This window comes from Pseudopipra pipra, chromosome 2 (assembly GCF_036250125.1).
Source record: "Pseudopipra pipra isolate bDixPip1 chromosome 2, bDixPip1.hap1, whole genome shotgun sequence".
Taxonomy (NCBI): domain Eukaryota; kingdom Metazoa; phylum Chordata; class Aves; order Passeriformes; family Pipridae; genus Pseudopipra; species Pseudopipra pipra.
In genome coordinates this window covers 42,804,122-42,914,029 of record NC_087550.1, presented here as the reverse complement: position 1 = coordinate 42,914,029, position 109,908 = coordinate 42,804,122, and the positions used below count along the sequence as shown (strand labels likewise).

At 38.3% G+C, this 109,908-nt stretch overlaps 3 protein-coding genes and 3 long non-coding RNA genes across 30 annotated transcripts; 5 read left to right on the top strand and 1 right to left on the bottom strand.

The window, feature by feature from the left end:
* Positions 1 to 1,637: 1,637 nt before the first annotated feature.
* Positions 1,638 to 5,813, top strand: LOC135409541 (uncharacterized). Its single transcript, XR_010428255.1, has 4 exons — positions 1,638 to 1,722; positions 1,977 to 2,178; positions 2,657 to 2,765; positions 4,332 to 5,813. It is a non-coding gene; the product is annotated as an uncharacterized LOC135409541 (long non-coding RNA).
* A 2,315-nt stretch (positions 5,814 to 8,128) lies between these two features.
* On the top strand, positions 8,129 to 34,690 carry LOC135409540 (uncharacterized). 2 transcript variants are annotated; one of them, XR_010428253.1, is made up of 4 exons: positions 8,129 to 11,460; positions 12,788 to 12,905; positions 30,100 to 30,201; positions 33,481 to 34,690. It is a non-coding gene; the product is annotated as an uncharacterized LOC135409540 (long non-coding RNA). The 2 variants fall into 2 exon arrangements; XR_010428254.1 differs by lacking the exons at positions 30,100 to 30,201; positions 33,481 to 34,690 and adding exons at positions 14,729 to 14,905; positions 27,289 to 28,935.
* Positions 34,691 to 39,901: 5,211 nt separating this feature from the next.
* AASDHPPT (aminoadipate-semialdehyde dehydrogenase-phosphopantetheinyl transferase) lies at positions 39,902 to 79,420 on the bottom strand. 12 transcript variants are annotated; one of them, XR_010428249.1, is made up of 8 exons: positions 79,163 to 79,420; positions 78,099 to 78,324; positions 65,417 to 65,538; positions 64,550 to 64,711; positions 57,181 to 57,258; positions 53,026 to 53,246; positions 51,496 to 51,540; positions 50,207 to 50,754 (listed from the first exon to the last, which is right to left on the bottom strand). XR_010428249.1 is itself a non-coding variant. In XM_064645204.1 (7 exons), the coding sequence occupies exons 1-7, from the start codon at positions 79,304 to 79,306 to the stop codon at positions 40,150 to 40,152; spliced, it is 1,008 nt and encodes a 335-aa protein (XP_064501274.1). In that variant the 5' UTR covers positions 79,307 to 79,420; the 3' UTR covers positions 39,902 to 40,149. The 12 variants fall into 12 exon arrangements, 8 of the variants coding, with proteins under 8 accessions (XP_064501274.1, XP_064501273.1, XP_064501275.1 ...); XM_064645204.1 differs by lacking the exons at positions 50,207 to 50,754; positions 51,496 to 51,540; positions 53,026 to 53,246 and adding exons at positions 39,902 to 40,266; positions 45,385 to 45,543; XM_064645203.1 differs by lacking the exons at positions 50,207 to 50,754; positions 51,496 to 51,540; positions 53,026 to 53,246 and adding exons at positions 40,191 to 43,804; positions 45,385 to 45,543.
* On the top strand, positions 61,708 to 71,377 carry LOC135409539 (uncharacterized). The gene is made up of 2 exons (XR_010428252.1): positions 61,708 to 62,002; positions 70,691 to 71,377. It is a non-coding gene; the product is annotated as an uncharacterized LOC135409539 (long non-coding RNA).
* Positions 79,421 to 79,475: 55 nt separating the features above from the next.
* KBTBD3 (kelch repeat and BTB domain containing 3) lies at positions 79,476 to 95,823 on the top strand. Of its 10 annotated transcripts, none has more exons than XM_064645194.1 (4): positions 79,476 to 79,695; positions 85,826 to 85,957; positions 87,251 to 87,492; positions 90,235 to 95,823. In XM_064645194.1, the coding sequence occupies exons 2-4, from the start codon at positions 85,874 to 85,876 to the stop codon at positions 91,853 to 91,855; spliced, it is 1,947 nt and encodes a 648-aa protein (XP_064501264.1). In that variant the 5' UTR covers positions 79,476 to 79,695; positions 85,826 to 85,873; the 3' UTR covers positions 91,856 to 95,823. The 10 variants fall into 10 exon arrangements, with proteins under 10 accessions (XP_064501264.1, XP_064501270.1, XP_064501271.1 ...); XM_064645200.1 differs by having other exon boundaries at positions 85,826 to 86,165; XM_064645197.1 differs by lacking the exon at positions 79,476 to 79,695 and adding an exon at positions 80,430 to 80,511.
* Positions 95,824 to 98,335: 2,512 nt separating this feature from the next.
* Positions 98,336 to 107,899, top strand: MSANTD4 (Myb/SANT DNA binding domain containing 4 with coiled-coils). Of its 4 annotated transcripts, none has more exons than XM_064645189.1 (3): positions 98,336 to 98,432; positions 103,832 to 104,459; positions 105,942 to 107,899. In XM_064645189.1, the coding sequence occupies exons 2-3, from the start codon at positions 103,998 to 104,000 to the stop codon at positions 106,515 to 106,517; spliced, it is 1,038 nt and encodes a 345-aa protein (XP_064501259.1). In that variant the 5' UTR covers positions 98,336 to 98,432; positions 103,832 to 103,997; the 3' UTR covers positions 106,518 to 107,899. The 4 variants fall into 4 exon arrangements, with proteins under 4 accessions (XP_064501259.1, XP_064501261.1, XP_064501260.1 ...); XM_064645191.1 differs by lacking the exon at positions 98,336 to 98,432 and having other exon boundaries at positions 98,478 to 104,459; positions 105,942 to 106,160; positions 106,233 to 107,899; XM_064645190.1 differs by lacking the exon at positions 98,336 to 98,432 and adding an exon at positions 98,481 to 101,467.
* Positions 107,900 to 109,908: the final 2,009 nt, after the last annotated feature.

Sequence of the window (109,908 nt, the reverse complement as noted above, 5' to 3'; positions counted from 1 at the left end):
GCCTTGCTTCCCAGAAAGGGGAGGAAAAAACCCCAAGCAGCCAAAGCTATAGCAAAAATATATTTTACATATAAAACAGATATATACAGTGAGAATACTATATACCTATAACCCCAGAAACCTTAAATAGCTTCTTAAAAGGGAAGAAGGAAGGGAGAAGGGAAAAAGGACAAAATAGGATGAAAAGGGACAGAAACAAAACAGGTATACGCAATCTAAAAACCCGGTAACCAGCAAAATAAAGAACTTGCAAAATCTCACCACTTCCCTTGAGAGAAGCAGGACGGCTGGACATGGCCCAGCACTCTCCCCTCACATGGTGGCAGACAACAGCAGTCACTACAGGCCTCAACTTCAGATAAGCAAGACCACATACAGATCTTCTGTTCTCGAACCTCGCTGGAAGAGAAGAGAGCTAAGATCTCTCTGGTCGGCTTATTTATACCTCAGGTTACGTAAAGGAATAGCATGGAATACTTCCTGGGTCACCTTTCTAGTTCTGGTCTACAGGAAGGTGTAGGGTGAACACTATCACAATTTGCTGCTGAGAAACTAAAACCTAAATACGTATACTCAAATGGAAAATTGTCAGAAACATTGTTTGACAAAGTTGCTTAGGAGAATACATTGAAATATTCCTAGATGTGATAGAAAGCATGGTGAAATTTAAAGAAACTGGCTTTTGGGAAAATAATACTTGACTGCAGGATGGTCTCAAAAAAGGAAAAAAAAATCAATCAACCTTGAGACACTCAGTATTTTGTTAAAGTTGAACAAACAATAAATATTTTTATTGTTATATAAATTAAAGTATAATAAGCCTAATTTCAAATCTGTTAAAAACAACAGAAATCTTATTGCCTAGTGAAAAGCTTTCCATTATTTTCATGAAAAGTTTACCTTTCCCCACCAATTAAGTTTAGGTGAATATATGAATGAAATATAACTTACTTGGAAAATGTAAAAAAAAAAAAATATAAAAATAACAAATATTAAAATAATTTAAAAAATTAAGTCTTAAAAATTACAAGTTCTACAGTGAAGAAAGTGCAAATATGTAACATTCCTTTCTGTGCACACAAATGAGATTTTTTATTTATACTCTTTATTTATCCTGTTGCTAGAAAACTACTTCAACCTTAATTTCAGTCAGATCATCTTTAGACATCTAGGCAAAGCCCTAGAATTGCTCCACCAGAGGCAATCTTCAGAGACAGAAAAATTGATAGTTGCTTTTTATTGCTCTTTTTCACTTTGTGAGGTAAATAGTGAGAGAGAATAGTGACTTTTATAGGCTACAAGCACAGTATTCCAGCACTGACTCAGGCAGAACACAATTGACCTGATGCACCCCTTCAACATTGTCTGTACCACAGTCCTGTTCTGGAGTCCTCTCAGCATTTTATCTAAAGGTGTTGTGTGGTAATTTCTGTCCTCACAACAGGCACAACCACCCCAGCCAGAAGATCTCATTTGTTACCTCTTTCCTCTACTTTCTTCAAACATTTCATGCTCAAACATTTTGAGCATGTTCACTTAAATTAACCGTTTCTATGACCAAAATGTCAAAATTGAACGTCTCATTTCATATACCTGAGTCCATGCTGTTGAGATGTGACCTCTATTTGCTGACATACCTTTCTGAGCTGGTTACTCCAACCAAGGGTGATTTTGCCGCTCACTCCCTGCGTGGGTCCCAGTGCTGCTCACAATCCCCTGGAAGTATGTCCTTGTGGAGACCATACTGCTCATTTCATCTTTTGGAGTAAACTGCACTTGGTACCATTGCTTCTTTCAGATATCTTCATTTGCTGTTATTACTATGCTATGAAGTTCCTTTGTCTGGAATAATTATTAGTAAAGAGTTGTTTGGTCACACAAGAGTTAACTAGCCTGGGAGTTAACCAGCCTGCTTAGCTACTCCCTTATGCCAGTTTTATGAAGATATAAGCTGGTTTTGTTTGGTTCTTTTTCAGCAAAGGGGAAACAATGCAAACCTGTACTAGCCTGTGATGACACAGAAGTTACTTGGCACAGCAGCTGATGCAGAGCACACCCCAGTGCCCAAGACAGTGAGATCTGCTGGCCAGACTTCAACACAACGTTCTTGAAGAACTGAGGGCAGAGCCACATCTTGGTGGTTAATTAGCCCTCCCTACCAGGGTGAATGAGGTGGAGGTAAGAAATAGGTGCTTCCATATGATCCTAAGGCTGCACAGAGAGGGCTTTATTGTCTTCAGTGAACAGCAGACTTGTGCTGGGGAAAACACACTTTTTTTACTTCTTACAGAAGAGCTGTATTTTCTGAGACAGCTTGACAAAGCCCAGGATCATACAGGCAAGTAAGCAGTCTAAAACACCCTTTGTCCTCATGTAAAAGAAGTCTACGAGCTTTCTCAAACATACAGAGGAAGACTATTTGGCTGTAATACTGGATTTGAAACAATCTAGCCAAAATATGATAGACATGGAAATCCAGTATACCAGTCAAAAAACTTCCCAGTACATTTATAATTAAATATAGCACTTAGGAATGAAAAGATTCTGTTATCCTTCTTATTGGGTTTATGTAGGTTTGGCTTTGGACTATTAGCTATTTATAGAAATATGAAATAATAATCTAGATAATAATATGAATTCTGATGGTTAATTTTAGGATGCTCCTTGGTACTAGGGTCCTCCTATGTCCTGGGACAGATACAGGAATACCACTGGTCAGGGACTGCTGCCTGCTGACTGTGGGATGGACTGTAAATCACTGCCAGGTACATCATTTAAGAATAAGTAGCTACATAAAGATTATTTGTGAATTTTGATGGGGCTGTGAAGCCAAGTGGAAAGCTACAATTTTTTAGGGTCAAAGAAATAAGAAGGCTCATTTTCTGCTTGAAGGTACTGGGTGAAAATGTGTAAAAATCTGCTTTCCAAGAAAAATCTTTTGGTAAAATTATGGATTCTGAATACAAGCTCCATTTATTTGTTCACAGACTTGAAGTTTTATAGGCAGAGTTATAAATTCATAACAGTTTTCCTGAGTGCTGATATTTTCCATTTTGGAATACTGGTGAAATGCAAGATGTTCACAGGCACAATTATCATTGTATATTTATAAGAAGGGCTCAGCATTGTGACAGCATTTGAATATAAAATCCAAGATACTTGCATATTCCTTAGGTACATAATTGATTGTGTGTCTTTATTTTGCATCCAAATATGTTTTAATCTTTGTTGAAAATTCCCTATGAAATTTACTATTTCTGATCAAATTTTGAAAACAAAATTACTGCCTTTGTGCTTGTATAAATAATAGATACGATGCAGTTTAGATGCAATCAAACATTTAAGCTAATGTTAAAGGGAAAGCAAGCAAAAAACTGACACAAAATCTGGATAGTATGTCACAAAAGTGCAATACATTTAAGATCACGGGGAGAGTAAAGGGCTAAGAGACCAGTGGCTTAAAAATATTATTCAGCTTTTTAGGTAAGGAATTGTTCTTTTTAGCTGGTATTCCATGGTGTCTTACAACAGCCTTGGTTCTTGTCTTTCCAGTCAATCAACGATGGGACAGGCAATCTATTAGCTCCCTAGATGAGACTTCTCAGCGATAACTGCCTGACGCTACTCTGATATGCTCTGAAGCCAGAGTACCATGGGCGTTGGAAGAGGTCATATAACATTGAAAGAGAAAGAACGAAGCAGGCCTTTTCCTGTCAGCCACTCAGTTTGAGGCCCCCAGTCTGCTACTCGCCTGGACTTTCCTTAGCCCTAACCCAGAACGATTAATTTCCCGGTATGAGTACTGCATCACTGTAAAAGATCATGGAGTGCCACGTAAATGGTGTTACCTATCCCTTCTTGTCTCTAAAAGTCATTCAACATCCTTAGTCCTCTAGCTTCTTGTAGCATGAAATTGCTCAGAAATAACCACAGTGCTCATCGTAACACTATATGTCCAGAAACATAGGGAATCATTTCCCACTCTAGAACACAATATAACACAGAGAAAAACCCCTCTTTCTATCCATAGGGCACAATTAATATCCAGTAAGCTAATGCCTGTCAGGACTGCTACATTCTTCATTTCTAACCCTCAGGTCAGGCAAAGCTTGCAACCAGGACAGTAAATTTCTCCTGTAGATAGGACAGGGAACTGAATTTATTTCTTTGCTAGGTTTTCCAGGGCCTTATATGCCAGAGCTACATTCACTTTATTCTGGAAATTTACTATAGGCTGAAGTTAAGGTTAGCAATCCAGGTGCCTAAGGAATTCTAGGATATTTGGTATGTTAAACATTATTTTTGATTTTTTTTTTTTATTCTTTTGCCAGCTATGTGACATTCCTCAGAGACTGTGAAGGGTTTAAAGCCAAATAAATGGAAAATTAATGTACCTGAAAATCCAGCAATTGTCCAGATAAAACTGTTGGAGGATAAAGCAACAACAGTATTGAAATTACTTCATTATTAATTAACTTGGTTTATTCATATCAAAGAATTAATGCAGTTAAAAAGACAGGATTTTTTCTGATCTAATCCAATCTTCCTGTATCAATTATATGCATACTTCATATTTCATATCTCAGAGCTGTAAAAATAATTTAAACACTTCAGGCTGCAGATCAATGCTTTGTTATATTTGGAAACATTTTGCTTATATTCAGTAAAATGTATTATTTTCTAAATCTGCAAATTTATCAAGTGTGAGAGCCACTGAGCAGTATCTAATACATATACACCCTGCCGGATAATCTCCTTTATACTTGACATCTTCTTGTTAAAAAAGTAATAAAGTAATTTATCACGAAGTTCAATTTGTTTGGTTGAAGAGAAATACTTTTACGTAAGTCTGTCACTGAAAATGATGGAATAGTCTATTGGAATGAACACAATTTTGAAAACATAGATAAACTGAATTAGAGGCAATTACCATCCAGCTAATCTGAACAGACAGCACGTCTACACAACAAATTCAGAGTAAATAACATCTGTTCATCTTGTGACTAGTGTTTCCTTTTTTCACTGTCAATCTAGCATGGTAAAGCAAACTTTTGAAAAATCAGTATTAGAACAGATTGTTTGAATAATTTGAATTTATCCTGCAAAAAAAAGCCAAAGTCAGGTGAACAAAAGAAGAGTTATTATGGTCTGGGATGATCTTAAGGCAGTGTTTACATATGGCCCCATTCATACTGTCTCTAGACCTTCATATTTGGGAGTATCCAGCGCAGATACCCAGGTATCAGATGTGAGTCAACTCAGAGCAAGACACAGAGTTACTTGGTTTGCCCATGGGCAGGACCACACTAAGAACTAACTCAAGTTTGAAAGCAAGTTAGCTGCAAGATTGCACTTTCCTATTTGAATTGAGGAACATAGAGATCTGTTAATTTATTGCTCTCCAAATAACACTGTTTCACACCTGGAGGCATACCCAAATGCAAAAATGCACAATTTCCTAGGAAATAGCCCTACTCTTTTATATTAATCTCCAAAAGGAAAATTGCCATGGTATGTACCTCTTTCTAATTATAAGCTTGTTGCTTAAAAATAGCTATTTTTAATAATAAAACAAACAAACATCTTTCACACTAATTTTCAGCTGTAGAAAGTCACTGTACTGCATCTATACAGGAATTACAGAAACTTATTCTATCTTCTATACCTGGTGCGTGACTAAGGAAAGACATTTTATCTGTATATGCCTCATTTTATTCCTCCACAAATGGAAATAAAGACACTTTTCTTTTTCTCATAGAATCTTTAAAAATCTTGTAATAAAATGTTCTAGAAAACAGCCTGTTACTCCTAAACTGGTCGTTCCGCACTATTTTCTGTAAGCAGTGCATGTGTTTGTGACAGACAACTGGAAGTAAGTCCTTAAATCACTGAGTTCAGTCCCTTGCTTGGATTATATCATCATTGCATCATCTTTCTCAGAAAGCAATTGAGCTCTACCTTGAAACTAGTTAGATGACTTCTGTTGAAAGTCTCATTAATTGTGTGTAATAATGATAAGGATTTTTTTTAACTTTTATTATTTTGAGTCTAAGTGCACTCCTGCTCAGTATATATCCATGTGGGCTTTTTTGGGCTTTTTTTTCCTCCCTGTAATACTGTGCTTCGGTTTAAATATGTGTTCATCCTGTAGCATATGCCACATCTTCCTTCAGCACTGCCAAGGGGTGAACACAGGCATTTGCAGAACACCAGAAGAAGTCTCACAAAAGCCACAAAAACCATTAATACTTCTCAGAAAAGCTGTCAACATTCTTTTTACCTGCACTGAACTTCAGTCTGCCATGCGGGTAAAATAGGCGAGTAGCCTCTGCTGGAAGTACCTCTCCCAAAATGTCTTAGGAAAACCTTTACTTTTTTTTTCCCCACCTCTCTGTGGTATCTCAGAAGATACCTGTGCTCACATAACACCATTTCTATGCCTCATTCAGCTTCAGCTGATGAATTCTTTATTACTGCAGAAATCTTCTTATGAGTCCTTAAGCACACAGCCTTCCATCTTATACACCATTAAATTTAATCCCATTTTCACCACTGCAGTCCCCAACATCATGCTGTTCTTCCTGACCTGACTATTTATTGACAAAGTCAAGCTAGAAGAAAGTTTTGTCATCACAGGCTTGGTTTTGCGCTCAGAAAATTAATGAAAATATTAATAAATTACTCCTATGAGCAATTTTTTAGGATCCTCACTGTTGCCTTTCTCTGGTGATTTATCCTCTGGAGAACACCATTTTCATTTTGTCTTTGAGCAGTTCTCCTCCTACCTTCAGTTAGTTACACTAATATATTACCCACATTACAATTAGCTCTCTTGTTCTTCAGTCTCACTGTGATATTCTTAATGTAAAATGCCTTCTATATTTAATTTAAGAAATAATTTTATTTTTTAAAGAAAATTCAGAATTGCTTGACATAATTTATGTATCACTGTGTGTTTCGTTCAAAATTTGTTTCAAAGCTGTGCAATCTAATTCATCCTTCAAACTTAAACACCTGACTTGGACTTTCAAATTTTAATGAATCAGTTATCCTAAAAATGCCTAAATTCACCACATGCAAGAGAGAAAAGCTGACATTTTAGTAATTCTTCGGAGAAAAAGCCTGTCTACATTACTAGGATGTTAAAACAGAGGCTTTCTAAAAGTCTTCAAATACCATTTAAAAACTGTAAAAAAAAGATTTTATATAATTTTATATCTTTGACTCGTCTTTCTTATTTTCATTATTCTTAAAACTGTATTGGTGCTTTTTTTTCTATAATTTCCCTCCATGTGAGAGTGAAATTCATCTCAACTAATATTAATTGTCCAAAGTATGTATGCCTAGTACAAGGCAGACTGTCCAAATTCCCTTACAGTGAAAAGAGAGACCAGAGCTTCTCAAAGTAGTCATCCCAAAGCATTGTTCAAGATATGTAAGATAAAATAAATTTGGCTGTAATATATTTCTTTCCACCAACTAACAGGAAACTAGGTAATTATAATGAAACAAGATGCTTAAAGTTTAAACAGGTAAAGTTTTAAATGGTTTAAACTAGGGAAAATTAATTCTTCCCTGAAAGATAGTTTTTCTTTTTCGTATTACCTTTTTTTTTTTTTCTTTTTTTTTTTTCTTTTTTACTGCCTTGGATGTCTAATTTTGCACTACTGTCCATAATAATAAATTGGGAGAATCTCAACTATTGACATGTAAGTTAATATATCTGTGTTCATACTAGCTCTCCCCTTGTTCTCTGTTTTGACCAACTTTCTTTTTTTTTCTTAGCAAGTTTTAACTGTTTGTGTGCAAATAGACTTGAGTGGTTTAGTACACTTCAGCTGTACTCCAGAGCTCTATGGTTTCTGTCAAAATTGTAAAAAAAAGGTCAGCTTCATGGGAAAGTTTCTAAGTATTCAAAAATTATGATCCTGGCTCACAAAATCTGCCAGCTTCTATTTAAACTGAAGAGATTAATAAACAATAATAAATTAATAATTTGAGAATTATAATTCAATTATTTTTCTCCACAGCCTTATGGAAAATGTGAAACATTCAGAAATGCCAAAAAGAAAGAGACAGAGGGAAAGACAGTGGAGATGCCTCAGAATAGCCTGACTACCACGTTTCATGTTAAAACACTGAGTTATGGCAACACTGTTTGAGAATATTGTTGCTTAGTTTTCCCTAGCCCTTTCTGTGGATGATAGCATTGTCAAATAATCCTCTATATATTTCTGTGAGTTCTTAAAATCTCCACTAATCTCATTTTGATTGGTTTAGGGTATACTACATTTCAGAGCACCTTAGTCCAGATGCCCCACATACAATCCCGTTTTCAGTTCTATTCTGAAGTAAGTCTATTGTGTTGAGCTCCAGATCTACTTGTCTGTTGGAGAGTTTGACACAATGACATCTGCTCTGAAAATCCCATTGAAGCTCAGGTCTTCATGCAACTTTCATACATGCCTCAATCTGTTAAACTTTTTCAGAATGCTGGAAGCATGAGTGTACCCAGGTTGGGTAACGAAGGAAGCCTACTAAATTCCTTTTAAGTGTCTGTCCTAATCCAGGCGATTGCTAAGAAAAGAACAGTAAATAATTATTTGAAAAATGAGGTACAATCATGGGTCCTTCAAGAATGTAAAAAAAAGATAACCTGATGGATGAGTTAATAGGCACACATCTATTCAGACAGGCACACAGGGATGGATGAGCCTGATGCCTGTGAAGCAATCACTCATTAGACATGTTAGCTATTATTATTATCTGTTTGTGCTACATAGCACTAGGAGCCTCCTGCTGAGACTTCAATGCCATTGTGCACACAGTAAGAGAGTACTGACAGCCTCAACACATTTCCAGACTCAGTGGTCAGAGGTCAGCAAATAATTGCATTATTTGTGCACAGGGGGTGGAGGCACCCAAAGATGAAACAACTTGCTCCTCAATTTGTCAGTGATGCTTCAAGGAGGAGTCATTCTAAGGCTGCTGGATGACTTCTGGTAGCCAGACCAGTTTGGGCATTCTTTCATAATGTTGTTGTGCTATATTCTTGTTGTGTTGTAGTTGTGTTGTTGGATTCTCAAATTGGATTCTCCCATAAGAGAAAAAATTTCCATGACTTTCCTTTAAATTATGAGCGGAATATCAAATACATGTGGTGTACATGTGGTTCCAGCAGCTGTGCCTGGAATAGATTTCTCAAAGTTTCAGCTCATGGAAAAAACCTAGTTGTCTTTCTTGTTGCATTTTCACTTATATTTGTCTCTCCTTTTAACCTGCTGTTAGAGACTTATGGAGAAAAGGAATGCTTCCCAAAGAAAGACAAATGAGATAAGTTACCAAATTAGTTCATTTCAGTTGCTTTTGTTCAAGTGACAGTTCTAAAGGACAGCAGGCTAAATGACTCAGAAGTGTGAGAAGAATTTGAGTACAATTTATTATCTTGACATCCTTTATATAATCTTTGTTTTGTGCTGTACTTCAGAAACTGTCTCATTAAATAAATTTCCAAACATTTCATTATTTTCTTTACCTAAATCTATTTTTAAGCAATTTCTTTTTCACCATGGGAAGATTAATTTTTTGACAGACATCTGAGGACTGTGCACAGGATTTTTATATACCTCTTCATCACATGCCGCATACACCTGCTCAGGGGTGTATGTGTGCTCCCCTAAGCAGGGGCACCTGTCTTAGAATTGCTGTTTTAATGGGTTTTGTCAACTTTTGGCCCCCACCTTTTTTTAGATTTGAGTTCTGCTGGCAAGTTCATATGCATTGTATTCTCTTACATCTTTGTCTTTTGATTCAATTTATCCCAGTATTGGTGATTGGCATAGTTTTTAGTTTTCCTTTTCTCTCCCTGTCAAGGTCAGATTTTAGGAGCCAGGCTGGCAGAGCCAAGCAGCAGCATGCTATTTCCCTGTGCCTCTGAAGGTTACAGGGGGTACAGGCAATAAAAAACCACATCAGAGCTGCCTCAGAATGACAGGCCCAGATCTGAGACTTTTGTCAGCTTTTATCTGTGCTACTTGAACTGAATCAGATTTGGCATCAATTTTATCTACAATTAAACAAGAAGTTGACTTTAATAAGAGCACAAAGAGAGACTGCAGTGCTGGCCTGGCATAAAAAGGTGTAGAAAAAGCCATTTCAAATCTTGACAATAGACACAGACACCAAAACCTTGAATATCCTAATGGTCTACACCTCCTATTCTATGCTTTGTATAAATGTTTCCTTTGCAGTCTAATTTATTCCACCATTTTTAAAAAGTTCATGTGAAAGAAAAGCAGAGCATATGTAATGATACAATTCACATTTTGCCATTAATCACATGTACGTGTACACGTTTTTGCTTATCTTACGTAAGAATATCTACAGTGGGTCAAATCATCTGCTTTCCAGTAGTGGTCAAAAAGCTTGGGGCACTCTATGGGATCAGAACAAATACATATGGTATTTTTCTGATGATTCTCTCAGTCCATTATCATCTGCCCTTCAGGCACCTCCTGAACTGGGAGTTGTTTCCATGAAATTAGCAACTCCTGGTGCATTTCTCTTCTGTGAAATTCTCAAGCCTCTCCTTGAAGCCATGTAAGATTTTACCATCCATGACTCGTGGTGAGGAATTCTGCCCCTCAACTGCAACACCACCTGCAAGAGTCTCTTTTTTGATTTGAGACTAATTTCTGGCAGCCTCATTTGATGTACCAACTACCACAATATCGTGCCTTAGGGAGCTACAGTGGGAAAAGCTCTGGTAATGGAATGTAGCACTTTGTAGGAGGCTATGTTTTTTACTGTTGGGTCCCAAGTGAGAGCAAGTGAGAGCTCCGCCTCTTCATAAAATGTCTGAAGAGTATGAAAGTGCAACCAATCTAGTGAGGGGAAGGAGGTTTGCCTCCCGTTATCAGAACTGATATGGTTATATATAACTCTAACACTTCACTCTAATTTCTCCTGCTCTATTTTTCAGGTTCAGTATGCTTCTGGTCTCATAGTTTGGGAAACCAGATACTGCAAGGATTGTTACATTTAAATAAACATTTTAATGCTTGCTATAATACTGCAGCTATGTCATAACCAGAAAACATGGATTTTAAAAATGTAATAGTAAAGTTCACAGAGTTGCCTCTGCAAGGTATGCTACATGTGGATTTATCCAGAGAAAGGACAGGGAGAGGAGCTGAGGACCATGGTTCTGTAGCCATCTCACTGCTATTCCACACTCCACAGGTAACCCCTCCCTCTGTATGCCCCTCTGCAACCTCCCTTGATCACGGGACTTGTCCAGCTTGATCACTGTACTGAAATGCCTGGTCATTGGTGTTGAGAGGTTTTGTGTCAATGAGAGATGGCAAGGCAGCACTATTGAGGACTGAGCCCAGCAGCTGTAGAGGCCAACCCTTCCACTCCTGCCCTACCAGCAAAGGCTCTGGGATGCCTTGTGGAATGGTGAGTATCACCAGGGTCCTTGAATCCCAGATATTTTTTGTGTTTGTTTGCCAATAAATAATTGTTTCATATTTTCAGGTGTGAATATTCTTCTTGCACAGTCTTCTTTTGCAGATCTGAAGATGTCCAATGTGACTCAGAAGAAATATAGTGATATATGCTATGTGTCAGATGGCTTCATCTCAATCTTGTCTTATTTTATCAAAACCTGACAGAATGCTTGTCCTTGGCAACTTGCAAAGATGGTTGCAGTCTGATCCTATGAGAGCAGATAGGAAGTGAGATGAAGGCATAGGTTAACCAGCTTTTCTTCTTGGTCAGAAATACCTGAATATTTAGTCTATTCACATTCTGCTTGTTCTTATTTTTCTCAAAATGTACCTTTCACAAGTAAATCTAAGCTGTCTCAGAAGTAAGGATGGATGTTTCTGCTGTGCTTAACTCTAAACAAACACAGTGTTTTTCCTCCCTTGAAAAAGATTTTTTCTGCTGAGTTGATAATCTGCTTTGTCTTTCAAAATCCACAAGACAATCTCCAAGCCAGCCATTTTAGCTGCAGCTTGGAGAATCAAAACAGGATTGACAAATAACATATAGACTTATCCTGTATGATATATTTTTTAGTCTGACAATCTCAAATATTGTTTATAATTAATTCTTTCCCTTCTATTCTTTTGTATGCAATATTCAAAAATGAAAAAAAATAAAAAATTGAAGACCTAAACTAGGGAAATCTTTGTCATACTCATGTTTTTTGTTAGAACTGTTTTTGGGGTTTTTTTAATAGAACTACAGATAACTCCTTTTGCAAAGGAATTTAGCCACTGGCAGGCTGGGTAGCAAGGCAGTTTCTCCCGTGTAATCCTCTGTATTGTAGAACTGTAATGGAGTGAACAGGCCATAATGAGGTTCAGCATGTGCAGTCTGCAAAAGGCTCCAGTTCTGGCATCTTGCACTGCATATAAGATGCTACTGTTATTTCAACAAGCAGAATGCTTAAATTTAGCTTTGATGGACAAAAAAATTCAGAAGCACTAAGCTGACAATATATTTATATCATAAACGCAAATGCAAAATATAGCCACAAATTTCAAACCCAGTTCCCCAAACATCCTCTTGAAAGAATATCTTCACAAGCTCTTGAGTCTCTTCTTTATTAATTTTATGCAGTGTCTTCTGATAAACTCAGTTTTTAGTGGTTATTTCAATGCATTGCAATGCATGAGGCACTGGTAAAAACTGCAGTAGTCATGCTTACTTACTATGTCATAAAAGATTTAGTCTTTCTGTCTCCCTCTTTTTTTAACCTTCACATTTTCTATTTCAGGGAGATTACCAGCATGAATGAAAACCTAATGGTGGACTGATGGCTGTAAGGAATTCAGTTCTTAATGTACCGCATCAAAGACTGAGAGCAAGAATACGGATCCCTTTGGAGATCCTTGGTAAGCAAGTCATTAGTCTAGTCCTTCAGGCTTATATGATTTGCTATCCATAATTGCAGGTAGGTTGATTTTTCTAAAGGTTAAGAACAATACCAGACTGTGAAGAACACATTGAAACACTCATTCCTTATTGGCCACTATTAAGTTCCAGCAGTGTTTTACTTCTTCTATTACTGCAGTAAGAAACATTTTCTGGAAGAGTTCCTTAGAGGTTCCTTAGACTAAAGAGAAGGAAAAGAAAGTCAAAAGCTAAACTGAAAGTTTCTCCAGTAGTTCATTTTTGTTGCCAGATATTGAAGGATGAAACGCTTTCTAATACTGAACACTTATGAACTGCCTGGAACTTAGAAGTAAACGCTGAGGAATTCCAAGGTAATTAATAATCTAGGACAGTCACTTTATTAAAAAAACCCCTGAGATTTATACAGAGAAAGATTCAAAAACCTCTGAGGGAATATTCAAAAACCTCCACCACAGAGTTTATTGTCCAGGCGACTCTTCAAATGCTTTGCGAACAGCAACGGAAGGAAATCGCAAAGAGAAGACCTGAGGGAGGCATTACTAACAATCTCTTGTCAAGATTTTGGGAAATGGAAATTGAAGTTCTATCTAATAAAAGAACAAATCATTTAGTGTGACACCCTGCAGAAGAGAGACCTTCTCTGAATTCACTTCACAGCTTCCCAACAGACCCTTGCATCAGTGGTGGAGACTGCACCAGGCATATCGGGGACCTGTGTGATAAATGGCTACCCTCTCTCTGAAAAACAGCACTTTATTTATAGCCTGAATTTCAGTTTCCAGTCACCACATCTTTTTATGCTTCATTCAATAGATTCAAGAGCTCTTTTCACAAGTCAAGTTAAAATGGAAACAGCAATATCTTCCTTCTAAAGCTTTCTGAAGCCACTCAGCACAAGTGCTTCTTCTCCAGCTCTGACCCCTCTGGGATGGATCCTGTGCTCTTCTCCTGATCTCAGGCACTTATGGTTCCTCCTGTCCATTATCCCCTAGTAAATATGGTGTAGGTGCTAGTCCTCTGCTCTCATAGAGCTAACAAACCAGACACCTAAGGCAAAGGACAACTATTTAGGACAAGAGCTTTAAACACAGAGTATACATTTCTGTTCTGTTAATCCTCACTTTGAGGGCTTTTTCCCTTCCCCTAATGCAGGTTGGTCTCTTCCTGCCATCATCAGGGCTTTGAGAGGAAATTTTCATCAGCCCATCCAAACTAGCCAAGGGAAAAATGGGACTGTCGTTCCTTCCAGGTATTTTTTCTCACTAACTTTCCTCTAACTTAGTTTATTTCATGCAGAAAACTTCTTTGATTCTGGAGACAGAAGCACATGTAATGCCTATTTGGCCAAAAGAACAGCTTTTGAGTTTCATTTAGTGCTTATCCACTTGCTTTATGGAACTGATTATCCCCTGCATTTCTACCATTTGGCATGCCCACTATCAAATTCAAAACATGAGTTTGTACCTTCCTAGAAAATTCCAAAAGCATTGCCTTGTTTTGGGAGCTCTCCAACACAATCCTATTTAATAGCACCAGCTAGCTCTCCAGGAACATAAGGAACTCATTCATTTAACCCTAGTGTCTGAGATACCCATGAAGTTACTGCATGTGTTTGCTTAAAAATATCCAGAACTAGGGTGACTAAATCCCCCCCTTATATAAATTCCACATGATTTCCTAGGGAGAATAGAGAATTTAGACACCTTAACTTCATAGCACTGCACTGATTTCAACCCAAAATGTTGTCACATTTTTCATAATAATCTCATCCTTAATGCCCTGTGCTCCTCTTCTACTGCAGCAGGGTGACAGCACAGGACACAGGAGGCTGGCTGACTGCACCCATAGCAAGCTCATCTACTTAGGAAGGAGCAAACCTGAAGGAATTTGTTCTAGGACCATGACTTTATTTTTACAAGTAATGCACAACCATTTCCTATAAAACAACATCTCGGATCTTGGACCACCCTTATCATGGGTGAGTATCTTCATTTGGAGATGACATTTGCTTCTGACTGCTTTGGAGGGCTTCCTTGGCTCTGTAGCAGCAGTGGGAAGCTGAATTTACCACACAGTCAGCAAAGACAGGTAGCTACTTAGTTAATAGGTCTAAATTACCTTCTGAAGGCTTTCAGAGCTGTCTGCAGTGATTATGTGGGATACAGTCTTTCTTTAGGCTCTCACATTCAGATACTGCAATTCTTAATTCTATGCTTTTGATTTAGTCCAGATATGACTCACTGTGCAACAGAATTGAAAAACTACTATCAAATGAAAAGTTTATTCATAAACTAATGACTGAATCTTTTGGGGTGAAAACTAAATCAAACTAAACCAAACCAAACCAAACCAAATAAGATTGTATTCCTTAACTGATCCGAGTACCAGGGCTAAACTCAGTCTAATGTCTTCTGGAGACATGCTCCATTGTGGGGTCCTGCCAGTGAGAATGTGCTGCTGTCCAATAAACCCAACCTGTGTTTTCTTGCTTGGCCTGTCCTGTCCTGGAGGACTGTGTGGAAAGAGCCTCAGAGATGACTTGGTTCCATTCTTCAATCAGTAGCGGGGTACTAAGCGACAAGACAATGCATTTATGAAAGTTTCATAACGAAAGTTCAATACCTCTTGTTCTGTTGCTATTGGCTTTACTGGTCCAGGAGGAGAATTTCTGCATGTTGTTCTCTTTGTCTAGTATAGTCCTAACTCAGGACAGCCTACAGATGTGTTTGAGCACTCTACTGAACAAGTCTGAATGCAAAAACATGACTAAACTGAGTCCTGTATTGGGACCTTTTGGTACTAAGTTAAATTGAAAATCTGCACAATGGAAATTTAATTTTCATCAGAAATAGGAAAGCATATTTTTCTTTTGCACTTTTCTTCTACCAAGTGTTTTCAAAATATTAATTAATTAATCCCACAGTGATTCTGGCATTCAAGCTTTGATTAAACTTTCTGTAAATGTTAATGTGCCACTGAACTTTGAAAATGTAGATTGCACTGAAAAAGGGATACATTCTGTCAAAAAATATCCTGTCGGAAGCATAAAGGGTAAAGAATGACAGATTATGCATAATAATATTGTTCGAAGATACTTAAATGTCAGACATATATTTTAAAACTTTCCCCTTCTGAAGAGAAAACTTTTCTCCCTTTGAAGTGCTATTATCAAGCCCTTAGGACTTCCTGTGACCCAGACCTTCCATTTTATCTCATCCAATTCTAAAAATGAATGTACATTATATTGACTCAGTGTTAGTGAAACCCTTCTGTAGCAAAAAAAACCGCAAAGCAAAACAAACCAAAATAACCACTTCATTTGTGTAATAAAAATGCTAATATGTTCAGAGCAAACTACTAGAAGTTGTCTTAATCCTTATTCTTCAAAGGGGGTACAGCCTGAGCTGTACAGCACTGAGAACCCAACTGAAGACAGTACAGATACTAAGCAGGATGCTGCTTTGCTCTCACAAAATTGGTCTATCAATGACTCCAGAAGGAGCGCAATAAAAATGAGCGTTTGCCCAGTAAGATCAGAAAGGTGTTTAGTACACACCAGGTAGTGATGAACAGATGTCACCAGCTTTTATTTTTACCTGGAAGTATTGATGCTGGGCAGAACCTCACTTCATATCACAGATGCCTTCTGATCAGGAGAGGAAAGCCAGACATGAAGACTGAAAAGAAAAATTGCTAATATAATAATAGTGATATGATTAATAATGTTAATATTACTAATAAATTATTATTAAAGAAGACCTGAAATTACCAAAGCAAACAGCCAAAAATAAAAACAATGTAAAAAAAGGACTCTTCTCCAAACAAGATGGACACCCTGGCAAAGCTGGAGAGGTTTCAGAAATTTGTTAAGGACTTTGTCTATGGAAAGTACTTAGCACCCTATACTTTGGCCTGTGTCAGTCCCTGCAAACAAAGATTTCAGAGCATTAAGTAGTATTAAAAAATTACAATTAGCATACATTATAATAAGCAGTTAGAGAGCTTGCTCTGACATCATCTGGCATAAATCAGGAATAATCCCAGTTAATTCTTTATTTCATCCTGTAATATTCCCACTGGAATTATAAACAGAGTGATACTATAAATGGTGTAAAACTAGACTAAGACCCTGAAACAAGACCGTACCCCTGTACAATGGGTGCTGAGGTGGCTCCTTGTTCCTTGAGATTTCCCTCCTGCTCACATAGCCAAAATGAACATAGGTAAAAAACAGCCAAAAAATCTCCTATCTCCGAGGTCTTCACATAGAATTTTGTAATGAAGATGCTGTCTGAAGAATACTTCTCAGCTGCTGTTTTTCCTTCCTTGCAAGCATGGCCAGCTGGCTGTGTAAGTTTGCAGTTCTCTGTTGGTCTCTGATCTACCTGAAAGAGTTCCATTTAAATACTTTTTGTTCAGCATATTTAATAATGATTGCAACTATTTACAAATTACATACTAAATTTCATATGCCCTTATGTTGTTTTGAGATTATTAGCTTTAATGAAGGCAGAAACATGCAATAAGGTAAAAGAGTCAGAAGTGCAAAGAGACTTGGGGACTAAATTTACCTTTTCCATCCTTCCAGTACAGAGGCATTTGCTCCAAGGTCAGGTAGATTTTTGCAGTCTTCATAGATGAATTAATGCTTTTGGAGCTATTCAGTTTTGAGAAGAAGGGGTGGCAATCATTTAGGACTATTCTGCCCTAATGGATCCACACTCCTGCAGAGTCTCAGGAGGAGTCTGAGCACAACTGAGAGATATTAACCCTTACGATTGATCCACGTTGTTCCAGAAACAAAACTGCCCTCACAGGCCCAGATAAAGGAAGGAGAGCTCATTTTCCCTGACTAACACTAGTCTCACACCTTGACAAACAGGATCCTCTGCTGAAAAGTTTGCACTACAGAAGGGTCTGACTGTTTTTCAAGTGACTTGAGAGTGAACAAAGAGCTGGTATATGGACTTCAACCCTTAAGGATGGCTACATTGCTATCCCAAAAAGAGAATCTAGGCAAGTTTCAGTATTAAGGTCATTAAAGAGAAAAAATTACCTTTCCTGCCACTAGTTAAAAGCATAATCAGGGTACAGGAGTACATTTCTTACATAGGCAAGAAATAATCTCCTTCTGCTGTTGATCTAACTTAATGACGAAAATTTTGCAGCTGGTGAACAACAGAAGATATTTTCTCAAGGATAAAAATGGATCTTCTCCTAGTAATCTTATTGAAATCCTACTGTTGCAAATTCCTGGAGACATGGTAACAAGGCAGCACAGCTCACTCTAGAAGACAGACTAGCAGACCAACACATGAGTTAGATCAGAGAGCAGGGAAAATGATGCAGTGCTCTCCCTGGCAGAGCTGTATGAACTTCTGTTGTGATTCTTTTGTTTGAATTCAGATGGTTTTTCTCTTTGCTGAACGGTTCTGAGAATATTTTTTTCAGGTTTTGTAATTTTTATTTATTCAAGGTGTGTACTGAATTTATGGGAGCTGTAAAGTACTGCTGCAAGTTCGAAATATGTGCCATGTGATCAGCCATCCAGATCATGTGAATTGTTATTTCACCTGAAAAAACCCAGTAACTTTTAGGCAACGAAAATTCATGTTACAGAAAAAAAGGGAAAAATGCCCCCCCCCCAAAAAAACCCCTGCCAACCCAATCCAACCCAATCCAACCCAACCCAAAACTTATATTTCTAGTATCTTTGGAGAACTGACAGTCAATACGAAAAATGGTGCAGACTAAATGCTAGTCTAGTCTGCACCAGGGGAGAAGTGTCATTATACAGATGACTTCTTTACAGTAATTTTTCCTGTGGGAAAGGGGCAATGTCACAACTATGCCAGCCAGAGGTGTGGAAAAGGGCTTACCTAAAAGGTGTACAGGCCAGTAGAAGGACCGCTGAGGTTCGTGAAATCCTTCAACTATAACCCACACTGCTCCTCCAAATGGGCACCAACATGGCCAGGAAGAGCCAGAGTGTGTTTGGAGTGACTACATGGTTCTGGGGAAGATGGTCAAGACCATGGGATTCCAGGTGGTTTCTCCTTGGTCCTTCCAGAGAAGAGAAAGGGCATGGTGATGAGGTGACAGATTCTGCAGCTCCACAGCCAGTTCCATTTTCAATAGGGACTGTTTTGTTGACAGGGCTTTTAAAACCACAGGACCTTCTTTGAGGATATAGGATAAGCAGGGAGAGATGGAACCCACCTGACCTAGTGGCCTTCTGTAATAAAGTAACTGGGTTTCTGCATGAAAGGAGAGCAGTGTGTCCCACAATATCCTTGTATGTATGTGGGGATATGAAGGTCTGGAAGGGGGGTAAGCAGATGGTTTTAATAGTTGGAGAGCAGTGTTTAATGGGTTGTACTCCACCTGGAGGCCAAGAACAAGGGAAATAACACAGAGATCTGCACTGTTTAACATCTCTATCAATGATCTAAAGGAGAGGATCGAATGTCCCCATCAGCAAGTTTGCAGATAGCACCAAACCTGAGGTGAAGCTGGAATCCAGTACTATGCAACAGGAAGGGCTCTCCATATGCAAACTCTGCTGATGAGCTATTCCTTTGCCCATTCTGCTGTGTTGCGTGTTTGCACCTATATAGTTATGAACAGAGGATGTTTCTGGAAGGCTTCTCTTACTTCCTTTGTCTGAAGTTTTCAGGAACAAAGGGACATCATGATTATTTAAGTTTTGAAACCTTTATTTGTGTTACCTAACTTTCCCCCTTCTCCTCCTCCTCCTCCTAATAGCCTTGAATAATGCTCATGGGGAAGATGAAAATGACAACTCTTTCCACATCTGGAAACTGAAGAGACAGATGATGAACTGTCATTTACCAAAAGCTTTTTCTTCTATTCTTGAAGCACTGCAGGAAGAAAGGACTTCTCCTGAAACCAGCAGAACTGCTGCTTTTGCTAGAAGATTTCCCAAATAGCTATTCAACTTCCTAGGACTCACTTGGTTTCTTTTGCCCTGAGGTCTTTTCTGTTCTTTTGGGTTGGGGGTTCAAGCAGAGGAAGTTCATTTTGAGGTTTGTTCCCTACCTGCTCCCTCTTCTTTCTTGCTTTCTTTCTTTCCTTCTCATTGCGTGTTTTGATGATTTATGCATGCTGAGAAGCAAGGTGCTTCTGGGAATGCCTGTTGCTATTTAGATGCCTGGAGGAAAAACCTCTTGTAGGAAGTTGCTGAAACTACTACTAAAATAATTTTAATCTTATGTTCTTCTGCTTTCCAACTTTAATCATCTCTGATCCACCTGATCAAGAAGGCTTTTCTATTGCTTGGGCTACACTTCAGTTGAATATGCACTTAGTTTTTTTCTTTTTGGAGATTCAGGGATATGAAAGATGTGGGCAGAGCAATTACCAGTGAAAACTGAGGCCAAAAAGTTGTTGAGAACATCAGCCTTCTCCATGACAATTGTTATCAGATCCCCTCTTTTTCTTCCGTTTCCGACCGATTACCTTAAGAAGCTCTTACTATTCATCACTTCTCTTGCCAAATATAGCACCAGTTGTGCCTTTGCTTTCCTGATAATTCCTCTTTCATTTTTACCTTTGCAAAGGAAGCTGCTGTGACAGCCTTTGCATGTTTCTCAAAACAAGGATCATTGCCAGCCTGTTTTCATAAGGACTCCAAGAAGTTCCAGAGAGATAGGGAGGAGGAAGAAGAAGGAAGCTCCTCTATGCAAAGATGTCCAGGGAGCTGGGCTGTAAATCAGCTACTTCAGAAGGGAGCTTACCACAACTACAGCCTGTGGGACCCAGCAGGGACTCCCTTGGCTGAGATATTTTAAATCCTTGGGTGGTTCAAAGTCAGCAGAGCCATATGAAAGTCCTTGGAGGTCTGCCACATGATGCTATCAGAAGATATAGCACGAGGAGTGTGAGAAGATACCCTTAAATCTTACTATACTCAGCCTCTGCAGTGCAGAATCCCGTATCATTATGTGGGTCCTGGAAAGGATGCTCCAGGGAAAATGATAAACATTGAATTACAAGTCCAAATGGCAGCTGTGGACAGTATTGTCAGATTCTCTCAAGTCAGCCCTCCTCAGACTTGCAGGGGCCTACAAGCCTCTGCAACAAGGTTTTAAGTGGTACACCTGACATCGTGCAGTTGGCAGAACAGCTTGCACCATGCTGCTCATAGGACAATCTAAGCACAATACAGTGACCACCCCATGGCCATGTTGGACAAGCACATGCATTGCAGCTGACTTTTGCAGGTCAGAGCAGCCTCTGAAGCTGTGATAGCAGATTAGAAAAGACATTATCCAATTTTACCTTAGGAGGCCATATTTACAACCCAGCACTCTGTGCTGAGATCTTCCATAATGGGAAATCTGGCTTTGATTACTGCTTGGACATAACTACTTGTTAAAACTGTGGTTTTAACATTCAGGCTTTCAAAAAAGTAATTTGGGGCTGTGCTACATTATGTTTTACACTGCTCTTGCAATGTTTGATGTTTTTAAGACTGCACCAATGTAGGACCATGATTATTTCATGTGCCTTAGTCTGGCTTGTTCTGTAACCATAGTTGGTTGGGTACAAATGCTGTAGGGTTCCCTTTGCCCATCAGTGCCAAGAGACTGTATTTCAGCCTCTTACCATCTGGGTTGGAGCAGAGCAAGTCAGAGACCTTTGATATTTTCTGTGATTGTGTCAGCTATCCTTGTTATGGCCACCAGAAATTAAGGAAGTATTCATTTCCATGCAATAAAAGGCAGTGCATTTTAACACACTCAAGAGTAGGGAATGGGGCACAAATAACAATTCATCCAATTACCTAACCAAACTTCTGAAACTACCCAGACTGATTTGATAGTTTTGGATTTTTTCCCCATCATTTCATTTTTGTGAGCATGCATTACCTCATTGGCATGCTCATTGGGGTCGAAAGGTAACAATGCCAGTTATAAGCTCTGACAATGTTATCTGACATGCTGCTATTAAGCTACTGCAGGAATAAGAAGTTATTTTTTTAGTATAAAGATTGCAGCTTGGTGCTACAAGTCTTCACAGGCTCCCTGAAGCATTATTTGTAAGCAATTATCTTTTCTGTGTAAGAAAAATTCTTACAGCCTAGAGGTTGTTTTGTTCTCTGAAAGGAAACATAGTGATGCTTCCTGCAAAATTTAGTCATAGCACTGCTGATCTTGAGTTTATTCTAAATAAGAAATAATTTCCTATAATGGAAAATCCTGATCAAGTTTAATTCTAAGAGCTGAAAATCAACAGTGATTAAAACTGCAGTGTCTAGACCAAAGCAACATATGTTTTAATGATAAACAAACTCAAATGGTTGAATTAAGCAACTGTATCTGTCTAATCCTCTTTGATCTTCAAATTGGTTCTCTAGCTGCTTTTCTAGCAGAGTACACAAATACATTAGTGGTCTCTTTAATCTGGCAGTTAAAAGCATAACAATGTAAAATGGCTTGAATTTGAAGTAAATCAAATTCAGGCTGGAATACAGTGAACAGTTTCAATAGTGAATGTCATACCTTTTGATCAGATTATCATTAATAAACTATATAAAATTATTAGATTATAGAGAAAAAAATATCCAATTTAATTTTTAAAATGTAAATTCCCTGCCAGCCTTTCCTGCCCAGAATATATCACGTTCCCGGAAAATATTTTAAATGCATTGAATCAGTGGCCACGTGAGAAACAGTAGATCAATCACCACGATGCAGCGATGACTTTATTGCTCGTGTCCTGCACAACACATCTTTGCAAACATGCTCCTGCTACTGAATTGCCCCTAAAATGGAGTTGCCATTGCCAGGAGAGTTTACCACATCTACCCTTTTCCTTTCCCTAGTGTGTCTTGGAGGCAGAAAAGGACAGAGTGTCTGTCCATGCTGTGTCCCCACCTCAGTGAACAGGAAACAGGGTTCCTCCACCCAGGTCCACAGCTGCAGTGGTACAAGGTGGACCAGGGAACACCAACAGGCAACTGAACAGGGTCCAACGAGAAGAGGAGAGGAGAGGATAGGACAGGACAGGACAGGACAGGACAGGACAGGACAGGAAGGATATTTCGGTTGGAACGGACCTACAAAAGACTGCCTGAACACTTCAGGGTTGACCAAAAGTTAAAGCATTAGGGCATTAAGGGCATTGTCTCTTAAAGCCTCTTAAACATTGGCAGGCTTGGGGCATTGACAACCTCTTCAGGAAGGCTGTTCCAGTGTTTGACCACCCTCTTGGTAAAGAAATGTTTCCTAATGTCCAGTCTGAACCTCCCCTGCTGCAGCTTTAAATCATTCCCACACATCCTATGACTGGATAATAGGGAGAAGAGCTCAGCATCTCCCTCTCCACTTCCCCTCCTCAGGAAGCTATGAAGTGAGATGAGGTTGCCCCTCAGACTCCCTCTCTCCAAACTAGAAAAACCCCAAAGTTAGCTCAAGTGTATTAACTTCAAAAAATGTTCAGACTTCAGAAGTTTGGAACTTTTTTCATTAGAAGTGTTTACCAAAAAGGAGTCCTTAGAGGTGGGCATACAATCAAGTCCTGGTCTGATTAGGATCCATCAAAGGCAGAAGGCATATTAGTAACCCACAAATGATGGTCACACAGGTAATGATGGAAGCAGAATTGCCCATCATTGTGGCTTCTTCAGAAGTTTTGCAAGAATGAACAGTTATAGAAAAAGAATTGCAGAATTCTGTCTTCTGGGGAGTCCAGCCATTCAACAAACACATTCCTCTTGTCAAGTCCGTCAGCATCTTCCTGTGTGCTTAGCCATGCTGAGGAACTGCCATCACTCCTAACAGTGGGTTTTCTGTCTTTATTCACATCTCTTTTTCCATCTCTGAAAGAGACAGTGGTCAGTTCTGTAAAGATTTGTTGCAAGCTGATTGCAAACTGGCCAGCTTGTAACTTGTTCAGCTGGTCCTGCTGAAGGGTCTTCACTCTAGATTGTAGGACTGCTGAATCTTTTTCTTAATCCTGATGAGGAACACATTTCTCACCAACCTGACTCCAGGTATCTGTGCTCCATCTCTTACATCACTGGAATTATTTCAAAAACTGCAAATGGCAGACAAATGATAGCCCGGATCATTCTCAGTAATTAATGAGTTGCATCTCTGGGATGAACACATGTGCTTAACACCAGCAACTGTTAAGACAGAAATATTTTCATATGTTAAACAGAATGAAACATAACCACATACCAATCAGCTCTCTATGACAAATAACATGAGATTAATAGAGTTCTGAAGCTGAGTTGCAGAAGTGTATGAGAATGTGCAACCCAGGCTGAGACAGATTGTTATACAAAAGTGCATTACAAGATTTATTTTTTACATATGTTCCTAAAAGTCTGACACTTGAGCTAGCTTCACACCAAGGACCAGATGTAACTCATATTTTGCAATGGTATTTAAATGTTAACGCTGAGCAAAAACAAAAAGTTATTGACAGTCATTTTGCTGGACTCATTAGAACAGTTTTCTGCAGTATTCAACCATACCTCTCGTGTCAGAATTCAAAGTAAACTATGCTGGAAGACTAAGGCATCTGTTGACTATATGGGTGACTGATGAGTAAAAAGGCAGTGGCTAATCAAGGTGCAGGAGACTAATGTGAGTGGCAGAACAGAGTGCCCTAAGATGCTGTTGCCTTTCCATCTTTTTGCAGCTATTTGTTGTGTATTGCCAAAACAGCTTGTTAAGAACAGACAGCTCCAAAGCAATGTTTTTGTAAAATCCTTTAATCAGAACACCAATGAGAAAAATCGGGTCTGTGGATGCTGCAAAGTTGAGATGTATAGCTTTTGCTAAACAGCATATCAACATAATTTGTTTATAGTTGTTTTTTCTTCACTGAAACATAGCTGGACAGGTTATCAAAGTGTCACTTTTGTAATATCTGTTCGAGGACGACTTCCTCCAATGGAATAATTCAATGTTCAAAACCTACCAACAGAGGGATATCAGAAAATAATTTGACTTATTGCATTTGCTTAATAGCATAGTAAGCATGGGCCAGTAAGGACCTCTTAAAGTTTCCAGGTTTCTGAAAGTTTGCAATTTCTGGGCTGTTGCTGACTCTGGTTATGGACACAGCACTTGCTCTGCTCTTCTTATTTGAGTGCCATGGGGGACTGCACCTTGGTGGTGAGGTGACTGCCCTGCTAATGTGGCTGTACCCTCAGCTCCCAAATCACCTTCTCTCATGAAGCAGCCCACTTCTGCTGCTCTCTGACAAAGTGATGCTCGAGATAACTGTTCAAAGTCTGCAGAGGATTTATGATTTCAAGTACATAAAGCATTCAGAAATTAGTATTTCTATTATTCATTCATTTTCTGTTCTAAAACTGAAAAATGAGCATTACTGCATGTGCTGTGGGTAGCATATTTGACTTCCTAAACTCTTTATCAGTTTGATATAAAGATTTGCATTGAATCCAGTTTTATCTGAATTAGGTCTACTAGGCAGAGACATGTTTTCCTCATGACTGTCCTATATGTCAAAACTACTTAAGTTTAAAATCAATATTGCATTATTGTGCAGCTGTGACAATATGGCTAGTAGCTTATTTCCCAGCATTTTTACCTCTTGACTGCACATGAAATCCTTTTCAATCCAAAAAGTCTTCTGTTGAAATTTAGGCTTGTTATTTTGTCAATATATTTAAGACATACCCAAGTCACACCGTCCAAAGATTGGCTGGCACCCAAATGACCATGACACCCAAGGCTGCTAGTGTGTGGGAGTATGCTCCTCAGAGGAATGGCAAATCTGAGCAGTTTTGACAAACAGGAACCAAGCATTGAAATCCAGCTCTTGAAGAACACAATTCAACATCAGGAGATCAAATTTTTTTAGCATTTTCAAAACCTACTGTTAGTAATGTTAGACATTTTAAGACATTGTTGTGGTACTCTTCTGAATTGGAGCTGGTATAAATGTCTACTCACACTTTGTGAATGTGTTTAAGCCTTATTTGGGAAGTGGTGGATAGAACAGGTTAATAGACCTCTTGATTAAAAAATTATAAATATAAAGCCCAATCTTTTTTTCTGTTATTACTAGTTTTACATGCACTTAATAAGAGGGTAACTCTAATGCAAACACCAATTACAAACTTTTTTGGTTCAGTGCTGGGAAATAGCGATTATCCTAGGTGTAATATTTCTGAGTAGTGTCATTTCAGAACTGCAGTTTAAATATTTTAAGAGTAGAAATGAATAATAAACATCTATGTCAAACAGTATATCTTTATACAAAGGTTTGAAAACACCTTGAACTGCTAGAGCAAAAAGAATGTACATTGCTTTTCCAAACCAACATCACAACGAAATTTGAAAGCAGAAAAAAAATATTATGTTTGACTGAAAGAATATAATAAACAACGTCACCTAAACTGCTTGGGTGTACAAGCATGCCTCTTAGATGCTCACAGGGATCAGAACAAAGCCCATTATTACTGAATGATTTTAATCCATAATCTCAAAGTAGGTATCAAATGTCTAGTGGAGAAAACATGCAAATAAGGAACAGTGAAGCTTGATGTGGGCAATAAAATCATATACACCATGAAAAGATGAGATGTGAACAACAGCGGTGATTAAGAAGGCACATGGGAAAATGGTAGCTTTTCCATCATTTGGTGTCCTCCACTGAAGATTTCAACTAAGTTAGCTTGCTCAAGATGAAGGCAAGTGCATAAAATTAAAGGAAACTCCTGGAGATTTATAGGAAGTTAAATCTCTTCTGCACTTTGTCAAAACCTGTCAGAACTAGTTGAAAACCATGAATTTAATTCACTAGTGATACTTCCAATTATTTTTTTCTGATTCAAGTAAACATTTAAACATTGATCCTGGCACCTTCTAAGCTAGATTTTCAAGTGATATTTGGCTAATTTAGTCCTTCATACATTAATAGCAAAATCTAGATAGAGGAGAGAAAATGGCCACCTGAATTCCTGAATATGAGTGCACACCATGATTCCACCATGGGGTGATCCAACTGTGTGATTCATAATCTCCTATTGCCCCCCTGCCCAAGTCCTTTTTTCCAGAGAAAAGAAATCTTTGGGAGCTGAGCACTGGTAGAGGCAACATGCTTCACAGGTTCCCAGTCTAGGCAACCAGGGGACCAGAGTTTTGTGTGCACCGCAATGCTCAGTGGTAGGTAAATCTAAAGAATGACTTCAATGACAAAGTACTCACAAACTTTGCTGTGTACACACTGTCATGCTTATTCTTTTACTGAGTAGTAATGAGATAACAAGCTCTTATGCTGAAATCACTACTTTTCTCTGACAGTTTATCCTATATTAAAATATAATTTTTTGTTTTATTCTATACTGTAACATAGGTCTGGAGAACGGTTCATCCACCTCAAGTCTGCCTTGAAAACTGCCTTGCACTTTTCCATATCAAAAGACTTTCACTGATTAACTTGGAGGGCTACAATTTGAATTGTGCAAAGATCAATGGATCAGTGCTGGAATGGCCTTCACATTTGCCCTCCACGCACTACTTAAATGAAGAAAAGATTTATCCTTTTAAAAATGCATTTTTGAGCTCTTTTTATTGCCTTCTTTTCCCTTGAAAGTGCAGGTCTGGAGTAGGAGTGTAGCAATTTTCAAATATGTGAAATGTATTTTTCATATGATTGAAGGGCCAAAGATAACTTAGCATGATTTGGACACATGAAGAGATGAACTCGTCAATTCACCTATTCTTATTTGAATAAACTGTGAATAAATTGTATTTTACAACCTGATCATTTGCCTATATCATAATCAAGAGTCTAGGAAGCTGTATTGTGTACTGTCATATAAACTTGTAAATGCTATACCACTGTGGTTCAGATACTTCTGTCCCAGGGCAATAACTTCTGCTCAGCAATTCTTTCACCAGTGGCTTTCCAGTCTGGAAGCATACAAGAATTTTCCTATGTCCATGTCAAGCTTTATTTCAGGCTCAGTTTAAAACATCACTTCTCCTGGCTTATCTCTTCTGTATTGACCCATATGGCAAAACTCACATGATGGAAAGCACCCTGCCAGGAGGATTTCCATTTGAGGCAACATTGAACCTGGTGACAGACTCTGTGTACCCTGGAGTAGGGTAGGAACTTGGACATGCTTTATCATCAGAGGAAGATTACAAATTTAACCACATGTTCTGGAAGGATAATTGCTTCAGATTGCCATTTTGTATAATCTTCATAATCCACGGAGTTAATTTAAATGCTCCAAACATGCTAGTACTTGGGTATATGATGAGAACAAGTACATTTTTTTTCTGGGATTTTGATACAAACCAAAGAAAAACAGACACTCAGTTCAGCTTTTAATTGGAAAATGGATGGCTGTCAGACTCCTTTGAAAAAGCCTTTTCTAAATGTGCCTTACTGGTGTTGTCATACTCAATTTTTTCCTGTAAGGAAAATAGATTGCTTGCTTCTCAGTGGCAAATTACTGTACCGATGTACTCAAAACATGGTGGTATTAACCCAGTCAGCTGCACTGTATTATCAAAATTTTCATTTCTGCAAAAATTTATTGGGTGACTGGGCTGTTGTAGTATCAGAGTACCTGCCCACCTTATGTCTACTTACAATATTACATATGCTGCTCCTTTAATTTTCATATATGTTTCCCTGGAGTTCACAGTATTCTGAAGAATCTGTAGTTAATATTCTAAGAGTGCAGTTTATATTAGCTGAGCAGAATGGCCTTGCATTGCTCCCCCAAGCAGCTGGCATTTTCAACGAAAAATATACTTCTGCATATCCATGCACTGCTTCCCAGAGTACTGAGCACTGACTGTACAGACTTGTGAAGGTGTTGTACTAAGAGAGGGTTCCTATTTCAAGCATCAGAGTTAAAGCTGAAATGTACAAAAGAAAATCTGAAGCACATCATTCATGAATCAGGTTCTAGATGATTACAATGATTCCTCCTTAAAATTAAAGACAAATTTGTGAAAATTCCTGTTAAATATTATTTTTAAGTTATCAGTGATTTTGTTTCATGTCTCAGTTATATATACAACACTGAGACAAAAAATTGGAAGCCAGAAAGCACTATAGAATTAAAAATAATTCAAAAGTGGTAAAACAAAGCATCACAGATGAAATGTTTTATTTGCCACCTTCAAAACAAACAGTGGGGTTTTTTTCAAAGTAAAACCAAATCTTGTTTCAAAGCTGAATTATGTCAAAACTGACTATACACTTCAGTCTTATTGAAGTGGCACTTTCCAACAGAGAACCGTTTAACCAGAAAACCCTTCAGAGTCTCTGGCCTTGGGGCAGAGCTGGAGTGACCAGTCCAGTGATGCTGACCTGCCTGGGCAGGACACCAGGATTGTTGCAGCTGTGGTATGCCAGGGAGGCAATCTACCCTCACTCCTCACTACAGCATGTTTGCAGAAGATCTGCTCAGTTTAGTATCAGCTGTGCCTTTAATGCAATACTCTCTTCCTTATTTTTGTGATCAGCTTCTCCTAACTTGATGGTCCCACAGTCCCTTAACATATAATGTGTTCAGGGAGCTGAGGCACCAGCTCTTTCTAAGGCTATTTTCCATGATAAACAAAATAGCAACATGTAAAAACTGCTAATAAATGGCACATCCCACAGGAGAGAAGGTATTACCTCAGTATTATCCCATTTTCTGCTTATTCGAAGAGTGAGACTCTCAAGGTCAAACAAACCAAGGCCTCCCTTGAGGCAATGCTAATGCCAGACTGGCTGTGCATGCCAAGCTGCTGGCCCAAAGGTTATGCATTACAGGCTTTGACTGCCAATATTCTTATACTGCTGCTTTTCTTTCTATTTACCATTCTCCTGCACTGCGTCACTTTTATGTCAGGCTTTTAAAAAGCCTCTTCTCCTCCTATTACCTGAAATTTTCAAAAGAGTAGCTACTGTTTGTACGTGAAGAGGCAGGCTATTATACAAATACTTACATATGCTATGCACAAAAAAAGATGGGTTGAAGGAACTATCTCAGGAGAATAAAGCACTTGAAGTCAAGCCTTAGGAAGAGCAGGACTACCTGCGCAGTTTTAATTTATCCCCCTGCCATCCTTATATAAAACCGAAGTGCTAAAGTGAGTTAAATTATTGTATCACACGAGACTTGTAATTTATTCTCCTTTTTCTTTTTTTAAGCTCTGACTGAACCACATTTCTGATAACCTACTGCAAACAAATACTCCATGCTGCAATGTTCCTTGCAAGAAAGCATGTGATGATACACGGCTACAGAAACTGGTAAGCAAGAAAAAAATTTACTAAGAAATCAAGCCTGCATGCTTTGTATTGTAAAACAAAACTTCAGCTGAAACATGGTCATAAAACGAATCTGTCATCCAGGCTGCTATGCAATATACTGACAACAGCAAATTCAGGTTGGCAGTTCCATTCCAAACTTCTCTTTTCATTTTTAATCTATTACACTCAAAAGGACCTGTGAATGTATTTGCATTAGGAAAGGCATCTACAGAGGTTTAAAAGCCATCTATGTTCACAGGGAGAGAGAGAAGACTTGGGACTGGGATTTTCTTTCTACTCAGTCCTCCCTTCATCTAAGAACAGCACCAGATTGCGAAGGGCAAAGAAGGAAGGTGTGCTACATTACCTACTGCCTGCTGGGCCCTAATAGCAGGGAAGCTGGTAGAGGAAGGCAAGGAGAATTCCTCTAAGCACCTCACAATTGGCACATGAATTCTGCTGTTGTGAAACGAGAAAGTGCAAAATTTTTGCAGTGCTGCCATAGGGGCTCCCTTAGGGGCTGTGCCACAGGAGATGGATCGGAGGGTGAACATCTCTTCTAGGGTGGAATGAAAATGACAGTTCAGTCCAAACACATGATGCTTTTTCCCCCCTACTGTAGACAATTAAGGCTTTCATTCCAGGTAAAAGAAAAGACTGATTTTCAGAGAAAATGTTGGTGGGAGAAGGAACTGGATGAGCAGTCTTTCTTTGTGAGACAAAATTAAAATACTTTGCATGGCACTGTTCAACTGAAATGCCACCATCAAGCCTGTACCAGGTGTTTGAGAGGTTTTGCTCCTGAGGCTGGTACAAACACTTTCCATTGCTATATCACAGATGGAATTGTAAATTAGAAAATCACTGACTCAGCATATTTGCATAAATATTCGCATTTCTGCGAAGTTCAACTCAGTTGGAAGTATATTTTTTATTCTTCCTTAATTCAAACATTGTATATTCTAGTCAGGGTCAGATCACATTAAAAATGGTTTTCAGTCAGTGCCAAGTTGACTCAGAGAATTTCAGATCCAGAGTTTGAACAGCTGATTTTGCTCTAATTCTCTGAGCAAATGTTGCAGACTGAAAACGTCTGTGTTTGTGTCAGTGGTATTTACAATTCTGTACATGGAGAGAACCTGTTCCAACAGGGAAGTGACGACTGCTTTCAATGTTCAGAAAGATCTGTTTCCTGGCTGTCTGGAAAATCCACAGCAAAATATGCTAAAGTTCTTCTGTTCTGACACCTGAAAGTTAAGCACTGTGGAAGATTTAAAAAAAATGTTAGGATACACACAGTACATTAACTTTAGTTCATTATGATTTCATAAGGTAAATTTCAAAATGTGTAAATTAGAGTTGCTAAAGCAGATTTCTTCAGGTTCGGGGTTTTATCCCTTCTGCTAATTTTGCAGGAAAATCAGCTGCTTCTATAATCATATTTTGTAGTGACATTTCAAATACTGTTTAATTAATACTCACAGCAGCCTTGGGAGTAAATGGAAAATGCAATAAAACAATAGATTTAAAAACCTTTAATACAGAAAGTCACTATTTGCTCAGATCCTAATCTTCAAAAAATAAGGTAAGGTGACAAGACAGCACATCACATACTATCCAAGAAAGTGGACTGAAAAGCCAGTTCTGCAGAAACAGATCTGGCTCAAGCAGAAAATTAAATATTGTCTTTCACAAAGGACATATGGATGGAAGGCTAACCATACAGCTGGGTGACAGTCACCAGTGTGGCCTTAGTACACGCCTGAGATATTCCAAAAAGGAGAAACTCCCTGCACAGTCCCTACATCTGCAACTTTCATCTGCAAACTGTTGCTAGAAGGAATTGTTTATTTGTATATAGTTTCTGGAAGGCTTAATTCTTACTTTAACCAAATGGATTTTCTTGAAAATATTAGCTGTGAGAAGAATCCATAAGGGGATTTATAGACAGCTGAAATATAGGTAATTCGCAAAATATCCACAATAATACACAGAGGTCTGTGACCTCCACAACACCTATGGCTATTTACTGTTATTCTAAAGTACTAAATTATTTCTTCAGAGTTTTAGGAGAAAAACAAGGTTTACATTATTTCCTAATGGCATCAGTACCAGAAAACAACCTCTAGCTGAATGTCTTAGGTACAGTGCCTTTGATAAAGGGCCATATTTTTCAGTAGCATGTGGGGAAAAAGCAACAAATGCTAATCCTTGGTGTAGGCTTTGGGATTTGCTGCAGATGCTACCAATTAGAAATCACATATTCTGCTGGTAAAAAGGAGAATCAAAATAAAGGTTTTAGTTTGCTCCCTATGTGACAAAACCCTCCTGGGTTTGTTCTCTAAATTTTCAACAATCAGTCTTTTTTTTTCTCATTGCTGGATATCAAGAGGGATACTCTGAAGTGATAGAATCCTTTGAAAAGTAAGAGTTAAGAAATCTCCCCTCTGATGATAATGCTTGCCTGTGCATTAGCACTACCTGCCATCACAGTCACTGTCCACTTGCAGCTGATGGGAGAAATAGGACTTGCTTGGAGCCAATGGTCTCACTGTGACACCTGCCTAGTGCTCATGAGGTCAGGTCATGCTGCTGACACTCACCACCTCAGTGCCAGACTGTGTCAAGGCAGTTAGTTGTAAAGGGAGCAAACATTGTCTGAAGTGCTGAGATTGCTTTCACATCTTCACAGTGGAGCTTGTTCCCCTGAATCCCACTGTTAGTGGAGACAAGTGGCACTTCTAGCCAGCAGTTCATCTTAGTATGTCAAACACCTTTAATAAGCTGATAAGACTTGTGTCCTAGAAGACCATGTGTTACTCCAGATAAAAGAGATGATGCACAAAACTCAGTCTGCTGCAGACAGCACCTGCAGATATGCATCCCTTGTCACCTGTCCCTTCAGTCAAAAGTGTAAATTAGTCAAAAAAAATGGCAAAGAATGCACCCAACTTCAAAGGATGTTGAAAGGACAATGTGGGGAATTGCAGGTCACTCAGCCTCATTTGAAAACTTCCTCCCTGAGTGAGGCTTGTTGTAGAGCATTTCTGAGCACAAGAAGCAGCTGGCTGGAAACAGGTGGCATAGATTTACTGAGGATAAACTCTGCCTGACCAACTTGATTGCCTTTGGTAATAAACTGACTAGATTTTCCAAGAGCAGAGCAGTACAGAGTGGTCCAAGGGGAGTACCACAGCAGTTTCCACTGGGATCTATCTGCTTAACATCTTTGTCAGAGGCTGGAGGAGGTGACTGAATGCACTCTCATTGTACTTGCAGATGTTGCCAAACTGGAGGGAGTCTCAAAGAAGGGGCTGCCATCCAGAGGGACTGAGTCAGGCCGGATGAATGAGCCACAAGATTCAACAAGGAGGAATGCTGAGTCCTGCCTGTAGGAAGGAAAAATACCTCCAACAACACAGGCTGAGGATTGACTGGGGGGATGCCCTGCAGCAAAGGCTCTGGGGATCCTGTTGGGCAGCGAGCAGGACATGGGCCAGCAGTGCGTCCTGACTGCAAAGGTGGCCAATGGCAACCTGGACACAGTGGAATATGATGAGGATGAGAGGTTGGAAAGGAAACAAGAAGGGCTTCTAAGGCTGCATCATGAGTAAAAGAAAGGTTAGAGGAAATGTGGCCCACCTCCAGAGAACAAGGAAAAGGCTGAGGTACTCAATAACTTCTTCACCTCAGACCTTACCTGTACAATATGTCATCAGGAAATCCTGAGAATCATGAGAATGATTGGACCAAGAACAGCTAGCCTTTAGCAGAGAGGAATCCAGTTACGGAACACTTAACAAACTAAACATACATAAGTTCATGGGATCAATTTTATAGGAAGCACCCACAGGGTTGAGAGAGTTGGTCAATGTAATTCAAGAACACTCTTGATTATATCAGAGAAATTGTGGTGGCTGGGACAGGTTTCTGAGGACTGGAGGAAAGTAAATTACACTTTTGTCCTCAAGAAGGGTACAAAGGAGGTTTTGGGGAACTACAGACTGATTAAACTCACCTTAATCTCTGGGAAGGTGATGGAGCAAATCCTCCTGAAAACCACTTCTAGACACATGAAGGACAAGGTGCTGACAGGGAGTATTCAGCATGGATTTACAAAGAGGAAGTTGACCAATCTGATAGCCTTCTGCAATGAAAAGACAGGCTCTGTAGCTGGGGAGAGAGCAGTTGATGTCGTCTGTCTCAATTTCACCAAGACTTTCAACACTGTCTCACATAACACCCTCATAGACACACAGATGTCATACTAGACAAGTGGACTGTGAGGTGGATTGTGAAAACTGTCTGACAGAGTTGTAGTCAGCAGCACAAAGTCCTCTGATTTAGATACAAAACCCCCTTGTGTTTCACACACATTCACGACCAGGCAGTAGGGTCTATGGACTGGAGTGTTTTTTCAAACTGTGAAAAAAAAGAGTATTTAACTGTTATATCATCCTATAGGTGATTACCTAATAGCAAAAAAAAAAAAATAAAAAAAATAAAAATGGCACTTTTTCCCTCAAACAAACAGAAATTTTTACTCTAATAACAAATAGCATCTCATTCTGTGCCATGATGCTAGTTGGAATCAAATGCTGCTAAGAGAATGATGTTGGCAAAGGAGCAGTCAAAAAACTATGAAAAGGAGAGACAAATCACTGTTAAAGATAGTGAATGTTAGAAAGAAACCCTCTCCCCATTTTCAGTTCTTTTTAACTGCACTGGAGTACTCTGGAGAAGGGAAGGGATGAAAGTAAGATTTGTCTCAAGGTTAACTGACAGACAAAGTGAAGGAGAGCTTAACAAATGAAAAAGAATTTATAGTCTGGGTCTCTGAGCATGGTGTTGGGATCAAAATAATCCGCTTGTGGTGCTGGTTTAAAAAGAGAAGCATGTCAGTGGCTGCAACACTATCCTGCCTAAGTAGGGAGCTCCATAGGGAAAATCCAAGCCTTTCTCCCTGCTTTCCCACACAACGAATCACGACTTATTCAATCTCTTATAATTTCACTTCCTCAGTGCTTTTCCAAGGCAGTGACTGGGGCTCCTCTCAGTAGCCAAGGGATGAGATGGCCAGTACTGTGGAGCAGGAGACTGGGCACTAGCCCTGCATGTAGAGCCATCAACACACAAAGGGTTCATCTTTCCTTAATTTTCCCCTTGGAAACTTCATAGTGAGCCCATGTATTTCCTGTGCTGGTGTTCCTATCAGAAACTGCTAATGTATCAGAAAAAACCCCATCATTTCCACCCCTCTGCCCTCGTCCATTTTCTATCTTTGGCTCGATGCTTGGACCATAAGTGTTTCTGGAGAGAAGTGGTCTTTTTCTTCTGTATGTGTATGGCACTTATTCAATATTCATTAGTTTAAGCAGCTTTTTTCATGAAAAGTTGCAGAAACTTTGTAACCTGGATGCTGCCCTTGGGTCTCTTGTTCACTTTTAGATTGCCTCTGAACTCAAGCAGCAGCCAGACTACATCCTCTGGCTTGTTTTGTAGGCATCATCTCGCTGTTGACAGTCGTTCTTCTCCAGATGGCAAAATCCACATCCAAGTGCACAACTTTTCATATTGGGGATTTATTTTGGGGATTTAATTTCTTTTCTACAATTTTGAAATGCTACACAGAGCTAACTAGCAGCCTGCCCCATTTCAGATCTGGCAGAAAGTGCTGCAGAATTTCCATGCTGATTCAAGCGGCACAATCATTCATTTGTCATACTGCCAGTTGGAGAAGTTGTTTATAACTCAGCAAATTCAGTTGGTTTCCATCTTATACTATTTTCCATAAGATTTCACACCTGGTTTTAATTTCTTTTTAAAATTCTCTTATTGCAACATCTCATACTTTTTGAAGTGACCTTTGCTTGCTCAAGGAAGAGCAATTATTTCTGAGAAACATGTAAATCTCTGGATTGTCTTGATCCTGCTTTTTGGCTTCAATTGCTGACACTCTCAAATTATAATTTTTTTTTAGTGCTTGTAAGAAGTTGTCAATAATGTTATAGAAATCAAAATTCATACTGTAAACAGAAACTGTTACCTTTTTGATGGTGCAGGTTGTAGCTAACAGATTCTAAATAATTACCAAGAAACAATTTTTTCAAAAGCTCTATCTTAACAGCACATATTAACCTCTGCAATTTCACCTAAAAATGCTGAAGTGACTTACTAAAAAATTCCTCCAGTTTAATCGGAAAGAAAACATAACCCCCTATCTAGTTTATACATTCTTAGATGGTTTTTATTCCAACAGATTTAGCTGTATGAGGATTGAACAGAGAAAAGCAATGAGTTTCAGAGATCTCTCTGTTCATTGAGTCTTGAAAATTGAAGTAGTTACATAATGATAGTTTAAAAATTAATGGAAAACCGCTAGGTAAAATTTTTAGGAAATGTTATCTCCACAGCAACACTTGGCCATTGGGTTTCATAATGACTTACAATGGTTTTAGTTACTTAGACAAGCAGTTTTTCAGGAAATGTTAGACATTATTAGTCTCCTATTTCTGTTATTAGCCTTCTATTTACTATTCTGCTTTCCTGCCATTTTTAGGTAGACTTCAGAAATAGGTTACAGAAATAAAGACAAAAAAAATACTAAAATTTCTCTGTGGAAGACTCCTCAGTTGCAGACACCTCAGTTGCAGACACTGCACCTCAGAGGAGCAGTGCAGGAGGTATTCCTGCAGCCTGCACAATATCTGTGACTGCGAAATAAATACACACTCCCTATACCAGCACTAGTGCTGCATCCATGTTTAGCTGGATATAAGTTGGCATTCTCACTGAATGTACTCTTTCCAAAGCAATTGTCATTGACATAAACGAAACTGCATTCTTGAAGTAATTCTCTGAGCTGTCACCAATGCAGCATTGTGCAAAGCAAAAGCCATAACATTGCTTCTTAAAATACCAATGGTGATATAGTAAACTTACATCCATTTCTCAAATTGGTTTTGAGGGTTTTTTTCATAATGGATAGTATGACATGATAAATTTTAATGTACTGCATTACACACTTTCATTTAGAATTAATTTTGAAATGACTGTTTTCCCAACTGGTTGCTGTTGTTAAGGCTTTTATACATTTAACATGCTCTTAATTGTTAATTACACAGAAAAGAAGGCGTCACGCTATTTAGGTAAGTCACTATTAAATTTTTTTACCCAGGAGGCTGGACGGAGACTCCTGAAACCAAAGATATCAGCGTTCACCAAAAAGCAGACAAGTGCTTCCAAGAAATGAGAGGGGCCTTTGCTCAAAACACACATTGCATGTTAATATGGTTAGAAACTGAGCTGCATGAAAATGGCAGAGTAACTTGGGAGGCTGATTGACAGCTGAGTGCCAAGTGAGAGTGTGCGATTTTAGGGTAAGGAGTGATAGATGGGGAATGGGAAATACTCAGAAGAAACTCCCAGATGTTGCTTGAACCCTGTGAAAACACAACTTGGAGCATCAATTTGGAAAATTGATCAAGTTGTATGAAAGAAGTCCTTTTGTACTCATTCAGCCCCAAATACCAATAACTCAGGCCAAGTAATTAACCTTCCACTGTATCTGTGAGGAAAGCAGACAGCAAGTCACAGCCACTGTTCTCATGTTGGACACCACAGATTATAGCATTTAAAGCCCAACTGAGGCCCCCCAGTGCTGAGAACCAATAGACTCTATTTAATCATGTGTCCTTCGCGAAAGACACTCATGTGTTCAGCACTGCTGAACATAAGGGCATGTCACTTACATCTCAAGCACATGGTTAAAACCTTCCTCCTCTCTGAAGTTTGTGCCTCAGCACCAAGAAAAAACCCCAAAATCCACTGCCAGAAAAGTACCCTGTAGTTCTGGCATACAATGACTAACAGTTAAAACATGGGTTTAATCCCTCAGCTTCACTCGTAGCTGGTTGGTTCCCATAAGCCACAGAGCAGGCTGGGGGCACAGCAGTCACCGCCTACTCCTGGGCTCAGCAGGTACACGGACTTTCGTCCCGGTAAGGAGCGTCCCCAGCTCTTGAATTCAGGTGCCATTTGTGTTGCCCATGTGGAACGCAAGACACCAACTCATCCCACATTAACTGTGTGGCCTTAACATGAACCCTCTTCTCCATTAGTATTCCTTTTGTGACATGAGAAGATGTAAGTGATGAGGTAAGAGGCAGGGATATCTCACCATTGCTTTGTGATGAAATAAAAGCTGGGCTTTAAAAATGGGCCTTTTTGCCATAAGGGGACCTGCACAAGATAAATGAAGTAACGGTGAGTGGCTGTGATTGAGAATGTTCCACATAGAGGAATTGCAGGTCTCAGGAGGAAGACTGTCAGCTGAAAAGACTTATGTGTTCCTAGGGAGGTGAGGAGGAGACTGCTGTGCCCTAGAGAAGTGGGAGCGACCTCTGAGACCTGATTCTTTTGCAGAGTGAGATCATCTCAGCCTGCCCTTACTTCACATGCCCTGTCCTCTGCTACTCAATGTCCCCCTCCTGGGTACCAGCACTGGAGCCACGATGGGTAGGTCAGTTAAGGGAACTGAGCCAGATGAAAACTGAATCCTCAAAAGCCCACAGACTTCTCTAGAGGAAGCAACATATGCTTTCTGTTTGATTTAATCGTGTGTTGTGTATCTTTCAGGGGCAGCATCTCATTGCACTTATATTCTTTTGAATTATGACAAATACAACCTTTGCTTGATGAATTGCGTTAGTCAAAAGGGGACAGTAGGGCAAGCATATGAATCATGAATATGATGAAGGAGGCCTTTCTTTTACAGCACAAAGAGGCAAACTGGATGAACATTTATTGATTTAGCTTTATTTATTATTTTGCAATATACCAAGGTACAGGGCTTGCTCTAAATACCTAATACAGAAAACGTTTACTGAAAATTTCAGCAAGTTTTTTGAACAGTTTTCACTTAAAACACCTCCCACATCTGTTTCTTGCATTGATAGAAGTTTTATTTTAAAAAGTTTTAAGCATTCTTTTAGAAAGTTTATCAAAGCTCTTTCCCTGACTAAGTGAAACAAAATGGTAAACATATATATGAGCAGCAGTGTTCTCATTTGCATTTAAATAAACATTATAAACACATCTTAAATAGTAGCAATTCTCAGAATTCGTATATGGCTTCTAGTTGTAAAAGCTGTGCTCCACTTAGTTTAAATAGTTATTTTCTATGGATCATTAGATTTGCAATAAACATCTTGTATTTCTACCCTCAAATCAAGGCCAGCCTTGAAAACATCAGGCAGGGTGCAGATTTTGAATGGGATCATTATTTCAAGAATACTGGGCCAAACTATAAGCTGGTTTTAATCTGCAAAGTTCTGTTATCTTTAGTGGAATTAAACTGATTTGGGCCTGCTAACAATGTGGCTCACAGCATTTATTTATTTAAGACAGAAAATAAAACCTGTCAGGTTTACAGCAAGCACCGAGACAGGGGGAACAGCCCTCAAGAACAAAACAGAATGTCTGACTGCACCACAAAATGGTGAATATTAAATGATACATGATGGCATGGAGACAATGAGAATATAAAGCATTTAAACTGGGGCTATGACTATTATTTAGCTGTTACTATTTAACTAAAGATATAAAGATTTTTTTAAGAAGTGAAATGAGTAGCATTGGAAATTATTTTATAGCCACGGCACAGACATCTACAACTGCTAACTCAACAGTTTAGCAGCTCGTGAGTGGTCTTCTATGGGCTGATGGAAATAGGCTGGTGGATTTTGACACAATTGTACTTGTACAGAAGATCTGACTTGATAGTCAGATCTTTTCAAATTTGAAACACAAAGTTAAATACAGCACACAAAAGACCTACCCAGAGCTTCAGTGAGTGGATAGAGCTTCTGCTCTTCCTAGGCATAGCTCCAGATCCTTGGGAAATCAGAACTCAGTACTCCCACTGGGAGCCTCTGAGCTGGACATACCCTAGTGGCAGAGAGATCTGTCCGTACACCTGCATTTGTTGATCCAGGGTAAATCAGTCTCATTTACATCCATCAAAATTTGCAAGCTGTATGGCAATAGCACCACAAATGTGTTCTCCTGCAAGATTTAAAATAATAACTACATTATAGAGACAATTCAAGGGTTAACTTATATTGGCATTTAGGATCATTTTAAAGGCTGCTCAGCCCAGGCTGATTTATTCAAATAGTTTTTCTTATTCCTTTATCATATGCTGTAAGTTGTTTCAAATTTAAGAATAAAATATATGACATTGAAGTAATGAAAGCTGGAGAGGACAACTGTTCTGCTCAAACTGAAATGACACAACTTTTTAAAGAAAATAATATCATGAAAAAACCCCAGAAACCAAAAAGTAATCATATATATGGAATATAATATACAGAACAGAGAAGAGAAACTAGGAAAGGCTTTTCTCCAGAAAGCATTCTGAAACACTATTTGTGCTTCTCTAACATTTTTATGATTATATCTGACATAGGGAGAGGATAAGCCTGTGTGAGTCCAAAACAAAAACTAAAGCAGAAGCCTTGGTTCAGTTTTAAAATTGTTTCTTTTTGCAACTGCTGAGACAAGTCACAGAGAGGGTAAAAAAAGAAGGTGATGAGTGAACTCTGCTGTCTGAATTTTCTGGAGATTTACTGTGCCTGGAACCAAAGAGGAGAAAATCTCATTTGCTCCCATATAGTACTGCAGCTCACACACATGGGTCTGACTCTTTCCTGGCCCATCTTTCAATCAGTGACTACAGAACAATTACCTGGATGCATCAACTGCAAACTCTCCTGCTTGTTTCACATCTCTCTGCCTGCTCTCTTTGTCGCATTCAGGTAGGACTAACCACAGGCTAACCTGGATGCTGATCCTGTAAATGTAGGATAGTAAGGCATTTGCAAAAATGGTCCATCATCATTGCCAACACAAGCTCTTGATCCCACATGCATATCAAGTTTTCCAAATGTTTCTGCCTGCCTGGCTGTAGCACTGCTCAGTGATCACACAAATTCCAGCTGCCTTCAGGCATAGGTAGGTAAGTCAGCTGTCACTGCTACCAGAGAGGCAGGGGTAGACACCATTTTTGTGTGATTCCATCTAATGACCTCCCCAGGTCCAGTGACAGCTGGGCCCTGCTGCTGCATATCCAGCTCAGCCCTCAACCAGCAACTGCCTGTGCCCCACCCCTGAAATAGGGGGAGAAGATCTGAAGGTAGAGTAGTGTCTTTACATTAGACATATAGCAGAATAAAGGGAGGGAAGCAAAGGGTGGCAATGATGTATTTTCTAGCAGAGCCAGTGCATTTTCATTATTTTGCTTTCATCAAAAATTGAATTTTGCGTCCATCGCTGTAGAGGCCTTGAGACATTGCAAGGAGTCTGAGTCTGTTTCTCTCTAGGTGCCACCACACAGCACAGTCTCTGCATAATACACTGCTCAGCTCTTATCAGAATTCAGTAAAGACAGAGCTTATTATATTTTCCTTCCTTGGTCAGACATAACATTAAGAATTTAAAAAAAAAGACATAATACCAAATTAACATAATTCAGAATTTCAAAACCATCATCCCATTGACTAAAACAGTTAATGAGATTTAGTGGGTGCCCAATGTACCTTGGGATGTTCTGTGTCTGTTGCCCTTATTTCTCAAGTGGTTGCAGGCATAAAAAGTCTAGTCTCTGCCTGCTGGGCTTTGTCACCTACAATTGTGGAATTCCAGCTCATACATTGCCCTGTTGTCCATCCTGCAGGCATGAGAAGATACTCCTTCTTCTTTCACAGCTTATGTCCATGTGGGCCCAAAATTTCTGCTGTTGAGAATGCTATTTAAAGGTTTCTGGGTTGTAGATTTCCTCCACAGGTTCATACATCTGGCTTTTAGACATGGCAGTTCCTGAGATCTTTTTGAAGCTGCCCCACAATATTTAAAATCTATCAAAACTGGCTGGTAATTTAAAACTTCAAAAATATTTTCCTAGATTGCTTCATGTTATTCCCACAATCACAATCTTTTTCATTTCTTATGCTTCCATGCAGATCTTACATATTTAGTGGAAGAGAAGCAGCAAACCAGTTTTATGTCAAGTTTAAGTGCTGCTTTGATTACATCTTTGTTCATTGTCCAATACAAGTCAGTTGCCAGAAGGTCAATATCCAGATACACAATTCTCTATCACAGATGACATAATAAGTATCTTGGACCTCATAATTCTGTTGAATGGACAAAGATTGAAGGGAAGCAAAGTCTCAGCTTATATTTATTGGAAAATGTGTTCAAATATATGGAAGTATTTATATTTCTCTCATGAGGAAATGATAGACAACTTATTATGCAATGCAGAAAATAAAATTATTATTTTACTTTTTATGCATAATTAAGCTAGTCACTGTTTCTGTTCCTGTGCTGTAAAACATAAATCATTGATAAGCAACTACAATATATAACAATCTTTTGAAAGCATTAAACTAACATAAAACTATTCACTTGTCACATTAAATGAACATTTATCCAATTCCCACAGCTTAGCAGTGTGGCCTCCAGCTATCTACTACATTTTGATACCTATGAGAAATTATTCTATCCTGAAAAACTTCTAAATAGCTTAAGACTAAAAAATTACACTTTATGCACCCCTTATATGAAATGATCTCATCAAAAGTTGCTGTTGCAATCAGAGTGTTCACATATACCTTGGGAAACCAGTGCTCTTTCTTGACTTGCTGCACAGTTGGCCTACCTATTTTTTGAACTCTTTTGGTGGGGTATCTGTTTTTTTGCAGTCTTTTGGCTAGGATCTACCATCTCAATGAGGAGGCATAACTACCTTATGTGTGATTTCACCATTTCCATCAAACTGATAATTTGAACATTTTTGTCTGAATTGACTCGATTCCAGGCTGGAAGGTCCAAAGAAGAAGCAGAGCCACAGCGCACCACAGAGGGCTTCCAGTGGCTGTGTAGTTGGCTCTTTGGCTCTACCTGCACTGCTAGAGGTAAAGAAAGCAGTATCCATGCAGGCATAGTCCATAGTTAAACTCTATTCTGCTGGTGGTAAGTATGTGTGAATGCACTCAGGAACCTTCACAGTGGATTATGCTGATTTCTGCTTGAACATTAAGCTACTAAAGCCTCCAAAATCCATTGATGGCTTTCCAAAACCCATAGACACAACTGGAATAACAATTTTTTGGAATTTTTTCATCTCTTTAAAAGCTTGAATCCAAGGGCTCTGAGGCACTAAACAAATCAAACCACTGGATAATAGAAATGTATCACCCCATTTTACATGAGAGGAAGCTGATAACTTGATGCAGTTCCCATGTGAAGAGGAAAACAATTCCAGTCAGACTCATGTGGCATAAATCCATACACTTTCCTCATCTCATTATAATCTCAGGTCCTGTCTCAGAAATATAAATTACATATGTTTATTGAACTAAAGTAGCAACATAACCCCACTGTAACTCTGCTGTTCAAAAAGAGTGGGCATCATGTCTGCAAGAACCTGGGTGACTGTACTTCTGCCTGAAAACAGTGTCACAAGGTAGCTTGAGGTGGTCAAACTGGATGCACCTTCCCCAGCTCCATAGGTAGCACACAGCAGTGTGAGATCCAAGGACTGTGTAGCAGAAAAGAGAAAGAGGAAGTAACCTGGTAAGTAAAATGTGGATTTATCAGGAAAAACAGAAGAGGCTTCAGATTGAAGAAGAGGAAAGTGTATCAGCAGAAAAAAGGAACAGAGAAAGAGAAAAGGAAAATTATAAAAGGGGGGTGTGGAATATCCAGATTTGCACTGGATTCACAATGGAAGTCCATTGCTCAGAACGGCTTTGTAGACAAGAGAAAGACAATCTCCACTGCAAGACGGACTCAGACACGGTCCTCCATAGAGGGAATAAATCATTATTCATTCATAACCCATAAAGGGTGTTCATTCATAGAAGGAAATAAAACTGGAAGGGGTAAAAGTATATGAACAGGAGGAAGAGAGTGCTGGAAGAGTGTGCTGTGCCTATAAAGGACTTGTGAACTGGCTTGGGATGTAACTAGCATCACAGGAGACCTTTGTCTGCAGAAGATAAAAATATCCTGGCCAAGAACTTGTTGGTTAAACAGGAAAGCCTGGCAAACAGAGGCCATATACCCTAAGCACAACTGAATTATCTTTTTGTTCATACATATGCTCACATTTAATTAAGTTATGATATTGTCAAGCCTTTGGCACACTGCCTGTTGTATAAACATTACTGGCACAGATATTCTGTAATTCTATTACAGAGTCATTAATTCAAATGAAGGAGCAGGAAGGCATGAAACCAGCTGGAATTTTCAACTGAAACCCACCTCTGGTTCAGACAGAGAGACACAACATGACAAGGTGGCAATGACATCTCCACTCACAGGAGCCACCCAAGGTCTCTGCTCATCTCTTTAGTGCATCAGCAGACAAACATCCAAGTCTTTCTTGTATCAGCATAGTGACTCCAGGTGATCTCCCACATACAACAACAACAACATCATTTGAGCTCGAAGGAGCTGCTGTTGGATTATTAGGTTTGTCATCGTTGGGATTCAATTATTCCTGCATTATTTATGTAAGAGTAATGCAAAGAGGCTCCAGCTGGGACTGAGTCTCCATTTTACTAAGTATTGGGAGACAGTTTCTTTCTCAAAAGGGGTTTGCAGTTTCAGCTGATGATATGCAGACAGAGGGGAAACAGGGGCATCAAGATATGATTTTATTATGATTGCACAGAAATACAGCCAGCAGGCAGAGACTAATTCTAAATGACACTTTAATATTAGCTGGCATCTAGTTAAAACATAACCACATGCACTTCCTTGATTAAAATAGAAGGAAGGCTATTTTAGACCTACAAAATAAACAGAAAGTCCTATATAATAATGACAAGAAAATCTATTTAGAGATACAGAAATGTTGCACTTTGGAAGCTAGAGGAATGGAGAAAAATATTTTACCACCAGAATTGGAAGACTTCTTAATTTTTACTTCCCCAATGTGCCATTGTCCTGTACTGCTGGTAATTGAAAGTGCATGCTTTGCTTTAGTTAAGGAAAAGCAGACAGACTGGAGTCTTATCTTAGAATCTATAAATCTTATAACAGTAGTTTTTGCCACAAATACCACACTGTAAACTGCTCGATATAGAATTGGACTTTAGCTGCCCTTGTACTTACCTTTAGAATTAAAGCTTCCTCTTCCAAAATCTTGTTTGATGCCAGCTCAGGTGCTAGACTGGTTTGCAGTGCTTGGCCTGACTCACACTTCTTACCAATTCCTTGAATTATCAGAGCTCTCAGAGACCCTCCTGAAGCCCAGGGGGGAAGACCTGCACACTGTAATGGACAAATATCTGACTCAGTGTCTTATGGTAGAAATTGGATTCCCTAGAGCTGGGGAATCATCTCTAGCAGGTATATAAAAGCTAACATGCTCTGCACCTCAGGATGGAAGAATCCAAAGGAGTTTTGATTCAGCTGTTGTTAACACTTATGCTCTTTATCATTCTCTTACCAATAATGTTATTTTACAGACATAAGAGTAATTTTGTCTAAGTCCTATAGGACCTGTATTGCCTGGAGAAGATGTTGGCAGCATTTCTGATATTGTGCTTTATACCGGGACCATGAAACCATCTCTTCAAAGCAGAACACGGTAGTTATTTGACTTCAGTGTGCCCAGATGTTCTAATTAACAGGTGTTTTTCTACTTGCCAATCCACAATTTCAAGAATTCCTCCTTCTCAGATGCATTTGTTTTCTGACACAATTGCATCTGAGCTCTTCAAACATACATACCACAGATTTTCCCATCCCACTGAATGCTGAACTAGAAAAGAACTATGGACTAAAACAAATGCAGTCTTGTTTCTTTGGTTTCTGTTATTGACTTCCTTCATACAAAGTACCAATCATTAAATTACAAAGAAAAAAAATAGGAAAAAAAAGGGGATTTACCTATATTCACTCATTTTCACAGTTTTTTAATTCATATATTTTAATAAAAGCTTCCAACAGGTAAAAAAGTTATGTCTTAATCTGCTCCTTCTCCTATTTGTTCAAGTCACTTCTTTTTATTTCTCAGTTGCTGGGCTACAAATTTTCTTTTTCATCAGCCCAAACCATTAGTACCATTTGTATTACTTACTCTTGAAGCACTTTTCTTACACTTCTTGGTTACAGAGTTAATAAAGATGGGGTTGGTTTCCAGTTCTTTTAAGGTTGATTTTGTGTACAGTGTATGTGTGTGTGTATTATACGTGCATGTGTGTATGTGTGTATGTATGTGCATGCTACAAGTCCATAGCAACACAGCAAACAGATATATTGGCATTAACACATTTAAATTGTAGTACAACTGAATTTTTATTTTCCTTTTAAAAGTCTGTTTATACAAACTCAATAACTCAAACTCCTGTCACTCCAAAAAAAGAAAACCAAAACATGTTATTCTATCACATGGCTTCAGAAGTCCCCAAATTGGCTTCTATAAATAAATAAATCAGATCTGTTTTAGAATTCCTAGCACATACAAGGAGTCTTCACTATTTCAGCAGCCCTTCACTCTAGGACAAATTACTGCCTTTATCTGATATTACTTTCTTCCTTAACTGAACACTAGCCTCAGAAGATAAACTTATTTTCTGATTACTTAAAGGCATTTACATGACCAATGTTACATACCTGTATGGCCAGCATGTCTGCCTTTACCAAATCCAACTGAAATCAATGTGCTTCCACTGCAATGAGCAATTCGTTATTTTCTGATTTTATCCTGAAAGGTCACCAAGAGATAACACTGATTTCTGCAAGCAGGAGTGCCTGACTGCCCCAGCTGAAATGCAAATATATATCCTACTGCACTCTAGGGAAAACATTCTAAATTAACAAGGCGAATCATCTGAAGATCCTAACAGACAATTAGGCAGAAACAATGATATCAGAAGTATCAGTCTCTTTGTAATAAGCTGTTTTCACTCACATGATAATTTTAATTGTGGTATGTGCAAGTACAAAACTGAAGTACAACCTCTATGCACACACAGTTTTACTATACAAAATTAATCTATTTTCCTAATGTTGTACAGGCAGCTAATTAATTGTAGACAACATAACTGTCACAAGATTAACAAAATGCTTTTATGCAGGTAGTAAACACTGCTTGATGAGAATATTACTTTATTCAGAAGACAGTGTTTGAACTGAATACCTGCAGGAAAATTCCATTTCTCTTACAAAGAGACCAGTGACCTCATTGAGTAAGCAGTTCACTGTGCCTGTCACAAAAGCTGTCAATTAGGATAAGTACACTTTACAATCAACAGATACACAGGCTGAGAATCCACTAACCTGAGGGTAGCCATGATAAATTACTGAAAACTATGCTCCTAAAGCTGAGAAAAAAAAATCAAAACTAAGTATCAGTCATGCAATAGTTTAATTAGTTTAATATTCAGTGACATCAAGTAGTGATGTTATTCAGCTGAGTGAGGTAATTCAAGAAATAATGAGGCTGCTTAAGAGCCATTTCAGCAGGAGTATATACTCCACTCCTTTGACCAGAGCAGTGTCACATTGAACAACCAAGTAACCACTGGCTGTTCAAGCAGCAGCAGTAGGTTTTGGGTGAAGCACTGCCCTGTCATGCCCTTGCTTCTGCTGATGTGTTTTTATGAAAAACTCTGAGACTCATCATCCAACTTCAGCCTTTGCCATCACTTAGCAATGAAAAGGGCTATGAAGAGGCCTGGACAGCTAACATGCTCCACGGGCACACAGGGTGCTGGACACACAGGGCATGGTCGAGCAGGAGAATGGGCAAGTGGCTGACCTGTATGTAAATTCAGGGCCAGGCTAAGTTCCTGCTTTCTGTCTCTCATCACAGATTCACACGGATTAAATGTGTGTAACTGGCTACCTAAGTCAACTTCAACCTATTTCAAGATTAAAGGAAAGAAATTTTTTAGAACGATGAACCAAGGCTGGAAACATTAAGGTACTGCGACACAGGAAACTCACAAGATAGTTGGGAAATCTTAACAGGAACTCTGAAGTGTGTAATATGGATACTACTATTTAACCTTGAGGCGAAAAAAAGAAACCGAGTTAAACGGATTGAAATAATTTCAGCTGCTTTGAGACTTTAGAGCAAAGCAGAACTAAGAACTTCTTTCTGTGAGCTAAAAGTTAGCATTAACACACTTTTGCCTTTTACATTTACTACTTATTATTTGCAGTACAATGTTAAAGTCTTAACATATAACTCCCATATTCATATTTTCCTTTAATTTACTAGGGTTTGGTAATAGAACCAAAACATTTTCTTCTCAGCTCAGCATCACCAACCTGCCAGCAGAAATTTTCATCACACTGGGAACTAGCCCCACTGAAAGTTGTTGCCACAAAAGTGACGCCTCATGGTGCTGAGGAAAAAACACTCAGGAGCAGTTAATTGAGGATGAGATAAGAAAAGGGTTTAATTTGTGCCTAGGCACAGATGTTACAAGACGCGCCTGCCGGCCGTGTTCAGGTGTTACAATTTATAATACTATCTGTCCAATCCCAAGTGTTTCCACCCTGTGGCCTTTGCTCTGGTCCACCCCTTGGGAATTGGGTCTGGGGGTTTTTCTTCATCATCTTCACCTTCTTCAGAGCACAAAGGGTACACGGTCACCTAGTTCCTGACCGTGTTCTGTGGTTCGGGTCAAGATATAAGCGTTCTCTAAACAGCATAGGCCTTGCCTTGACAAAAGATTAAACATTTTCTACTGGAATTCAGGGATAGGATTGATATGGAACATAAAATGGGGTAAGAGGGTTGAGAAATGTGTAAACTAAAGGGTGCTAAAGGGCGAGGAATAAGGGCTGCAGCTTCTAAAACCTACTTCTACTACTTAACTACTTATAAAGCTTATAAAATTAGGAAAATAAGAAAAACCAAATGGACTTTATGACATCAAAAGGAACCTCAGATGTGTTCCAGGTCCTGTGGTACTGAGGGCACAGCACAAGGCACACCAACACACACAGAAACAGGATGAAATTGATGCACCAGCTAATTCAGACGTTTTAACAAAAAAGGCAAGTTTGCAATGAAAATCTCAGTGCCCTTATCAAATATTGGACTAGACTTAAATGCCTGAATAAATTTATGAGGTAACTACCAAATTCAAAGTGAGACATTTGTACATCTACAACATTGAAAGCCTAAAAACACAAACCTGAAATAAGCCCTCAACCAAACTCTTTACAGCTTTGCCATTCATAAAAACATTACTATTTACCAAAGCTCCATCTGCCTTTCCAAGTTCTGGCACTGCCTATAGGTCTGGAATTGCATCTGCTGGGAGTCTTGGTGTTAGCTTTTTGCCCAAAGCCTGCTCCAGATGTCAATAGACACATCTAAATCCCCAGGATGTATATAAAAAGGAAGTATGGCCAACCTTTTAAGTACTCTACATGTTGGAGAACAAAACATGCATTTCAACTGAAATACCCATTTTCTTCCTGTTTACATCACTGTGCAAGTAAAAGTTCTTTTTTCTGTGTGAAGCTCCTACTACAACCTAAAGAACTTTTGTGTTCTACGTCATAATTAAAAAACAAATCTTCAGATATCTCCTTACATGTGTAAGCAACACTGTGCAGCACTGTAGCCTTGTACTTGAAAATGTGTATCTTCCTTACGAGCATTAAGCTTCACACTACTGCAATTTCAGCCAAATGATGAGACACTCCAACATAGAATTCTGTCAGTTATGCCAAGAAACTGCGTTGCACGTTATGCAATTAAAATTGTAGAAGGAGCCAAGGAGTGAACAGCTGATCCAGACCTCTGAATCATGATTCATCCAAAGGATGTTATTAAGAATATACAGTTTTGTCCCATGAATTGTTTCCAAAATAGCAAAGGACTGCAAGACAAGTGTTTCAGTAATCTCACCTATGTCTGGATCTAAATAACAGCAAGATAAAAAAAAATAACCACAAATAGACAACATAAACACAAAGTAACCCACTTTTTATTTCAGTTAAGAAACTATACTCAATCTTAGAAGAAACAGGATTCATATTTAGCATCTGGCCATAAAAAACTCTGTACATGTACACCACAAGCAAATAATATCTTACAAAAAGTGACTTTCTGAAGAAAAAACAAAATATTTTTAAATTGTTTTCTCTCTTGAGAATTGAGAATTTATTTTCATGCTTATGTTTTCTATACAGAGTGGAGCAAGCCAAACTATCTGTATTCTGGAGGATAATGAAGCACATATCAGGATGACTAGACACCTGCAGAATTAGCCAGCAGTTAAGGAGGACAGCCAGTTAAGGAGGACAGGCTCTTTTAGACTTGGTTGTATCAATTCTGAACCAAGAACCACTTGTCTTCTTTGTAAAATGCAGTACCATAATCTTGTAAAGCTCCAACAAAGAGGCAGTCTATGCTGACTTGTATAACTATCTTTTCCTTTCAATCTTCTTTGCCGATCATTGCTTTATTGCAGTGTCTCGGGTCAAGATGGTTGTTTAAAGTTGAGCTGTTGCCTGGATTTTACCAAAAATATGTAATTACAATCATATATACACTACTTCTGTTGCAGCATCTATGATTTCTTGTCTAAGATAGCACATCAGTGCATTTGATCCCATAAGATAGTAACAATATGCATCTTGTGTAAGTTTACAGATTCTGTAAAAGGCTAGGAGTGAATTCTCATGATCCACTTTTCAAAGTTACAGATTTTCATATCAAATGGCACTAGTCTCTTGTCACATAACTGCAAATTGTCTTGAACACAGTTTTGCCCCCTGAAATTCCTAACCCACTCTGACGATTTTGATGCAAGATACAAAAAGGTTTGAGCAGGGTAATATAATCACAGAGGCACACAATATTCTCAGTTGGAAGGGACCCACCAGGATCACAGAGTGAATGGCCTGTACAGCAGGGACTGAACCCACAACCATGGTGTTATTAGCACCATGTTCTAACCAGACTGAGCTAATCTCAGGGTCCAAACTAAACCACATTTATTCCCTTTGGACAATCTTTTCACTGAAGACCAAATCTTTTAAAACTATTTTTAGATCAGAGACCATTAACAAGTACTTCTCAGAAAACACTGGGTTGATACACAGTCTAGGCCAGCAGATGTGATCTAAATCTCTACTTCAAGAAACAGGAAGGTTGGGCAATCCTGTTCCACAGTGAAAAAGACTACCTAGCCAAGACCCTGCTGGAAAAGGCTCATGTAGCGCAGAGCTTGTGATTTTGCAGCTTCTTACCCTCTAGGACCCAGGTATGTAGTATGGTCATGCCACGGACAGTATCTAGAAAACAAAACAGATGAAGGAATGGACCTCTGGAGAACATAAAGGCCTGAAGGCTTCTAGATGTAACTGGTACACTTCTTGCAGAAGAATGATGGGAGACAGCAAAGGTCAGCTCACCCGCACTGGACTGGGCCAAGAACCTGAACTAGTGCGGGAAGCTGGGGCTGTGCTGGACCAGTATTTCTAAAACGGCAGAGGAACTCTGTAGCCATTAAGATCGTATTGTGAGGAAATGCAAGGAAGTCAGTGTTATGGCCATGTCTGGATATAGGGCTCAATTATGTTTATAACAGTGAAAAGTGTGATGGTGAAATATAAAAAACCCCCAAACATTAATCTTAGAACCTTGAGATTAATTTATCTGTACACACAAACAGCACTTGTTTCAAGATGGGCCTCCACACCACAGATGCCCAGAAAAATTTCTGATGACTTCAAGAAGGATCATTCATATTCGTAAAGAGTCGGAATGTCCTGCTTGTCTTTTAGCAGCATGCTTTGAGCTGGTGATTCCACAACTATCCAGCTGCTCTTTCTCACAGCAGTAAAAGGAAGTGTAACAATTCTGTCCATTTGCACTGACATGAAACAACATGACTCAAGTGGCTTTTCACAAGTTATTGCCATCAACTAATCTCATTGCTATCTAAGATTAAAAAGGAGATTAGTCTTACTTTTCAAATAGTTCAGTGTAAATTAAAGACTTGGAAAAAATCATAATGTGAGTAACTGCAATCTTCTACATGATTCTGTCTGAATCACTGGAAACTATGATTTTACTTCATGGAAAATCTAACCAAAACAAACACCTTTGGTTTTGTAACCTTTCTATTTAGATACAGTTCTGAAAACTATCATATTCCTAGCAACCAAACCAAGTTGGTTTGTCCTTTCCTTGGATGCAAGCACGATATTATAAACAATTTCATTAATACTTTTAAAACTCTTTCCAATGACAGAAAAATTCTGGTTGGAGACACTGATTCTATGCAGAAATAACTAATCTCTAATATGAAATTTATTCCTTTATCCCCAGAAATCTAGATCTGAAATTTCTCTATTCATCTCACCCCATATTTGCAGTTCATTTGTACCAGTTTTCTGGTTTTATTCATTCATCTGAGAATAAACCCATTATATTTATAAGAGAAAAAGCAGTATCATAATTTAAGCTTCAGCATAAATGAAGTATGGAAACACATTTTTATATACTAAACACTTGTTGACTAATGAACAACATTATTGTAGGTCTGCTTTCTGTTCCTAGCATGGATATTTATCAAAGTGTGAGAACTACTGTCAAGGAGATGCAAAAAAGCATGTGGCCACCTTAGGCTTTTCACTCAGAATTCCTTAAGCAAGGAAACTTGTATCTTCCTTAAGATTCTGATAAAGTATCAATTTTGAAAAGGTGAAAATCAGGTTGTTAATTTAAATAATGAAAAACACACTTCATCTACACACATGCACTTATTCCCATACTTGGAATTATGAAGAATAACAGCACGTAATCTTCAACAATTTTCTTTTTCTTATAAGCATTTTTATCTTGAATGTGAACTCTGTTGCACTGGACTCTCCTGCTTTGAACAAAAGTTGTCCCAATATGCAGAATCCTCAGGTGCAACTGGAATACCAGATGCAACTAAATCTTCAAAAGTCAGTAACGTAAACTGTGGTGGGTTAGGCTCCATGGAACGTACCTAAAGGAAACACATATTAGCATAACACAAATCAATAAGCATTAATTTCCTTCCTGTAAAATTCTCTGTCCAGTTTAAACTACACACTGCTTACTGAAGAAGAAACGAAATATTCTGCATTTGAGACTAGTGTCACTGCGCCTAATTTAGGCTATGCATTAACTAACAGAAGCATTTGACAGGCCACACAGAAAAATCAAGTTTTTCCTTCACAATGAAGTTCACGAAACTGACAGAACGAGGGCTATAGAATGCTGTGAGTACGACGGAGTGTTTAAGTCCAGTAAAAAGAAAGACAAAGATCACCATCAAACAGACTGTACTTCATTCTCCACCAGATATGATTATTTGAGACAATTACATGAGGATTTATTCCACAAGAGGTGTGCCTATTCATACTCTTTTTAATACCAGTAATCCTCATGGTTGTGCATGCCTCTCTCAAACTCAAACGCTACTTAAGAACTAAAGCAGTCAAAACTAACCCGCCACTCCCCATGTTAAATCCACATTAAATGAAGACTGAGATATTGGAAATGAGAGTGTCATGGTTTCCATGTTAGTTTCATTGCTCCGAGAAAAATCATGTTTCAAAGAAAAAAAGATTTGGGGTTTTTTTTGAGCACATGTTACTGTGCAGCCTGCTGTATATGCCTTCTCCAAGTGAAGTTGTTCCCAGACAGCAGGGCAAATAGTACAGCTTGCATGAATCCAACATAAATACAGTTGATTCTTCTAAATTGGCATTTGCTCAAACAACATATTCTTAATGTTTAATATTTGACAAAATTCAGCAGGGTTCCTCTGCAGTGGGAGTACTCTGTACATCACACAAACTGACTCATGTCTGACGCAGCCTAAGCCTATCCAAGTCCCTCTGGTGTGGCAGCATGACCCACAGGCATATCAGCCACTCCTCCCCGTTTGGTGTCACCAGCAAACCTGCTGAGGATGCACTACACCATCATCCAGTTTCATTAATGAAGACGTTAAATGGGATTGGACCCAGTTTTGATCACTGGAGCACATCATTAGTTATTGGCCTCCAACCACACCTTCTACCACTATCACTATGCTCTGGCCCCAGCTGTTCAGCCCATTTTCAATACACCTACTGCCTGCTCACCCAGTACACATATCAACATTTGCTCCAGGTGGATCTTCTGAGAGACAGTGCCAGAGGTAGAAAGTACCGAAACATAGGTGGACAATATCCACTGCCCTCTCCTCACCTATCAGGCTGGTCATTTCATTGCAGAAGTTTACTAACCATGAATTTCTCCTGGTGAAGCTATGCTGACCAGTCCTGATGTTTTCTTTGTCCTTGCTGTGTCCGGAAATGGTTTCCAGAATTAGCTGCTCTGCCACCTTTCCAGAGATGATACTTTATTCCTCATATTGTTTGGACTAGTGTACAGGCACTGTAAAGGGACCCCAGCATGTTGAGTTCCTGGAGAAAGGTTGGGGAATGTGTTCATAATTGTACTTTGTAGGCCTTTTCTTGCTCATGTACCAGTGCTGTAGATGATCCCATCTAAGGTCTATTTTGAGGATTTTGTTGTCCCTTTCTGTCACATCAATGAAGGTGGGTCAGTAAATAGGTAAAAGCGCAAAAAGGTCTACTCTCCATTTCAGTGTTTGAGCAGTAAGCTACTGCTAGGAATAAATGCAGAGACAACACAATGGGTTTTGCTTGTTGTAACAGCACAGAAAAACTCTAAGTTGTCAATACAGACTGAAACCAGAAGTTATTGAGCTGGCTGTCACTTTATGCCCTTACACAAATGACATAGTTTTGAGACATTCCTGTTCATCTGACATTTTGGAGATGAGGTAAAGCTGCAGGAACTGTGCCTAGAGCCATGCAAGTGACATCACAGATGCATACCAAACATGAACTAAGCCTCAGAGCCAGGATGTTAACAGATATAGTTTGAACTTCAGCGCATGCTTGTCTGAAGGCGTGTTCTGACTGAATTAATCTCAAATCTTGTGAAACTTAGCAAGTGACAGACAAAAAGATATTTTATAGCCTACATAGGAATTATAAAGAATAATCTCTTTCATTGAGATTTGCCACAGATTAACTGTCTGGATCTCAGTAAACAGTGCAGATACATGTTCTGTTTCTTAAAGCATATAGTAGTCACTAGCAGACACTTTGTAAAGATTCTTGACACTAGAGATTTTTCACTATAGTACATTAATGTAACGATTGGTCTTCCCTGTGAATTGTAGGTACTTGCTATCAGTACAGGAAGAAAGTTGAACGTACATGTTCTGCAAACAGGACATAATGAATTATTCCTGTGATTGCAGAGGGGGAACGAACTCAAACATTGACATCCTGGAACAATTGCACGTATTTAACAAGGATGAACAACTTCTTCTCTCAACACATCTAGCAAGAAATTTAAAACAAAATAATTTTTTACAGTTCTGTTACATAGAGAGAAGGTAATTTTCATTTCCTTCATGTTCCTGTTAGGAGGAGGCCTAAAAAGGTACAATGCAATAGTATATAAATTTTCACTTAATTTTTATTTTGGGGAGTCATAGGATGCTCACTAGTCCTGCTTAAAACAACCTTTTTTCAGTGAATTGAGATAATGAAATTCAGGCCATCAGAAATTTAGTCAGTGGACAAGTACGCCTTTGAGACTTCTCTTGATTCAAAGATTTTTCATCATAATTCTTGATATCATTACTATTCTTCCTATGATAACTTCAAGGTATGTGACAGTGGTGGCAAAGGTCAACACTTAAAAATCCTGGAGTTTTGTAGAATACTTAGGTAGCTGTCTTTATAAATAATGGCCATCTTCTTTTCACCTCAGACTGCATTTATCAGTATTCCTGTCAGAAGAATGATATGCCATCCTACTGGGAACGTAAGTATGTCCTGTCTAGCAGACTGAATGTATTTTCTTAAAATAGTATTTGTACACTGATTTAACACAGTAAAACCCCAAAGGCAGCTTATACCTCTTTTTTCTTTTTAACCTAGTCAATACTAGTTAAAAGGTCTGCCTCTTTGTGTTATTCATGAACACAGACAGACTTTATTACCATGACAGATGTGTGCATTACCACTTTTATACTTTTATCCATTCCTACACTACATTTTTTCTAGTTCCTGGTAGAACCCTTGTATCTAAATAACAGAAAACAACTAACCCATTTTCTTGTGAGCAATTAAAACACCACAGAAAAAGTCCGGCAATTTGTCACACTCTCCTTTTCTGATTGTCTGGCTATTTCAGCTACAACTTGCCAGTCTGTCTCTCCCTTAATTTTGACTTTTATTGCTATTTTATGACTGAGATCTTTGTTAAATTGCACAGAAAATCCTGAAAAGCTTTTAAGTAGCTTTGTTCCTTCTCTCAATAGACATCACATGGAATGAAGACTAACACTGCTATTCTTCCCATCTGCTGGTTGCTGTTGCTTGTCTCAAGGGTTATCTTGTCATAATGGTGTTTGAGCAATGGATCTGCTCCGGGATACATGCACTGACAGTCCCCCAATTAAAATCAACTTGGCGAGGTGTCATACAAGCTTAGCAAGTTCAGATTGGTTCACTGTCTCCATTTCCCTCTGTGAAGACCATCTTTCCCACATGAGTACTAGCAGGCTGTGACAAAAATCACTTAACCTTCTCTTGAATGAACACACTGATCACTGCATTCCAGATCTGACATTAGCTGTTGCTGTCCTCTGAAAGTATTTCTCCTTCCCAGACCTCTCCTGAAATAGACACAATATAACTACAGGAAACAGTTCAGTAATACTGCTTGGTTCTGGTTAAAACTGTGCTTAAGATAAGCATTTTCCTTGGCCCTAAATCTGAGATAACACATTTTTAGCTACAGCATAAGAATAAGTTTATGTCCAGATGATTAACAAGACCTGAAACTGTTTCATAATTTCTTACATCAGAATCCTTTTGCAGAAATCCCGTCTGTTTCCCGAGTGCCACTGCAACATGATGATGGTCATCGAACCGGGTTTCCTAGTAAAGATAAAAAATGGCAATGTAAATGCATTTTCTTTAGTCTGTTTTCAGCAAAGACTATATAAATGTTTAGATTATGGTTCAGAACAATAGCCGACCATAATTTAAAATAATAACATTCAAAAAACAATAGTAGTTTTTAGCAGTCTTGGAGAGCTCAGTGATGCTGATACATTAAAAAGTTAGCAGGGCTGAACTGGTTATCATCACCTCATCCATTTGTAGATATTTATATTCAAGTTTGTGACCTGAGCATTCCTTTACTGGTCCCTTCTAAGTGACAAACCATATAACCCATCTTAGCTATCCATTTTCCAATGAGATGACTGAACTCCTGGAAGATATTCTGAAAAACAATGATTTAACTGTAAACTTAAACCAATGACTCTCTTACTCTTGGCTTCAGACAGCACGTAAGAGCACAACTTTAAATTCCTGACATACAGTCTGAGCACTGATATGTATAAATACAAATCAATTTTTCTCAACATTTTTAGATACCGAACTATATATTCAGTGATAGAGTTTTTACTTACTTAATAGTTTTACTTGAAAGTGTTTTCCTCTACAAAGGCTAAGAATTCACCCTAAACAAATAATTTCAGAAAAAAAACCCCAAACCCTTTTATATACTCTTTCTGAATAATGCTTATTTTATAGTCAAGTCATAATTCCATTGGCTTTTTTAAAAATATGTAAGGGGAGGAAATAAAATTTTTCTTGCTCTTTTATCCAAAAGTTTTCAAATAATTTCTGCCAGACTTTCTAAAAACAGAAATCAAGAATAACAAGAATTTTACCTAGAAAAGTGAATGATTTAGATATCGCCATTAATCTGAAAATCAGCTAGTCATTCAAATATTCTCCTGGGATGTAAGCGTGAATCTCCAGTTTTGGCTTCCTTGGAAACATTCTAACTGCACTATATTATAATATAAAGCAAATATCATGATGTCCTCCTATTTCCTCTGACAGGTTGTTGGTTGCCCTGTTTTTTCCCCTTTTAATCTAAGCAAAATGTCTTTTAAAACAATGCTGTCAGTCTGCATTAGGCTTCTCTACAGTTCATCTACTATACAGAATTTTCTAATATTTCAGTTGCCAGGATACCATTTCCATGATTCCCAAACAGCCCTATATATAAAAAAGTGCCAAGATAGCTCAAATCTACTCAGCCCAGCTCAGCCCAGACAGCAGCTGCTCCAGTCATGTGTAGCAGCAGTACAGCTGCAAAGTTGGGAGACTGTTCTGGCAAACGTGGGAGCCTTGGCAGAGAGGTGCTGGTGAGGAAGCAGAGCTATGTTTTTACTTTGATCTCTTCAGCACCAAAACTGTGCCTATTTGACAGCTTTAGCTGTGAACTTTTTAACCCTCATCTACTTAAACACAAAACATTGAGCTCATGTTGTTTTACCTTCCTGCAAAGTGCTAGTAAGAAAATGACTGTTTCAATTCTGCCTAGATTAGGAAAAATATTTAATGATCACAAGAAACACTAACAAACCTACAGCATAAGCAGTATTTCCCATGACTGCAAGAGCTACAGATGTATTCACTACGAAGTATTTTACTAGGTTTTCTGTTCCTTTACTAGGGAACAAAACTGCAAATAAAAGAATGAAAATAAAGAATGCTACTTTGGAGGTTTGATGAAATATAACCATTTGTACACAGAGTGCATTTCTGTAACTTCATCGAAAATAAAAAAGACTATGAAAATTAGATGCTCAGTCAGGTGATCCTAAATCATTTATACAGTTCTAGGCTAGTAGTGTTTTGTGTTTGTCTAGATGGAAAAATTACTACATTGGCTTTTTTATCACTTCATTTCCCCCCTTCTTTCATTTTTTTTTCTTTTTTTCTTGTTTAAGAGGTTAAAGACAGATCAGAACAGAGGACACAGTACAGCACATTCTGGCTTACACTTGTAGTCAGAAGTCTACAAACAATGGTGTTATGGTTTTAAGTTAAACACACTGACTTTTCCTTTTGTGAAGTCAACTTATGTATTACTTTTTATTTGAGTAACTAAAAACATATTATAGATAGTATTTTACACATTGTTAATAATGTTTTCTCAGTTCAAAGCTGTGTTTAACAGGCAGTGACTCTTTAGATAGACCATTCCCTGACGAGACCCTGCTCAATGAACAGTGAATTTAAAAGGTTCCAGCTCATTTATTTCCCGTATCCTCTGTGGTCACGAAAGAATTTTCAGCATCTTGCAATAAAACACAATAAACCATGTCCTTCATCTGTCTACTAGTGGCCAGCAAAAACCTTAAGCTACAGAGTTAATGAAACATACTGAAACAGCAGATCTGCTTGCCTCCCTGGAGATATTGCTATACCAGCTTATAAAATTAATATCTTAAATGGAAATAGATGAGAAAACAAAAAGAGGACAATCGTACAGAATTCCTTTGAGGTAGGGAGTTCGTTTTGTTAAGATTCCTCTCTATAAACCAGAAAACATATAATGGAGGAACATTTGTTTTTATCTGCACAGAACAGCACTCTTACTAGAGCTGTTCAAGCTACAGGCAACCGAGACTTATAATGATCTCATTTCAAAGACCTGGCGGAATGATGTGTCTGGGATTCAAATCATTATGAATTCACTCAACAACAGACAGCTTATGAGAAAACTGTACCTTCCCAGACAGAACTGATAGCTGCGTGAATCCAGGCAGATTAGCTAGTCTTAGAAATAAAACTTTCTATTCCTATTTATTCCTGATAATGCAACAGGATTAATTTCTCTTACTGAAGGTGAAAGATGCTAACTACAGTTGCACACCAGCAATTACTAAATATGTTTCAAATTGACCCAGGTAATCTCTCTTCGAAATTCATGTTCTGGAAGTAATGTATTTGCATATAAACAAACCCAGCAAATATTTGTTGTGAAAAAATGCAAACAATTATTTGTGCAGCAGCAGTGATGCCAAGCGACTCTTAATCCCAAAGCAAGGTTTAGGATAAAATGCGTGTTTCCTTCATAAGCCAGTTGTATCCAAAATTGAGGTAGGTACCAAAACAGAAATGTTTTGTATCTCATTTAAGATTCTTCTTCAATATAGATTTCTGAAAATGCTCTCCAGCCATTCTTCCTTAACAACTGTACACAACTGGGATGGAAAGAGGCATGAATACATTTAACATTTGCAAATCAATAATTAGGATTTTTTTTTTTTTTCACAGAATGTCTTATATTGGAAGGGACCTTAAAGGTCATCTCGCTCCAACACCCATGCCATGGGCATGGACACCTTCCACTAGACCAGGTTGCTCAGGGTCCCGTTCAACCTGGCCTTAAACACTTTTAGGGATGGGACATCCACAACTCCTCTGGGTAACCTGTTCCTGTGCCAATATACGTTTCCACATATAAGATATATATATACATATATATATACAAAATAAACTTATGTTTATATCTTTTAATTACAAAACTTGTCATAATTGTTTTCAATCAACTCTTTCACTTTTACTGAAATTAACTACTACTTCATTCTTGTAGCGGTTTAACCCAGCAGGCAGCTAACACTACAGAGCCTCCTCACTGGCAGAGCATTATGAGGAACTAAAGAGTTCTTGACTTAGTGTGTCAGTGTGTTATCAACACTGTTCTCATCCTAAATTCAAAACACAGTACTATGCTGGCTACTAGGAAGAAAATTAACTCTATTTGAGAAGAAACCAGGACAAATCTTTAAGTTTATTTTTTTCAGTGGAAGTAAATGGAGCATACAGAATTACCCATTATAACCATCATCATCATAATGACTCCATCCTAAATTAACACCCTGACACAAATACTGTTATCACTCTTCACTGGGCTAGTTATCTTTTAATTATTGCTAAACAAATTCACCTTTTTAAAATGAGGAAAGCATACACTGTCTATATGATTAAAGCATATTTAATACACATAGTAGACATATCTTAAAATTAAATTGATGTTTTAAAATGAAATTTTACAGTATTTTTTCTCCTACTCCTTCCGAAACAGTTTTGAAGGGAATCTGCGTAGCAATCTCTAGAGTACTGTTCGCAAACAAGTGCCTAAAGGTAAATCATTCCATCAAGATCAAACAAGAAGAGGCTGTTTCTGAGCTACTACCTTCCATCCGAGTTCAAAAATATATAAGGAGTGGAGGGTAAAGACATTAGAACAAAACTAAACCTGTGGTAAAGGGCCCACAAACAGTAAACTACATAATAAAGTAGTTCATTTGGACTCACAATGCAATAAATCTGACTTTTAGAATGTTCACAGAAAATGCTATCTCCAATATGAATTGGCTTTGCTCTGACTGTGAACAGTGACAGGGTGTCTGAACAGTGTCAACATTACTCATTAGTATTTCTCTTGACCTTTTAGGCATGACAAGGTGGTGGATCTTTTTCTAGTCTTCATGCATTTAAGTTGTCTTTTTTCACATGACATGGTACTTTGTGGTAGTTTAGTCTGGGCCTTCCTTGGTGACCAGTTTGTAACCAAGGAAGTGCCCAGATTTACCCAGTATTCCCTACAATTTTTATGTAAGCCAGGCTATAAGAAGAAAGGAGGAGAGGCCTTCGGCCTCTTTCCTTCCGGCAGCTTGGAGGTGCGAGTTTCCCTGCTGTTGAGTCTGTCGTGTTGGGGAGTGAGGCCTGGTAAGGCCTTGCCGACCTTGGGAGATGGAGGTTGCTGGCGGTTGTTCCAGCGCGACTTTCTGTTGTCCCAAGGAGAGTAGTAAGATATTCTTTTGCTAATTCTTTTACTTGCTAGATCTTGGGCTATTGATCGTGTATATTTTATTTTGTTTGTGTTCTTTTTTCCCTTCCCCCTTCCCTTTCCCTTTTGAAACTGTATATATATTTCAATTGTATATAACTGTAATATAAGTGTAAATATATTTATATATATATTGTTTTAGCTGTCTCTCTCTCGTTTCGGTTCTCTTGGGCTTTTTTTCCTCTTCTCCCTGAGGTTTGGGGGGGGACTTCTTGTGGTGAGGTTTGGAGACATGGCAGGGAGCCAGCTTCAAACCATATCATACTTTCTGAAGGAGATTTCAGAATATTTGGTGTAATTTAAATGGATAAAATCCCCTTTGTTTCTCTCTTCCGTTTTTGGTAAATTAGATTGTCTAAAACTGAAATGAGACAATCCAAAACATGGGAAAATTTTAATTTTAAACAGTGTCTAGCTCTCTTTGATCATCTCCTATCATAAAAATATAGGCATATCTGAAAAGTAAAAGTGATATCACTATTTTTTTTTTATTTGATAGAAAAGCTCCCTCAAGCAAACTCAGTACAAGAGGGAACCCAATGAAAATACTGTATCAGTAATATGCAATCTTACAAATGATTCTTAATGTCTGCTCCTGGGTGACTCTCAGATTTCTCAAAACTTAGTGTTTTCGATTAACAAGTTATTTCAAGAATCTGGCTCAAGGGCAAATAGAGAATCAGAAAAGAACTTTTCTGAGTAAGAAAATGGACACAACATTAAAAGAAACTTGAGAAAAGACAAAAAAGTAAAGTGATGTTTAATTTTAGGCTGGGGATTGGTAACTGAATTTTTTTTATTTCATTTTAATAAATGTTGATATTTAAATAAAATCACATCCCAACTGAGTTTGTATTTAAATGAAACTCAATATCAAGCCCTTTCTTTGAAACACTAAAATTTGCCTCATTTGCTTTGCTTTTGGGAAGCAGGAGGGCAAGTGTAGAAGTGGAGACATTCCTCAAACAAAAGTTACATGAATCTTCCAGCAGTAATTTCTAAGTACTAAGGAAAAATCAAATAATTAGAAAGCATTTAAGTATTACAGGGAGCTATCTACATCATCATCATGCTATTTGAGTCAATCAACCACAGGCATGTTGTCAAAGACCAAAATTAGGAGTTCTAGAAATCAACCTAAAGAGCTACACCACAATAATACAGAAAGCATTCTAGTACAAGATGTGTCACAGTCTTTCCCAAGATTTTCTTTTCCCAGTGTAAAATTCCAACTAGAGAATTTCATGACATACTGATATTGCCATACTATATAGAAATTGAGTAAGAGGGCTGATTTAGTATGGATAGACTTGTAAAATAATGCAAAACCAAAAGTGGATTGGAATGAGTTGTGAAGAGATAAACTTGGAGTACAAGTTAAACATTACTGGTACATTCATTCTTTTATACCACATGCATAGGGTACACGTAGTTTGTATACTAAACAAAACAAGTGTACAGAAGAAATGTGTCATTCAGACAGCTCTACTGGAACAGTTGTCTCCAACAACATAGATATTTTCAAAATGTAAATGTGTATTTGAAACTGAATACTCTTGCTGAAAAGTGCACTTTGTTTTTTTTCATTTCTTCCTTGAAGTGGTTAAATGAACATGCCTCTGGGGCATAGAGAAACGGCATTGTGATTTGTTTTTAAAGCTTGGTTTCTTAGGGTAATTAAATAATTTGAAGTTGTTGTATAAAATCAGAATCATTTAGGCTGGAAAACACCTTTAAGATCAGCAAGTCCAACTGTTAACCCAGCACTGCCATGTCCAGCACTAAACTATGACCCTATCAGTCGTTTCTCTATATATCCTTTAAACTACCTTAGATTATACCAGTAATTTCCTATCAAATCTAACAGGATAGATGTTTTAGTGATAAGCCTCAATAACTTTGAAGAAGAAAAACAAAAGCCCAAACCCCAACACTCAGATAGAAGATTGAACCCAAACTGATGTTCCAATTAAGCAAAAGTAAGTTTTTTCATCTGTCCACTTCCACAGACAGCACCCACTTCAAACTCACAAAAACACATTTTTGTATGGACAAGAAATAAGAACCCGGTGGAACTGAAGACACCTCCTCCATTTCAAACATCTAACCTAAACACTAATGAAGTTGTTTAATCACTAGGCCTATTCTAGACCAACTGATGAAGACCTTTAAAGTCCTAGACACTGTTCAAGAAGACAGGTCTGAATATGTTTCAGTGGACTTCCTGCAGACCTTAGGATGAATTTCATAGAGTGCAAGAAACATATTCCAGGAACAGGAAAAATAAAAAGCCATTATAATGAATATATATCTACGGGGTGTTTTTGCCATCATTAAAAATACCTTAAATCGCTGCAGTTTTATAACCTAAGTTTTGATTGATACACGCTCACTGGGTTTATACAGAGTAAAGGTGTGAAGTGGCAACTAAAAAAAAAAATCAAATATCCAATGGAACCATAGGGAGTCAAGACTGTTTATCACTAGTGAAAATGTACTCCTTACCTCAAATGTCCACTCCTCTTCTTTTTCTCCATCCAGAAGCATTTTTGTCTCCTTATACACCTGCCCTACTTCCAGCTGCAATGGGGATACATTAAACTCAATTCTTTGCAAGTTAAAGCCAATTCCAACTCCAATAGCCTTTATGAAGCTTTCCTTTAAGGCCTAAAAGACACAATAAGTGTATTTTATTCCTAATGGTTGTTTTCAAACTGTTCTATAAACATTACATCTGACTACAAATGGTAGACAAAATAAATTTAAGACTTATACTACTCTAAATGTGAGGGTAGGCTGATGCAATTATCAAGAGAAAAAGTTATCAACATTGTTAATACCCAGCCTAACTTTCTGCATTACAATAAACATGAAACTGGAATTACCCAGTAGCACATACAGATATGAACTCTCTACCTTATTCTAGCTATGTGTTTAAAATTAGTAATAAATCCTAGAAATGTCAACTGTACTATGGTTGTCAAAGTTCTTCTGATATTAAAAAAAAAAAAATCATTAAAATATCAAATTTATTTTTATCTTCACATGAAATGGTATCAGGTAGCACCAGGAGACTTAGATTGGATATTAGGAAAAACTTCTTCCCTGAATAGGTTTTGAAGCACTGGGACAGGATGCTCAGAGAAGTGGTTGAGTCATCATCCCTGGAGTTCTTTAAAAGATGGGTAGAGGTGGTATTTAGGGACATGGTTTAGCAGTGGATTTGATGATCTTAGAGGTCTTTTCCAACCTAAACCATTCTATGATTCTCTCCAACTATAAAAAAAAAACGTTTTTACTATGATGAAAATAATAAATTATATTAAAAAAATGTGCATGTTTGCAGAGTATAAATAGGGAGAAAAGTCTTACCCAGTGCCGATAAAACATATCCAGCTGCATCCATTCATTACTCATAGACTTGATTACATCCCACTCTGTCTCAGTAAACTGTCGCTTCATGATGTGAAAGAAATTTGGAACTGAGCTACTACCTATAAATTAGACAGAAATATTTACAGAAATTTTAATAGAGTAGCAATAATAAGCAAATGAATTACCTCTTGTTATTGCACTAGAAAAAAATCATAAGAAAAAAATTTATGAACCAACTCTGCTCTACAACTTGAATTTATATAGCCTCAAAGCAGCAAGCTGCTGATTTTTCAGGACATAGTATTAAAAAAACCCATTTCAATAGCAGAATTGCTGTATAAAAATGTGAAATTATGTATTTCCAGCATTCTCTAAAAAGCAAAGTATTTTACCTGTTTGATTTTACATATATATAAAAATATTATATTAGTTAAAAAAGTAGCATATACAGTCTCTGGCATATCACAGCTTGATCTAGTAATATTTTATAAAACAGCATGCTGTTTGTCTAAATTCATCAATTCTGCCTTTTGCCCTAGGATGCTGTGATACAAAAGAAACCCTTTTTTAAGCACTTGTAGAATATAGTCTCCCAAAGTTATCACATACATATTAAGCCTTTTGGATTGGATTTATTCTGCAAGGAAAATGGGGGTACAGGGGTGCCCATAATAACAGTAAGATATATACCAAGGAAAAAGAAAAATCCCCCCTAAGAAACCCAACCTCAAACCACTGAACCTCAAATCCTTAGATTAAATTTAAGCTTCCTCAGGGGCTATCTCACTTTTCCCCACTAGTGTAGAAGACACTACAGAATGTGAGGTTATGTTGATCAATGGCACTTCTATAATACACTGGAAGTTATGGACCTCATTACATGCTTGGCTACTCACCCAAGAGCCTATATTAATTAGCATACCATGCAATCTGTCCAATTGGGCTTACTGCTGGCTAAAGAGACAATGGCAGAAAACAATCTATTTTCTTTAGTAGGGATAATAAAAGTCTGGATAGAGACAGTTCCGCTTATTGCATAACCTATCAAAAAATTTGTTTCAATTTTCTTATTAAAAAAAAATATTAGCCATATTTAATCTAAAAAACAGCCAGCCCTCCTAATACCACACTACTTTTAAGAACCCATCACTAGATAATGGCTTAAAAAAGGGGCAGATTCTAATTACACCTGTGCCAGTAATTCTGTGAGTTGACTATTGGCAAGGCACTTTCTTTCCCTACACTAATGTTTGCCATCTTAAACCAAAGATAAGGGTATTAACCCTTCTCTATAAAGTGGTTGCCTTCTATAGAAATCTAAGCACTAAATAAAAACAGGTATTGATAGCAGTAATAATTGATCTGAACATTCAGGTTTTCTCACAATTTCCAAATCACACCATAAAGTGTTACCTGACAAAGACATCACACAAGACATAGCAGTGACATTTCAGAGATGCCCTCAATTGCATTTATAAAGTGAAGAAAACATCTTAAGACTGAAATTTTGTTTACAGTTGCAGTAGTCAGCTAATGGAATGATTCAGAACAATCTAAGGGCAGAACTAACTTTTCTCTCTGGAGAGAGAAAAGCAACCACAATGCTAAGTATGCTTTGATGAATTACCAAGACAAATGCCATATCCATCTACTTACACAATCCCACTTCCCTGAAACAATGAAAAATCACAAAAAAATCTGTTGAACTTGGAGAAATGTATTTTCTTTCATCTGTGTTTATATGGTCCATTTTAGAATCATCATCATCATGGCCAGGCTTCGCGAACGAAGATTTGGGAAGGGCTCTACCCACGTTTGTTGCAAGCGCGTTGGTGGCTAAAAAGGCCAATACAAGACAGGCATGTCCGGTTGCAAAAGGCACAGCAGAAAGACTCCTTAGATGGTATGTTGTGCAAGACACGATTCTTTCTGCATTGTCTTTTCTCCTCAAGGGTGATCCTGCGTGCGTTCTCAAAAGCATCAGCTGCGTTATAGATGGTGTGTCTCCAGGCCTCCCGATTGGAGGCCACAGTAGACCAGTTATGATGATCAATATGGCCAAGGCTGAGATGTTGTTTCAGGGAGTCCTTGTATCTTTTCTTCGGGGCTCCTCTCTTGCGGCAGCCAGTGGCAAGTTCACCATAAAGCAAGATCTTAGAGAGGCGGTGGTCCTTCATCCTGGAGATGTGCCCTGCCCAGCGCAGCTGTGTTCTCATTAACATGGCCTCAATAATTGTGATTTTAGAATCAAATAACTGTGTTAATACCTGCTCCAAACAATCCACTTTTTTTTTTCTATTCTCTTCTTTTCTGGAGCAACAGTGGTAAGGTTCCAGCCTCTTCTTGTGATTCAAACTATAAAATATTCCACAATGTCCTGATGTACCTTTCCTCCTTCATCATTTTCAGAGCTCTCCTGCTTTCAATAATCCAGGGCTATTCACACTACCTGAGAAAACCATCCAAGACTATCCACGCTACCTTCACCACCCAGAGGCATATAAAGGCTCCTGCATTGTCAGTCCTGCCATCTAAACTTTATCACGCATAGTGAATACACTTGAGACTTGAACAGTTTAGTACACTAAGTGTATATCAAGCCCATATGCTACTGGGTTTTTTTCCCCCTCATTATTTGACTTCTTTTTTCGAAAGGTTTCTTCAACTGTTCAGCTACCCTTCTTGACACTTTGTTCAGACTTACATAGTACTTTCCCATCCACTCCAGCCATTTGTCACATTCTTCCTCTGAAAAGCTCAGGCACCACTTTGTCCTTCAGTGCACTCCCCTCCTGTCTCCTTACTGCAATACAGTTGCTTTGCTCTGAGGAATGGATCAGAGGACCTTGGACTACTATTCTCCATAAATTACTAGCAGTACTGCAGCCTGCCTAGTCCACTTCTCCATCTTCGCTTCAGTATCAGAGAAAGATTCACAGAATTATGAGGAAAATTTAGGTTGAAAAAGATCTTTGGAGATCACCTAGTCTGACCTTCTGTTGAAAACCAGAGTCTCACGCTGGGTTACCCAGGGCCCTGTCAAGCAGAGTATTTCACCTTTTCTCTGGGGAACTTAGACCAGTGCTTTACTGTTCTCATGGTGAAGAACTGTTCTACAGACATGTAATTCCCCCTGAATCAACCTGAGGTTGTTGCCTTTTGCCCTGTTACTGTTCATGCTCATGAAAACAATTATGTAAATCATCTTTACAGTTACCTTTCAGGCATACTTTGGTTAGATTCCCCTCCTAAGAACTTTCCCCTTGTCAGGTCAAACAAACACAGCTCCATCAGCATTTCTACATAGGTCAAGTTCCCCAACCCTCTAATCACCTCTCTTAAATGCTGAGCACAATTTTATTGCCCTTGCTGATTTTAAAACCCATTTTCATTTGTATATGCTTTTATAATTCATTCTTTTCTTACCTTCACACAAACTGTTGCGGATTTTTTTTTTGCATTTGATTATAAGAGTTAATATTCTAAAAGCATTTTTCTAGCCTACTGTAAACTTCACACTTGAGTATGTGTGCTCTGAATACTGGAAGCAGTTTTTGTTTTTACATTGGATCATCTTGCTGAAGAGAACGCTAATAAATGTAACCAAAACGTACTACAGCTTCCTTTCATAATATTCAGTTAACCAACAAAAATTTCTCCCAGTATCTAATTGCCTAAGAAATACAAACCTGTACTTTCATTTGCATTAGACAAAATTGACTGGATGGTTTAGCTATTCAGTGGCCTAATTTTAAAAGTACTTTTTCCCTGGAATGTTTAGCACTGCCTCCTTCCCATAACACTCATTAACTTACTTTTTAGGGAACGCTAGCCAACAGAGAAACGACACACAGCAAATCTCTGACCAACTCCTACAGTTGGTGTCCAAATTACTTTGATATTCACAAGACAAGCTAAAAGTTTTATCCTTGAGACCAAATCATATTTTCATTCAATTTCTTTGACCCACAAACACTTAAGCCTCACACTCCTATCACATCCCAGTGCACATCTGAAATGAAAGTAGTTCTGGGAAAGTAGTTCCCAGAAAAGTTAAATGTAAAATTAACACAGTTGCGAAGGTGATTGCTTACCCTGTTAATAAACTTTTGAGCACATTAGATCTCTAAGAATATAAACTGAGTAGTCTTTCAAAAATTGCCTTCTATGCATTAAAAACCAAAAAAATCTAACCCAAAAGTTAAGTTTCTTCATTAAATTAAAAGCACGCAATACTTGGGAAAATTTCAGGAAGAGCGAGGAGGGGAAATATTGAGTGATACTGAAAAAAGAAACCAATATTAAGCCTGGAAAGTAAACATGCTATATACAGATAAATGAGCATGTTCATATGTGTGTATATGTGTGTGCATTTTGGATTTTTTGCAATAACTATTTACATTGGAATACATGATGTCATCTTTTCTGCTGCAATGAGAACTGGGTATTTTATCGATTTTTTTTAAATACTGAGCAAAAAAAAAATCTGCTTTGCATTTTCCCTTTAGAACAGCAAAACCTTAGATCAGATATAAAAGATTGATTTTAAAAAGATGCAGGAGTGAAAAGTAACAAAACATACTATGCTCTCTAGTTCTGTATTCATATGTGCTTTAGAAATAGTACATAAATACAGGGTAATTTCCCCCATTTCTCTACCTGCTAAAGAAGCCAAACAAGTTGCATTTGTAGGAGGATAAAAGACAATCAGAAATAAGATCCATGTAAATTATGATGCTATTAACAGTAAAGATTGCTATTCAGGGGGCTAATATAGAAATCTTCATACTATTTTGTTTACACTGTTAAACATCAGGTCAATCATAGGTCTGCTTTGGTAATACAATGTGCATTTAAAGGCAGGGTACGAACTTGTACCCGAAGTTATTAAAATCATGACATGCCTTCTCAAAATAGTGAAAAGAGTAGATTGTCTCCAATTCGGTTTTTACCAGGTTTACAGTTTTCAAAGTGTTTGGGTCACAATTGGTTCAAATTGTTAGTGTCAAAAACTGTCTAGCTTATACTGTGATCTATATCCCAAACTATGGAAATTCAGATCCAAAAGCTACCACTGCCACTTCATTGATCCACTAACCCCCTGAAAAACCAAATCAAACAAAGAAAAACAAACCCAAACAAGCACTCAAACCAAAAAATACAGTACAACCCCCCAGAACACTAACAGCCTCCTCACTGCCTCAAACTGCATGGAAGAAACAGGTCAGTGATCAAGAACTAATATCTAATCAATACCTGTTTTACTTTCAGATGGCAAATAGGCAAAGTGGCAGTGTGACACGTACTACCTAGCAAAATGAAGAACTGAAGCAGGAACAGATCGATCTACTTAACAACAGGAAACACACAGGCTAGCTATGAATCTTGCAAACTAACAAACTGTATCAGATGAATGTTTCAAGCCCTGGACTCCTGGTCTGGCACTACTTTTGGTGTAGACACAAGCCATATTTGATCTTATTTTACTATCTCTAAAGGAAATCAAAGGGAACTACTGATATAGAGATAACATTTTTTCTGCAACAGATGCCCAAGCCCTAATTGTCTTTTAATACCCACTAACCCTGGTAGAGGTGTTTGAAACTGACAACACAGGGCAAATAATTAAGTAGCTAAATCACTAACTTAGAAGAACCAGATAGAATATTAACAAAGCATGTTTTTCCAACCTACTAGCTCATGCAGCTTTACTGGGAACTGGAAATTGGATTTATATTCTCTGACCTCTACACTTCCTACCAATATCCTGCAATTCTCCGAATGATAGTATGTTAAACATTCATTCGCATCATGTAACTATTGACATGTACCATCTTGGGGTACCTGAGAGAAACAGCATTAACTTTAAAATGGCTGAAAATCTGATATTGCTTCCTATGAATTACTCAACATTTCCCAGATTGTAAAAATGGAAAAGTCATAAAGAGACTGAAATAATTTGATAATGTTTGATATTTTCTCTGCAGTTAGAATTATTAAGTCTTTTCAATATTAGAGAAACTGCTAAGGTTTCAATCATAGTACTGTAGTGGAGTCTAACAGCAGTGATGAACGTTTAAGCAAGCTGCCTTGATACTCAATGCCAAACCAAAGAAAACAGTGTCATAATGGCTTAGATACCCCTACCTCCAAAACTGCACTGGAGAAATAACTGTTTTGACACAGCTATGACTTGGATAAAAAAAACCATGAAGAAAAGTCACAAGTTGTTAACTGGATACCTCATACCTGATCAATTTACAGACAAGTAGTGTATGATCCGCAACATATTTATGCTTTTTGTCATTTGTTCTGAAAATATATAAAAAAAAAAGCCAGATGCTCTCAAATTTCGTTCAGACTCCAGCATACTTTTACATGCTCTTTCTATTCCAAACATTCAACTGTAATATATACTTGCCATTGAAGAGCTTGCAGACATAAACACACCTGGGTGCAAGCTCATGGTTTTAGCTTGCTTCTGAGTAGAGAAAATAAAAGTGTTTAAAATACAGAGGGTCTTAATCACTAAGATAATTCAGGAACCCCAAATTCTTTTAATGAAATGTACTTATAACTAAACAGTAATAGCAAAAATAGTAATGAGCAGTAATAATATAAGAAACCTATTCTTAACTTGCCTTTGTCATTGATTATACCTTTTACTTGCTTAAGGGCTTTCCAAAGCTAACGGAGCTCTGGGTAGCCAGAATATTTCAGCAAAAAGGTAAATTACCCCATGAAAATGGCATTTAATGAGTTTTCCATTACAGAACTTATCAAACAGTTAAAGCAATCATTTCACTGTCAGAACAGCAGGAACTCTTCTTCCTTCCAACACTTATGATGCATCACATTAAAAATATGCACAAAATTCCAAAATCTATAAACATAAAAATGTACTTTTATAAAGCAAGTTGTGAGGACCCAACTACAGATGTAATTGGAAAAATCAAAAGAGTCAAACATGCTGAGATGTCTTTAAAAGTTACAGACATTTAGGAACATAACATTTTCCTAACTACATCTTCTGATACTCCTTCAAAGACAACAAAAACGTTGCTAGTGCAAGAGCTCCCACATATATATCTGAGCATCTATAACCTTACAGTACAGTAGTACTACCAGAACTATCAGATATTACATTTTATGCCATAACATACTAAGGGCCTTTCTATACATTCAGAAAGATTACACTGACCAAAACCTTTGGTAATTAATCCTTTGCTTAAAAATTAACATTTTAAAGAAAACCTACCACTCAATACAATTTATTATTCCAAAAAAACAGACAAAGCAAAAAAAAAAATATTTAATCACAGTATCAAATTTTCCTTTCAGTTTATCAAGTAGGAAAAGGTAGGTGCTTCAGTGAAAGTGTCCTTATAGGGAGAGCAGTCTCATCTTTAAAAAAACAGTATCACCACACCACAGTACATGAGGGTGCACTGGAATCCATTTGGTACTTGTTATACAAAATGTTATACTCGACAAAACTGGGTGGGGGAAAGCCAATTCTCAGTACCTAAGTCATCTTCATCTTCCATATGAATTTCACTACATGATCCACACTTTCTAACACCTCCTTGATCTGACTAATGCAGTTTGTTCCCCTCCTGGGAAGGCTGTGAGACCTTAGAAAGCACAAGCTGATTCAAACTGAGCTGGTTTCTCTGAAGAAGTCTGATGAGAAATCCCATATTCTAGGACTATGTCCTTCTACATCATGATATCCTACTCCAGTAATGAATCCACTGAACAACAGGGTTCCTTGTAATGGCAGAAACTGGGACACTGCACATAATCCTGTCCCAGAACACAAATCTCACTGCCAGATGAAGTAAAAATGTCCTTTATCATTTTCACACTTAAAACTTCCCCACCTCTGTTTGTATACTATCCCTCCCTCATTTCCCCCTTCAAAACAAAGTCCAAAAAATCCCACAAGATGACAGAAAAGGTATTAGTGTTTTAAATTTGGGAATCAATCAGTAACAGTGAAAGTGACCACTAAGCACATTCTTTAAAAAAACAAACCAAAACAAAACAAAACCCCCAAATCTTATAAACCCATTTGTTTAGCTTGCCAGCAGCTGAAAGACTGTCCCACTTGACAGCTAAATCCAGCATGTTTTGCTTTGTTTAGTCATTCCACTGAGAAAAGACAGCAGTCAGCTAGTCACTGGCAAGCTGTTCCCCCACATCCTTTCCCCTACCAACACACAAATCAACTTCGCCAAAGCAGGAGCCATCTTTTATCCACCCAGAAGGTTATATAAGCAAAGATATAAGAGGAAGATAAATGTGCTGCAACATGGCAAAAGCAGATGATGGCCCACAGCTGAAAAACTGATGAACTTCAATAGTCCATTCACCTCTATCAGTTATGTCTAGTCTTGTGGATACTATCTCTAAGTGTTTGCTTTACTTTTATTAAATTGGTTTTTACTAGGGAAGAACAAAAGGAAGATACACATATTTAATACAAAACCCAACAAGTCTGATGAATGGACAGGACAAATAATAATGTTTTAATGCCCTACAAAATTGGATTTTCCATTAAAATGCAACGTAGCACATAACAGCCATGAACACCTAGAATTCACAGCACCAACCCAATAAATGGCAAGCAAACAGCTACTCATGGAAGTAGCAGAAGTCTCCTGGTCCTAAACTTTCCTGAAAGCCTGATGTGACAACAGCAACCTGTCATCTTTATTGAGGAAATATAAAATCATTTGCCCTGTTGAAAATCAGAATTTTTCTTAGGAAGGAAATACGTCAGGGAAATGCAGCTGAGGCTATTTTTTTTTACAGTTACTGAAGAAAGATGTGAAATATTTAAGATAAGTTTATATCATCTCATAAGTTAGTTTAAAAATCTCAAGTCTGTCTCTAAAACATTGTCCCCCAACCTTGACATCGATATGAGCTCCAAACTGTAATACTTGCAGAGACGACATCCAAATAAGCTTTTGACTACACAGAACAAAGACATTTTCTATTTTTCAACTCTTGCAACAAAATATGTATCTGTAGAGCTGAAGCTATTGGAAATGGGTACATTAGCAAAAAACTCCTCAAAAAGCACATTTTTAATACCTACATAGTAATTACTTAATTTTAGCCCTCATGTCACATTTTTCTGCTAGACTTTCTTAATTTGGAAAGCCAAAGCTAACTGTCACTAGTGCAGGCTGAGACGTACTTTTTGTTCTCTTAAAAAAATAAATTCTATTCTACTTAACACCTCATTGTGAATGTATAACTTACTTTCCCAAAAAACCAAAGCTAAGGAATAAACTGTGATTATTTTAAATTAAGTGTGCAGAAGGGAAAATAACCCCACAACACCAAAACCCAAAAACAATCAGACAAGCATTCTTATATTTGCTCTTTGTTCCACCTCTTATTTTTACTAAAATCACCTGTTTTTAAATTTTTTGCTTTCTTTATTGCTAATTTATTCCTTATTTTAAACATATATACTCTACACAGGTTAATTTTTACTGTTCCACATTTTTCTATCTGTTTATATTTCAATCCAAATGGTTTTATGTTTTGTTATTAAAGAAAGACTCACAAAGGATTAAGATGGTTTCTTCAGAAAAAAAAAAAGATTATTTTTCCTTAAAGAGGAGATTTAATCAGAATAACAAATTTTTCTTTCACAGTTTATCAAGCATTGGTGCCTCATTAATTACAGAATGACACAATTTCAGATTAAAACAGCGTTAGAAATGTGACTAAATAAAGGACAATAATGAAACTGCTATAATGTAATAGGTATTCTTTAAGAGTATGCTTAAGATGGCTGTTTCTTCCCAGTTTCAAACAGAACAAGAACAAAGAAATGCCTCCCTGTTTACTCAGTGTAAGTGCATATGACCACTATGATTCTTTAGCTCCACAACAATATCAGCTGTTTTAACACTCCTTCACATCGAAAAATTATGTGCTTACATATTTATAAATTCTGACTTCTTTGAACAATTAGAAGCAACATTTAAACTGAATCCTTTGTTAATTTCTTCATCCCAAACAGTGCATCTACATATCTAAAGCTGTAGCATTCACTAAGAATTTGGTGATTATGTCTTGCAGCAAAAGATTAGATGCTGATTGCCACTATGAGATTTACTGAAATACAACAATAAAAACAAAACCAGATAAAATTTGGTTTAAGGTAAAGTTAAGGCATAGTAAGGGCAAAAGCACTCCAAAGAACAATCTGCTTTGGCACTTCTTCCTAGGTTAGGAAATTCCTATTGAAAAAACTGAAAAGTAGCAATTAAAAAAGCATTGCAAGTTCAAAAAATTGAGCATGGCTGCTACCTAAAAGACATGCCAAGTATGTTAACTATGATGTAGGTGTGCCTAACTCTCACTTTAGCTTATGGCTACCAAAACAAACAGCATAAAGCTTTTAACTGTCTGGACAGAGAGAGAGACAGCCTTCCTCCCTTAGCTAGACTGAAGCATAATATTTAGCTTCTTTGTGTGGTACTTAAATATCCCGATTCATGTGTGACACATCTCTCATTTGAGGACCTCTATCATCTCTTGCATTATCTCACCTCAATGATGAAATAATGAGAATAAAAAGAGAAAAATGAGTCAAGTTCTGTTTATATTCATTTGCCTCAGAGAAAAGCAGTGTCAATCAGGTGTTTGCACATAATAGACTACTTCCTTAAAAGAGCATTTCATGGAGTATTTTTAGATCAAATGAATTTTTCTGTAAAATTCACATACAGAAAATTTACTGGTTTGTGTCTTTTAATATGCAATCCTAACATAAAACCAAAATATTAATGAGAAAAGTGGATTTTTATCGCCGTAAAATACTTAATTCTGGAAGAACATTGAGATTAGACATGTCCAGATCAAAGTAACTATAATGTGATAGGTAAGAAAAATTGCAGGCTGATTATGAAAGATAGAGAACGAATTGTTAGTTTATTTACCTTTGCAATCCATCTAAGCTAAAAAATTGCATTACTGAAGAAAAATTCACTTGCACAGCAAGAAAGCTCTTGAACCTAAGAATCCAAACTTTTTTTAAGTGCTCCAGGCAATTTTTATTAAGCTATAATTATTTCCTAAGCCTCTGAAAATGTTCTACTTTGCAAAGTTTAAGTGATTGGTAAATCAACATCCCACTTAAACCATTGTTGACACTTGTTGCAAAATTTCTTTTCCATAAGTTAAAAATCAAACACAAGCTGAGTTTTTCCACAGGAATTAGTAGTACTGTGAGAATCCTTCTCCTTTCCTTTGGTGAAAGGATTAAAATAATTTCACATGCATTAATTCTCTGGCCAAAAAATGTGCACAAATACTTCTACTAATAAACCTACAGTACTACAGTGTGCCTGTTCCCAAATGACTCAAGAGTCCCTCTTCAACTGATCTAAAGAGAAGAAAATAATCACTGTTCTCAGTAATTTTTCAAAAACAAGTAAACTGAAAGACTGATTTAAATCTACAACAATAACGTGCCAGATAATGAAAAGGCAAAAGCATACAATACCTAAGGAAGCTAAATACCTAAAGAGGATATTTTCTACCATCACTACAGTATTTAGCTCAGTATCCGAATAAAAGGAAAACAGTGATAAACTTTTAGCACCTTGAAAAAAGGTGAGGAACTTTTGTAGAACTGCCTCTATTTGCAGTGCTAAGAATAGTTTTTCTTATGGCCCACCTTCACCTTTGAAGAAGTCTGCATCTTCTAGTAGTTTCATTTTTCAGATTTTAATAATGAAGCAGAAGTAATATGGAAAGAGGAGGCTTCTTATTGTTCACAAGTAAAACAAAAACAGATAGCATGGATTAAGTAGTGACATAAAATATTTACATGCATCAGGACTCCTTGTTACATACTAGCACACAATTAAATAGCAGAATTCTCAAAATTTTCAGCTGCATGATACTCTCTTGTATATCTGCACTGCAGATTTTGCATCTTCACTGGTGGAGCAATAAAGGAATACAAGAACTAGAATAGTGGAGACCTCAATCAAAATTCTGTTGGATAACATCACAAAATAAAGTACTTTGTATTTAAACAAGCATTTGAAAAATAACCAAACAAACCTACTGTAATGTACTTTGCACATAGGGAAATCTTTGTCCTTGTAGCTGTTCCAGAGAAAGAGATTTATAGTGGATTCACCCTCTGAAATCTAATGTACTCAGCAACTGCAGAACAAGAGCACCACTCAGTGGAACTATCAGAGAAAACAATACTGGTAAAGTCAGTGTTACATATTCATAGCATAGCAATAAAAAAGGAGTTTCAGGTGATTCTACTAAGAAAAAAAATTTTCCCACTGTCACTACTTGGAAAGTCATCCCTGCTTCTACCTAAGAGACAGAAAATCCATAATTAACATATATGCAGATGCTGATCCTGCCAGTATCATAGCACAATTCATGACTTTACTTTTCCAGGGTCCTGCTTTTCTAAATGGGAAATAGATTTATATTTGTCATAACAGAAATAAACAATGAGGAATGCATATAACAATTAAAAAAACCCCAAATACACAATACATGCACACTCTCTTTTCTAATTACACTAAATTTCTAGGACACAGATTACTTTTTTGGGAAATGTGAAAATGTTCAGTACTCAAACACTACAGAGCCTGTTTTGGTCAGAATAATGCATTACCTGGTAAATTAGTCTTCATTATATCAATGCCCACTTGAAGCTCAGGCTCAGCTGCAAGGACTGCATAATCTCCTTGATGAGAAATATTGAAGTTGTAATTCGAATTGATATTGACTACGGTATTGGCCAGGACAGGTTTTCCTTTCGATGTCCTTTGCAAGTGTACTTCATTCCAAGGTATGCACATCTTTTCTGCAATTAATTTCCGCATCAGCAGCCGACCAGCCTATGAAATAAAATGGAAGTGATTCATACAGAACTATTATGCTATCTGCAAAATACCCCTGGTTGCTAGAAAACCACCTGCCTGAAAAACATGGCTTTATTATTGCTGATACAAAGTAAGAGCGTATTTTAGCTGAATAATTTAAATTTCCCCCTTTTATAAAAGCCTGTGTCTGCAAAGCACGAGTTCCCCAGACCTGAGTATCAAACACATTTATTATCACTATTAGCACAGAGGCAACATAAGACCCAAAAGCAGTCCCAGGCTAGAAGAATCACAAAAACAGTTCCTTTCCCTACCTTGTTTACTTGCTTAGGATACTTCATGGCACAAATAAATATTTTTACACCACCCTGAACGGTAACATTGTCTCAAGCCTTCCTTGCAGTATAGCCACTCCATTACTTCGGCACTAAATGAAATACTGAGCAGCTGAAAGTGATGAGTAACTTCTTACACACAAATTAGCAGGTCTGTATCACTAACACATCCTGATGCGAGATTTAAAACCTGAATCGTGTAGAATAGCTTTATTCTCTTACACACTACGCTGCTGTCTTAGGTACAGTCTCCCAGGGTACGCTGATTTTGTCTCCTAACTTGACACCCCGACACAGAACTTGTGAAGTCTTTCACAGTAACTACTGAGAGCAGACTGCAAACATCTCTTTTTGCTCCGCGGCGAAGCAGAGCGGCATACTTTACGCATCAAGCTTTGTACTTTACGACGCATTACTTCCCCGAAATGCCCTTGTAGAGCACGTTTTCCTACGAGGAGTCAGACATCTGGGCAATGCCCAATCTGCAGAGACAGCCGCGTCCCCGTGCCCCCATGTACCAAGGCGGCTTTGGCATCGCGAGCAAAGACAAACTGGCCGATGCGGTCCTTCTCCTCGGGCTGCACCAGCTGCGCGGCCAGCAGCCACTCACGGCGGCGGGGGCGCCAGGCCCCGCAGGGGAAAGCCCAGCGCACGCTGCCCATGGCCCGTCACGGCCCCGGCCCTCCCGGCCCCGCCACGACCCACCCCTCGAACACGGCGGGAGCCTATCGGCGTGCGGGAGGGACGGAAGGCCCCGCCCCCGAGGCACCACGACCAGTCCGATGTCAGAGCACCCCATGAGTGACAGGGGAATGCGCCAGGTACCGGCCTATCAGGGGAAAGGCGGTGCCTGCGGCGGAGCTACACCCGTGGTGCTGTGAGGGAGGAACCAGCTCGCGGAGATGGGCGGACTCTGCCCTGGATTGACGGCCGGCGGAGCCATTCCGAGCGCAAGGAGCGAGAGAATGACACCAGAAGGCTCCAATCTGTTGGTGCGACTGCAGCGGAGGGTGGGCCAGAGCGGTCGGTGAGCTACGGGTGTTGGCTGCAGGTGGGTGCGCGCTGCTCGGAGGGAGCGCTCAGGGGGAACTGGCGCTTGGCCGGCTGCGGAGCGGTGGCAGTGCTGGAGGCCGCCACACCCCGCGGCTGGGCCCCGCGGTCGCGCTCTGAGAGCAAGGAAACCCTCTGCCCCATCCCGCCCATCCTGCCAGAATTAGTCCTCCCTTAGAATGAACGGAGCCGCCGCGGGGCGCACGCGCGGGCTGCCTGGGCATGCGCAGTGGTGGCGCTGACGGCACCGCCCTCCCCCTGCGGGCGGGGCGGGGGCCATGGCGGCCGGGGTTGAGTGTGGGGATGAGGAGGTTGGGGATGGCCGGTAACCCCGGCCGGGGCAGAAGGAACCTAGTTGCCCTGTAGCTTCTGACTGCACCCGGCCTTGCGCGAGACAGGGACGCGTTTATGCCGTGGGGGCGGGGGACGTTGGTTCTTGATGGCACCGTGACCGGTCAATGGCAAGTGATGCCCCCGGTGTCCCATCGCTGCCATCGGCGCATCCGGTTGAGATGTTGCCGTCAGCACATCCATCCTGCTGGAGAGTCGTCCCAGCCCCTGGCAGAGCGGTCGCAGCGGGGTGGCCTCTGCCTGCCCTGGCCTCGCTGCCTTTTCTTGCCCAGAAAAGAGGAGCCGATTGTCCCCACAACAGATGCAACGCGCTGCATCACCCTGGTTGGGTTCTGGCTTCAAAAGATCTGTCCGAACAAAAGCCTCTTCTATCCCGTGCTCGTTGAGAGCACTAAGAGCTCTAGCGGTTGTCAGAACTGGGTTCCCACGTGCCCTCAATTACAGGCCGTCTGTAAATCCTCAGAAGGTAATAAATTCGTTTGCCCTTTGGTTCTGAAGTTGGACCATGGCTAAAAATTTAGGGCCTGTTTGAAAATTTATAACCCTTCTTCATACTGCTTGCCTTTAGAAATACTTAACGCTTCAACCATTCTATACTGACCATGTACAAATGATGCAAAAGTATTGAAAATTATATTATTGCAGGTATTTCTTAGAATCCTCCTTTTATTGTTGCTGTTGTTTAGAATTCACAGCTCCCTGGTCATGGGGGAAAAGTGCTATTTCTACATGGGCCAGAAAGTCTTTCTGAGTATATGTTGCTCTTTGCAAAACGTTTTAAACGCAGAAGTAGCATTTGTGTAGAAATATGTTTCATCAAGGAAACATATATGTTTCATCAAGGGTAATTATCATATTTCAAAATATTATTCCCATTTTTCTTCATGACTTCGTGAAGCAATCGATGGCATAATCTGTAGTATCCAAAGACAGAGAAAAAGTTAAGTGAGAGCAGAAAAGGATTTAACACTGTCAATAAAAAAAATCTAGGAAAATGCTATTCGCCAATATCAAACTGTAGTCTTACATTTCAAGCATTGTGATTTCCTTTTCCGGAGCTTGCAGTTGTTATTTTTGCCAGAATTAGAAGTGTAGCATGGCATTTTAATTCCAGGGTTTTTTTCTGAAAATTAAAATTACAGTTCTTGATCTTTTTTAGCTAAGAAAATAATTTGCAAAGGAACGTGATGACTTTGAGAAACTTAGCTTTAGGATAAAATCCAGTCAGTTTTAGTTCTTATAAGTGATTATTGCTTTATCTTAATGGATTCATGTGTTTGTGAGAGAAGATGCATTTAATGATCCCTGCCTGCAGAGTAGGAATCTCCCACTTTTGGAATGCTTCCAGGGACCAGTGACATTTCATTCCTTCCTACTGATATCATGCTGGGGTTTTTTCCATGTTGGGTCTTTTTTTCAATCACTTCTAAAGAACACAAAGCTTTAAAGTCTCTGTGTCACCTTTCAGTCTGAGAATACTGTCTCAATATGTATTATTGATAAATGCCACTTTTGTGGATTAAATGCCTCAGAATGTCACATGCATTTTTTTGATTGTCTAAAAATGATTGACTGAATATTATTTTTCATTGAAGTTCAGTTATTTATGAAGAAGCTGTGAGACTCAGTTGCATTGAAATTTCCAGATTAGAACCTGGAATTCTGTTAGTGTTTTCAATCTTAGACAGTTAATGACAATCAAAACATTAATACAATATAAAAGTACAGAACTTTTTACTCAGTATTTATAGTTTAGTTACATTTTAAACCACTCCTGTCTTTTTAGTCAGCAATTAGAAGTGTCACCAACTCCTTCAGATATCTGTTCCACTCATACTCACCTTGGTGAATGTTAAATTAGATGTGTAGTGCAGAGCGATGTCTTTAAAACTTGTTAACAAATTATTAATTTCTCCCCTTTTGAATGGATAAGGAGTGAAAATAGCAAATCATCTTAATGGATATGTAGTAGACTTAATAATATAATACTTATTTTTAATATTAGATTTTAAAATGCTGACCTTGGCCTTTTCAAAACATAAATTAATGTACAATTAAATTTTGTATGAAAAAAAAATCTGAAACTTCTCTAGAGAAATGTATACAATTTTTTCATCTTCATTCCTCTTCCTTCTTCATAGGTACATAAATCATGGTGTAAAATATCAGCTCTTAACTATTTTTTAAAATCCTATTATCCAGTAAGACATACTATGCAAGTTGGGAGAAGGCCAAGTGACAAACGTAATGTTCCACTGAAGAACAATTTATTTCTCATAAGATACCTGCTAAGAAGTATTAAGAACTATTTAATTGTGAAAGGGTGTCATAGCACATCTGTATTGTGCTGTCAGATGAAGCAGACAGATTGTTTTACAATTGTTTGTAAATACCAAAGTACCAAAAAAAGGTTGTTGAGTTTAGACTTATTGCCAGCTATGTTGGTAGAGCAGAGAACAGTACTTGTACTTTCTAAGTGGCTCATGTAAGTTTGGTGTCCTTCGTGCTGGAAACAGTGTCGAGCTTCAGTCCTGTTACAAGTGTTTGGATGTGTTTACTGTCAGGCAGGCACAGCCATAATGTGTTTTTTCTGACAAGGTGATGACTTAGCTATATGTGATACTTATGTATACTCAATACTTTCACAAAACGACATCCCCTAGGCTTTTTAAAAGTCACACGTATTTGTATGTATATTTTATCTTACTGTTATGAAGTGATCAAGCAGTTTGATCTAAGCCTTTTCTGGTGTCTTTCTGTACTCTTATCCAGGTGTTTGTGCTCCATTCTTATTACACACGTTCTCCCTTTTTTAATAAATTTTCCTTGGTTATTCACTAAGAATTAATTGTACATCTTCCACCATTCTCAACTTCATCGGCACATTTAAACTTCTGTAACCATTTTATCTATCAGCTGTAGCAGCTAAGGCTATTTTGATTGTTGGTTTAGCAAAATCTCAGCAGAAGCGTTTATGAATATATGTACATTGTATGTTCTGATCAGACCATTCGCAAACAAAAGTTCATCTCTGCTCAAAGTTCATTTCACAATTCTGCTTGTTTTGCTCTTTCAGATTGGGTGGAATGGATGTGAACACCATTTCTAGGAGGCAGATTGCAGTGATTATGATTTTAGTGTATGCTATATGAGATATTCTGAAAAGGTCTGTCCTGGATGTTTTTGGTCTGCTATATGAATTTAACATGCTGTATTTGCAGACTCTTAGTATAATCTGGGATTAAACATATATCTAGGTTATTAAACTGATACTCAAAAGGGCACCTGGACTTGCCAAAGGAAAAGTATTAGCAAATAAATGACTCATTTCAATTTCTTCTACGTACAGAATTGTAAGAACATTTAAGAAGGATTGTTGATGGTGCCAACTAAAAGAAAATCATCAAAAATTTATGTCTTTAACTATCTTTGGAAAGGGATCATTAGCATTAGTGAAGTAAAACAATTCCTCTAGAAAATCGGTGAGTGATTTTGGCAGCTGTTCACATGGTGTTGATGTCAGTTAAACATCTTCTTGTAGCTTTTTACCAATAGCTTAGATACGACTAAGAGGAATGTGTGTATATCTCATATCACAACTATGGACTTATCAGACTTCTCAGTGTGGTTACCTGGCATCTGTGACAACGAGCTCATTGTGTCCTAGACTCCTCTGTCCCTTATCGTCTTGGGAAGAGGACAGTGTTAAATCGGGCAAGGAGTTGGAACTAGATGATCTTTAAGGTCCTTTCCAACCCGAACCATTTTATGATTCTAAACCAGAGGAGTCTTGTAAACAGCAGCACTAACGAGGTTTGGGTCCTTATTAGTGGATTCTGTGACAGACTATAATACTCTTCCCTTAGAGCTCCCAGGTGGTCCCTGATTTCATCCACCATAATGAACAAAATGAGGTTACTGTCCGTAAGGCTGCTCTGTGGCCACACATAGGCTGGCCGTTGCTTGCTACTTAGCTTTCAAGCATTCAGAATGCCCTGCCCCTCAACTGGGGATCTGCACAGATAGCTCTGAGAGGTACATATATGTCCCCCATTCGTGTATTATATGGGGTTGACCTTAATAACTGTGAAGTTTTTATGGCATTTCACTGTAATGGTCAACTGTCCCCTTGTTTGAGGTGGCTTTCAAGCAAAAAAAACCTTAGGGCAAGCATATTAAGGGAGTTTAGCTTTGGAATTGTTTTGGATTCTCTTTGGTTTTTTTTTTTGTTTTAGAAAACCAGGCTAATAGCTAATGGGGCATTTGTGAGTGTAAGATGTGTAAAGATCCAGGATGTGAGCAGGGGAGCTTTGTCAAGTGGTATATGATTGGGTCACATAGAGCAGTGCTCAGGGTTTCATGTGTCATGTTACGGAAGATGCTGGAAGGATGGTTGCTCTACAGCACAGCCATATGCTAAGAAACAAAAATAGGAGTTCCCAACTCTAATGGACCACCTACTGGAGCTTGGTTTGTGCTAATCCATATAAAGACAGGCTTTGAAACTGGAATCCTGTGGAGTTAATAGAGCAAATAAAAGGAGGCTTGTAGCCCAACTTTCCTGAGCTACAGACCTATGCAACATATGTCTGCACCCTCTATGTTTTCTACCCTTTTGTCAGTAACTTGATCAAATATTTATTAAAAAACCTCTATTGATTAATTCATATAGCTTTGTAGAAGACAGTATGAAATAATTATAAATGCTAGTTGGCCTCGTTTAACATACCAAGTTTTAGCTGAATTGTTAAGATAGTTTGGAGGGCTCTAAAATCATTAACAGATTCAGTAGAGTGGTAAATTAGTACCAAAATTACCATATAAATCAGGAATTGGCTACACGAAAGATGAGAATTGAATTTTTTTAATATGTATTTTCTTAATGGAGGCAAGGGTGAATTAGGCTAAGTCATAGCACGATATTCATTACTACATTACTGAATGGTGGACAAAAATATTAAAGATACACTGATGAATTTTGCTTTTAATAAAACAATGAGACACTGCTATTAGAGATTAGGATTAGGATGCACTAGATGTCCTGCAAACTGGAGTAGTGAGACAATGATGAGATCTTAACCATAATATTGTACAACAAATCTGATATCAGTGAAGAAAATTTAAGATCAAACTAGAGTGGATGAAGAGAAAACTGCAAGAAATAGGAAGGAAAAACAAAAATTCAGTCTTATAAATGGACCTTGGAAAATTTGACAATTATTCACTCTAATGAAAGTTGAGAGAAGATATAAATGCTCTTGATAATTAAAAGAGTGAAGAAATATACAACAGAAAATTAAGTCAAATTACAATTTAACAGAAGAACAAATATATGTAAGCATTAATAAATTGATTCTGTAATTAAGAAGTTTTCAGTCTCGACACCAGTGTACTGGGATAGTCTTTTTTTGTGGTAATAGTGTGGTAAAAGAAAACTTTCTGGAACTTAGACTGCTTTTATGAAAGTGATTATATGATGTTTTTTGCCTAAAATAGCAGAGATGGACTTGATGACAGTAGATGTCGCTGTGGTCATTATACAAAGATAAATATTACTGAAATTGGTAATTTTACCTACTGAAAAAAAGTTGTAGGTTGAAGCTTGTTATAGAAATTACATATAAAAGGAGAAAGATGCCTACTATCTATTTTCAGTTCCAGAATTTTGTGAAAAGGTTTTGTTTAGAAGAAATGTTACTTTATGATTTATTGAAGTTGGGGTTTATGAGGCCATACATTATCAGAATAAATGGTGGTCTTGTTCTTCTGTATTTTCCTAGTTCCTCAGGCTTAGAATGGAAAGAGTGAATACGTGAGATTGTCTGGCCATGGAAAGGAGAAGATGCCTGCTGCACGGGTGCCAGTGCTGGCAGCAAGATCACTGGATCTCTTCTATTCCAGGAGACATGGAGGTCTATTTGTGGTTGGAGCTACCTGACTAGATAAAGTATAGATCAGTCTGCTGTGAAAGTACCTCCCATGAGGAAGACTGCCTGATGCTTTAGTTTGCTCTGAATGTATCATGTTATCAGATAAGCCTTTTCATGAAATCAAAATCCAAACCCAGTATTCTGGTTTCTGAGCTTGGCTTGGAATTTTTTTATCCCCTTGTCAATTCAGGTGGGCCATTATCTGTTGCTAATTTTAAATGGAACCGTGGAAGTAAAATCCTGGAATAAAACTTGCAATGCTTCTTTAAGCTTTAGAATAGGCAACCTTGACTCAGATTTGCAGTAAGGGCAGTTTATGCATCTGCAGCATATAAATAGCTCTTTAAATATGTGTAAATAAAATATACTCATGTTTAAAGCTTCTCTATTTTGACAAAGTGGAGTAAAATATTTTCACTGTAAAAAACAGTTAAAGCTAACTTACCATAGAAAAAGTACACTTCAGGATGGGGATTTTCACCAGAACCAAAACATGGCTGCTGAAAGGGAGATTGCACTGTCTTAAGTTTAAATGGGTTCTGAAGCCAGTTAATTTACACCACTGTAAATGAAGCTTACAGAGGGCAAACGTACAGCTACCTAGCAAGACCAGAGCTACAAGACAAAATCAGTTTCAATTGACTAAACACTCAAAGGTGTACTGTTACCAAACTGTCTCTAAGTGACCTTATTTGGTAAGCCCCAGCAATCCTGTGATTCGGCCAGGCTGTTGGTGTTCATTTGTATTCTGTTATTTCAGTCCAGAGTGCCTCATGGGAATTCACATAGGAAGCAGTCTAGTAGCCTGTATCTCCCTTCCACTGCAAGCTGTAGAAGATGAGCCTTTTGGAATCTAAAATTTGCAAGAAAGTTTTCTTTTTCCAACATCATTGTACATTAAATTGTAAGAGTTTGGGTTTTTTTGAGGGTAACCCTGGACTAATCTTTCTCTTAAATGCCCCTTAAAAATTTTATCACACTCCTTGATGTGCTTCCTGTGGACTTTACTGGAAAAATTCCTGCAGGTGGGTATTATTTGTAGAGTTGTTCCTTGATATGTGGCAGATATTTTACTTTTCAAAATATGCTGTGTGTATATATTTTACAAAGGACTATTGTGTAAAAGTCACTTATAACACAAATTTCTAACTGTGCATAGGACTTATACACTAAATTCAACATTGGGAACTTTTTTGTTTGTTTTATGGTCTATTGATTTCGCTTGGGGTTCTTTTAATAAGACTGTAGAATCAATTACTTATTTTTCCATTTCAGGAACAGATTGAAGAAAACATGGCCAATCAACGGGATTACATTAGCAGACCTATTTGCAATGGGATTTCTGTTCCTGAAAATAAAATCAATTCCTTAGTGGCTGAAGGTCATGGACAACAGATTCTAAAAGTACTACAAAAGTTCAGAGAACAAAATATATTTTTTGATTTTAAAATTGTTGTGAAAGATGAAATAATTCCCTGTCATCGTTGTGTACTGGCAGCATGCAGTGATTTTTTCAGGTAAACTCAAATTTGGCATGAGTTTGCAGGAAATAGATTCTAAGTTCTCTGGGGGGAGAGGAAAGAAATATAATTCCCCAAAAAAAAAAAAAAAATCACAACTTACATACGTGTGCAGAGTTTCGAGCAAAGCGTTCAAACATCATTTTAAGGATACACTATGTGCATCTGTTTGTATTTCCAAAGTGCCACAAGGACTCTGTGAATTCAGACAGCAGTCCATACTCTGAAATACAAGCTTCATACCATAAGTGTGTGGTTCTGCTCTTGGGTAGAACTGACACAAGTTACGTATATTTAAGAGTTACCTGTTGGCCGTATCAGTACTTAAAGGTCTGCAAGGATATTGTTTGACTTTGTATTGGACAGTCTATGTACTTTGACACATATCTAGTGAAACATAACAGGTTGATTATAAATACATCCATTGAGCAATTGTGGATGAATTGTACACCGTTTTGGAATGGGACTGCATTTTGTTTGTCTAAGATGAATGGTTGGTCTATAGATTGTCTTCAGTTAAGACAGATGTATTTAAACAGATGTACTTTTTCTAAACTACAGATTTCAGCCTTTCAGCATGAAATGGATCTGTGATCTTCCTTCTGGTGCTTAAAGCTATATGTTCTTAAGGAACAGCTAGATCATTCACATACAGAATATTAATTTATGAAGAACCTTGCTAGCCTTTTTATTAGTGAGTCTCAAACTTGCGATTCAACACTGAAAGTCTGTTTCTGAATACAGTGTTAAATAAAACACAGCTAATACTCTTAACAATGAAAAAATGGGCTCCTGGAAATGAGTTAATGACCTCGATTCAGTTGCCCAAGGTCACCCATAGGTGACAAGTGTTATTTTCAAATGTCCTGGAATACCCCATGTTCTATGGGAGTCTGCCATATCTGACAGAAGATAGCTAGAGATATGCTTAGAATTACTGAAAAAAAGGAGAAATCAGATGAAATTTCAGAGAGCAATTTCTCCCCTGTAGCAGCACATTTGGTTTTTCTCTGACACAAAGAACTACTTGCATTTATTTCTTCACTGCTTGCCAGCACAAAGATGGTCTGGTAGGAAGAAATATTAGGATGAAATAGCTTCCAGTGGTAATTTTTAGAACTGAACTTATGCACATGGTAACGTATGTGTCCTTTTCACTACCTACAGGCTCTTCAGATGAAAATTTGGTAGGAAAGATCTCTCCCTACTGCAAAGAGTTGATAATAGCAGCCATCAGATTCATAAGTCATCCTTGATTGCAAGGCCCATTTTTTACCTTCAAGGAGGAAAAAGTACTTAAGTCCACTAGATACGTTTTAAAACAGAACACCTTTTGTCTTCCTTGGCCTTTGGACTTCTCCTAATTTTTGTTTCCTTGTGTAAACCCAAGATTCAACAATATTTTGATCCTTACTTGTTAGCTTTCAGAGTCAAGGCCTTTGCCTATATTGCTCTCCTACTGGTACTGTTCCGTTGCTATTTTACTCTGTAATTAGAGATTTATATCATAGCTCTTGGGTTAATGAGGAAAGGATTCTAAGTGTCATCATTTAGTATGCGAAAAGGTCTTTGGGACATGGGTGTCTCACTGTAATTTTATGTTCTTGCTCAGGAAGTCAAGCATCTTCCTGCTTTACCAGATGTTTACTTCCCAAAGAAGATGCTATACACAGTTTGGTTTTTTTTCTCTTTGGCTTCAGAAAAGGAAGCAATTTTAAAAATCCCATACTATAGAGATACTTATTGTATAACTGAACTATAATACTTTCTTTTTAACATGAAGTATCCATGATATATTAATAATCCAGATTCTATACTTAGCATCTGGTAATTTATTTGAATCTTCCTCCACTATCATCTTTTGTCAAATTCAGAAGCCATTGCTATCCCTGATGCTTAGGGTAGGGCAAGGGATATTGCAGCACTATTCTGTTGCCAGCACTTTCCTGCTTGAAAAACTTTAGTTAATTTATCTTGCCATGTTAGATTGTGTGAAATAGTTAAATGTTATTACATATTTAGAATAAAGTAGTTAAAGTTGTAATAAAATTTCCACAAATGTACTTATCAATAATTCATTCCACAATTTCAATTGTCATTGTATTCAGTCACAATCTACTTTCTGCACAGTTTCATTGTGTCATGCAATCCTATGTCAAAACCTCATTTTTTTCTGACACTGGCCTGTACTCAAACATCTATCTGTCAACTCTAAAGCAAGAATTAAGTTTCCTCATGTTTTTTCTCCTTATTTACCCCTCACATACTTTTTATTTCCAAGGAATGTGCCCATCATCCATCCTGCCATTTACTCAGGCTGCAATTTGGAAGGCTTTTTTTCACTTAATTTTATGTATTCAACCACAGTGCATGACCTAAATCATGGGCCTTTTTTTACTCTGTATTTTTTAAATTAGCCTTTTCTTTCCTAAGCTGTTGAAACTGATGCTATCCTGAACAATTTCACATTTTCTCTCACACCAAGAGCTGCAGACTTCATTGCTCTCTGTGAAAATCCATACAAAATGCAGATGCAGCTATCATTTTTTTAAGCCACCACTTTGAATATGTTCTTATCACCACTCCTTTTCTCTTCAAACATACCAAGTAAATGCATTGTTCTTTCTTATAAGAACTTCCATACTTTAGACGTATTTTAGATCAGCCCACCTTATTATACTCCTCTGCTGCTTGCTAAGTCTTTAATTCGTGTGTATATCTTCTATATTTTATTTGCAGAGCCATGTTTGAAGTTAACATGAAAGAACGAGATGATGGCAATGTTACTATTAGTAATCTATCACCCAAGGCAGTGAAAGCTTTTCTTGATTACGCTTACACAGGAAAAACAGAGATAACAAATGATAATGTGGAAATGCTCTTCCAACTGTCATCATTTCTTCAAGTTTCACTCCTTTCCAAAGCTTGCAGTGACTTTCTAATAAAAAGTATTGATCTTGTGAATTGCCTACAGTTGCTTTCTCTATCAGAAAGTTATGGGTCCATCCGCTTGTTTGATCATGCGCTAGATTTTGTACAGCACCACTTTTCATTGCTGCTCAGATCAAGTGATTTTTTGGAGATGAATTTTGAAATATTACAAAAATGTCTTGAGGCCGATGAGCTAAATGTCCCTGAGGAAGAATCAGTGTTGAAAGCTGTCCTCCAGTGGACCAAACACAACTTAGAAACACGGCAGAAATACCTGCCTAATTTGATTAAAAAAGTGAGACTACACCAGTTACCTGAAAAGACTTTGCAGGACTTTCTGCATTCTGAAGAACACTTACTTAAGAGTGCTAATTGCTCAGTAATAATCAGTGATGCAGTTAAAAGTGTGCAAAACTTCAGTGGACTGTTTCCAGATGCACGTCCTTCAACAACAGAAAAATATATATTTGTTCATAAAACTGATGAAGATGGAGAAAACAGACATACATTCTGCTACAACATCAAAACAGATAAATGGAAGGAACTACCACATACACACATGATTGATCTACCAGGGTCAAGTTTATCTAGCTATGGAGAAAAAATATTTATAACTGGAGGATGCAAGGGGAATTGTTACAGGACTGTCAGGCTTCATATTGCTGAACCGTTTCATGATGCCACTGACCAAACCTGGTGCTACTGCCCAGTCAGCAATGAATTCTCCATAGTGTCAGCTATGAAAAAACCAAGGACAATGCACACATCTGTTGTAACCTTAAATCAGCTCTTTGTAATAGGTGGAAAGACCAGAGGAGCTCAAGAAACTCGAAGTCTTTTGGATGTGGAATCCTATAATCCTCTTTCCAAAGACTGGAAATCTGTAAGTCAATTACCAAGAGGTATCTACTATCCAGAAGCAAGTGCGTGTCAGAACATAATTTATGTCCTTGGCTCAGAAGTAGAGATTACTGATGCCTTTAATCCATCTCTTGACTGTTTCTTTAAGTATAATGCCATGACTGATCAGTGGTCTGAGCTTGTAGCAGAATTTGGGCAGTTTTTCCATGCAACTCTAATCAAAGCTGTTCCAGTGAACTGCACATTGTACATATGTGATCTCTCCACTTACAAGGTCTACAGTTTTTGCCCAGAAACCTGTGTTTGGAAAGGGGAAGGATCTTTTGAATGTGCTGGCTTTAATGCAGGGGCAGTTGGGACAGAAGACAAAATTTATATATTAGGTGGTGATTATGCTCCAGAAGAAATCACAGATGAAGTTCAAGTTTACCATAGTAGTAGGTCTGAGTGGGAAGAAGTTTCACCAATGCCAAGAGCCTTAACTGAGTTTTACTGTCAGGTCATTCAATTTAATAAATATAGGGACCCTTGGTCACCTGTACTGACAATTTGCTCTGGAGAATTTTGAAACTCCTGAATCAACAGAATCTATTTAAATGCACAAGTTTTAGAACAGATTTTTAAGTATTCATTTCCAGATGGAGAAATATGTACCTGTTTGTTTAAATCTTCAGTTTAAATTGTATGTTGTAGGATTGCTTTTGGAAGAGTCCATTAACATGTCATTCATGCTAGTTATTATATAGAAAGTATTAATTTTATATACAACTCTTCTCTGTAATTAATAATTTTGAAAATTATGTTACTTTTCAAAAAAGAATAGTCATGAGGAATTCATTGTGTAATATGTGCCATTATGTCTGTAATATTTGCAGTTGTCCCAGTAGACAAATTGCTAAATGAGAAAATTGACTGTGATACTGTTTCCGCTATGTAACTTAAGTTTAAAAGAAATCCACATTAGTTGTTTTATTTAGATTTTTTATATTCATAAAACTGGAAGAGGAATTAATTGTCAACTTTATCTTATCGGAATGACCTTAGCAAGGGCAAGAGCCAAAGTGACCTTCACAGCATTAAAACCAGGTATCTAACTTGAAGAGACTGATAATTGCTATCATCTTACTTCAGCTCTTCAGTTTCACCCGTTTTTCTCCATCCTTGTGCCTTAGTAGTAGCTCTATTTTCTGTTTCCATCCCATTACCTGTAGCAAGATAAACTTCAATAACATACTGCAGAGTGGGCAAGGTTTCTACAGGATGGATGATTCATGTGATATCTTTGTTTCAGTCATGTTGTTAACTAAAGAAAAAACCCTTCAGGATGTTTTCTAACAGAAGTCTTCCATCTCTGAAGTCTCCAATGCTACCTACTAAGCAGTCAACAGGCTGCTTATAGCAGCAAGCTGTAAAATAAATTGTAGTTGTTGCTTTGGTTAACTATGGGAGAAGTTTGTATCTTGTCATACATCAAATACAAAGTTACAAAACTACACCTGTATTAAAAGTCAAAGTAAATAGTATTTCTGAGGTGAAAAGTCTTCTGGAGTGGCTTAAATGAATTAAAACACTTGTACTTCATGGTCATTTTAAGTGTTAAAATATTACATAGTAAACACTACATAATATATTGCTTGATAAACTTTCAGTAGTCATCTATTATAATGTTAAAATTGTAATGGACTTTTAGTATTAATATTAATCTAGGCATACATCGTGAAGTAAATCTGATCTCATGCTTACAAAGGGGGCCCTCTTTCTGACAGGAGAACAGTGAAATTAGCTAGGTTTCATAAATTCATTTGTAATCTTCTACAGCCTGAGAATTTTCTTTTTGTACTAGGTACTCAAATAAGACACTGAGAGCCCTTATGTTCCTTATAAATATCATGTAAGCAGTAAGGTTGTCCTATGCCAGACAGAATGGTTCTAAACATCTAAGCATAACTTTTCCAAGCAGTTTAAAAATTAATAAAGTTTAGTGAGGCATCTGAAACATCTTTCAGACAAAAAGAGACAACTGTGCCAAGTTCATTATCACATCACTACTGCATGTACTTTTTGCAAAACTCAAGCTCAATATTAATGCTTAAAGCTTAATATTGCCTAGAACATACTTTTGTTTTAAACAGTAAACAATGGAATTCTGTGATTAATTCTATAATTTGTTATCAGATACCTTTATAAATTTACATAACATTCATTATAACTGTTTTCATAAGTACATAAGTATTCAGATTTGGGGAACATATTAATAGAGAAGAACCCTTCCACTCAATAATTCACTTGTATTAAGATGTGTGTCAGTTCTGTAGAAGTAAACAGCTGCTTGTTACAATATTTCAGGCAACTTCCACATTTATTTTGCTTTTTGCATAGTAAGTCTCCAAATCATATTGTAACTACAATTAGCTAGGTAACCTCTACAATCATCTTAGGGAAATGTAAATATTTTTATATTGGAACACAACTTTTTATTAGTACAAAGCAAATGTATTGAGTAGTATTGAGTAGAGAGAGGAAGAATACTATTCCTGCTTACTGAAACTCTAGGAGAAAAATAAGACACATAGGAGAAGAGTAGTGTTAGTATTAATAAAAGCTACTCAGCACAGCTTAGAGACTTCACTGACCATTAATTATTGCAGCTTGTCACATCGGAATATAAGGCCCAGTTCTCTTTTGCTTGTTTATTTGTGTTGGTTTTATACCTGAGTATTGTGAGTATGCAGTTTATGCAATGACAGAAGTAACATACTATACCCATAGGACATGGGTATAAATAGCTATGCAAATTGGAAGAGACTAGAGAATTGCAAGGGTTTTTTAATTGCCACTGTCATGACCAAATTGCTGGATCACATAAACAGCGAGTGAGTCAGTGAGTAATTCAGGTAATACTCTTTCCCCCAAGTTTTTTGTTACAGCAGCTTTTTTTGGCAGTCTTCCATCCAGCTACTTGCTATATATATTAAGACTCTAGCATAGGACATCAGACAGAGTAATGACATATGAGATAAATTAGTGTAGATAGTGAAAACTGAATGAAGCTTAATTGGGAAAATACACATGCTTCTTTAATATTCTATGCTACACTTGCACAGGAACTAATGTCAGTTCCCAGTTTGACAGATCATTCATGGATTTCACATGGAGTTGAGCTTTTTTACTCAGTGATCAGGAAATAGAGTAGTAGTGTCAATTACTTTCTAGCATTGCTTACAGAAAAGTTACTGTGAAATAAGACTGGTTTTCTTCAGTTAGGCAGGGAAGCCTGTACTACAGATCTCACAAAAGGAAAGAAGGTCATTTGCCACAATTCCACAGACAAAGTATTAAATCTGGTAGCAGAATTGAATGCAGAAGAAGCTGTGTTAGAAAGTTATGGTTAAAAATAAGGCTTTCTGATAGAATTAAAAGCCTATATTCCAAACCCTGTGACTGATTGCTAAAGATGTAAGAAATCTCAATGAACTCAGCTACACTGACTAATATGGATTATTTGCATGAATAACTGCTGTAGGTCTGGATCAAATAGATTTTTCATTCTACTTTACACAGCTGTTATGCAATTTAAAAAAGGTCAGAAAGTCAGTACAAAGCGAGTTTTTCTATATCTTTTCTGACTTTTCAAAGCTCACAGTACTTTATGAAAAAGTACCTTCATTAAAAAATAGTTGATGACTAATGATTACCAGTGTTCTCACTGAAATAGAGTAAGATGTTTAAAACAAATTGCATGTAAAGTTATAATTACTATTTGCACTTAAACGATGTAACCAAAACATTTCTAATAGTATTCTATTTTATGTCACAGAACACATTATAAGCATGACCAGTATAATATACATGGAGATAATATATATTATATGTGGGATTTTAATATCCAGTGATGATTATATTGGATAATCTTAATTTTTAAAGAATGCTATCAAAACATTTAGCACTTTGATAATGTTATCACACTGTTTTAGTTGTTAAAATAAATATCAATTATTCAGGTGTTGATTATGTTTGCACAGACCTGATGATTATTATTTATTTGCTAATTTTTGGTTTTCTATATTCAAAATACATTTTTAGTAAGTCGGTTTATTGCTGTTAAAAATTTATTATATGCACTAAACGGAGTAGATTTACCAGGTCAGATTTATTTACGGTATTACTCCATGAAGAAAGCTGTTTACCTCCTCTGGTTAGTATTAGGTAGTAGGCAAAGTATAGGTTGTAGAACGTGCTGACTGCAGTTTGTAATGTGGAGTATAATTGTAGATGTTTCTGTTTGTAGGTGACCAACAGGAGGCAGCATAAGATCTATTTTAATTAAAACAGCCTGAAAACAAGGATATATTTCACATTATTTATACTTGACCATTATGCTCAATTTACTTTTTTTTTTCCTTCTAACATCCAATAAAGCATAGAGATCACTAATATTTTGCTGCTGCCTGGGCTCTGCTGATATGTGGAAAGTATGATACTACATGTTCGCCAAGATGTTTGTTCTTTTGTGAATAAAAGCACTGAGCAACCAAATCCTTCTCAAGTCTGATTTTTTTTTTCAGTCAGTTTCAAAATACTAAGAATCTACAGTGTTTCTAATGTGGTTAACTCCTTTTTTTTCCCCTCCCCTTTTTTTTGTCCAACTGGAGAACATTTTGAATGTTAAGATTATAAGCAAAAATGCAGTTAGCATGCATGAAAACTGCAGTGAGGGGGTTTTGTGATTATCCTTGGACCTTGTATTTATATATCATTTGCATGAGTTGTTGTTCCCATGCTGAAAAGTTCCAAGTTTAGCATTGTAAGGTACTCATGTAAATTGGGTTTGTTTTTTTTTTTTATTAGATCCATACAGCTCAGATTGATAATACAGGGGCTTTTTAACAGTTTAAGTATTGCAAATTATTAGGTATTTAGTTTTACTGAAATAGACTTCCATACTATTAGAAGTATGGAATAAAAGGAAAATAGAAGCTACTTAGTGTAAAATTCACATGCAAAGGGTGCAGAAATGGCATCAATACAAAGTGAGGGAGCCCTAGGTTGTCTTGCATTCTTCCAAAACTTAAAATTCTGTAAGCCTCAAACCTCTGTATAGATAAAATAGACTTACAGTAATACAAATTAAGCTTCCAGTGCTCCAAGGCCTTTGCCCCACAGCTAGCAAAAGCCATTTGGAGCTACCTCCAAAGTGTTCCAACAGCGTTCACAATGTTAAAAGCTTATATTGAACAACGAAGGAATAAACAGACCAAATTTGAGAGCTCTAATTGTGTAACCCTGTGGACAATGAGAAGACAATTGCATATGAATGTTCTACAGAACTAGGGAATTCACTATGGACTTGAACAATTCACATCTGAACTATAAGCCATATGGTGAGGCTTCTCCTATTGTCATCAAAAGCAAGTAATTGAATAAAGTACACATAAATTATACATAAATTCAAGACATATCCTACATGAATGAAGGAAGTCCAAGGATTTTTGTTGGAGGAAGCTAGCATACACCAAGATTTTTCACCAGTGATCAACAGTCTCCATAATAGTGGAGTAACAATAGAGGGAGAAAATAGAGCTATTTAGAATTATGTGCATAGGTACTCTAGGAAATCATATGCTTCCTAGTGAAAATTATTCTAATGGATACTAATCATATTTAGTGGTTTTGTGCTTTGCAATAAAAGAAGGACACTTAATGAGGTGTAATTAGGACTAATTATTTTTGCAACGTGGCAGAGGTTCAGATTGTTAATGACTTCCAGTTTCCATCATTTTTTCATCTACTTGCACCTGAAACTAGTTTGAAGTAGCTTGCAAGACCTTTAGGGCACACTTGAATCTCATTTCTGAGCACTGACAAAATACTGATAATAATGTAAATGAAAACCTAGTTCATACATAGGCCTCAGTAAGAAATGTCCCTGTATTATATATGCCAGCAATGTAGCATAGGCTTGCTACCCTATTCCTTACTGTTTTCCTTTTTAATTTTTTATTATTTTCAGTACACAATGGGCAAGTAAGGCAGCAAGACTATCACTACCTGTAAGTAAACTGATAAGTTCATAGCCTTTAGTTTCTATGAAATATTTTGCAGAAAGTTCAATACCAGAATTGTTGACAAACTGGAAAATGCCATCTTAAAGGAGATTCGTAGTTTCGTCACAATTTTGATCACTTGAAGCTTTATTAAGGAAATAACCTATCTTTCCAGTAAAAGTAAACAAGTCCAAATACTCATTACAACCCATATTTGGGTTTGAAAGGACTGAGGAAAGTAATTGTTAACAAACATGCAAAATAATACATGCACACATCAGAGCAGGCAGAATAAAGGCAGCAAACTTTAGACAAAAAGTAGCGCCTTAAGCCTGCACGAAGGTTACGTGACCAAGGCAACGGGATCCAACATAGAGGGCAAGGACCAGACACATCTTGTGTGGCAGAGAAGCCCCAAACCAGAAAGATCCACAGAAGCCTTTTGCATGTATATTCACCCACATCAGTGACCTGGCGGCTTACATATGCAGCACTTCCGAAACATTTTCACTTCTTTAATTACAGTATCTATAGAAATGTTATTTCTCTATTTGAATCACAAACCGCGCAGTTCGGGATGAGCCACCGGCTGCTGCACGTTCGCTCTCTATTGCAGCATCATAAACCAGCCGCACACATGGTCCTGCACAGCAAACCCGCACCCTCTCCTTTCCTCGCACATCCCGCGGAGAGGCCCCGTCCCCCCCTTTGCCAGCCCATGGCTGTGCCACGCCCTCAGACGGAGCGGACGGGACACCAAACCCAGCCCACCTGACTTCGCCGTGACCCCGCGGAGGGTCTCTAACTGAGGGGAGAGGCGGGCCGTGACCTCTCGCAGCCAATCACCAGCCGGTCTGCGGAAGACAGACGGCGGCTACAGCCAATGGCTGCCCGGGTGCGGCGCGCGGCGCGGCCCCGCGGGCGGAGGGACGTGGGGGGATCCCGGCCCGCCCGTTGCGTCACGGCGGGGCGGGGCGGGGAGAGCGGCGGGCACGATCCGCCAATAGGCGCGCGGAGAAGACTGACAGACAGGTGATTTGACCAATGGGAGGGCAGTGGCCGTTAAAGGGCCGACGGCCCGGAGGGGAGCGCCAGGCGCAGGTGAGCGGGGAGTACGTCCCCCGGGGACCGGGCGGTGCGGGCGGCGGCACCGGGCGGGGATGGGGCGGCCGCTGCCTCAGCAGTGTGCGGGCAACCCCTGGCACCTTCGGTAGGGGTAGAGCGGTGCAGCTCTGCCGCTCTGGGCCCCTGGGGGCGGCAAGGCGATTGTCCTCCGCCTTCTCTCCCCGCGGGGAGGCTCCGCTCGTCTTCCTCCTGCTCCAGGGAGAGTCGCGCGGCCGTGCCGTTTTGAGGGACCCTGGGCTGCGGTGGGAGCCGCGGGCCCGGCTGCTCCCCAGGGTTCGGTGGCTGGGGCAGCCGTGCCCCCGCCTTCTTTTGTTGCCGCCTCACTCCCCGCAGCGCTCGGGTGGGACCGGGCCGGAGCTGGCGCCTCACCCGGGGCTGTGCCCGCACCGGTCCCTCCGAAACGCGCCCCCCGCCGGGGAGGGGTTTTGTGCCGTTCGTGGCCGTGACTGGTTCGGAGGAAGGGGAATGTCAGCCTGATGAGTCTCTGGATTCATTAGCCTGAATCTACAGCTGCCTCTCATTCTCTGTGCCTCTCTCCTCTCAGCCTCGTTAAATGGTCCTTTTTGGTGGTGTTGGTTCCCTCCCCTGCGTGCCTTTTCGTTTGCGCAAACCGGGCGCTTTTTGCAGGGGGGGATGTGTTGGCCACCACTAAGCCTCTCTGTACAAAACCCTAAGTTGCGCCAAGTCAACGTAGCCATCTGTTGGGAATCACATCTAAAGTTTTCTAGAAATCCCCAGGCTGTAGTATCCAAAGATACTCAGACTCTCGAATTTGTTTAAAAAAACTTAGAAGTAGCAGGTCCTCCTAATTTAAACTTTGGGTTTTTTATTCAAGCATATGCCCTGAAAGTTTAAAATAAATAAATAAATAAATAAATAAATAAAGGGACTATCAAGACATCGTGTTTAAAAAAGTCATGTTTTTCCTAAAGAATACTTCTAAGACTGTTGATGCTAGCAGCAGTCCTTCGGTCCTGGTGAATGCAAGGATGTTTTTCTTTGTTTCCTTGTTTATTTTGGAAGGGTTGGTTAATTTTTTTTGTTGCTCTAGCACTTAGACAATAAGGTGTGAACAAAGGAGACAGAAAAGACAGAGGCAGAATGTGGATGCCTCTGCCATTAAGTATGTCAAAGATATTCAGTATGTGTATGTTCTGCCTGCTTAGGGAGTTTGCAGCTTAGTTTTACAACACTTGTTTCATTTCAACTCTGACAAATAGTTTATGTTTCTTTAGTCCAGCATTGAGGACCTTTGTGACATTGGGCTGCTTCTGGTGTGACAGGACTCTGAAACTTGTAGCTCCATGTTGCCATCTTTTCTGGAAGACCTTTGAAATCTTTGTTACCGTATAATCAGAATTGTTCTTTTTTTTTTTTTCCTAGTCATCACTTTGCATTTCTGCACAAACTGTAAAGATATGCAGTTTGCATTTGCAGTTTCCCCCCAGCTTCTTGTACTTCTCCTTAGTGGCAGAGCACAGGAAACTGAGAAGTTCTTGACTTAGCCTAAGCACTGCTTAGCAACAACCAACACATCAATGTGTTATCAACATTATTGTCACACTAAATCCAAAACAGAGCACTATCCCAGCTGAAACCAGGACAGTGCTGTATGTCATGTTTTTGTAAATCAAGCTTTTCAAAGTGGTGGTAGGGTAGCTATCTAGAATGTGTACAAATCCTAGATTATTGCCATTCCTGTTTCTTTTGTACTTCGAGCATGTAATAGTTCATTTTTCTCCATTAAAGAGTAATATCCTGGAGACCATCTAGCACTGTCAGAAAATTGAATATCCCAAACCTCAGGTTTAGTTAGATAATAAGGCTTTATAGTTAATATATCAGGAAGGTACACAGTGCCACAGTGGATTTGAGCCATCCCTGGGAATAAGTACACTGTTAAAACAATTCGCTAACACCCATTTATATTAATAAGATGGGAATCGTCCTTAATGAGGCCAAGTACTTTTAAAAAGGAAAGAGTTACAAAAGGCAAAATGTCCTTTGCTATTGGAAGTTAGTAGTTATGTGTTTTAAAACAGGTAGGTTTTGCTGATGTTTCACTGGGAAATTCAGGGCTTGTATCAGACCTGTTCAAGCAAAAATTAAAAAAAGTCTAAAATAAAACTTTACCTAATAAAGGAATTGGATGCCGGTAGTTTCCAAGTTAGTATTGTAGTTCTTAAAGGTCATGTCCTTAGCTTATAGCATAAAATCCAAACCCAAGATTAGACACTTCACGAAGAGTGGCTAGGGAGATCAGTCAGGTGGTGGAAAGCACTGGCACAAGGAGCAGTGAGGCTGACCCACAGGGTAACCTGACATTTGTGTGTTTTAACTCTCAGCCTTCTCTGGGGCTAAGGACAAAGCTTGCCTGTCTGCATCTTCCGTGTTCATGTAGAACTATATTTAGAAGATGATGAAATTTTGATTTGAAAACCGAGGTGTTGTTTTTTTCCTTGTGTTTGTGCCCATATCAGCCTGCTGTACTAACTTTGAGAAATTTAGGGAGGGCCAAGGTAACTAGAGATACCATATGAGTCTCTAAAATCTTGTGGTTCCCTGTTATTGGGAATGATCAGAACCTTTTTTACATAACTGGGACTAAGTAAAGGACTTAGCCAGTATATACCTTGAGATTAAAAGTCTACTGTTTAAGTATCTTAAGAGAAAATTAAGTATCTACTGGTACTTTCAAGAGTTTAGTTTGATGTACCCAACTGGCAAGTACTTAGGAAAGTTTGACCCATTTTCCCATAGTCAGCAAAGTACTTGAGTGTTCGCTTAAGTATTACTTAAAACCAAACCTGAAATTCTACTGATTTCAGTGGAGATAAGTGTGACCTTGTAAACAGAGATTTAATGTCCTGGTAGTGACAAGTCAGAAATACTATCATTCTTGTGAAACTTATGTTGTACCTGAGTACTCTATGTGATTCTTTATACCTGGAAGACCAACTCAGGATGGATACCTCTGTATCTTTCACACACACTCCCCACCTTGAAAACAGGTAAGTGCAAATGTATGTGTTTCTAAAGCCAGTATGAAGATACGAGTACTTGATCATTCCAGGAATCACTATATATTTATCAGTCCAGAATAATTGCCTTGTAAATGGTGAAGATTATAAAAGTGTTCTAAATTTGTTCTGTGTGCAGGTAACTTTCCTGAAGAATTTACTTCCTCAATGATTTATCAAAAGGTTTAAAAAAAACCCACAACCAAAGACTTTACACAAGATAAACTTAGAATTTCATGCATAAGTCAAGAAATTCAGTTACAATAATAACAGTAAAGCACTACTGCTGTAATTTGCGTTTGAAAAGCTCAGCAAGTACCAAATAAATTGATTTACTGACAGAGAAGTAAATATGATTCTGCTTTCTTGATATCTTTTTGTGATAAGCTTATAATAATCAAGGTTAAGGGATATGCTTAAAGATCAGATAAAAGGTCTCAGAAAAAATTATGTAATTTTAGCAGGTACAGTGCTGTGTTCTGGTATGAATCTGATTTTCTAAATCGACAACATTTTTTTCACTACTGGTCATGTCAAGTTAGGAGTCTGCATTAAAGCACACTACATTACATTATTTTTTAAACAATTCCCTTTTCTCAAAACCAACTAGAATTTTATTTTCAGAAGGGTAGAATATTTCACACATCCTAAACAGCAACATGCAGCTTCCTGCTTGAGTCTGAGGAGTCCAAAGTGCTGGGTAGCTGCACAGCAGAACTGGGGACTGGTGTATGCTAATACATGCTCATGCTATGCAATTGATTTCCTCTTGGGACTTGGTTTTGCATATTTGCTAGCTAGTAATCATTGGAAGTAAGTGGCTTGACAGTGAGAACGGTATTGTAATGATGAAAAGTAGTAAAGCAGTTTTCTAAATGCAACATTTTAAAAAATACTTGATGGCAGCATGCTTGCATGTTGGATATGAAAAGATGTTGCTTGACATGGAAAATTGAGCCACTTACTGACAGTCAGTCATGCATACGAGATGAATAACAATATCTACACTACATTATCCCCCAAATGGAGAGTTGTTGTGTTGTGCTGATGTGTATGTTTTAACCAGGTTTAGGGAGAATAACAGGAGAAAAAATGCTTAGTAAGTTAAGAATCCTGTGTAGCTTGGGGAGGGGGTTGGGGGGCGTTAGAGTTAAGTCCATCAGTCGGTAGGAATTGAATATATAGTTTGCAAGCCATTTGCCTTCAAGTGGACAAATGTCTATACTGCATGAACAGTGAACAAACACAGCAGCTTGAAACTGTATAGACTGTATGGTAAGTCTCTGGCTTGCTTGGTTTAAAGCCTTCTAAACCTATGTACAGTGGTAGATAAGATGGTACAAATGGTTGTTCAAAATAATCCTAAATTGGACCCATTACCAAGCAATCTGTGACCATGAACCATTTTTGATTCTCAGTTTCTGCTTTCAGGTTTTGGTTGTTTTCGGGGGCTGTTTGTTTTTTGGTTTTGTTTTTTGTAATACAATCTATGATGTTACTGCAGTGATGTTCATTACTGCATTAATAGTCCCCTGTTTTCTCCCACTCAGACTGTCCATCTCTGTACAGAGTTTCACACAATCTGTGAGGTGTATTTATGGGGTTTAGTGTTCTCTTCAGCATCAGGGACAGGACCAGCTGTTGCTGCGGGCAGAGAACTGAATGAACTTTAAAGCTGCCATTGCATCTGACACGTTTTGCAGTGTAAGAAGGATAGAGCTGCATGTAGTGACTTATTCTTAAATCTGTTTACTGTTAAAGTATCTCTCATGCATGACATTTGTTTGAGCTAGTAATTTTTTGACATTAAACAGGATTGCTTCAGTTATTTTATTTCTGATTAAGATAAGTCGGAAGAGCTTCTAAAATTTCCATTTTCCATATTAATCTACTTTTTTATGGAAATGGTGTCTCATTTAAAATGTGTCTCAGAAATTTCAGTCTCCTACACACTTGATGATTTTGAAGTAATGATATAACAATTTCAGCTTCTTCTGGAAATAATGTAGTATTCAAACTGAAATGTGTATGTCAAATTTCAGTCCTAAGCAAATCCTGATTGGCAAAACTCTTAAGAGTTGAAGGAAAATAGCTGTATTTTTGTAATGGAAATATCAAATCAACTGTAACAGTTCATGACATGGATATATTAATGGTTGTATAATTCATAGGACATTAGAGAAGGTATCTATGTCTACTTTATATTCAGAGTCTAAGAGAATGGTTTTCTTTTATCCAATAAACAGTCAGCTCAAAATATGTATTCCTTAAATGATGACTTAGGAGTCAAGTTGCTAAATGAAAATATATAGTGTATACCTTGGAGATTTATGTTGTTTGCTCTTTTTCTCTTAGGAAGCCTGACAAATAGAAAAATACTACAAGTGAAGAGAAAATTCACTTCACGAGAACTGAGCTCTGCTTTCATTGGCTTCTAAATTTATTTATATTAATAGCTGACTAGTGTCAGATCATCTCTGTGGTCTACTGTGGTGAAATTATTAGGTTAAAGCTGGAAAAGATGAAACAATTAAAAAGAAAAAGGAAAAGCAATTTTAGTGTTCAGGAAACTCAAACTCTCCTTAAGGAAATCAGAAAAAGGAGAGAAGTACTCTTTTCAAAGCAACTTAATACAACAATTAATGAGATGAAACGGAAAGCTTGGGAGGAAATAGCAGAGTGTGTCAATGCTGTAGGTGAAGGAGAGCAAAGAACAGGGACAGAAGTGAAAAGGCGATACCTTGACTGGAGAGCACTCATGAAGAGAAAACGTCTGAATGCAAACATCAAAGTAGTAGGTGCTGGGTTTCACCTTCCTTCATCCAATTTAGATGACTCTCTCAATGAAGACATGGATGAGAAAATGGGATTTGCAATTGAATCTAGTTTTGAATGGCAAAATATCACTGACTTCAGAGAAGCCGGTGGATCTTTAACAGAAATCAAAGTAGAAGAGGAAGAGGAGGATCCGCAGAATTTCGAAGTGAGTGACTGACATGCATTAGTTGTGTGCAATATGGCCTTTGTTTCATTTCAGCATAAGGCTGCTGTGTTTCTTTATAGTGTCTGTTTCTGATTTTGTTTCTGAATGTGTGAATTGAAGAAACTGTAGAAACAAATATATTTCAGAGAGATGGTATTCAAATCTAGCAGCTTGGAATTGGGTGTAGGTCTTGGATGTTGATTATTGAATTGATATACCTAAAGCTGGAATATGGCTTCACACATGTATTTTCCATTTGTATGTGCCACAGATAAGAATTAGTTCAGTCAGTAGAATGAAAATATGCTCTTGAAGGAAACTGGTTGTTGTAATATTCAGGCTGTCTGGATGGATGAACAGAGAAGAAAAGTACACTTCTTTAACAAATGGAAGTATATGTTACCTGCAGGTACAGAAAGAAATAGAATACTGTTTGCGTGATCTTAAAATGAACCCACAGGAGATGAAACCATTACTTGAATAAGTCAGTTGGCCATTCTTCTCTTTCAGAATTTTAGTGTGAATTTGACAAGCAGTTGTGGATTCTCCAGACAGGTTGTTACTTCTAGTCGTACTGTGACTGTCCTAGGGAAGGCAGCCAGCTGGAGTCAAGTCAAATGTTGGGATAGTTTTGCTGTGCCTCTACAAATATATAGTTCTCATTTCAAAAAGGGGTATTCAAACAGTTTTCCTTTTTTTTTTTCTTCTCAAGTGAGAAGGGTGGGGAAGCAGCTCCTGTCTTAGCTCAGTCGGTATATGTGCTGGGAAAAAATCAGCAGAAGCTGTTAAATGGTAGTGAGACTACTGTCAGACAGTGCTGAAGAACAGTGTCTGTCTTCTGCTGAGAGCAGTGATCCTAACCATCTCATCATCTGCGTCATAAATAGCTTTACAGCAAATGTGGTAACACAGAACGGATAAAGTCCTGTGTATAGACCCACTTAATGGAGTTGGAAGGGTTAAGAGCATGTGAAAAATGTCAGTGTTAAATGTTTCATAAAAAATGGAATCCTTAAATTAGTGAAGGTTGGGTTAGCTTACATACCACACAGCCTATGAATCCATCTGCTCTGATAAATAATTAGTCACAACAAATTCCTAGTGGCTTCCCTAAATGTCACTCAGGTCTATGAAAAGTAAGAACAACATATGGTCTCGTAGATCCATTTTTCTATCAGTGGTTCTGAATGATCTGTAATAACTGTGCTGTGTGTTTCTGTATGTTCTTGCATGTCCACTGACAAACTGATTTTGCATTTTTCATTACCAAGTATTAACTTGCAGATAAAGTGTGTTTCTCTACCTGTGTAATGATAGAAAAGTTTTCTGATTTAAAATGGTTATTTCACAGCATGCGAGTTAAACAGTTCTGAGTAGCTTTAAAGATGAAAAAACGCAATATGTTCTTTTCAGTCATGTGTAACACATTTATTCCAGCATAAAGACTGGAGTGTAATTCTTTTCTGTCATGTTCCTCTGCAGTTTCCTATTGAGGAAGAAGAAGAAATATTGTCATCAGTTTTGCCAGATTCGAAAAAGGAAAATGACCTACCAGACTTCCCCCACATTGAAGAGTTTGGAAATCTAAGCTCTGCTCAAGCTAGGCTAGCCTATGAAGATTCTCATTTGCTTATAAATCTGGAGAAGCAAAAGCTGGATCTGGAGAAACAGCGACTGGACATTGAAGCCGAAAGGTTGCAAGTGGAGAAGGAACGCCTGCAAATTGAAAAGGAACGGTTGCGGCACGTTGACTTGGAGCGCGAGAGGCTTCAGATTGAGAAGGAGCGACTTCAGATTGAATGGGAGAAGCTCAGGCTGGAGACTCTGCAATCCGAAAAACCTGCCCTGGAAAATGACCTCACCCCAACAGAAAAACCCATCATACAGCCTCTGGATCTAGAAACTGAAAAGTTAAAACTTGAAAAAGAACGTTTACAGTTAGAGAAGGAGAGGCTGCAGTTTCTCAAGTTTGAATCAGAGAAGCTGCAGATTGAGAAGGAACGCTTGCAAGTGGAGAAGGAGCGTCTTCGAATTCAGAGAGAGGGTCACTTGCAGTGAACTTCTCAACTAAAGTGTCAACATTAGTGTTTTGATGTTTCTAAAATAGAGGTAGTTCTTTTCTTAATACTGAAACTGTCCTAGAGGCTAAACATTTTTCTGTTCAGAGTTGAACATTATGTTAAACTGAAAAAAAATGGTGCTCAATATATCCGTGTGCCTGCATAAGTGAGCTAATGTGTGAAATTGCTTTTCAGTGTATCAGAACTAAGTGTTATGTTCTCTTGTCTCCAGTATTGTGCTGTATTAGTTTGGTGTCCTCCTCTTGTAGACATGTTGGGGAGAATCAGGGCTGAACCTTATGCTGTTTTTCACTGTAGTAACAGTAAGGAAGGATTGGAATAAATCAACATATGTTGCGAGGACATGGTGCTGACAATTTCCCATATGGTAACGAAGTATAATTTAGGCAGAACAGAGTAATACAGAGTCATGATGAGATTGATTCATTAAACTTAGTTTCCCCTTTTTTGTTTTTTTTTTTTTTTCCTGCCCCCACAATTGGAAAAAGAGTTGAAGAGTTTTATAGAAGTTAAAGGGCAAGTTAAATTTGTTGCAGTTGTTTTTACTGTTGTTCCATGGCTTGAACTGAATGAGAGTGCAGAATATAATATTGTTTCTTTTGCATTAAGTATTCATACTAGATAAAGTTACACATCAACCATACCTACTATGAGCTAGACGTTTGGTTTCACCAGGTCCTTAATAATGCTATATGGAAAATAGCACCTGTCTTAGTGTAGCACAGGGATTTACTGATTGATCAGGCATGCTGTCTGGTGAGTCTGTGATGACCCGCTGAAGGAAATACCTGGTTTGTTCGTTGAAAGACAGTAGCTGGTGGATGGGAGTCTCAGGAGTGGAGACACACAGGCTGAGCAGAGGCTAAGGAGCACTGAGCTTGAACATGAACATGCTCGTTGCTGGTTCTACCTGGCCAGCACTGAGGTCATGTCTGCAAGGCAGCCAGAAGAGGCTTCTGTGACTGACACCATATAGTATATTTTAATTAGACAAACAGAAATAATCCGTGCTGAAGGCTGTTGATATTTTTCATAAGAAATGTATTCATTTAACAAAAAAAAACATCAAGGAAGGAAGCTTTCCATTATTTCATATATGTTTAAATCCAAACTGAGCCAGACTTCACATTTCTCATCTTTCTCCAAGTAGCTATCTTTTGTTGTCTCCATTTGAAACTTAGGACTATGAGAATACTAAGTCTAAATATATGTTGAGTGACTTACGTGAATTCTTGTGCAAGTAAATATATTTATACCACTACAGGTTTACTCTTATTCTGCAAAGAAAATGTTATTTTTTTATTACTGAAACAAGTGTGCTTCTACAGTGGAAATAAATTTGACTACTACACTCCAAAATGGCTCTTGAGACTGTCTTAACAGAGGGAGAAAGCTACATCTGAAGAGAAACCTAGGTACTCAGCACTGCAGCACCCCAAAGTTGCTGGTGCCTGTATTCTCTGTGTAGTAAATCAGAGAGATGAGACCCCTCAGAGTTGAACTTAAATCAACCAGCACTTACTTGAGAAAGGAAAAGGGAAGGAGACACCAACCAGCTAGATAGAAATGCCCCAGGGGGAAGTGTATCTGAAATTTTTCTTCCTGAATGTGGTTGGCTTATGGTGGCTTGATGCCGGGTGCCCCCCCAGAACTGCTGTATCTCTCCCCTCCTCAGCTGGGCAGGGTAGAGAAAATATAACAAAACACTCCTGGGTTGAGATAAACACAGGGAGAGAGCGCTCCTCAATTACTGTCACAGGCTAAACAGATTCATCTCGGGGAAATTAGCTTATTACCAATCAAATAAGAGTAGGGTGATGAGAAATAAAAACAAATCTTTAAACATCTTTTCCACAGCCTTCCCTTCTTCCTGGGCCTTAACCTGATTTTCTGTACCTCCTCCCCCTGAGCAGTCCAGGGGAATGGGGGCTGTGGTCAGTTCATCACATGCTGTCTCTGCTACTCCTTCCTCCTCAGGGGGAGGACTCCACAGTCTTCCCCTTGCTCCAGCATGGGGTCCCTCCTACAAGAGATAGTCCTCCATGAATTTTTCTAACATGAGTCCTTCCCACAAGCTACAGTTCTTCATGAACTGCTCCTCTATGGGTCCCTTTCACAGGGTCCACTCCTTTAGGAACAGGCTGCTGTAGTGTGGGTCCCCTGCAGGGTCCTGCCAGCAAACCTGTTCCAGAGTGGGCTCCCTTCTGCATGGAGCCACAGGTCCTGCCAGGAGCCTACTCCAGTGTGGGCTTCCCATGGGGTCACAGCCTCCTTAAGGTGCTTCTATCTGCTCTGTTTTGGAGTTCCTCCACAGGCTCCAGTTGAATCTCTGCTTTATCATGTGCCTCTATGGGCTGCAGGGGCACATCTGCCTCACCACAGGCTGCAGGGGAATCTCTACTCCAGTGCCTGCAGCACTTGCTGCTCCTCCTCCTTCACTGCCCTTGGTGTCTACAGGGCTTTTTATCTCACATATTGTCCCTCCTCTCTTGGGTAGCTTATTCCCATTTCTAAATAATGTTATACCAGAGTTACTACCCCTGTTACCAACGGACACGGCGTTGGCCAGTGGCGGGTCCGTGTTGGAGCCGGCTGGCATTGGTTCTGTCGGATGTGAGGGAAGCTTCTGGCAGCTTCTCACTGTAGCACCTCCTGCTACCAAGACCTTGCCATGGAAATCTAATACACTGAATGAAAGTGACAGTTTTAGCTCCCTGATACGTATCAAGCAAATTGATACTAAAAATAGCTTTCTGTGATTTGGAGAAATTGCTTATCTTTTCCTTTTAAAATACGAGAGAAGCAGAATTCAGGAGGTTTGTCAGGATTTTCTAGTGCGTAGAGCATTGACCAAGATAGTGGGGTAACATGGATTTTATGATTGCTGTATCCTGGGATGACCAATTTTCTAGATAACTATTCTCACTGCCAAACAAGGTGGGTAGGAACAAGGGGCATCATACCCAGCTCTGCAAGAGGAAGTGACCAGAAATACCAGACTAGGACAGAGAGAACCTTCCTACAGTTTTCTCTGTAAGAAGTATCTGACCTGGAAGGAGCAAATCTGGCTCCTGTTTCGACAGGTGGTTGAGCTGCTGCTTGATTCCAATAAAACATGTCTTCATGTTTTATTCCAACTGTATGACTTATTCAGTAGGATAATGGTTTGTATGTTACATTGGACACCTTCAGAGTTACACCCCAAGAGCATTAAAGGTTATGGGGAAAACTATATAGATGAACCATTTCTGAATCCTGAATTGTTTCAGAAATTTGAACACTTCTCCAAATGTTAATAGTGCAGTATATAAGCAATTATTTTCTAACAGCTATTCAGCCTCCTAGGGAAATGATGCATCCTTTGGTTA

Coding starts and splice junctions, on each gene's coding strand:
- AASDHPPT (XM_064645203.1), bottom strand. CDS start 79,306: ATGGGCAGCGTGCGCTGGGCTTTCCCCTGCGGGGCCTGGCGCCCCCGC. Junction 64,712..65,416: donor ATATGTTTTATCGGCACTGG/GTAAGACTTTTC, acceptor TGTGTCTTTTAG/GCCTTAAAGGAAAGCTTCAT. Junction 45,544..57,180: donor TTCTGCAAAAGGATTCTGAT/GTAAGAAATTAT, acceptor TGTCCATTACAG/TGTGCAGGTCTTCCCCCCTG.
- KBTBD3 (XM_064645192.1), top strand. CDS start 80,347: ATGCAACGCGCTGCATCACCCTGGTTGGGTTCTGGCTTCAAAAGATCT. Junction 80,512..87,250: donor CGTCTGTAAATCCTCAGAAG/GTAATAAATTCG, acceptor TTTCCATTTCAG/GAACAGATTGAAGAAAACAT. Junction 87,493..90,234: donor GCATGCAGTGATTTTTTCAG/GTAAACTCAAAT, acceptor TTTTATTTGCAG/AGCCATGTTTGAAGTTAACA.
- MSANTD4 (XM_064645189.1), top strand. CDS start 103,998: ATGAAACAATTAAAAAGAAAAAGGAAAAGCAATTTTAGTGTTCAGGAA. Junction 104,460..105,941: donor AGGATCCGCAGAATTTCGAA/GTGAGTGACTGA, acceptor GTTCCTCTGCAG/TTTCCTATTGAGGAAGAAGA.